A 111,409-nucleotide genomic window follows, 5' to 3' on the forward strand; every position below is an offset into this window, starting at 1 on the left:
AAAGCTGACTTATACAGTTTCACTCAACTTCTCTTAAAAATATTTTTTTCAAGCAAAAATAATTTTTCCATTGGGGAAAAAAAAAATTTCAATGAGTTTCAAACTAATTTTTTCTAGCAGTCAATGAAAAAGTGGACAAACAAGTGAAACGTGTTCATCTGCTGTCCAGCCCAATGGGGTGACTTTGTTCTAATTCACATTCCTTCTATTCTCTCATTTATTAAAAAAGCCAAAGTCTCACTAGCAGTTTCCTGGGATAAAAGTCCTGGATTCTCTTGGAGTTGCTCAGCTGAGGATCTTGAGCACCCAGCACAGCCCTTTGCCAGTGGGATGTGTTTCCCACACTGGTTACACAGATTAGGCCTGGGACCCCTGGGTAGATCATAGGGGGCTTATAAATCCTTCCTGGATGTGATTCCAAGTTTTAAACCATTGAAAGTCCTCAGAATTGTTTCTGTTGAAACTTTCTCTGATAAATGATGTTAATGAACAGGAGCAGCAGCAGTGCCTGATGCTTTTGCCAGGGTTGGTGTGTGTTTTGGAGGATGGAATTGAGGATCTGAGTATTTGGAGAGAAAGTTGGAAGCTGAGTGCTGCTCCTCTTCCCTGAGGGCCTCTTGGATTTGGTTTTCATTTATTTTACCAGCTTGTGGACAAGTGTGTGGTTTGTTGCAACATCCCACCCAGTGGGAAGGACCAGGAATCCCATCCTTGGGCAGGTGAAGGACTTCATGTGTGGTGATGAGCCCCAAACACATCTGTTTAACCCTGAGTGTAGAAATTGTTCCCTGAGATGCAGAAATCAGGGTGGGTGAATTATTGAAATGCCAGGCAGGAAAATTTTCCCATTTTCCTACAAATTTTGGGTTGACCTGACTCCAGTGAGCTTTCCTGCCATGGGGATGGACCCTTCCCACATGGCCTTGGAGGTTTCCAGGCATGGGGCAGTCACAGCTTCTCTGGGCACCCTGTGCCAGTGCTTCAACTTGATGCCATTGTCTCCAGTGCAATCCCTCCCCTGCAGCATCCCTGGTTTATTCCAGCCAAGACTCTGGCCCCTGGATCAAGGCAGTAATTGTGTTCCAATGCATTAGCAGAGTCCCAAAGCACCTGGGAAAGGTTTTACGTGGTATTTTGGTGGTGGGATGGAAACATCTCTTCCTCTGGCCAGGATGGGGTGTGGAGTGTGACCCTCGCTGGGCTGGGGTGTGCACAATGTGTCTGTCACCAGATGCAGCTACATTTGTCTGGTTGGCATCACTTACCCAGATTGTAGTTTTTTAGCTAGATCATTTAATTTTTAGGGAAGTTTTGCCCACCTGAAGATCAAATATACTCAGATTCTGTATGCCATCTGAATGTTCTCAAATGAAAGCAATTTAAAAAATCTGCAGGAGGACTTTCCCAGTTTGCCATTGTTTTGAAGCACCTTGCACTCGCCCAGTGAGACTTCACACGAGGCCATGGGGAAGCTCCAGCTGATAAAATCCTTTGTTCAGACATGGGAACAGCAATACCCAGCAGCCTGGGCTCAAGGAATGGCTTGGCCAGGAGTGGCAGTGCCAGGCAGGCACGTCCACAGTGCTGCAATCAGGGCTAACGAGGCCAAGGGCCACTAATGGGCCTGGCCAGGAGCCTGGAGACACCCTGGGAACAGCACGAGGAGAACACCGGTGCTGGAGCCAGGGCAGGAGCTTCCTGTGACCTCAGATGTCCTCTGAGCTGTGTCCTCCTGCAGCTCCAGGGGAGCACCTTTCCCTTCTCCACATCTTTCCCCTAGGATCACAGGCCTGCTCCAGCCAAGCCCCAGCGTGGGCTGTTCTGGTCCATTCCCATCCACTGGCAAACCTTGGATAATCTTTTTTTCATCCCCCGTCCCACAAGCTAGGGGTCCTGCTTCTTCTCCAGCTGGATGATGGCACCAAGACAGGGATGCTCAAAGGCAAATCAGGCTTCTGACCTCCCAGCCGAACTTAAAAATGAAATACCACGGGCTGGAAAAGGTGCTAAAACAAAACAAAAAAAAAGCAACATCAACCTTAAAGCCCCTAAGTGCCACAGCCTGTTGCTGCTTCCAAAGCTTTGCAATGGGTTTATTCCTTTAGGGATGGTGGCAGCCCGGGTCCCACACCGAGCCCCTGGAGGGGCCGTTCCCAGCAGCGAGTTCCAGGTAATTCCCGGGCTGTGCTGAGGATGGGGCCAGCCCTGCTCGGGGCTCTGGAGAGGCTGCGGCTTGCGTAAGCTTTAATCTAAAGTTGGAGATGTTTGGAGCTGATCTGTGTTAATGTTGGGTGGAATTAACACGCATACGGGGACACCACGTGATGCCCTCCGACCTCCCCCTTTTTTTTTTTTTTTTTTTTTTTTTCTTTCCTATTTTTTTTTCTTTTCCCATCACTTTAACGGATCCCTGCCAAATCAGTGGCTGGTGCCTGGCAAGGCCGGGCTGGCACCGCCGCTAAGATGCCCGCGGTCTCTGTGCTTTACAAGGGAGCCATCATCATCAGCAGGTAACCTGGCATGGGGAGGGGACCCGTGTCTGCCACTTCCAGCCAAGGTTCTTCCCTGCGGCTTCTCCGGGAGGCAGGGATTGCGGGGAGAGCTCAGGGCACTGTCTCTGGTTGGGTTTTTTGTGTTGGTGGCTTTAGCAGAGCTCGGGGATGCGGGGCGGCCGTGCCTCGGAGTGAGGGTGATGATAAGGGCTGACGGCAGGAGGATGATGATGATAAGGGCTGATCGCAGCAGGAGAATGGTGATAAGGGCTGATGGCAGAAGGAGAATGATGCTAAAGGCTGATGGCAGGAGGATGGTGATGATGGTAAAGGATGATCGCAGGAGGATGATGGTGATAAAGGCTGATGGCAGGACGATGGTGATGCTGAAGGCTGATGGCAGGAGGATGGTGTGATAAGGGGCTGATGGCAGGAGGAGAATGGGGATAAAAAGGGGATAAAATGGGGATAAAGGCTGATCGCAGGAGGAGGATGATGATGATAAGGGCTGATGGCAGGAGGATGGTGGTGATGGTAAAGGATGATCGCAGGAGGATGCTGGTGATGATAAAGGCTGACGGCAGGAGGATGGTGTGATAAGGGCTGATCCTAGGAGGAGGAAGATGATGATGATGATGGTGATGGTGATGATGATAATGATGATGATGATGATGGTGATGCTAATGATGGTGATGATAAGGGCTGATCGTATCTGCTCGGCTGAAACTGCACCCGTGCGGTGCTTTCCAGCCCGAGCGCCCGCGGCTCGCCCGGGGAGTTTCCTCGGTGATTTGCTCAAAATACCCTGAAAATCCTGGGTAGGGGATTGAAGCAGCCTGGGTCCAGAGCTGCTCTGCCTTCCTGGGATGGCTTCGAGCTCCATTTTTTGGTAACCAAATATGGCCAGCTGTTTGTTCAGTCTTCGGTACAGTGCAAGGACAGCAAGGAGGGGCAATTTTTAACAGGGAGAAAACACTTCCAGTCCAAATCTCAGAGGTGGAAGTTACTGGCTTTGCCAGAAAGCTTGATATTTTGAGTTTTATTTTGGATTCCTGCATAATAAGAATGAGCCTGCAGGTTATTCTTATCCTGCATCCCGCTGGATTTGGACCAGCCTCTTGTTTCCCACGGTGTTGTTCCTCCTCATCCATGTTCAGATCTGGGAGCTGATATCGATTGGGAAACTCCTTTTCTCTTGTGGCTGAAATGCTGGGGAGTGTTTTGGTGCCTCCTCACCCCTGGTTCCCCACCTGGCACATGGGGGTCAGGGTTTCTCAGATCAGGGTTCATCCATCCTGAGGAGCCCAAGGAGAAGTGCTGGTGGTCCCAGGTTTGGAGTCTGGCGTCTGTGGTTGACGCAGGGTGTTTTTGGGGTAATTTGGGACCTTGCCTAAGAGTGTTTAAGGGAAACTCTGGGATTTTTTGGGAAGTTACTTGGCTCGGGGAAGTCTCAGGTCAAGCCACTTGCTCTGGCTTGTGACGAGAAGCTCCCACCAGACCAGGCAGGACTTGGAGCAGCTCTTGCACTCGCTTTTCCAGACCCTCTGCCTGCATTAAAAACCTTGAGAGTGGATTGTGCCCTGTCTTCCTTACAGGCTGCCTGTGTTTGTGAAAGTACTTTATTCCCAGAGCACGGCTCCGAGCTCTGATCTCATTTCCCAGGAGCTGCACAGCTGTCCAGCCCCGATAATCTGGGGTAATGAATCACAGACAGGTCCATCAGATTTGCTGGGTGGGGAGGATGATGTTCAGCCCTGCACATATTCTCTCATTTATCTCTGTAAACCTCGGGGGGGGCTGCCTGGGGGCTGAGTTTTGCCTGTGTGGGTGCAGTGGTGGTCTGCAGAGCCCAGTGGGCAGTGCCCAGGCTGGAAGGGACAATGTGCCTCTGTGTGTGCTTTGTGGCCACCTGTGCCTCTGTGTTCTGTGGCCCATGACAGAGAGCTGCTCCTTTGTCTCCCCCAGGACGCTCATGGGACCGTACGGGATGGATCGAACCGTGCACTCCTTCGATTTCTACGAGTGTGCAAACGGGCTGGGTGAGTACCAGGGACAGCAGGCTGGGCTGGGACACCCCAGCATCCCCCCAGAGCTGTGTCAGGATGTGTCCTTGTGTGAAGCCTGGTGTATCACTGGTTCCCTTATGTGTTGCACCTGCCTGAGTCAAGCATCTTTTGCAGCTGTGACATTAAAAGAATGTCAAAATCTCAGCTAATTCTGTGGTAATGGTGAGCAGCCGGTGCTGCCACAACCCTTCCCCTGAGCAGGATGAGGGGGAGGGGCCTTTCAGGATTTTCTGGATTAAATCAATTAAAATGCTAAATAAATACTTCAGTAGAATCCCCATCACTTCCCTCTGCCATCCCAATGGGTGATGGAAGGTGCTTCCTGCAGAGCTCCTGGGGACTGGGATGCATGAGCTGGGTTTGGAAAGTTTGGCCCACAGGGAAGGGAGTGAGCACTGAGTGAGTCAGGTGTCCTTCCACAGCACTTCAAAGCATGGAAGAGAAGGGAAAAGAGGAGCTCACATCCATCAGAATGTGAGAAAGTCCCAGGTTCATGACACTCAGTCCAGAGAGATCCAGCACAAAATTTCTTCTGAGCTCTGTGTATCCAGAGGTGCTCTGCCATGGACTTTATAAAAATCTGTGACCCTGCATCAGGATTTCACAGTCTCTCCCTAATCTTTAATTGTCAGTGCAGCTCACCCTCCCACAGAGCAGCTGGGACATCTTGGTGAGACCATGACCATGTGTGACAACTCCTGAGGAGTCACCAGAGAAACAACTTCAGGTTTCCTGGGCCCTGAGGTTAATTATGGATTAATTATTGTCTGTTTCCAGCTCTGGGGTAACAGGACTTTCTGCTGTGGGGGGATGGCTTTGCTGATTCTTCCCCCAGCCATGAGGTTTACAGGAGCTCAGAGAAATATCTTGACTTGGTGAATATGATATTTTAATCTCCAGAAATGTATTTGGTTGAGTTGATGAGATTTCAGGTGCTGGGTTAGATTAGCTCATTAAAGGAGGAAGCCCAGAAAAGCCTTGATAGGGTCATCACTGACCTCTGGAAGAAGTGACAGATGTGGCAGCCCTTCATCAGCCATTCACTGCATTCCAGTTCCTCTCCTTTTCCCCAGTCTGAGGCCAGGGGATCCTTGCAGGGTCTAGCAGAACCTCTACAGCAAATTGTGGTGTATTGGAGGAAGCTACAATAATGTGGATTTCCTAATACACCAACAGCTGGCTTCATCCTCTCCTGTGAAGCTTGAAGCACTTAGGATGAGCAATCATCCTCCAGAAATCATGGAATGGTTTGGGTGGGAAGGGACCTCAAAGCTCATCTCACTGCACCTCCTGCTATGGGCAGGGACACCTCCCACTGCCCCAGGCTGCTCCAGCCCCATCCAGCCTGGCCCTGGACACTGCCAGGGATCCAGGGGCAGCCACAGCTGCTCTGGGCACCCTGTGCCAGGGCCTGCCCACCCTGCCAGGGAACAATTCCTGCCCAATATCCCATCCAGCCCTGCCCTCTGGCAGCTTAATCATCCTTCTCTGATGAGTGGTGCTTACAGAACCCCTGTGCCTGCCAGAGGTGTAGCTGCTCAGAGCAGGTTTATTTGAGAAAAGAAAGTGTTTTCATGTGTTTCTCAGGCAGGATTAGGTGTTATCCCAGCAGTTTCTCAGGTAGGATGCAGGTGTTATCCCAGCAGTTTTCCAGGCTGGATTAGGTGTTATCCCAGCAGTTTTCCAGGCAGGATGCAGGTGTTATCCCAGCAGTTTCTCAGACTGGATGCAGGTGTTATCCCAGCAGTTTCTCAGGTAGGATGCAGGTGTTATCCCAGCAGTTTTCCAGGTAGGATGCAGGTGTTATCCCAGCAGTTTTCCAGGCTGGATTAGGTGTTATCCCAGCAGTTTCTCAGGCAGGATGCAGGTGTTATCCCAGCAGTTTTCCAGGCTGGATTAGGTGTTATCCCAGCAGTTTTCCAGGCTGGATGAGGTGTTATCCTAGCAGTTTCTCAGGCAGGATGCAGGTGTTATCCCAGCAGTTTTCCAGGTAGGATGCAGGTGTTATCCCAGTAGTTTCTCAGGTAGGATGCAGGCGTTATCCCAGCAGTTTTCCAGGCTGGATTAGGTGTTATCCCAGCAGTTTCTCAGGTAGGATGCAGGTGTTATCCCAGCAGTTTTCCAGGTAGGATGCAGGTGTTATCCCAGCAGTTTCTCAGGCTGGATGCAGGTGTTATCCCAGCAGTTTCTCAGGCTGGATGCAGGTGTTATCCCAGCAGTTTTCCAGGGAGCAGCAGCACTGCTCGGTGCCAGGTCAGCGTTTGGCCGCGGGTCTGTTGCTCTGTGGCTTTAGGTGGAAACCCACATGTGAACCTCAGCAGAAGTTCAAAGGGGTTACCTGGCAGCTCCTCCAAGTGAACCTCGAATTAAAGAATAGCCATCAAAGGGAAGTGCTGATTAAGGAGCATTTCTCAGAAACACTGAGATCCCATTATCTTGACCTTCATCTGCTTAGGACAGGGCAGTGAGTGATTCACCTCCAATCTGTCCCTTCCTCCAGACAGAAAAAGCTGGCGGGGGCTGCAAGATCAACAGGGGGATTAAGGGAAATGTAATTGAACATTGGCAGCTTAGGCACAGAGCTGGGCCCCTCTCTTTGCCCAGCCTGGCAGCCGGTGGGGTCAGGATGCGCCGGGATGATCCCGGTTGGACTAAACAACCAGATTAGCCAGGACACCCCCTGACCTGTGGGACACGGATCCAGGAGCAGGTGAGATCATAGCCTGAGGAACTGTGACTCTGGAATTAGTGGGAGCGGAATTAGAGGCACCAGAGAAGCTTGAGGGTCTCTTGGAGAAATTTATAGGATGGTTAAGAGCTTAAAGAAAACACAGACTTGGCCCGTCTTACTTCTAAGCTCATCTGGAGTTTTCCTGGCAAACTTTGTTCTGCAAAAGAGGAAAAAAATCCAGGGATGTGGGCATCAGCTGCAGGACCTTTGCCAGAAAGGAAAGATTAAATAGAGGGATCCAAAATAGGCTAGATTATCTGGCCCTAAGTATGACTTAATAAGCATTATACTGGGACTTTGATGTGGTGATAATTAAGGAGCCGTAATTTACCTACACTGGGTCCCAAATAGAAATTTGATTGAAGTAAATGTTTATAAAATATGTAAAAAACACCATGCCAGGAATGGTGCCACCACAGTGCTGGGTGATTCAGGTTTGCTGCCATGTGTCACCTGCTGTCCCCTGGTGTGGTCTAAGCCCTGGAAGGGGTGAGCCCTCCCTCCTCCTCCCTGCCCCAGTGGAGACTCTTCAGTGGATTTTGGGGGGAAGCACTGACACCCAGAGCCCCTTCTTGGTGAGGTGATGGGTGTGAGCAGTGGGCAGAGCTCAGCAGCATCCAGCTGCCTTCTCAACAAGGGAGTTCAAACTCAGGGATGTTTCCTCCCCCCACCCAAGTCTGAGTGTGTCTGGAACAATACTGTGAGTAATCACCGATTTTAATAACAAGATCGGATTTTCTCATGACATCGTTGGGGATAAGGGAGGATTTGGAGATGCTTCAGCTATATTAAGGCATTATTACAATTGATTTGCAGACACAAAAGGGAAATGAGTCATTATTGGTTTGATACCTCGGCACGGGTGCCTGTCCCCCGCTGGGCTGCTGGGGGATGATGCAGCTGAGCCTCTGCCAGGTGCAGATTTTTATATTATTTGTCTGATGTGCTTCATCATTCCTAATTCCTTTGTGTTATGGTGTGAAAAAAGATTTAGGATGAGTTCCTGAGTCACCAGGCTCTTGCCCATCCAGGGGAATTGATGGGGCTTTGCCTCTGCAGGACCCCTCATGTCAAGGATTCTCAAGCCCATCCCTGGGGTGCCCCTGGGGCAGAGAGATCCCCTGGCTCCACAGGGAGCTGAGAAATTTCCAGCTGAGCCTTCCTGGCCATGAGCAGATTTTACCATGGGCCCACAACTGCAGCATCACTTTAGTGCCTGACCTGACCCATGCTTGGTGAGGCTCATGCTGCTTACAGACACTTTTTGGGGCAATATTTCCAATTTGAGGGAATTTCTTTTATAAGGCAATGGATAAAATATTGGTGCCCATTCCTGAGGTGTTGTGCTGTGAGTTCCCTGTTCCAGCTCCTCACAAATGCCTGGTTAATGCATTAAACCCAGGGAATGAGCTCCAGCACTCAGACAGGGCAGGGATTTGGAGCAGCAATTGGTGCATGTAGAAATGAACTGGTAAATTGTAATAATTTAGTTTTAATCTAATTTAATATAAAGGGGACTTGAGAGTCAAAGTCTTTCTCTAGAGGCAGATGTGGGGCCTGAGAGCAGAGCTTGGCTGACAAAAGAAGGGAAACAGGGCTGGAAATGGTGCTGTGTCCTGAGCAATCCCCATCCATGGTTCAGAAAGGCTTCCCACGTTTTTGGGGAAGCAGCTGTGCCTGTTTCCTGCAGCCCAGGCTCAGAGCAGCCCCTCAGCAGAGGGGACAGGGCTGGCCATGGTCTCAGGGCCTGTCCCCAGCCTGTCCCCAGCCTGCCCTCCTGTGCAGAGCAGCAAAATGCCTGACTGGCAGCTCCTGGGAGAGATTTGTTAATTAAAGCCAGGCTTTTTAATCCTTCTGTCCACAGCCTGGATCTTCGAAGTGGGACTTAATGAGCCCTGGATAAATAAGTCTCTTGGACCTTTTCCTGCCAGCCAGCTTATGCTGGCCACAGGGACAGCCCCGTGGCCAGAGGGGAGGCTGGAGTGGGGCTGTGTCAAGGCTGAGGGTCTGGGGGGGCTGGCAGAGATGTCCCCAGCACTGTGAGACACTGGGCTTGTCCAGATGTGCACAGGGAAGGAATCTCCTGTGGGAAACACTTGTCACCAGGAATGTTTGGATCTGCAGCAGGAGCAGATCCTTTCCCATTAGGGATGGACTTGGAGCTACTGGAGAGAGTCCAGGGGAGTCCATGGAGATGCTCCAAGGGCTGGAGCCCCTCTGGAGCCAGGCTGGGAGAGCTGGGGGTGCTCACCTGGAGAAGGCTCCAGGGACACCTCAGAGCCCCTTCCAGGGCATAAAGGGGCTCCAGGAGAGCTGCAGAGGGACTGGGGACAAGGGGTGGAGGGACAGGACACAGGGAATGGCTCCCACTGCCAGAGGGCAGGGATGGATGGGATATTGGGCAGGAATTGTTCCCTGGGAGGGTGGGCAGGCCCTGGCACAGGGTGCCCAGAGCAGCTGTGGCTGCCCCTGGATCCCTGGCAGTGCCCAAGGCCAGGCTGGATGGGGCTGGGAGCAGCCTGGGACAGTGGGAGGTGTCCCTGCCCTTGGCATGGGGTGGGATGGGATGGGTTTTAAGGTCCCTTTGTAGCCAAACCATTCCATGACTGTGAATTCAGGATTGGGTTGCATCCCTCAGCCAAGGCCTGTCCCAGCTCTGGCTCTCCTGCCTGGTGTCATGGCTCTGCTTTTCCTGCAGGCATTAAGGTCATCGGTGGCATCAAGGAACTGACTGGAGAGGAATATGGAGTTTATGTCAAGAGGATCCTTCCAGGGGGTGTTGCTCATGCTGATGGTGAGTGCAGAATGCCACGAGCTCTGACACCAGCCCAGATCCAGGAGATTCATTTCACATCTTTGTTTCATCCCTTATTAGATATTTTGGGTGGTTGCTTGGAGGTTTTCCAGTGGCTGGGAGTATTTTTTTAGTGTGGCAGTTGCTGTAATGGGTGGCAGCAGCCTTGGACTGGCTCCTCAGCATCTGTACAATTGTTTTGTGTGTGTGGAGCATGACCCATCTCTGCCACACAAGAACCTTTCTGTCCTTTCCCACCCCCCTGTGGCCCCCAAACAACTGGAGATCCCTTTGACAGCTCAGCTCTGCTCTGGGTCATTGATTTAATTCTGAATATGTTCAACTAAGTAGGTATTAGGGGTCTGCAGAGCTCACCTTTTAAAACTTCAGCTAAAAAGATTTTTTTTCCCAGCTGTTACATCATTTTCCCATCCAATAAAGGAAAATAAATCCAGAACAGGTGGAAATGCCTTTCATGGTTTTCTACCTGACCTCGAACTGAACTGCTTGACCTCAAATTGAATTAAGCAAAAGCTTTATTGCAGATTTCAGTATTTACTTTTGCAACTTCCCCGAGCAGAGGAAGTGCTGGGACTTTGGCATGGGAGGTTGCAGAAACTTCATTTATGGACATCTGGAAAAACAGGTTGGACCAGCATCTCTGGAACAACCAATGCATTTTTCATCCTGTCTCTGGGCACAGGGAGGAACTGCCCAGCCTCTCCTAGTCCCTTCAAGCTGTATTTTCCACAGTTTCTATCCATTAGTTTTCTTTTCTAGGGCGCCTGCAGCCAGGAGACCAGATCCTGGAGGTCAATGGAGATTCCCTAATTGGGGTTACAAGCGAGAGGTACCACATCCAAGTGGAAATTTTCCATTCCTGTTGCTTTTGTGTGATTCTGTGAAGTGGCTTAGGCTGTGGGTTGTGTGGAGGACACCAGGGCATCACTCTGTGTGCTGTTCCCAAGAGCCAACTTGGAAATTACCAGACAAAAAGATTCAATATAAAAATAGACCAGTGAGCCCAAATTGTGTCTGAGATACTCAGACATTTCCCTGAAATTTTGGGTTTTAAGCAGCTCCAGGCACCTCCACTCCATCTGCTGCAGCTTCCCAGCATGTCCTGCAGCTCCCAGCTGGTGCCTGAGCCTGACAGTGCTGCTCTGTGCAGGCAATTCCTTCTGGGGCTGAATCCAGCTCCCCACCAAGAGAATAATTAATTGACAGCCCCACAGGGGCACCAGCACTCTGGGGCTCTCCTTTCCCATTAAAGTCAGTGCTGTCCTATTGCCTGCCCTGCATTCCTGCACAGGTGCTGAGCCTGGATGGGAAGCACAAGGAGCTGGTCCTGGTGCCAAAGCCCCACAGCAGCTGGGTTTGCTGATGTCCCTGAGAACATCTCTGTGGCTGTGGGAGTCTGTGCCTGGCTCCCAGAAACTGCCAGGAGGACTTGTAGTTTGACCCAAAAAATGGCTGTTCCTGGGATGGAAACCTCCCCAGGCTGGGAATTACAGAATCATGGAGTGGTGTGGGTTGGAAGGGATGTTAAAGATCTCCTTGTTCCAGGGTTTTGCTGTCAGGGACTCCTCACTGCAGAAGTGGGGAAATCAGGATATGATTTGGCTGCTCCACGGGCATCCAGCAAAGGCTTGGCTGCTGGCAGGGCTCACCCAGCTCTGGGGTCTCTGCCCAGCTTTGAGACAAGCAGGGTGAGAGCAGTGGAGCCCTGCTGGGAGCTGGGGTTGATGTGTCCTGCTCCTTGTGTTGCAGGGCCGTGGACATCCTGAGGACGGCGTCGGCCACCAGCCACATGCGCCTTCTGATAGCCCGCGACGAGGATGCCAGGTCAGGGGCACTCTGAGATGGGGCTGTGGCACTCCTGGGCACCACAGCTGGACAGCCTGGGGCCAAATCAGGCTCAAAGCCCAGGGGAAGGCAGAGCTGGCCAGGAGTCTGATAACTGTGCACTGGTGGGAATTCAATGGAGCTGTAATGGAAGGGAACAAAGCTGGTGGCTGCCAGCTCCAGCCCTGCCTGTGTCAGGTCTGTGGGACATCCCAAAGCTGGTGGCTGCCAGCTCCAGCCCTGCCTGTGTCAGGTCTGTGGGACATCCCAAAGCTGGTGGCTGCCAGCTCCAGCCCTGCCTTTGTCAGGTCTGTGGGACATCCCAAAGCTGGTGGCTGCCAGCTCCAGCCCTGCCTGTGCGGGGTCTGTGGGACATTCCAGCACTGAGCAGGTTTCCACAGGTGTTTCCCCAGGAAGGACCAGGGCTGCTCCAGTCTTGGCTGTAGGGTGGCACTGCTCCCTCAGCTCTGCTGTGTGGTGTTTTAGCACATCCTGCACAGAGCTCTGTGCATGTTGTACAGGCACAGCAGGATCTTCCCTTTCGGGTTGGACACATTGACTTAAGGTCTTCCTTCCCTGGAGGTTTCCTCCTTCTCATGGAGGTTGAGAAGTTTCTGTGCCCTTGTTGCTCCCTGGAAAACCTTGCTGCTCCTGCAGAGAGTCAGAGGGTTTGGAAGGAGAGGGAGAGTTCAGTCTTGCCTTGAGTGGGTTTAAGCTGTGTGGGACAGTGATGGTGCCCTGAGAGAGGGCAGAGCTGTGGGGTCTTTGGTGACATCCCACGGGAGATCTGGCACAATGTGCTGGCACATGCTCTCCCTTGACAGAAGCAGGAATTGGGAAAGCTGAGGAGCTGCAGGAGGCAGAGGAAGGAGCGTGGGATTTGGCAGGGTGTGGCTGTGGCAGGCAGGTTCCTGTGCTGGGGCTCTGCTCTGCCTGTGGGTGGCTGAGGCACAGTCCCTCTCTTGTGCAGTCCCGTTAGTGTGGGAGATGATGGATGCATTCATTCCTTATCCATCAGCTGCCCTGGCACAGGAGTGAGAGTGCTGTAATGACAGGCTGGGGCTAATTCTGACACAGCAACACACTGCTGCAAGAATTACTTGCTATTAATGACTGGCTGCTTTCAGCCACCCTCTTCCAGGGGAAATGGCATCTCCTGTTATTACACTGGGTGCAAGTCCTTCAGCAGCTCTGAGGAGGTGCTGGGTGAAGCAAGCAGGTCACCAGCTTTGGTCCAAGCAGGGCTGCTCAGGATGCAGTTCTGGATCACAGCAGTCCCTTTGGCAGGGCAAAGTGCTGTGGGCATCTCACCCTTCCCAGCAGGAGGGATGGGATCCTGTGTCCAGCAGCAGCAGGACTGCTCTGGGAAACACTTCATTTCCCAGCCAGAGCTCCCAGTGCAGGTTTTCTGCCTCCACCCTGATGTATTTCAAGCTGTTCATGTCTCCTGATATCCCAAATGGCAGCAGATGTTTCCTGAGGCACACACAGCCGTGGCTCCAGCTCCCCCCTATCGCCAGTCCTGAGTCCCCTGCAGGGAGCTGGGCCAGGCAGGGCAATGAAACTTTAAGCAATTTATTTGGCCTCCATTCACTGTTGGTTATCTGTTAAATCTGCAAAAGGTTAGCCAGAGGGAGAGGGGGGAAGTAATCAGTTTATTTATTTTTTTTTCCGAAAAGATTTGCAGAGATTTCACTTACATAATCATCTCACAAACTGTTTAATACATGAATACATATCTCCAGGATTAAGGGCTGTGGGAACATAGGGAAGGATTTTTCTGCTCTCCACTTTTTTTTTTCCCACTTAGTTTTGTCTTTTATTGATGCCCTGTTATTTTCCAAGTCTGTCCTTGAGCGTGGGTGGAAACAGGCATCATCTCTGGGGGTGATGCCCATGGAGGTGCCATGCCATGAGCTGGGGGCAGCTCCCCACCTTCCCACTGCCCAGCAAAGCAGCTCCTGAGTCCTGAAAGCTGAGGAGGACATGGGGCAGAGAAAATTCAGTTTCTTTTCAGCTCCTTCCTCAGCCAGAGCACTCGAGGCACACTGGAGGAGGGAACGTCACAACTCTGGGTTTGGATCCAGCCCTCCTGCCAATTTTCCCAATGACTCAGCTGAGTAGCATTTTGTTGTGGTTGCCCTTGGGTGAATTTGAGTCATAAACGCTATTATTTGTCCCTGGAGTTAATTATAGGCCCAAATTACCTGTGCTTTTCATGGAACTCAGTCTCTGGTGTGTATCAGATGCATGTTTTGGGCCTGTCGCATCAGCTGGGCTGCAGAGAGCAGCAGCAATGCCAGGGCTTAAAGCAGAGAATTCACATTTGGAGCTGGACTCACCAGGCAGAGGTGATGCTTAAATCTGATTTTCTGTGCTCATCTTCAGCTAATGAGGATAATTTCATTGCATAGTCATAATTATTGTTTATTCATTCTCAGGCTGAAAGTTACAATTGTTCCTTGTTTCTCTGCCTTGCACAGATATCAGCCTGGTCTGTCAGGTTTATCACTGGGAGGAGCCAGTTTGTGCTGCACCTCTGGCATGATAAAACAGTAAATTCATTGTGTCTCCACATGAGATGCATCCCCAGGAGAGGGGCTGCTGGATGGACAGGGCTCACACAGGCAGCAGCAAACAAAGGGCACTCACTGCTCCTCTGCAGTGCCCTGGCAGTGTGGAACAGAGCCCTCAGAGCAGCTGAGGCTGCAAAGATCTGCAAGATCGACTCCAGCTCTGACTGATGTGCCAGCCAGAGCTCTGAGTGCCATGTCCAGCTGTTCCCTGGACACCTCAAAGGGTGGGCACTGCACCACTGCTCTGAGCAGCCCTTTCCAAGGCCTGGCCACCTTTTCCATTAAGAAATTCCTCCTGATGTCCAACTTGACCCCCCCCTGGCACAGCCTGAGGCTGTTCCCTCTCATCCTGTCCCTGCTCCCTGTTTCCAGAGCCCGATTCCCCCCTGGCTGTCCCCTCCTGTCAGGGAGTTGTGCAGAGCCAGAAGGTTCCCCCTGAGCCTCCTTCTCTCCAGGCTGAGCCCCTTTCCCATCTCCCTAAGACCCTCCTAGTGCTCCAGCCACTCCCCAGCTCTGTTCCCTTCCCTGGAACAGAACTGAGCACAGCCTTGATGTCCAGCCCAGGTAAAGAGGCAGGACCAGCTCCCAGGTCACTCTGCCCATGCTGTTTTTCCCAGCAGAGGGGCTGTGGCTGGAGCTGCTCCTGGCCTGCTGTACACACAGGACAGTCCCTTCTGTCCTGCCAGCCCTGTGTGTGACAGTGACAGTTCAGCTCGTGGTGCTGCTGTTCTGAGCATTTGGTGCTAAACTGGCAGGGAGAGTTGGGGCTGACTCCAGCAAGCCTGGGTATGCCAGGGACAAAAGCTGAGCTTTGGGAAAACAGCCAGCCTTTCACAGAGCTGTGAGATGCACCTGTGCCTGGCACTACTTCCATCCCTCCAGAGAAAGGGAAAGGATCAAAAGGTTTGGGTACAAAGGGACCTCAAATCTCATCCCATTCCACCCCCTGCCATGGCAGGGACACCTTCCACTGTCCCAGGCTGCTCCAAGCCCCATCCAACCTGGCCCTGGACACTGCCAGGGATCCAGGGGCAGCCACAGCTGCTCTGGGCACCCTGTGCCAGGGCCTGCCCACCCTCCCAGGGAACAATTTCTGCCCAATATCCCATCCATCCCTGCCCTCTGCAGTGGGAGCCATTCCCTCTGTCCTGTCCCTCCATCCCTTGTCCCCAGTCCCTCTGCAGCTCTCCTGGAGCCCCTTTATGCCCTGGAAGGGTCTCTGAGGTGTCCCTGGAGCCTTCTCCAGGTGAGCACCCCCAGCTCTCCCAGCCTGGCTCCAGAGGGGCTCCAGCCCTTGGAGCATCTCCATGGGCTCCCCTGGACTCTCTCCAGCAGCTCCAGCTCCTTGCTGTGCTGGGCTCCAGGGCTGGGGCAGCTCTGCAGGTGGGGGTCTCACCAAATGGGACAGAATCCCCCCTCCTGCTGCCCACCCTGGGGCTCAGCCCAGCACAGGGGTGGTTCTGTGTACTCATGGCTGGGGCAAGTCCAGCTGTCACCCCCCAACACCCCAAATCCTTCCCCCAGGGCTGCTCTCAATTCCATCTCTGCCCAGCCTGGGTTGGGATTGCCCTGAGCCAGGCACTTGTCCCCATTGTGCTTTATGAATTTTTCACAGTTCCCCCTCTCCAGCCTGTCCAGGGCTCTCTGGGTGCCCCATCCCTCCCCTCCAGGCTGTGACCTCCCCACACAGCTGAGTGTGTGCTCCAAGCTGGCTGTGGGTGCCCTGATTCCACTGGAGCTGTGGGTGAGAAAATCTACCTACCTTTCTGATGCTTTTGGAGTGCTCTGGGTTCATGGCTCCCACTCACCTGCAGGTTTGTTTTCTTTTTTTGAGACAAACCAGTAATTTCTGATGTCACAGGCTTCACTTTCTCTCCCAGCTGTGGTGCAGAGCTGAGGTTTCCAGACGCTGTGCAACCTTTGATGTAGGATTCACCCTTTGTTCTCCCAGGAACAAAAGGGCAGGACAAAGAGACATTAGGAGATAAAACAACAATTTTCTGTGGGGAGATTGACCCCCTGCTGCTTAATCTGCAGCAAAGTCATCCTGGAGCTGGCTGCTCCTGGCAGACCCCCCCATCCCACCCTGGGGCTGGCTGAAGGGTGTCCAGGGCCAAGTTCTATTGAAAGCATCCTCCAGACCTCAAATGTTTGCATCCTAATGAAAAAAGACTGGAGAAGGGCTTGTTAAAATGAACTTTCCACCTCATACAACGCCATGGTTGTTGTTTTTTAATAAAGCTGGGCATTTTAGTCCTGCAGGCACCTGACAATTCACAATGTTTTAGTAAGGGTCAAATTTTAAATATTAAAGACATCTTCTGAAGCCTCTTGGTGTCTGAAAGCACAAAGCAAGGGCTGCTGGCATTCCTTGTGTGCACTCGTTCATTAATCGATGTTTGGGCATTGTCTCTCCTCCAAACACAGCACTGAGCACAAAATTAATTCCCAGGAGACTGGCACCAGAATGTGTTTTACTTTCTGCTGGGATAAGTGTGTGCCTCAAGTTAGTCATGTGTTTGTGTCCCTGCTGGAACTGGGGCTGGCAGGACTGACCAACAAAGCAGGAGCTGGGACGGTGGCATTTGGTCACATTGTCCCTGGGCTGGGCCCAGTCTCACAGCTCATTCAGGCTCCTGAGCAAATAATGATAAACCTCCTTTGTGGATGAATTTCAGGACAAAATAAACAACAACAAGCAATGCTGAGCCCATGCATGTCCTCACTTATGACAGAGTTTGGCTGGTGACAGGGTTTGCAGGGTCACAGAGCTGCTGCACCAGTTGCATTTGCATTGACTAAGACTATTTCAGCCATTGTTTGGCTTTATAACCTGCTCTGTGCTCTGGTGGATTATTATCTGAGGAAAATGGAACAATAGATGACCACAGAAATACCCAGCCCTAAACAAAACCTAAGAGTTGGTGGCTTGGTAGGCACTGGGAATAATAAGTGAGATTCCAGAGTGTTGGAGCTGCCCATGCACGGGGTCAGGGAGGGGTGAGGCCATGGCTGTGTGAGCTGCCAGTGACACTGGTGTGAATCAGCTGCAGAAACACAGAGGCTTTACTGGGAAATTGGAATAATTCTGCTGAGATCCACCCAAGGCTCAGCTCAGGGATCTGCAGATCAGCAAACCAGGGGCTGACTTGTCCTTCTGCTTTCCCAGTGCTTGTGGAATCATCTGGGTGGGAAAAACCCTCTGAGACCCTCGAGTCCATCCCTTCACCTACCACTGCCAAGGCTACCATTAAATGATGTCCTCAAGTGTCACATCCACGTGTTCTTTGAACACTTCTAGGGATTCCACCACCTCCCTGGGCAGCCTTTCAGTGGAGAAATTTTTCTAATATTGTCTGAGGGGCAGATCCAATAAAGAATTCCAGTGCTTGGAGAATGGCTCTGAGCATCCTCATGTCCCCTCTACTGTTTTATCACCACAATGACTGGGAGGTCACAGCATCTTGTGCATGTCCTGATGGCATCTTGGCTGTTCCTGGGAAGTTTGTACCCAAGAGGTGAAAGCCAAAAGAGCTTTGTGGGATGTGGTGTTTCTGAACAAAGTCAGGGTCTTTTTTAAGGTAATGGATTTAGTTGATAAAGAAGTAGTATGGATGCAAATATTGGGATTCACCAAGGCATGTCACTGAGCATTGTGTGACACTTGGGTTTTAAATTAACATTAAATGGAATGAATAAGGCATAAATTTGATGGCAATATTAGATAAGGCATGGGCTGGTCTTTGAAGTTTGTTAATGAGCTGGTTGTGACTGGGAAAATGTAAATTACTGTGAGCATTTCCAGCAGGAACCTGAGGAGCTGATGATTCATTCATCATTTAATAGTGTTGGCTCTAATCTAGCCAATAACACCCAACATCTGTCCCGGTGAGGAACGCAGGTGACGCAGCGTCTGCCAGTGTGTCACTGCAGTCTCCTCGCTCAGGGAACTTTGCTGTGGCTGGCTTCCTACAGCTTCACCTCTTGAGCCTGTCTGACTGTCAAGCCTGAGAGGGAGTCACTCATAAGCAGGTTTTTCCTGGGGCTATGGCATCAGGAAGGCACCTTCCCATGGGGATTCCCTCCTGCCTTCAAAGACCACATCTAATGGTGTTACTGTGGCCACTGAAACAACATTTTCAGGGTCTCTCCCACTGCCTGGATGCTTATTAACTGGCATGTGTAAGAAATTAGTCATCCATGAGGATCTCTCTGCCAAAAGGTCAGATCCATCATGTGGGGTTGGGTTATGAAGGGAGAGAGCATCCCCACTGCAGAGGGACATGAGAGCAAAGAGCCAGCGTGGTGGGGATGGATCAGAAGGCTGCTGAACATGAACATGATAAAGATGTTATTCCTTTCCATACCTCCTCATCTGAAAGGATGTGAGGGGCTCACAGCAACTCAAAGAAAGGTTACAGAAATGAGCAGAAACTGGTAAATGTGAACAATGGTAATTAATGGAGTTCAAAAACTCAAGATGTCACACTTAGCAAAAAAAGGTCTTGAAGCAAATCAGCTGTGGTGTACAGAGAGTTCCAGCTCCTCAACACATAGTGGTGAAGTTCAACCTGGAGCAAAACTTCTGGTGCTTGGGCATGGAGATCACTTTCCAGGGGATTTTGAGAATGAGATTGCATGCAGGTCTTTGTTGAGGTGTCATGCTCCAAAGTTTTGGCTTGTGATGTTCATGGAGATTATTATCATGGATAAATTGGGAGAGTGGATTGATGCTTCTGCAGGTGCTCCAAAAGCCATCTCTCTCTCTTTACTCCAGCAAGAGCTACAGGATCTGTTTTCTGTCCAGGAATATAGGAGAAAAAACAGAGAATAACCTGTATTTAACTGTCCTATAGGCCAAGATACAAATAGGATTGTGTTTGCACAATTACAGCTCCTTCTGGCAGGGTTTAATTTGTGTGGTGCATTTGCAAAACTTTTGAGCCTTATAGCTGGGGGTGAAAACATTCCCAGGAAGGTCCATGAGGTGGGGTGCAAGGCAGGGTGCAAGGCAGGGCTCCAGTGTTCATCTTCCCTCTCAGGAATGACAGTTCTCAGCACAGTGCCTGTCCATAGAATCATAGGATCATTTAAGAATACATCCCTTCCCAGCTCCTTTTGCCCTGAGCACACTCCAGGGCAGGGAAGGAGCACTCTGGAGCTCCAGCCCACCATAGGAAAGCTGCACTGCCATGAGATTGATTATGGACCTGAAGCCTTGCACAAGTTCTTGAAACCAGCACGAGGAAGCTTTTCCTGCTCCCGACAGCTGCAGAGCCCTTCAGCCTTGGTACCCAGCCCTGCCACCAGAATCTCTGTGGCCATATAATCAGGTGGGGGGAGTTCTGGGCAGCACTGAGTGCAGCATGGCTTTGTTTGCAGGAGGGAGTTCTCTGAGCTGCTGGAGAAGTTCGGCTCGCAGAGCAACACGGGCTCGGCGCGGAGCTCGCCGGTGCTGCACGGCGGCAGTGAGTAGCTCAGCTGGGAGCCCCTCTCTGCAGAGAGAGTTTCCTTTATCCCTGTGCCATTCTGAAGGAGCTGGCTGGATTTGAGTGGGTGCTGGGGTGGAGTTTTGGAGAAAGCTCATCCTTATTGCAGACCCTTGGTGCGTGCCCAGTGCGTAGCCAGTGCTGCCACGGGGGGATCAAGTGAGACTGGAATTGGGGTCACACCCACTCCCCTGATCCCCAAATTCTGCCTAACTCGTGTGCTGGGCAGGTGACTCCATCAGGGAAGATTTTTGCTTTGGGTCTCAAGGCCTTTCAGCAACAATTCCTTCAAAGATCACCATTTATCACTTGTGGCAGAGGTGTGTAGGGTTGGCAGAAAGGTGACACTCCCACGCTGGGATTGTGCCAAGGAGGATGAATGTTTCCCTCAGCTCTATCCTGATGTCTTTAACTGCTGAGGATAAGGATTTGACAGGAAGGTTTTACAGATATATATGTATGTATAACAGAAAGATTTTCGAATGTAGGATTTGAAGAAGGTGTAGAAATGCTAGCAAGTTTTGATGTAGAAGAATTGTTGAGTGAGTTTTATTGGGCAACTAAAAAAGTAAAGAGTTAGTGAGTTGGAAGGGGCTTTTATGACTTTGAGTAAAGGATAAATTCGCCTCAAACAAAAGATGTTTTTACCAAGCAAAAAATTTTTCACAGACAAACAAAAAGCAGAAAAAAGATCTCAGAATTTTCCACTGCAAGAAAACTAAAATACAACTTCTAGCTTAAACTGTAACATACTAACCTTTTGTGATTAGAATACAGTAACATGAATGTGGTAATATTAGTAGTTATGATAGGCTATAAGTAATAGTAAAGGTATTAATTAGCTGTTATGTAATAAAATGCACAGCAAAGAAAAAATATAATACTTTCTTTTCTTTACTTGTAACATGGTATTTTTGTTTGTCTGTGAAAATATTTTTCTTTTTTTTTTAATAAAAGCAACTTTGCTTGAGGTGGGCTTATCTTTTGCTTAGAGTCATAAAAGCCCCTTCCAACTTACTTGTTTTTTCCCTCTCAGTTACCCAGTAAGATTGGCTCAGCAGTTCTTTTCTTCTATATTATTAGAAAAATTAATCCACAAACACCAGAGGTTTATGTCCAAAAAGGAGACAGAGGAGTCCTGTAACTTTATTTGAATAAAGGGAGAGGCCATGGGGCATCCCCCGGCATGTCTCAAATTTTTGGAGGACTCAGTCTCCTTTTTATCTTTATTTCCCAGCTGCATTTCCCTCTTTCTTTCCCCATTGGTAGAGGTATTTGAGAGGCACAGACTTCCCAAACACCTGATACCTGAGATTCCCCTCTATTTACAACCCTCCCTTTTAATTTTTAATTCTTATTGAACTCATGGATTGTCCTCATTACTTCTTTCATCTTTCAATATCCATTTTAATTTATCAGCAAACCTACAGTTTGTTTGTAAAGGCAAATATCTTTTTCCATTCATCAATCAGTGGAATCCCTCCCATTGTTACTTTCATCTCTCAGTACTAGTCTTATCTACCAGCAGATCCAGAGCTCGTTTGTCAAGACAAATCCAACATCCCCTCAATATCAAAACTTGCTATAATTTCTAAACCTTCTTCAGATTCTACATTCAAGCATCTTTCTGTCATACATACACATCTACAAGACCCTCCTGTTGCATCCTGATCCTTCCCAATGCACAACCCTCATTTTAAGCTCTTACCACGTGGTCAAAAATCCAGGAGCTCATCCGCTGCCAACAGCAGAGCAGGGGGAGGGTGGTGCTGGGGTCTGTGCCCTGGACTGATGAGCCTTTTGTGTGCAGGTCGGTACCTGGAGAGCACCTCCTCGGGCTCATCGTCGCGCTCGCAGAGCCCGCTGCTGCTGAGCCCGGCCGGCCCCGCCATCGGCAGCCCGGCACACGCACAGTACGTACAGAGTGAGCCTGCCCCGGGCAGACACACACGGGGTCCTGCCTGAAAGGCAGAAGCTTCCCTTGGAAATGGAGAATGGAAAACCCCCTCCCTCCAAATTATTATAATCTTGAAATTGAGGGGCTCTCAGGCAAAGATATGGGTATTAAGAATAACATTACAAAGAACAATCCCAACCCTGCCAGAGTCAGAATCCAAGCTGACACCCATCAGTCAGTCAGGGTGTTGGTGTCAGTCCCATTCAATGGTAGCTGCATCCTCCTGCAGTGGCAGATGTGGTTCAGCTGGAGCAGTGCTCCTGGAGAAGGTGCAGTTTTCCTCTGAAGGTCCGGAGATGATGTGGAAAGGTCCAGTTTTCCTCTGGAATCCAGTGGAAAGATGGTACCTTGCTGTCCAAAATCTCAGTTTTTATCTAGGTAGGAAATGCTTGGCTGCTTCCCCTGGCTGGAGCATCTCCCAGTGGGATGATGTAATTTTATCAGTCACACAGTGGGACTGAATGGCCCATTAACAGGAGATATCTTCCTGGAGGGAGGATGGGTTGTGGAAAAGACAAAGATGATTGTCCCAGCTGGTTTAAAGATGGCCCATTATCAGATGGTGTGTGCCAGGAGATAAGGAATCACTGCCCCACCTGGTTTCAACAGATAGTGATAGAAAACACATTTCTGGTCACATCTATATTGCAACCCAAGACACAGGGATACACCCAGGAAATCATTCCAGTGCTTCTTGAGCAGCTTTGTTCATCCTTATGTGCCTTTGTCCTGGTTTAGAGCAAATTTAGGGAGGAAACCTCTGAGTGTGGTTCTTTTAGGAAACAGATTCAAGCAGTCCCTTCCCCAACTGCTTTGGGGAAATATTTTTTCATAGAAAAGTGGGGAAAAGCCTTTAAACCTCTTTAATTAACAGGCAAAGCACTTCCCAGTACAAAAATGAACAAAACTAAACAGCAAAACCTCTCATCGCTCCAAAGAGATGACAAATTCAGAAGAGTTTTTTTGTGGGTTGTAGCCTAGCTACTCTTCTATCTCCACAATGTTCAGAGGCTGTGACACCTTCTGGATGTGCTGGTGGCATCTTGGCTGTTACTGGGATGTTTGTTCCCAAGGGATGGAAATCTTCCCAGTTGAGACCATCAGTGTCTGCACCGTGGTTAACCATGCAGCAGCTCCTCTTCCTCCCCTCTGAATCCCTGGGAGAGGCCATGGTTTACAGCCAGCTGAGAGGGCCCTGCACATCACCTTCTAAACCATGAGAAGAGTGTTCCTGCAAGGCTGCTGCTGCTTTCAGGAGGTTTTGGAGCTTGTTTCCTATTGCCCTGCTCCTGGCACTTTGACCCCATGCTCCAAGAGCACCAGCAGCACTCCATGCAAACATCCCTGATGCCCTTTGCTTTGGGGTCATCAGCCTGCAGTCACTGCACCCTGTGGTGGCCAGAGCATCTCCCAGAGTGTTTTCATGTGGCCATCTGCCCTTGCACGTTCTGCAGGGTCAGGGGTTTGGGCAGGCAGAGCTGGTTTTTCTGCAGAGTCTCATCTCCAGGGCCCTTCTCCAGAGGCACAGCTCGGAGGGTGTTCACCCCTGTGGAATGGGGACCATTTGTCCCCAGGGTTCGCAGCTCCCCTCCTTTGCCAGCACAAACAAGCCAAGTCACTGGTAAAGAGAATCAGCCCTCACTGCAGAACCAGTAAATCCTCTTGCTAAATACCAGCTTATGAGGGATTTGCAGAGGACAAATATTTGGCACCACAGGTTTAAGCTGCTTGCATGGAGTGAGACATCCACACAGAGGAGACACCAGATCATCCACTTGGCAGTTGGTTTGGACAAGGCATCCTTACTGTGCTATTAATTCCCCCCAGGCTGAGATGTAGAATCCAGAATGGGTTGGGTGGGATGGAACATCTCACTCCAACCCCTCTGGCCATTTAGGCTGGAGGGGCCTGTCTTGGTGGCCTCCTTGCCATGCTGTGCCATGTTCTGCTTGTCTCCATGCTGGTGCCAGGCCCCAGTGGTCTTCCCCTGGAATCACAGACCACTGGTTTCAGCTGAGCATTGGTGGTCAGCTCTGAGATGTAATTTGGGCCTCGTTTTTTCATGCATGTGGCTGCCACCCCCACTGCTCCCCAGAGGTTGTCCCCAGGCAGTGACTTCTCATTGTGGCATCATCTGAGGTGCTGCCACTCCACTGAGCAATGGCAGTTGGATGAGATGCAATCTCACCACAGTCAGTGTCTGAGACTTTGAGTAGAACAGAGCATTTTAATGCTGAATTTCATGACATCATTTCCCTGAGATCATTCACCTTGAAGTAATGTTTTTCATAAGAATAAGGCACATGCACCCTTCTTCTGGGGTGTCTGACCACCAGGGATGGCATTGCTTGGGAACACTGTGGGGCACGGGATGCACAGCTGCTGTTGGGTCTGAAGTTGTAGCACCAGGAGCCAGAGCAGAACTCTTTGGGCAGTGGCTGCAGTGGAAATAAACTGAAAAACAAAAAGCCAGCTGCACCCACCAGCTGCACCCTTTGCTGATCCTTATACACCACCAAATCCTTCCCCAAACCTCCCCTGTTGCAGTGCTGCCCATGGGAGCTCAGTGAAATCTCTGCTCCCACAGCTCTGCTACTGCCAGACCTCCCTGCTGCCACAGGGCTACCACTGTGGCTGGGCCTTGGTGGCCTCTTGAGTCCTGTCCAGCAGCTCCTGGAAGGAAGGGTCCTGTTTGCTGCTCCTGTTCATCCTCCACTGGGTGAGCCACCTGCCACAGCAGCAACTCATGGTGTGGTGGGTGTTACTGTAAAGGATGCCCATTTCTTAGGGCATCTTGCATGATTTTGGGTCCAAACCCTGGTTTAGACACCCAGCTGTGTATCCTGAGCTTCACTGTGATGTTTGCCAAGAGCTGCTTGACAGTTGATCCATCTGCAAATTGCTGTCTTTTAGTTGGATTCAAACAACAACAAGCATGTTGATCATTTCTGTGCTTTTGCTATAAAACCAGGAATGCCAAATATATTCTGGTTAAATCTTTCATTTCTTCTCTAAACAAGTATTCCCCTATTTGGGATTTATGCCACCTTTATAACACTGAACTATGTTGTCAAAGAGCAGGAGCTCTCAGCTCCCCTTACAAATGATGGGTGGAAGAAAGGGTGCAAATAAAAGGCTGGAGAAGGTAGAAGGATCATGCATGGAAAAAAGTCCAGGCAGTTTGTTCAGCAATAGGAGAAGATAACCCAGAACACCTCAGTCACCTGCTGACTTCTCTCCCTTGCAGCTACTCCATGGACTCAGGAATCCAGAGCATCTCTGTAGCAAACTCCTCTGGCTTGGGGCTGGCAATCAGTGGTGGATCCAACAGGCCTGATGGGCCCATGATTTATGTCCAGGAGCTTCTGCCAGATGGGGACTGTTACAAAGTAAGTGGGCAGGGAGACCCTCGGGAGCTCTGCCATGGGGACTTTCCTAGAGGCTGTGGCTGTTCTGAAGCAGCTTTTCTAAGAGCAGATGGATAATTGGACTAATGAGGATTTGTGTTGCAGGAGAAGGCTTGGGGCAGAGATTTCCCTTCTCAATGCTGTGTCTTTCTCCCTGTTTGTTTAGGATGGTCGGCTCCGGCCTGGAGACCAACTCATTGCTATCAACAGAGATTCTCTGGTGGGCAGCACACATGAGGAGGCCAGAAAAATAATTGAAAAAGCCAAATTCAGGTAGGCATAGAAAGTATTTCCTGTCATCATCAGGTGCTGTTGAGTCTTAGGTAGAGCACTTCATACCAAGGTTTGGCTTCAAGGGCACTATTAGTCTTAAATGATGCTTTAAGGTGGTCACCTAAGGAAATCCTGAAGGCATGGATCATCCTGAAGTGCAATCCAGACCTCCCCAGTGTTCTGGGCCTCAGGAGTATCTCCTATCACTGCCCAGCAGAGCTTTGAAACAGAACTGAAGTTAAAAAGGGGAAAAAAAAAGAGACTCGGGAGAGACCTTATGGATCTGTACAGGAGGGTGGAGCCAGGTGGGGACTGGGCTTTTCTCCCAATTAACAAGTGACAGGACAAGAGGAAACAGCCTCAAGTAGTGCCAGGGGATATTTAGATTGGAAATTAGGAATAACTTGTTCATGGAAAGGGTTGTGAAGCCCTTGGCAGGGATGGAATCACCATTCCTAGATGCGTGCAAAAAACATGGAGATGTGGCACTTGGGGACATGGGTCAGTGACAGCCTTGGCAAAACCCAGGAAATGGTTGGACTCAGTGATCTTAGGGGTCTTCCCAACCTCAGCCATTCCATGATTCAGTGGAATGCAGCTGGTGGAGATCCAGCTGCACTGGTGCAGGCTACTCAGGCTTAGGTGAGCTTATCCTGGAGTCAGAGCCACAAGCATGGGAGCTCTGCACATTTGTGCCTTTTGTTTTGTTAATAAGATGTTCTGTGTTTGTTGTTTGCTGAAGACACGAGGGAAGCACAGAAGTGGCCTTTATTCCTGGGAGGGGAAGGTTACATCCTGGACTGTCAGTTCCCAACAACATCCCGTCCCTGCCTCCAAAGGCTGTGGGGAATGGCCTGAGCTCCTGCAGGCTGAAGGTCCATGTGAGGTCCCCAGAGGTAGGTGGAGGTTCATCTCTAACAGATATCAATCCTGGGATCTTTCCTTGATCAGAGAACTCTCCTTTAGGGAGACCCTGGTAACACTTCTGGAAAACCAGTGGGAAGTCTGCACTGTTGATGTATTTACCTGCAGGCAGGTGTTTTAAATCTGAAATAATTTCTTCTCTCTTGAGTTTGAGACAGAGATGGATCTGTGGAGGTAATGACAGGAGTTTCTTCTCCAGGGCCTGCATTCAGACCTGTTTCAGGAGTCTCAGGTTTAAAAAAACCAAAGCTGTTCTGAGGATAGCAACCTGCATCTCATTCAGCACCAGTCATAGGGCTGGAAGGGATCTCTGGAGTCAGTTTGATCTAGGCTCCTAGCCAAGGGCAGGCACAACTCTTTATTCTTCAGGGCCTCTGATGAGGATGAATCCCCAGCATTCCTGCACAGCCCATTCCTGCTCCTGACTGCTCTAATGATAAGCCAGGCTCATTCCTCCTGCAAAGCCAAGCTCCACATTGTGTTTGCAGAGAGGTGCTTGAGCTGTGAATGGCTGGACAGGGTTTATCCACACAACCCTCAGGGTCTGTGGCTCCATCCTGGCCATTTGTCACTCCCCTCCTGGACTGCTGCCATGCTGGGTGTCCTTTCTTCTCTCTTCCACACAGTATCCAGGCAGGTGTCAAGAAAGGGTGTGAACTAATCTCAGCTTCCTGCCCTGCTCACAGGGATAATTTTGGTTTTGGGGTAAATGTTACATCTGTCAGTGTCAGATTTGGGACCTCCCTGCTGGGTTGGATGCAGAGCTTCAGGGAGAACCTCTGTGGAGAAACCAGACAAGGTCAAACACAGCCCCAGCATTCAAGCACAGTTACAGTGAGGACTGAGCTGTTTGGATTGATCAGAGGTTTTGGGATGGCTCAGCCTGTGCCAGGTGCTCCCAGAGAAACCCCTGGAATCTCTTTAGGCCCACCTGCACAAGAGATGTGTGTGGTGCCCTCATGGCTCTGCCTTGAACTCCTCTATCTCCTGCTCATTATTTACACCAACAGATTCTTCTTAGCAACTATCTGTGCCATTTTGTCTTGTTTTTCTAGAGCAGACGTGAAAATCCTTTTCCTGTGCCTTCTTTGTCTCCAGACATTTGCCCACCAGAGCTTACAGTCTCAGGTGAGTCCTGCTCAACCATTCTCATTGTGTGGGTGACAAACAGCTGTGGTTCCTCAGAGCTGAGGATTGTGAAAGTATAGAACCACAGAATCACAGAATGGATTGGCTTGGAAGGGACCTCACAAAACTCATCCCATCCCACCCCCACCATGGGCAGGAACACCTTTTGCTATCCCAGGCTGCTCCAAGCCCCATCCAGCCTGGCCTTGGGCACTTCCAGGGGCAGCCACAGCTGCTCTGGGCACCCTGTGCCAGGGCCTGCCCACCCTCCCAGGGAACAATTCCTGCCCAATATCCCATCCATCCCTGCCCTCTGGCAGTGGGAAGCCATTCTCCTTGTCCTATCACCACATTTTTTAGCAGTTTTTATACTGCTGGAGTGGAATTTAATGGGGTGATAGTGACACTCAGCCTGCCCAGAGAGAGGGCAGGCAGCAGCTTGGTTGTAATTATGTCGATGTTTGCCCATAGTAGCAAAACTCTTAACTGAAGCATTCAAGGACTGAGGTATTCACAGGAGATAAATTCCTCTACTCTTAGCCTGTGGTTCATTTGCAGCAGGGGCTTTGCCCACCTCAGACATGCAGCAGGTTCTCCACAGGCCACATTCCCTTCTGGGAATGGGGGGGTCTTGGACACACAGTCAGGTAATAGTTGGGATGCATACAGCAACCCTGGGCTGTGAACAGGCTTTGATGCCCTCAATTGGCCAAATTGGGAAATGGCTTAGAGATGTTAAATAAATCAGATTTCTCTCTACATCCAAGCTTCAATTTTTTGCTTATTTTTCCACTCTGTGTTTAATTTCCATGTTCTGGGTCTCCTGAGCTCTTACCTTTTGTGGATAGACCCACTCTGTTCATCCAACAGTGTAGCAGCAATGGGGGGGTGAACCTGAATCACCCTGCAGCTTTCCAGCCCCCTTAATACTATTGAGGAAACCTCAATAATCCCCAGAGCCCAGGGAGATCATCTCCACCAGGTACTCCATATCCCTGTGATAGGAAGGTTACTCCTGCCCCAAGGGAAAGATGGACTTCCCCAAATCCTGAAGGAGTGCTGCCCACCATCCTTGCAGCCTCAAATCCAACAGCCCTTCTTTCCCAGGGACATCAGCTGTGCTTACAAATCCCTGTGCCTTGCTGTGATTCCCCTCTGGAAGGCTTAGAGCAAGGACTAGAGGTAAACTCTGTTTAGTCCATACCTGGGATCAGCAGGAGATGGAGCAGCTGCTGCCAGGAATGCCTGGCTCACCTTGGGCAAGCTCAGCAGCTTCAGCTCTGCCTCCCATGCTCCACTGGAGAGGGAAATGAGCTGGGACAGGGATGAGCTCTGTCCTCCTTGCCCTGAGTGCCCTGCAGATGCCAGGGACACTCCCAGGTGGCCACCATGGGCACCAAGTCCTGGTGATGGGGACAGATCAGCCCAGCACCAGCAGTGACCCACCCACAGCCTGACTTAGCTGGGGGATTTTATCACTCCAGGATTTGGGTGTGGGATGCCAAGGAGGCTTTGTGTCAGTGCTGTCATCCATGGAGACAGAAGTGGCCAGGCTGGGAGCCTGGGCCAGGCAGTGCCTCTCTCTGGGTGCCTGATGGATGCCCTGGATGTGGCTGTGTCCAGAGCTGACAGCAAAGCCACATGGAGCTAATCCTGATTAGCCATGGCTCTGCCCTTGAACCTGGAGAGGGAAGTGGTGGTGGCTGATCCAGCAAACCCATTTGCTACCTCTTGCTGCTTCCTAGCTGCTGGCCTTAGCAGGGCAGATGGATGCCTGGATTAGGAGGCTTATGCAGCACCTCTGCTACTCCTCACTGCTTCCCCTGGCACCCTGATGGACAGGAGGGGAGAAGTGCTGCAGGGATTCCAGAGGAGCTGTGCTGCTTGGCAAACCAGGGTTGCCTGTGATGTTCACCAGATCCTGAGCAGGAAAAAGGAATTGTTCCCTGGGCAAATCTCGTGAGTGGCACCAGAAGGAATTTTGTCAGCTGGCTGAAGGTTTGAGTGTGGCAGGGGCAGGCACAGCAACCCTGCACCCTTCTGGGTCTGCTTGGGTTCTTCAGGAGCAGCTGACATCTTCTTCAGCCTTTTTCCCAGGTAGTGTCATGGTTCCTTGCAGGCAAGGGTTAATCATCATGGAAAAGGGGTTCCCTCCAGGGATGGAGGTGCTCTGGACCTTTTCATCTGTGCTGGCAATGCTGAGCCAGCTATTGGCAGCTGGATCCTCCAGCTCATGACAGCTTTTCACCAGCACATCAGCTGCTGCCTCTGCCTCTCTCTGCCTCTGTGGCTGCTTCACAACACGTGGCTCAGCTGAGGCAGTTGAAGAAAAGAGTTCAAGGCTTCTTGTAGTCTTGTAGTCTTGGGGAGGGAAAAAATCTCAGAGTGGTTCTTTTCCACATCACTTCTAATCTGCTAGTTCCCATGTGTGTCAGGATTTCTTTCTGTTTTCTTAATCAGAGTAGACAAGAACCAGGCAGATTTTAATTAATTTTTCTCACAGTTCACCATCACTTCAAGACTCCACAGAACTCTGTGATTGGAAATTTCCAAAGTGCTATTTTTGCATTTTGTCCCTGGATGAAATATCTCATTTTAAACCATGCAGAAGCCCAGTTTCAGAAGGATTTGCTCCAGTATCCAGTCTTTCCAAGAGAGGCCTAGTTCAGCCTTCCAGAGCTGGTTTTAGTAAATCCAGGACATGAATTTTCCCCCTGCTGCACACACATGATATTTCATACAACAAGAGATCTGAATTTTGCTTTGCAGACACCCAAATGCTTCCCCATTAATATTCATTTTTGATTTTTCAGCACCTGCTTCAGCTTCCAACTACAAAGCACCTTCAGGCACCAAACCTAAAGTAGCACTGGATCCCCACATCCGGCTCAAGGATGGCAAACTGGAACTGGTAAGTGGCAGGGTCCCTCTCCCCAAAGCAAGGTGTCCTCCTTGTGCACTGTGTAGGAAATTGTCCATCTTCAGGTGAGCTTGTTGGAGGCTGAGTCCAGCCTCTGAAGGTAAACAGCATTTAAACATCCCTTGGCTCGTCTTGGCTATTTCCTGGTGCTCCATGAAGCTCCAGAAGTTTTTTCCTTGCACTTCCCTTGGAAATCATGCCATTTACTAAGGTTGTGCCCTCCAAACTTCTGGTGCTGCTGTCACTGCTAGGGAAGGAGGGAAGGCTGAGATAGGAGATGTCTCACCGAGGAGCCACTGCTGATTCTTCCCTGGTTTGATGGAAAACCCACTGCAGGGCTCGGAGCAGAGCTGCCCATCCGCTCACCGAGACCCTGGTGATGGTCAGGTTGCCTTGGGGGCCGTGTCCCAGTCTGGCCCCTCGGGCTCTCCCGGCGTTTGAGGGGCGGGGGGATGCGGGACAGAGCCCTCGGTGCGGGGCTGGGGACACCAGGGAGCCGCGATGTGACGAACAGCTGCTGCCCCCCGACGGCAGCGCCGCGGAGCCGAGCTGCGGGATCGGGGTTTGCACAGCGACCTCTGCTCCTCACGGGGACAAACCAGCTCCTCCCGGTGGCAGCAGCGCCAGGCTGCACTAGAAACCTGCCCGGCTGCAGCGGGGACACACCGAGGGGTCACACCCCACTTTGGGGTGGCCAACGCCACCAACAGCCTGAAGCGCCTGCAGCAGGGCTGGGGGCGGGGGAGCAGGAGCTGGGACTCGGGACAGCAGCTGGATCCCAGGGATTGCTCTGCTGGAAAGGTGAGCGGGCAGGAGCTGGGATTCCCAGGGAATTCCCGGGAGGTGCTGCCAGTGCAGCCTGGCACAGGTGAACTTTCACTCGGGCTCTTCTCCCAGTCTGCTGAGCTCGGCTTGGCTTTTAAAAGCTTTCTGCTGCCAGCAGGGAAGTGGGGCTTGCACAGGTTTATCTGCTTCTGTGTGCTGCCCTGAGGTTGAACTGATAAATATCAGTAGAAGTTAAAGCATCAGGAGTAATGAGAGAGTAAAACATGCAGTGGAGGAGCAAAACGTTTAAATGACTCCTCTCTCCATGAGAGATACTCTGTTGATAGCTTTTATCTTCCTGGTCCCAAACAATTTCTGGGCAGTGAGAGAAAGGAGAGGCTGAGCTCTTGCCAGCTGAGTCTGGCTAAAACTCTACTGGCTTTTGATAAAAGTCCTGAAAACTCATGGGAGCTGCAAATCTGATTGCAGATCAAATGTTCTTGGAGGGATGTGGAGCTGTGTTCAGGAACACATTTCTGTACATGTGCAGCAAAGAAGAGACTGGAAATCCAATCCAAGCCTGTTCCTTTGGGAGATGCTGCCTGGAGAAACCCAGCACCAAGTGTTGTCCCAGTGCTTATGCCAAAGAGCTGCTTTTCCAGTATTTCTCTTTTTAAAGACTCTTTGTTTCTGCTGCAGGTTCTGCAGTATCTTGGTCTGGATGTGACTGAGGAGAAGAAGAGGCAGCTGAGGCAAAGCCTGACCACTGACTCACAGGGGACTGTGGCCTATGGAGGTGAGCAGCAGCTCTGTCCAGGGGCGTCTGACATTTCTCTGGCTTCACTGGCAGCTAAAATGGACAGAAGTGGGGTAGTGATGGAGCCCATAAAGAGAGAAAGTCATAAACACAAAATAAGGCATTCTGTAGAATCACGGAATCCTGGGATGGTTTGGGTTGGAAAGGACCTCAAAATTCATCTCATTCCACCAGAAACCTTCCACTATCCCAGGTTGCTCCAAGCCCTGTCCAAGAGGACACTTCCAGGGATGGATCAGACACATCTTCACTGTGAAACCTGTGCCAGGGCCTCACTGCCCTCAGAGGGAAGAATTTCTTCTTAACATTTAGTCTAAACATACTCCCTGACAGTTTAAAGCCATTCTCATTTTCCTATTATAGGTAAATTCAGACTAAAAGAAAGTTGGTGCAAGGACTTACTTTCCTTAAAATCCCAGCTTTCCTAGCAGGAACTGGCCAGAGGAGACAGAAAATAAAAGCCAGTACTGCTTTCTGTGGCCTTCCAGAACATGGCTGGCCCACAGGATCTGCTCCCCAGAAGGCTTTCAGCAAAAATCCAAAACTATCAGCAATAGCCCCAGCAGAAAGAGCAGTCACAAGGCCTCTGGATCAATGTTTTGTGCAGAGTGAGGGATGGGACACAGAACCACAGCCCTCTCCTATGAGTGACTGGTGTCACTGGTGACAGAAATAAGGATGATTTGGGGTATTCAGCAAATGTGCTGCTTTTGAAAAGAAAGTCTGGTTCCTGCTGCAGCCCAGGGATCCTCCAGGGCAGGTTTCAGGGTGGGACCATGGGAACCTCATGAAGTTCAACAAGGCCTGGTGCAGGTTCTGCACCTGGCTCAGGGCAGTCACAAGCACTGATCCAGGCTGAGTAGGGAAGGGAGGGAGAGCAGCCCTGGGGGAAGGATTTGGGGTGTTGGAGGATGAGAGCTGGCCATGGCCTGGCTGTGAGCACCCAGAAACTCCCCTGTGCTGGGCTGAGCCCCAGGGTGGGCAGCAGGAGGGGGAGTTCTGCCCCATCAGGTGAGACCCCACCTGCAGAGCTGCCCCAGCCCTGGGGCCCAGCACAGCAAGGAGCTGGAGCTGCTGGAGAGAGTCCAGGGGAGCCCATGGAGATGCTCCAAGGGCTGGAGCCCCTCTGGAGCCAGGCTGAGAGAGCTGGGGGTGCTCACCTGGAGAAGAGAAGGCTCCAAGGACACCTCAGAGCCCCTTCCAGGACATAAAGGGGCTCCAGGAGAGCTGGAGAGGGACTGGGGACAAGGGATGGAGGGACAGGACAGAGGGAATGGCTCCCACTGCACAGGGCAGGGATGGATGGGATATTGGGCAGGAATTGTTCCCTGGGAGGGTGGGCAGGCCCTGGCACAGGGTGCCCAGAGCAGCTGTGGCTGCCCCTGGATCCCTGGCAGTGCCCAAGGCCAGGCTGGATGGGGCTGGAGCAGCCTGGGACAGTGGGAGGTGTCTCTGCCCATGGTAGGGGGTGGAATGGGATGAGCTTTATGGTCCCTTTGTACCCAAACCATTCCATGATCTATGATTCTGTGACTGGAAGCTCTGGGACCCTGGTGCCACCTCCCTGATGGTTCCCCCTGTCCCACACAGCCCCTTCTGCTCTGCTTTCCTTCAGGTCTGAAAGCAAAATGAACGTGGATTTTCAGACTTGTCAATTTAACACCTTTCCTATGTGCTGAACTCACTGAGTTGTCTTCTTGTTTAAATCAGCAACATGAGAAATGACAGCAGGTGCCTTTTGTCAGGGAAATGTGGGTTTAGATTAAAACTTTTAAACTTTCAGAACCACAGTTGTGAAAACTCCCCTGTGAAAATACCTGGGTTTTCTGGTTTTTAAAAGTTTAGTTTTTTTCAGTTGGATAAGAAACAGGAGTCTGATAAAGCCTGTCAACAACTCATTTAAGCTTGATGAGATTGCTGATGAACCCAGGATTATTAGAGAAACCTGTCTGGCATCTCTAAAACCTGCTCAGCACCAATGGATGGCCCCAAAATCAGTGGCATTTTCTCCTAACACATAGCAATTTTCTCTTTTAGCCTGGTAAAAACTGCTTGTTTCTCACAGATGTTCTCCAAGCACTCAGGGATGTGATGCAGGAGGAGCTGGACGAGGCTGGTCTGGATTCCAGCTCCATGCTCTTCACTCAGCATGAAGTGGCCAATTTGCTGGATACATCAGCTTTTCACTCCCTGGTCAGTCACCACAAACTCTTCTACATTGAATCCATGGATCTTCTACATGAAATCCATGGAATTCTGAGATGGGAAAAGCTAAAGTACCATTTTCTGGTTGTTCTAGAGTTAGAAAGATATGGCAGATCAGTTCATTAATCATTTTTTAATAGGAAGTTCTATAAAAGACCTCATACTTCTCAGTTTTAATAAGGAAGTAACAGTACCCATGGGATAATATGAGGAAGCAGCCTGGCAGTTATGCAGAAGGGAAAATAGCCATAATTAATCAATTCTAAGTAATGTCATTTGGTTCACGAAGTGAAAATTCACTCTAGCTCAGCTATTTCAGCAATGATGGGGATCAAAGAGTGAAATTCTGTGGGGCAAAATGAACCATCCTGGAGCTGAATTATTGAATGTGCCTTTTGGAGGCGATTTGGATTCAGTGTGTGATGAGTCTGTCCCTCTCCCTGCAGACCTTTGACTCTCTCAACTGCAATGGCAGCGAGGACCTGGAGCAGCTGCAGCTGGAGATGAGGGATCTGCGGCATGAAGTCCACAGGCTGAAGGTGGAGCAGATTTCTTGGCTGGGGTGTTCTGCTCTAGCTCTCCACGGGGGTAATGGGGTGGCCTGTCCCTCTGGAGAAGTCACCAGTTTGCATTCTGTGCATTCCTCGTCACACAGGAGCCTCTCACCCTCCACTCTCCTTAATTGCCTCTTTCTCACTCTCAACCTCAAAGGAAAACTTATTTGTACTCAAAGCATGCAGTCCCTTCTCAGCAGGGAGTTAATGTATTTAAAAAGCAGGTCTCGTTAAGAATTCCAGTGTGATTAACAGAAGCAGCAGCTGTCCTCTCACCCTCACCTGGCTGTACCCAGGTGGCATTCTGCAGGTCACAGCCCTAAAAGCTCTCCCTGTGTGTGGCAAAGTGCACAGAACTTCTGTAAAATAATATTCTGGTGGGTAGGGGCATTCTAGAAAATGTCCTGTCGTTTGTTGTTTCTAATCTGGTGAAAATATTTCCCACAGTCTCTCCTGAGAGAAGTGGAGAACAGCAAGAAGTCGATGGAGGATGAGCTTCAGAGGCTGAACCAAGTTAGTGAGGAGATTTCAGGGTGCAGGGGGTGGGGGTGGCAGCTGGGGGGACAGGGTTGTTCATCAGCAGCTGTGGGTTTGCAGAAGGCGCTGGGGTTCCTGTCGGAGAACCGGAGCCTGCAGAGCAAGCTGCAGATGGCCGAGGTGCTGCAGAGACAGGCTCACAGTGCTGAGCAGGACTACGAGGAGGTGATCCACCTGCTGGAGGCTGAGATTGCAGAGCTCAAGATGCAGCTGGCAGGGAGAAAAGCAAAGCACGTCTCTGAAACAGAGGTAACACAACTAACCCTCAGTCTGGGGAAAAGCCCAGGACCCTTCAGACTCTTCTGTTCATAGGGGATGATTTGGGCCAAAAGGGACCATAAAGCTCAGCTCATTCCAACCCCTTGGAGGCAGGGACACCTTCCACTATCCCAGGCTGTTCCAAGCCCCATCCAACCTGGCTTTGGATGCTTCCAGGGATGGGGCAGCTACAACTAAGGTTACCCTCCTCCTATTTACAAGGAGAAAATGAAATAGCACATAGCTAATTTCCTATGTGGGATCACAAGGCCAACACAGCCTCTAGATCTGTGTAATAATTTGCATAACTTCCCCTGTCCCTTCCCAAAGGACACTGCTTTTGCTTGTAGCAAATGTCACAAAGTGTTGTTTCCAAAAGCCAAGGCTGGAGCAGCAGCAGCAGCAGCAGCTTTCTCCTCCTCCTGTGTCCCTGCCTCAGGAGGACATCCTGGAGCTGAAGAGGCAGCTGGCCCTGGCTGATGGGCAGCTCCGAAAATCCGAAGTCTCACGGAAGCGCCTGGAGATCTGCAACAGGAAACTGCTCCTGTTTGTGCAGGTGAGCTGTGGAGCTGCAGCATCACCACAGCCTCTTCCCTTCAGGGTGCTTTTGCAAGTCCAATCAACTTCCTGCTCCATAAGCAAGAGGGGTGTTTTTTTTTGCTGTCTCACCCAAAAAAGTCCCTGTCTGTTGGTTAGGAGGAAGCAGGGAATGAGCTGAGCTCTCCTCATCTCTGGGAGCCATGCAAACTCCGTGGTGCAGGTTTTGCTGGTGGCTCTGCTCTTCCTGCCTCTTTGTGCTGAGGCTGCTCCAGGAGCTCTGCTGTCAAAATCACCTTCCCTTGCTATAGCTGAGGGTTACTTCTCTATAAATAGGAACCTGGAGCGTGGCTTTGCAACCCCCAACCCCCTTCCCCAGACTCCCTGCAAAATCTCACCATTTACTCTTTCAATTGGCAGTTTTTCCACTTCTTTCCCTAAACTGGGAATACCAGTATGTGTAATTAATAAACTGGTCAGCACAGGAAGCATCAGTATTCAGTGTATCTGCTATGGCTACTGGTGGCTGTCCCAAGAACTCCTGAAATCAAGGAGAAACAGTGGAGCAAAAAGAAATGTAGATGCTGTGTTCTCTGCTCCAGAGAAGGAAGAATTAAATGCCTCCAGAGCTTCAGCACTGTGTGCTAGAGCCTGTGCAGTCTGGGGTCAGACTTTGGAAATATATCTCACTTGACCCCAGAGTCAAACATCACAGGATTTTGAGCACTGGAGCAAAATATTTTCCTTTTTCCTCCAGCCCTCAGTGGTGTTGGAGAAGGGCATGGTAATGAGAGCTTCCACGTGGAGGTCCAACCCAGGAGCCAGGGGTTGCTGACAGCAATGATCACTGAAATGCAGCCTGCAAAATTATTCCTTGGAAGAGGATTTTTGTGTTGCATTTCATATATTTTAGCAGTGGTATTAAAATGCAGAATTCAGAAGTGTCTTTAGATTCATGAATGCTGCCTGAGCTGCAAAAGGCCTTGAGATATTAGCTTCAAGGGCAATGAATAAGCAGAAGCTGATTACTGTCATATTAAATCTGATCATCAGGAAAAACCCATGGGGTTTGTTCTCAGGAATTATTCATTCCTACAAGTTTGAAACCCTTTTTTTTTGTTTTGTTTTGTTTTTGTTTTTGTTTTTTTTTTTGTTGTTGTTGCATGACAGAACATTTACAAGGTCCTGAGCACACACAGTCATTTACCAGATGAGAAAAGGTAGGAGATGGCTTCTGGGAATGGTGAACAGCAACATGAAATGTCCTTTTCTGACCTTTCTCAGGGGAAGGTGCTTCACACGTAACCTACCCAGAGTTTCTAAACATACTTTCACTTTGGAAGTGAAACCATGGGAGAAAGATGATCTGAAGGCTGCTGGTGGGTTGGTGCTGGGGGATTTTGGCCTCTGTTCAGGCTTTTTTTGGGAGTGAGTAGCTGAAACTCTGCTCAGGTTAAATTGCTCTTGTCAGCAGAGACCCTAAGCAGGTTGTTTCAGAGCAGCAGAGTTTTGACCCACCTGCTTTTCCAAACATAAACCAAGTTTTGGCTCCAGGACCACATCCTTGTTTAGCAGTAGTTAGAGCAGATAGAGTGTAAGCAAGGAGCTCTCCAGATTCTCAGCTCCATGAATGGCTGCAGAAATAGAGCTCAGGCTTCTGGACTCCCCTCCAAGCTGAGCCTATCTCCTATCACTTGGGCATAAATGTATCACGACTCCACGTGTGCTTTTAACTGATTCAATCATTGAAAAGTCACTGTCCCATTGATGATGACTGGCTTTAAAAGTCAGTTTTTAAGAGGAATGGAAATCAGTTTTTAAGATTCCAAGTTGGTTATTTCTAATATAACGCGGGGGAAATGCTTTTGACAAATTCTAAAGAATGCTTTGCTATTTGTCTGCAACAAAGCAATGAAAGTGTGTCTAACAGACACTTGAATGCAGAGGGATGGAGATGCAACCCCCCAAACACACAGAATTTGTGTTGCACATCCTTCCTGAGAGGCTGGCCAGGATTGTCAATGACCATTCTCTGACAGAAGTATTGATGGCACTTTCCGTATTTATAAGCGTCAACCACGAAACAGAAGAGGATAAAACAGATGCAGTCTCAGACACATCTCTTCCATCTTCAGATCTTGTTGACCTTTTGCTATCAGAAGCTAAAGAACTGTTAGCACCAATCCTCTCCAACAAGGATGGTAAGCACTCAATTAACCAGAGAAAGCTGAATCCCAGCGAGTCTCAGGGATCTCTGTCAGTGTTATTGACAGCTTCCAGCACCTTCCATATTCTTCCATACCAGTTGAGCCTCCCTGGTTCTCTGAGCTCACTGAGATGTAATTGCCCTCCCTATATCCATGTGACTCATCTTTGAATCTGCAATGCAGACTGGCAGGGTATGGAGTCAAAGACTTGTGCCCAGGGCCAGAGGAAGAGTGTTTATCCAGGGGAAAAACCCCAACAGGCAGGAGGATGGTTTCACAGAATCACTAAATGCTGGTTGAAAGGGATGCTGGAGATCAGATCTGCTCCAGGTAGGGCCATCCCAGTAGAGGGGACCTGCAGTGGCTTTAGGCAGCCAGGATGGAGATCCACAGCCTTCCTGATGGTGTTCCCTCACTGCTGTGTGATAAAAATCTTCCCAGTACCCAGCCAGAGCTCCCCCAGGGGCAGCCTGTGGCCACTGCCCCCGGTTACACTGGCTGCACTGCCAGGAACAGCTCAGCTCCAGCATCCTTTAATTGCCCCTGACACAGCAGTGGGGCTCTGAAATTGCCTCCCAGCCTCCTCTTTGCCAGGCTAAACAAGCCCAGCTCCCTCAGCCCTCCCCAGGCTCTCCCTGCAGGTCTGGAGCTCCCCTTGCTGGATCCTGTCCAGTTTCCCAACAGCTTTAAACCCAGGATCCAAACTTTCCTTACACAATCCAGTACAACTTCAGCAATGCTGAGAGGAAGGGAACAGTCACCTCCCCATTTCCTTGGAGTAAAAACCAGCCATGCTCCCTTTTCCTCACATCTGTGGGAAAATCAGGGAACATGGAAGTCTGGATCAACTCTCCCAGTCTGAGACTCTGAGCTGGTCCATGAGCCATAAACATTTCTTGGTGGCAATTATTTGACCCTGCTTGTCTCTTGCCACAGAAAATGAGTGTCTGACCTCCTCAGTGTCATGTCCAGGTGAATGCACAGCCCCAAACAGGTGCCCAGTCCTTGCTCTTTGATGCTCTTCACCAGCTCAGTGTGGCCATGGTCCAGCACTGGCTTTGTCTCAAAGCACAAGACACAAAGGAAATAATTGCAGCCTTTCAGGAGCACCTCTGGTTTATGAGCACTGTCAGCATTTTCTGAGCTCCTGCCCCATTTAAATGTGCATTATAATAATGCAGCAGCATCAGGCATGTTCTCTGCACTAACACTTGGCTCTGTGCTTCCATCTGCAGCTCTGCCATGGGACAGGAACCAGTGCCTGACTGCTGAAGGAATCCCAAATTACAAGGAGTAGGTGTCAAAATTGCTGTGGCCTGTAATTTGGACAACACAGATACTAAAAATTCCTGTTTGTTTTGTTGGGGTTTTTTAACTGAAACTGTTTCTTGACAATTTTTGATCAGACAGTCTAGGAGAGGCCTCCAGATGGCCATGACAGAGAAATACTGTGAAATTCCTAGACAGAAAGAGACTTCCTACCTTGCACGGTGTGAATTCCTGGATTTCTCTTTTGCTTTATAAAATGCTGCATTTCCTTCAGGCCAGATGGGAATTTGTGGTTCTGTGGCTTGTCTAGCTGGCATTTTTACAGTGTGCTCTGTGTAAGGGAAAAAGCACCACTGAATATGTTAATCCTTTATGCTGTGATATCGAGATGCTGTGAAGCTTCAGACAAGGAGAGCAAGATGACATGGATTTGTTTGGACCTTAAGCTGTTAAATTTCCCTGAAATCTCTTATATTTAACAGAGCCATTTCCTAAAGTTATCTAAAAGAGCACTTTGAGACCTAAATATCTCCTATTGCTTTCTTAGCTTAACTCAACCTGAAGATCTGCCAGCACAGTTTTTTGTTTAGGTACAAAGCACCCATTTGCAAATGATCATTTCAAGGTTATGAAAAGCATTTTCAGACAAAACAGGCAGCCTGCACAGTCTAACCAGGCAAGCTCTGTGGCTTCCTCTTCTCTCCTAAATAACCACTGCTGTCTGCACATTATCCTCAGTGTCCTTCTTCTAAACTACCTAAGACATATTTCTCCTTTCCAGCCACCTTCATCAGAAGACCACGTGGCCTCCTCCTGCAGGCCAGACCAAGAGTGACCAACCACAGCCACCAAGCCCAACGGAACTGCCTAAGAAGCCAACATAAATACCCCATGACTTGGTGGTGCTCTGAGCCACAGCCATCCATCCCATGGCAGATGGCAAAGACACCCCCAGGCACCTCAGCTTCCAGGCCAAGCAGTCTGAGAACAAGCTTTCTGACACAAGACTAATTCTTCCCAACTATCCAAGACTTTTTCAGCAGCCTCCCCTGCGTGTCTACCTCCGAGTTATCATACAAGGCTTTCTGCTCACGGTTTTGCAGCTTTATAGGAACAATATTCTCAAGAGGCTACAGAGGCCTGGATTTCAGTGGCAGCCTTTTAGAGCTTGTATTCTGGGTAGCATGAATGTACCTGAGGGGCTCGGGGGTCTCCAACAGACCCCTTTTGGTATTTCAGATGAAAAACCAAAGTCTATTTAGTGACTGTAATCAAAGCAGCTTCATCTGTAGTGTCCTAGCTGTCTTGGGATAGGTGCTTCTCTTTTTATTCTTTTTGTATAGCTTATCCCAGCTGCAGTGCTTGAAGTGGGAAGCAGCACCTCAGGCAGTTGCTGGCCAGTGTAGGTCACAGGCTGGACACTGAGCCCTCCCTGGAACGTGGGGCAGGACACACATAGTGAACATAGCTCAGTAAAGGTCCCTGGTGTCACTGGGAAATGACATCCACATGATGCAAGACTGAGCCAGCAACCATCTGAGATGGGCAGAGGTCTGGAAAATAAAATGGAAACACTCCTCACAAGGAGTTTGCTCTCTGGGTTCTGATTGCAGCTGCTGTGTTCAGCATCTCACAGACAAAGACACAGCCTGAGACCATTCTTCCTCCCTCTTATTTTGGCAGCTCCTGGGGAGATGCATTGAGAAGTTGCAGGAAAATGGGGTACAATCTGGCTTTTACAAATCATTTGTTAAGATTGCTTCAAATCTTCTTTGTGGGGGTTCAAAGCATGTGGATCCTTTATTGTCTAAATTAAAGGCTTAGGAAAAATCACGACCCCCACCAGTGTCTCCTGCACTCGAGGTATCACTGCACTGCTAAAGCAGCAACTGTGTGGTAGAATATATTGCATAAATAACCAGTCTGAAATTTTGGATAAGCTTAATTTCATAGCTTGGGGTAAATTAAATCTTGGGAGTGCATACCTCAGAATATAAATTAAAGGACTTCTTTTAAAAGGAGACATAATCCTTTGGACTGCTTACAAGGAATATTCCCAGGAAGGAGAAATTATTCATCTTGGGATACCCTGTGTTTAATAGCTCATTCCCCAGTGCTCTCTGCTGTGATGGAATGATAGCAAATCCTGGTGTTACCTGTGGGTTTGGCCCTACAGCTTTGTTCTCATCTCCTGTGTCACACAGACAGGTAAGAGGTACACACAGCAAAATCCAGTCTCACCAGTCTGCTGTACCCTGGCTCTGGAAAAACACCTCCAGTTCCCCTGGGGTTAACCAGCAGATCCCAATCTGCTCCTGGCAGGGTCTCTCCAAAAGCATTTGGCTGGAGGTGGCATCCTAGGGAGATGTCTCCAGTCACAGCTTGTCACACCTGTCAGGGAACAGCACAAACAGGATTTTGGGAAGGAGCAGGTCTTGGGCTGTGCTGTGTTATTTCATATACCCAATGCACTTGAGACACCTGGGAGAGAAGAGGAAAGTCATGGGGAAAATACAACTGTCTAGGCTGCACTTCATCAGCTAGAAGATTAATAATTTGTTGAGGAAATCAACAGAAGTTTCAATACCACCTCTGACAATCATGGAATACTTTTCTCAAAATATGAGTATTGAACTCCACCTCCTTGAGTGCTGGGAAGGCACAGAGCAATCCCAGCAGGGACCAGTCACATGGTCTGAAAGAGAAATCCTTGATGCTGCTTCCACAGTCTGTATTATTCCATAGATCTGTATTTTAAGGTCCCAAGAAAGAATATTTTGTATTAGAGCATCACAGTGGGTGAGGTTTGGACAAGATAAGCATTGTGCAGTTGGTGCTGGCACCTGGCAAGGGGTGGAAACAAGGGGATGCTGCCCCAAGGCTGCTGTATTTGGGGTCTCCTGAGCTGTTTCCAAAAGAGCTGTGAAGTTCTTAACCTCTTAAATAGACCTGTACTCTCAGCTTACTGGCAGTGCCTCTGGAAAGGAAACCCTCCACGTTCCCATCAGCCACTGGAGAGCCTCACATCAAACAAGGACCAAGCATTGCATGCTTCCCAAAGCTTCCATGTTTCTCAGCTGGTTTCCAATATTTCCTTTGAATTTACCAAATTCCTTTTGCCTTTGCTCTGAGCCCAGCAGACTTCCCTGTCTCTATGAGCCCTGTTGTTCCTAATGCCAGCTCTGAAGAGCTCTGCCAGCTCTGCACTGAGATAAGCTCTGACAGCTGTGCTCCTGCAGGTGACGCTGGTTCTGGTGACCCAGAATAACAAACCTGTGTCAGCCTTTACTCCCAGGCAAGGGGAATCAGGCAGAACTCAGCAAGGGGTGACACCTCCTCACAGAACTACTGAGAGGCAAAAAGGGAAATGCATAAAGGAACAAACAGCACAGAAAGAGAAGTTATTTAAATAGGATGTTCTTCATTCACACAGAGATGGCTAGCACTCTGCAAGAGAGCTGAATTCTAGAATAATTTGCAGTACTTTTGGTTTGCTTGTAAGGCTGTGGAGATGTGCTGCTGTTGCAATGTGCTGTGTTTGTCTCAGAGAATCTGCTTTGGAGGGTCCCAGAATGACTGCACAGAAATGAGAAGGAGTATTTGTGATAAAAATGAGACCAGAACAATATTAGATTTTCCCGAGTGGCCTTCCAGATCCTGAAGGGATCCTATATGAATGATAGAGGGGGAGTTTTTACAAGAGCTTGTAGTAACAGGACAGAGGAGAATTCTTCACACTGACAGAGACTAGGTTTAGATTACATATCAGGAAAAACTTCCCTGTGAGGCTGGGCAGGCCCTGGCACAAAGAAGCTGTGGCTGCCCCTGGATCCCTGGCAGTGCCCAAGGCCAGGCTGGATGGGCTTGGAGCAGCCTGGGACAGTGGAAGGTGTCCCTGCCCCACGGCAGGGGATAGGATGAGATGAGCTTAAAGGTCCCTTCCAACCCAAACCATTCAGTGTTTCCATGATTCCATGATAGGCTGGAACATGGCAAATATTTTAGGAGCCAAAATGCAGAGAGATCCCCATAAACAGAGCATGTTATCACACTGCAGGTGATAAACTAAAAAAATGCATTTAAAGAGCATTAGTGGGATCAGCTGTGGAGCTGGAAGCTTTGGGGGGGTTAAATATCACTGATGGGATGGGTTCATTTTGTATTTCTCTTACACAAAGCAGAAATTTGAGTCCTTAGCTGCTGGTGGGCCAGAGGGTGGGAGACCCTTCTGCCTCACAGAACAAACCAAACCACGATTGGAGAATCTATTTTAAAAGCTGCAGAAGCAGGGAGGGTGGGGCAGGGAGCCACCTCGGCATTATCTTGGCAGGTGAATGTAGCAGAGCCATTAGCACACTGCTCATCTGCAGTCCCACGGGGAAGGGAACCCAATCTCAGCCTGCTGCTCTCCAGTTTCATCCCTGCCATCTCCTTGTGTGACCTTGGACAGCACATTCCACCTCAATTCTGCACCAAAAAACAAACAGGACTGAGAGTGGCACGGGGAAGGCAAAGCCCCAGGGTGTGGGGGCAAGCTCCTGGCACAAGAGGGTCTGCAAATGCTATGGGGTTGGGTACTGCTGCTCTGTTTGCAGTGAAGAAAACCTCAGTATTTCAACATTTCCTGGCTCTCAGAACAGCAAATCCAGCTTTTGCTCAGCTCTGGTGCTGAAGTGCTTAGAAGGAGTCTTTAGAGAGGTGTGGAGGTAGCAGGGGTGAGCTCCAGCCCAGCTGGAGCACTGGAGTGGGCTGGTGTGTCTATCCCAGGGCTGCAGGCTCTGTGTGGAGCCTCTTCTTTCTCACAGCCCCACTCAGTCACACCTGGACTGAAGCCCATGTTTAGAGAGTGGAATTCACCTCCAGAGTGGAATACACCTCCATGCTGCTTTAAATGGGGCTCTGAAAGGCAGGTGAACTTCACTGCTGAATTTTTAAAGCAAGCCTTTAATGTTTAAACAGTGCTGATTTTCTAAGGGTTGTTGAACAGGTGTGGCAGGGGGCTGGACAGCTCCTCAGTGTGACACTGCAGAAAGGGCTGGGCTGGTAGTGTGAACCTGCCCTTTCCCTTCCCCTGCTCAGGTCCACATCTACCCCAGCACCTCCATGAGAAACCACTGAATTTTCTGGACTCACTGAGTGCAGCTTTGCCACAAACCTCCTTTGCAAATTCTTTCAGCTGCTTTCATAATAAGGTAAATAGGAATAACAATACCATCAACAACCCTACAAGCTTTTTCCTGTATGTGACATGCCAATACACTTGAATTGCTGTTGAGTTTTTTAAATTTATACCACCAGGTGAGGCACAGAAGTTGAGATAAAAGCAGAATTTGAAGTGAAATGTCCTTGTAACAGGGTAAGTAGAGGCTGAGTAATATCCCCAGACCAGATGTCCTTTCTGGAAGACATTCTCCTTTCTAACTGCAGGAGTTCCTGGGCTGGGCTGCTGAGGGGTGAGAACTTCTTCCTGAGGATCTCTCATGAGAAAAAAACTGAGAAAGGGCTCAGTGCCACCCCTTGAGGCAAACAGCCAGTCCTGCTAGGTGGAAGGACAGTCAGGGCCCTTGGGAATGCCCTGGAGAGTTGGCCCTGTGTCAGGGGAAAAGGCAGCCCACTGACACTGGAAAATGCCAAGGTGACCTTCTGGCAGCAGCAGAAAACAAGTGTTGGAAAATGGGAATTATAGTCAGGGCTGCACAGCACAGAAATGGATGTGTTGGGACTCACCAAAATCTCATCCAGTTTTTCTGACCTGAACAAGAGGGAAAACACCACAATTAGGGCACAAAGCAGTTATAGGCTGGTGTAAATTCTGTAGCAAGAAGATGGAAATAGTGCTTTTTTTTTTTTTCCTTCTGTTTTCTCAGAGGAAATTTAGCTGTGAATGAGGAACAACAGGGCAGAAATGCAACTTATTTGAAAAAGAAAGTTGCATTGTGATGGGAAATTCAGAATACTTATTTATAAATAAATCCATTTTGTTTTTATTCTGAATATATATTTATCAAGTAGATGTTGCAGGCCTTGAGTAGCTTTGTGGCTTTTGATGCCAAGTTGTGCTGTAAAGGTCTTCAGGAAAAGTGCTGCAGCCTTGAGAGCTCTGACATTTGATGGGCTGGGGGTGGGTTGTTTTTGAGCAGTGTCAGGCTGGTCTCCTCAGCCTGAGATAGCAGAACATTTCAGGAAATATTGCTGATCAGAAATAGCACTGCAGCTTCCTGAAATGCCAGCCCAGATAAGGGGACACCACAGCTGGAAGTGATAAGGAGACAGGAAAAGACAAAGCCGCAGTAAATGTGATGTTACTTCAATAGCAGCAGGCAAAGGGGCAGCTGGTGCTTAGGGAGAAGCTGAAAGGAGGCTCCGAAGGTGCAAATCATTCCCCAGCTGGTCTCCCCCATCCCTGCCCTCCACCACTCTCGGTGCCACACGCCCCTCCTGCCCCAGGACCGGCTGCCCAGCCACTCTTTGACACCCCAAAGCTGGGCAGCGTTGGCATCATTTCCTCCACAGAGCCACGGCCCCAAGGACTGTCACTGGATGGTGACAGCTCCCCAGCACACGGCCTGACAGTGACAGACTGGGGCCACTCACCCTGAGCTGCAAAGCCCCCCAAAATCCACCCAACACTGCACAGATGTTCAGAGCTGCTGGGAGGTCAGGATGCCTCCAGTGTCCTCGCTGGGCTGGGTGATCTCCTTGTATCTCATTTGGGGAGTATTTGCTCAAGGTGTGTTTCACAGGTGTGTAACAAGTCATGTAATAAACAATAAAGGACTGAGGTGGGGGGTCTCTCTGCTCATGAAGGGCTGATCCACCCGGGATGAGCAGGATTCCATTGTGCTGGGTTCTGGGGCTCTGCCTCCTGCACTCCTGACCCAAAAAGGCTCCTCCTGCTCAAGGGGCGGGTGCCAGTTTGGGGACAATCATAGAAACATGGAATATCCTGAGCGGGAAGGGTCCCATCAGGATCGCCAGGCCACTCCAGCCCGTACATCCCCGACAATACTGTCCAGGCACTCCTGGAGCTGTGGCAGGGCTGTCACCAGTGTGGGATGGGTGAGCTCATCTCCACACACACAGCCCTCCTTATTCTCCCTTTCTGCCCACCTGAGACGTGCTCGGGTCTGGAGTCCTCAGCACAGGAAGGTCATGGAGCTGCTGGAGCCAGTCTAGCGGAGGCAGCAAGACAATGAGAGGGATGGAGCAGCCCTGCTGTGGGGACAGCCTGAGAGAGCCGGGGGTCTTCACCTGGAGAAGGCTCCGCAGACACCTTAGAACCCCTTCCAATGCCTAACAGGGCTCTGGGAGGGCTGGAGAGGGCCAAGGAGTGGGATGGGTTGCAGTGGCAGAGGGCAGCGTTAGGTGCCGTACCGAGCAGGGATCGCCCCTCACGGCCCGCAGCGAGATGGCGGCGGGAGCGCGCGGGGGGGCCGCACGTGCGGGGGGCGGGGCCTGCGCCCCCCCCGCAGCACAATGGACAGCGCCCCGCGGGGGCGGGGCCGGGCGCTGAGGGGCGGGGCCGCCGCGCCGCGGGAGCCGCCAGAGCGGGATGGGTCCGGCCGGGCTGCGCGGTGAGGCGGAGCGGGACGAGCAGGGCTGTGGGATGGGGATACGGCTGTGGGGTACGGGAGGGGCCGCGGTGGGCAGCGCTCTGCGGGGGTCCCTCGGGGCGGGGGGGGGCGTGAGGCTTTTCCTGCCTCGTGTGCCCGGGCCCGGGTGAGGCGGCAGAGCGGGGGCGCCGCGTGGGTGTGAGGGCGCCGGGAGCCGCTATCCTTCAGCCACGGGCAGCCGAGAGGGAAATTTCAGCCATAATCTTGTGGGATCAGGGAGAGAGCCGGGCGATGGATCCCTTCGGGTCTAAGGACGAAATGCGGGGGTTGTGAAGTTGCCGGGTCCCTGTGGCGCCGTGTGGAGGCGGGCGGGGTTCGCTCGCAGTGGGACCCGGCTCCGGTGCTCGGGCTTCTGCAAACCTACCCTGACACTCGCCCGGTTGAGTTTATAAACTCAAAAGGTGACCCTGATCAGTGGCTGTTAAATGCATTGATGGATTTAGCAGGCTGACCAGAGAAGCTGTGGCTGACCCTGGCCGGGAAATGTCCAAGGCCAGGCTGGATGGGGTTTGGAGCAGCCTGGGGTAGTGGGGCTAGAACGAGATTGCCTTTAAGGTCTCCTCCAAACCATTCAGTGATTCCATGTTTTCAAGTCAGCTTCTAGGTGAAGCGAGTATATGCTCTGGGTCACTTGGCTTAACTCCTCCAAGCAGTAAAATTGGTCTGTAGATAGTGAGAAGATGCTTGTGTTAATGACAGCTAGCCTCTGTTCAAGGAAAATACAGCTGCAAACTTCACTCAAGGCAGACTGAAACAGTTTGCTGGTGTTTGTTGTACCGTTGTGTGAGCTGCTGCCTGGGTCTGCTCTTCATTTACAGGTTAAACTAAAGCCTGGGGTCCTTGTTGTTCCATGGGGAACTTGGTGAAGTGAGTCCAGAGCCCCTTTTGCTCAGGAGGAGCAGAGGAGCCCCTCTGCCCTGGAGCCAGGCTGGGAGACCTGGGGGTGCTCACCTGGAGAAGAGAAGGCTCCAGGGACACCTCAGAGCCCCTTCCAGGGCATAAAGGGGCTCCAGGAGAGCTGGAGAGGGACTGGGGACAAGGGATGGAGGGGGCTTGGAGCAACCTGGGACAGTGGAAGGTGTCCTTGTCCATAGCAGGGGGAGAAACAGGATTGGCTTTAAGGTCCCTTCCAACCCAGACCATTCCAGGATTCTGTGTTTCCTATTCTGAAATTGTATTTGAGAATTGAACTATTTCCAACCCTGTGGATGGATAAATGGATGTAGTGTGACTTCCTGTGGAGTAGTAAGGTGAGGAATGAGGGGCTTTACTTCAGGAATGCTTATCTCCTGCTGCAGGTTGGCAAATATCAGGGAGTTAATGTATTGATGTGCATGAAACTTCCATGGTGATTCTTGGGTGAGAAAATTACTTTATGAGATGGGTGTGTGGAAATACTGGGCATGGAGCTTGTCGTGATACACACATGGAAGAGAAACAGCTCCGAGAGCAGAGTGCTGGACACTCATTTCCTTCTTCCCCTCAGCCAAAAAGACTGTTGCCATTGTGTGGTCAACAATGTGTAAATGTTGTTGTTTGGGTGTTTGTGTTGTCTTTGGTTTTGATCCAAGGGTACCTGCCAGGTGTAGGAGCAGTGCCCAGGCTCCAGCTCAGTGACCTGCACCCTCTGTGCTGCTTCACTGCTCCAGAGGTGTTTCTCAAAGGGCACCTGCCTGAGCTGATGTCTGCTTCTAAAAAATGGTAAAGGGTTATTCTAGCACCATTCTGCCTTGAGGCTTCCTTATATCAAGCTTCAAAAGACTTATTCTTAAGTTCTTAGGTGAAAAAGCTCTAATAAATATCCTCCAGCTTGGCACTGTGTTATTATTCTGTGTGTAAAGCATCAATTACAATATCTCCCCTAAATGAAAGGTGCCCCAGGCAGAGGAAATGTCACACACCTTTCTTTCCACCTTTTCCTAGAATGCAGGAGGAAAGAATGCAGCCCTGTGGAGTCCCCCTTTTCTAACTGGAAGTATCAGCTTAGCTGGGTGCCACAGCTGGCTTTCACGTGGTGTAATGGTATTTGAGGAAGTCAAGAATCCTGCTATTTTCAGCAGTTCTTTGTCAAAAACAAAACAACAAAAAAAAACTTGCTCAGTTCTCTTCAAGATGAAAAGCAGCCACCACAGGTGGGAGAAGTTAATAAAGTCACTTGCTGGCAGTTCCACATCCAACAGGCTGCTTCTGTGCCTGGGTGAGGAGCAGGGCTGGGGGTTTCCATTCTGGCATTTCTGTGTATTTATTTATACACTCAGTTTCTGATTTCTGACCATCTGGCTGTATTCTGCCAAGTAAGCTGCTCCTACAAATAGTAGAATAGAAGTCATGCATATGGAAAAACCCTCAGGTGCACAGTGGCTGTTCTAGATGAGAAGGAAGCACAGAGTTAATGTCACTGCCTGTCCCTTTGCTGTGTACAGAGATCTTCTTGTACACTGCCCCAGTGCACCACTGCTCCTTCAGAATCCATTTCTCTGGAATGCTCCCAGAGTTACAGCAGGTCCCATCAGGGGTCCATATCCCTCCTCTTCCCTCCTCCTTCCCTGGAGCACCCAGCAGGTGGGTCTGGAGCTTGTAATGAGCTCTCTGCTTGGCTCAGGGAAGAGTTGCTGTGTGGGCTGGAGCTAAAGGGGTGCCCAGGGAGCTGAGGCTCTCAGGGCTCAGTGCTGTTGGCACAGTGTGTCAGGATGCTTTGTGAAATGTGGTGGCTGCTGCTGATTTCTGTGTTCAAGTGTGCAAGAACTGAAATATTTTAATATCTACTCAGGATGGTTAGGGTTGTTGTTATTGGAATGGTTGTTAGTAACCAGATTTGTTGCTTCAGTGCATTGACAGCTCCAACCTCTGAGTTTTTATCAGCTACTCTGGGCTTGGCCAGCTGGAATTGAGCCTCTTTCCTGGTGTTTCCTCATGGATGTGCCTCCACCTGTGAATTGGGGTTTCTAAGTGGTCATGCTGCAGTTCAGTGGGTCACTGCTCTTCACCTCAGTTGTCTTCCCTCATATGACTTTTTTATCCAGATGCAAATGGGAAGCTTGGGCCACTGTAGAGCTGGAAGGATGAGGAACAGACATACTCTCTGGCTGGGTGGTTTCTTTCTGATGGTTGGACATACCTGTTTATAATTTGAGATAACTTTAAAAGCACATCTGTCTGCGATGCTAAAGCCCTGGGAAGATGCACCTGTTGAGCTAATACAGCCCAGGTGCCCAATGGTAACACCTGAGACTGTCATTATCAGTGGTAATCAGTGCTAATCATCATCTTAGCAGGGGTGCCAAGTAGCCACCTTTCACTGCCTTTTCTGATGTTATTTTTTTCCTTTTTTTACAGGACTTCTAGCAGGAGTCCCTGTTGATTTGGGAAGCACAATGACCATCTCACAGCTCTGTTTGGAGGAGAGGGCATAGAAAGTCTGCTGCCACTGCACTCTCCCGAGGTATGAAGGATTTCTAGGGCAGGTGTGAGATATCAGCTGTCATTTTTCCACAGCTTCCAGTGGGTGTTATAGTCACTGGCTCTTTCCTCCAGCCTTCCCTCAGTTGGAGAAGCACAGGGGCCATAAGCCTGTGGTGGTTGGGTCGAGCAGCAGGTCTGTCCAAACAGCACAGTTAGGGCTGCTTGTGCCATCCCACTGTTCTGGGGGTCGTGCCTGTTTCTGGGCAATCCTCTGTCCTGAGCCTTCTTGCTGTGGAGGTTTTTGACCTCTTCCTGCAAAGGGGCAGGAATTCCTGGTGTGGGAGGTGAGGTCAGAAGGAGCAACATCGCAGCTGAAGGCGCTTGAGGAGCCCCTCCCGCAGTCTTTGCTCTCGGGGAGGGGCCCGCCCAGCCTCCTCACGTTACAGGCCGTGTTCCAAGGTGCCCTGTGCCTCTTGGCTCGGCTGTCCGGTGTCCGATAGCAGCCCGGGCTTCCTGGGCTGTGCTTGTCCTGCTGCTCACCGCACTCTGGGCTGGGTGCTCTGCTGGGAGGGTCTCTCTGCACTGGCTGGCTTTTAGCACCAGTGAGGCTGAGAGATCCAGCGAGTCCTGACCTGTGATCCTTGGCAGAGAACTGTCTGATCGCTGGATCGTGTTTCTCCAAAAATCCCCCATTTTCAGGCTTCAAACTTTTAAAGTCCTTTTCCCCTTGCTTAGATTTTACAGTGTGGTGGCATTTTGCAGCAGTTTTTGAGGGAGAATCTATTGCCTATTCATGTTTCACCTCCGGTTTTGGGCTGGAAATGTCAGGAATAAGTTATCTGAGTGCTCTGACTGTTGAGTTCAGTGCTCCACTGCATCATGTTGCCGAGGGCTGTGTCTGCTCAGCAGTGGAATTTGAGTGGGGTGGAATGAGCACAGTGCCTCCAACCAGCTGTCCAGCCTTTTGTGTCCTGATGTTCATGGGTGGTATTAGCAGGAGCAGTACAAAGGAATTCCTAAAGGAATTGCAGAAAGCAACCTAATAACGATTTTAAAACCATTTGTGTACTTCCCTTGAGATGCTGGTTACTGATGCATGTTTGAGTGGTAAAACCCAGGCAGGAGAGTCTGAGGGAGGAATCCTGATGAGGACAGAGAGGTGGATGGGAGCAGGGAAATGCTGAGGACGGGATTGTTCCCATTGCCTGCAGTTCTTGCCTCAGTTCAGCTGGAACAGTGGGCATCCAGGCAGTGGGATGTGATTGCCAGCTTAGCATCAGGCATGTTCTTTCAGCATGCTGCTTCTTTTTCCTTCCTCTCAGTGAGCTGAACCAACTGAGTCCTACTTTGTGCACAAAAGCATTTCAACCACCAAGGTATGGGAAGCTGTGGAAGCTTTCAATGAGAATGATTTTGCCCTAATGATTACAGATATAATGTAGGAAAGTGGGATAGGGGGAAGAATTGCCATGTAGACTCTCTAAGGCTCCTAAGACAGGCTCCTTCTCCAGAGAGGACTCTTCATTGTGGCTTTACATGTCTGTATTGTGCTTTGTTGGAGCTGCAAGTTGAATTACTGCAGTGGGGCTGGGAAGCAGCACAAGGTGCTGGATACAGCACTGGGCTGGGGCTGCAAAGACTTGCCTCTGTCTCTGCCACTTACTAGGCAAGATATTCTACCTAATAAATCTCCTCTCTATTTGCAAGAAAGAATTACAACTTCTAATAAGGTCTGTAAAAATCATCTACAATGTATTGCTCTGCTTGGCGTGGAGGATCTAAAAATGTTTCAATTTCTCTTTATTACAGGTAAAAATGGTGCAGAAATACCAGTCCCCAGTTCGAGTCTACAAATACCCTTTTGAGCTCGTCATGGCAGTGAGTAACACTCAGAACTGTCCCTGCTCCAGCTGCTGAGGGCCAGGGGGAGGTGGGGACTGCAGGTTTGGCTTGGTGTCTGTGACAGTCCTACTCCAGGAGCAGAGCCTCAACTCCCCTCCTTCAAAATTCCAAGGAAAATAAGGATCAGTGTCTCAGTATTAAGAATGGCAGCTTAGTTGTTAGAAGGGGGGGAAAAAAAGAAAATCCAACCTTCTGCAATTATTCTTTGACAGGGAAGGGAAAAAAAATCTTAGGCAGGGTCAGGCTGTGGCCACATTCTTTGCCATATCACCAAATGCCACTCAGTTCAAAATCTGTCCATATTTTGGTGATCCCAATCAGCACTGTAGTATGGATGAATCTACAGCTGGATTCTAAATAATACTGAACTTTTTGATTTGGTTAAAGGCTAGAAGTCTTTGGAAAAAGTCTTCTATGTTGTTCTTCCCTGTTCACTCTGTGATTGAAGTGTCAGGAGATCTCTCTCCAAATCTTGTAATTTCCACAAGGGGCTTGAGGGCTGTCATGGAAGTTCATTCACTGGGGATGCAGAAGGCTGATGTTGACCATGGGAGCTGCTTTAGGCAGAGTTTCTTTGTGATATTCTGGATTTTGTCACAATTAGGTGTGAGTCAAATACCCTCTCAAAGATTTGCTGTTGCATTTCAAGGGCAGCATTTGGGCATTGTTAGAGGAGCTTGCTTATGGAGTCTTGCAAGGCTTTGTTTTGTAATCTGCTGGGCATTTCAGTCAGCTGGAGGGGTCCTCAGGCTTGGTGTTTGCCAGTTTTAGCCTGCTGCTTCCTCCATTGCCCGTTCCCAGTTCCTTTAGTTGATGGGAGCCTGGAATGAAGATGGGAAGCTGGAGCCCTTGCAGGCAGCTGATGTGATTCCCATGAATGGAAGGGAGAGCCTCTAGTGAGTTCCTCTTGACAATGTGGCCTCTTCAAGATTCCTGAGAAATACATGCCTTAAGATTTGTTTAATCCAAAACAGCCTCCAATCTTTTATTTCACCAGTTCAAACTGGGGGCATCAGTTTGTTCCTTGTTGTGAATAAGGGAACCCAAGGGTAGCAGCAGCTGCTGTCTGATCATCAGATGAACACTGCTTTTCCTGACAGTTGAGCTCCCTCCCAAACTCACCCCTTTTTTTTCTTAGTCTTATCCAGATTTGCCATGTCTGTTCACAGCTAAACCAGTACGATGCCACAGAATTGCCCTGACCAGCCTGGGGCTGATGCTTGTGGCAGTGAAGCTTTCCTGGCTGTGCTCTTTGCTCTCTTGGTGCATCCTGTGTGAGAATATGACACCATTACCTGTGATGGAGATCCTGGGAGCCTTTGCTCTGTGCACACCTCTCCACATTCCTGTTGTTTCTATTAGCAGGATAAAGCTACCACCAGATGCTGCTGAGTCGATTGGCTGCTAATTGAGGAGGGCTGCCTTGAGACAAATCCTTTGTAAGCTCGTTAGCACATGCCTAAAGGCCAGGGGTTAGTGGGCTTAATTTCGAAGTGGTTTCGTTTTATGTGCTTTCAGTTTTTCAGCAGAACTTAAAATTCCCCGAGAATTGAGGGCTTGGGTTGTAAATGTCATCCTTTAGTTGTTCAGCAAATCTTAGCAAAGTTGTTAGTCCTCTTTCTTAGGGGCAAGTTCCTTTTCCAGGGTCACCGGGCAGACTGTGCTGTGGAGTAGGGAGCTGAATAGAGACCCCACTCCCCTGATGTCCTGTGAAAACCTTGTGTTCCCAGCAGGATCTGCTGGTGTTAGGCAGCATTTCAGCCTTGTGGTGGTCCATGCAGGCTGAGCTGGGTGCAGGCTTGGTTGCCACTGTTGCCTGTTCAGACGGAGGCTCCCGTTGGTGTGGGGGCAGCATGGATCTCAGATCTCACAGAGCTGTCAGGTACCAGCTGTCAGTTGCTGGAAGTTTTGCAGGGAAGAGTGGGTGTGCAGTGAAGCTGTTTTGCTCCTCAGCACGTGGCATTGCTGTTAATCTCCTTCACCATAAATCTGACAGCAGCTTCCTCAGCACTGAGATTCAGCTGCTTTCATCTTTCCCCCTCCAATTCTGTGTGGGAAGCTTTGCAGTGCCAAGGTCTCAGGCTGTGGTAGGAAAGCAGAGGTTGCAGGGGTGACCCCAAGACACCCCCATGTTTTACAGATCTCTGGGCACCCTTCAGCCTGATACACTTGTGCTTAATTCCTCACTGGGGAGGGTCATCCCTCACGACACAGCCTGGACAGAACACAGAAGTAAGTTGGGATAAACATTTTTCCCTCAGAACCTCCAGTGTTTGAAGCCTACTATAGATAGCAGTGGGTGTGCTTTGCTCACATAGGAGAGTTTGAGAACTAGGGTTGTCACAGCCAAATTTAGTAAACAATTCCTTGCTTCCTGGCCTGGCTCACACAGGTGGTGTTTCCTCTGTGGAGCCCACCCTCTGGAGCAGGACTTCTCCTCCTTGCACTTGTGCAGAGGCCATGTGTGTGCTCCAGGGATGAGCTGGGGATTTTCCTGCTGATACCTTTGTGTGTCAGGGTGATTGTCTCTGGATTTACACTCTGCCCTTTGCTAATGCTCCTGCAGTTTGTGTTGAGCATTTGCAGGCAGGAGATTTGAAGTGTAATCCAAGTCCTTGGAAGGACATTCCCTTCCTTACTCTCTTTGCCAGTGCTGTGCATCTGAGGAAATAAAAAGGAATCATCTTAACAAGTCTTTTCTTGTCATTTGGGGATTCTGAATTTTTCTTTTTTTCTTGTCCTTCCTTCTAAAAAAGATTTAAGCAAAGGATGGCTTTTCCACACCTGCCCAGGGTCACTGTAGTCATTTCCACCTGCTTTGTTCCTAACTTGGATTCACATTAATGGATCAAAAGTATTATGTTCTTCAAACACTTATTCAGTGTCTGACATCTTTATCCCTTATACTTGAAAAGAACCTTGACTTTTGTTATGCTTTGCTATCTTGTAATATTTTTCCTTTTTATTTTATCTTTTTTGTCTGTGTCCTCTTTTAAATGGAGCTGTTCCTCCAATGGATTGTCCATGCCTCTCTGGGCCTCATCTTGTCTTCTCTTCAATTAGATCAGCAGATTTGACATTGCACGTCCTCTAATTTTATCTTACAGCCAAGATACTTCCCAAGTATAAACTTACTTTTCATTTTCTTTCTGTTGTAGTTGGAAAGCTAAAAGGGATTTTTTTAAAAATGTTACAGTGACTGAAGAATCCAGAAGGAGAGGTACCTTTGCCATATATGAGTGATGCAAATATCTGTGAGCCTTCTGTGATGTATTGGGGATGAGAATTTGGTTTGGGTGAGCAAGTCCAACGTGCAGGAAAGAGCTGAGAGAGAGATACATTACATATTTAATGTTATTTGCAATGATTTATTAGGTTAGATGAGATAGCTGTAGCTGGAGGGTTTCAGCTTTGAACGTGCTAGGGAGTTGTGTTCCAGGTATTTTTAGTAGTGCCTCACCCCTTCATGCTCACAGTTGACATTGGCCATTTTCACACACTTTAGAGGATTTATAGAATTAGGCCCTTAAAGCTACAGGTTGGAAATAACCCTCCAGAGACCTCACAGGGTCTTCTGTATGGGATGGATAATTTCAGCTGCTGCATTAGTGGTGCAGATGAGAAATCTCTGGCAGCACTTGTCAATGATTAGCTCCTCCTGTCACAGTGCACTTCATGTCCAGCTCTCACTAAGAGCAGTTTATGGTTTCTGCTGCAAGAGAGGGATCTGTCTGCACTACTATATGAAAATAAGTCATGATTTTGGGAAAAAAGAGCAAAGATCAGGGGTTGGGAGGTTTGCAGGGGCATTAGCTCCCATTGCCTGTGCAGTTGTATTTTGTGCTTGAGACCAAGCTGCAGTGGAGCCCCACATGTGCCTGATGTGAGTCAGTGCTGTTTTCTGCTTGACCTCATTTCTTGGTGCTGCCCACGGCATGTGCTGACACATATCAGTGCAGCTGGGAGCCCAGCACACACACATGGAGAGCCTTGGTGAGTGTTTCTGTGCTGCTGAGAGCTGCTGCTCAGGCCAGGGCAATTCTGCTCCTGCAGTGGGAGTTTGGGTGGGGGTGGCTCCTCTGGGGGTGCCTGTTTGCTGTGGGGTTTGTTTTTTCTTTTTTTTTCTCGTGTCCAGCATCCCTCAGAGTCTCTGATAGAGCTGTGGCAGCTCATGAGTTCCCTGCCTGGTCTCCAGGTGAAAGCTGCAACCTCTGAGTTCCTGGCCTGCACTTCCAAGCAGCTCCCTGACTGTTCTGGTTTTAGTGGCAATTCAGTGTTCTTTGAATCACAGAACAGTTTGTGTTGAAGGGACCTTAAAGCCCATCTCATCCCTCTCCCTGTCATGGGCAGGGACACCTCCCACTGTCCCAGGCTGCTCCCAGCCCCATCCAGCCTGGCCTTGGGCACTGCCAGGGATCCAGGGGCAGCCACAGCTGCTCTGGGCACCCTGTGCCAGGGCCTGCCCACCCTCCCAGGGAACAATTCCTGCCCAATATCCCATCCAGCCCTGCCCTCTGGCAGGGTGAAATCATTCCCCACAGTCCTGTCACTCCATGCTCTCATCCAAAGTCCATCTACAGATTTATTGGTCTGCAATGTTCTTTACATTTAGTTGATCTGCAGTTTTTTATTTCACAGGTAAGACAAAGCAGGAAATTAACAGTGGATGGTTCTGCTTCACCTCAGTACAGTTTGAGTGTCAGAGGTTCTAATGAGCTGAGTGACAAATTTAATTCAGGCTGCAAATGCTGAAAGTTTATGTTAAGTCAGAACTTCTCGTGGAGTAAGCAGCAGAAATATTTTTCTCCATCATCTTTACTCTCTGATCCTGTACACAGGGTCATACCATGAAAAGCCAACATTCATGGTCCCAAAGTGAGATCTCTCTGTCTTGTTCCTGCCCCTCAGGAGCAGTCCCAATGACTGTCACTGGGTTTGGCAGTGGTCCTCAGTGCTGTCCCTCAGTCATCAGCCTTCTCTACACTGGCAAAGCTTCTGCTCCTTTCCAACAGCTGAGGATTGGCTCAGGGTTACACACTAGAGTCACCACCCAGAACAACTAAAATCAAAATGCATCCCTCTTTTCACAATCATCCCAGCATTGTTTTGTGTCACCAGTGTTAGGAGGTTTGTAGATGCAGTCTTATTCAAAACAGCTCTTGCTGTCAGGCTTAGCTGCAGGAGAAGAAACTCTGGATGCTGGAGGTCAGGTCCTGACAGCCAGAACTGCTTTCCATACACTTTTTAGAACTTATTTTCCTCGTCAGCATCAACATGCAGGCATGTGCTAAAGTTTTTAGATTTTAAGTAGCTTTATTTAATGACTTCTTCCTGTTGCCTTTAGCAGATTGAATATATAAAGAGACTGCTTAAATCATGGTGTGCTGGGTGTGCTCTCATCCCTAGTGCTGTGCTGTCTTAAAGGGTTTGATATTTCACTGACTGATGAAGTGATGCTCCTGCAACAGAACCTCTGAGCCTCCTTTTGCTTCTTAACACCCAAACAGCTCAGGGTGTGCTGGCAACAGATAAATGGTGTGAGAGCTGCTCAATGCACAGGCAGGCTGATGTCTAGCAGGGCTCACATCAGCTCTGTGGGTTTGTTCACAGTGACAGCTCAATGTGTGTGTTCACAGCCCAGCCAGGCTTCAAAGGCTGCTGCTGTCTTGCTTCCTAAGTGCTGCAGATTGTTTGTCAGGTCACCTACAGTGCCATGGCACTGAGGCACCACAGAGGACACTTTGGGGGGGTTCCTGAATGCAGAGCTGTAATTACAGGCTGGAATTACCCCATCTGGAGCTCCACCTTGTCACTATTATGGTATAGTCACAGCCTGGTTCTAAATAAAGAAAAGTAGAATCTTAAGTGAAATATTTGATACTGTCTCATAGCCTCTGTTTTCAAGTGTGAGCTCTGGAGCCAGGAGAGCCCTTGCTGCAGGGAAGCAGAGCAGTTGCTGGCAGCTGGAGTCCTCAGAAGCAGCAGTGAAGGCACACAGGGCTGTGTGGAGCAGCCAGGGAGGCTGGAGTGGAGCTCTCAGTGCAGCAGCTGCAGGAGTGCCAGGGGAGAGGATCCTGCTGCTCTCTGTGTCCCTGGGTGGCTGCAGGTGACACAGGAAAGAGCTTTGCAGTGTGCTCAGTGCTTGGAAGCTCCTTTGCAGCTGCTGTGATGCAGGTGATGGCACAGCTTTTAGGTGCTGCCTGAAATGGTATTGCTGGGTGGCAGGACCCTGCAGATGGAGAGAGAATAAATGTGCAGGAGGGAAAAGTGCTTCAAAACAGGTGTTCTTTGGTGGTCAACCCATGCCACACATGACATGAAATGTCTTGATAATAACCTAAGAAATCCCTGCAAAACAGGATTTGCTTTGTTTGTTATTGATTGTTATAGATTATAGGTATATGCTACAGGATTGTTGGGTATATAAAACTTGACAGCTCCTCCTTGGATGTGGTTGGTGTGCCTGCTATTGTAAAGAAGGCAGCTTCCCTTGTCCTTGCTTTTTGCCATGTTTGGCAGGTGAGTTTGCTGTGACTGCCAGAAGCTACTGGGTTAACATTTCATGCACTTAGATATAATCTAGTGTTGACTCAAGACATGATGCTTCAGTGTGACTTGAAGGCTTCAAACTCTGCTGTCAAGATACTCTAAAAATATCCCCACATCTTCCTGCTGAGCAGCAATTGGCACCAGGAGCCTGGGAGTGTGTGTCAGCTGTGCTGGCTCTGCCCTGGGGAGCTCAGCCCTGAGCCCTGCCCCCTCCTGCCTTGGCATGGAGCAGGTTGAGAGTGAGCAATAGCTGGGGAAGGCTGACATTCCTCCTGGGATGGTGGTGTGGGGTGGTTCCCTCAAGCCAGCAAAAAGTGTTTGGTGAGTGCTGTTTGTCACAGCTGCTTTCTGGGAGGCACTGATGGAAGAATTGCTTATTCTCTGGGAGCTCTGGAGAACTGCTGGCAGCATCTGCACATCACACTCAGGGTGTTTGTGGGGGTGACAGAGGTCCCTGAGAGCTTTGCTGAGCACTGCTCAGACTCCATTTGCTGGGCAGGATGGTGCTGGCACTGGGTGTGGACTGAGAAGGTTTACTCTCATTCCAGGGGTCTGTATGGGTTTCCTCACCTTCTCCAACTGCAGTATGGGGGTTATTTCCTTCAAGGGTGGGTTGTGTCTCAAGCTTAATTTTGTGGGTGCTGGCTGGTGCAGGGATGGCTCTGCAGGGAGCTCCAGTTCAGAGGCACAGCATAAGGAGACACCTCCAGCTCTGCTGTGTCACCATCTCATCCTCCAGCAGTGACCAAAAGACCCTTCTCTACTGAAGGTGCAGAAGACTAATTATAAACTCTTCAGCAGGTACTAAAAGATGTGGTAAAATTTAGAATCATAGTTCATTCTTACATCTCAACCAGTATGGACTTGTTTTAACTGCTAAGCACAGTGACCTGCCCAAGTCTGGCCCTGAATCATGGCCAATTTGTGTAAATTCTCACAGAGCTTCTGGCAATGACAGAGTGTCCTTCCAAGCAGCCATTAGTTTGTGAGCCAGCCTGTTTGATTTTGGGGTGAATCATCAAGCAGTAAATGTGTGATGTGACACTTGGCTGCTGTGTTTTGCCCTTTCAGGTGTTAGTCACACGAGATCTCTGCTTCCTTGCCTTCCCATTTTGGTTTCTCTCCCTCCACACTGGGCTGTGGCAAGCAGTGGTTCCTGGACAAGGTGTCACTTCCATAGTTTTTTGTAAAGGGCAAAGCCTTGTGCTGTTGGTGACCCCTGCTCCACACAGAGTTCCTTCTCCCAGCAGAGGAAAGAGAAGGCTGCAGCAGGACAGCTTGAATGGGATATTGTTCCTTCTCAGACAGGAGGTCAGGCACGTTGGTGGCTTCCTGGGAGGGCTTTGTGCCTCTATTGCAGTAGATGCTGCTGCTCCCTGAATTGTTTCTTTCACCAAAATCTGAAGGAATGAGGCCAATTATTGGCTGTAATCCAGGCAGAGATAACACTGGGTCAATGTTTGTAGCCCAGTGCTGTTGTCCCATGCACTTCTCACTGGCAAATCTTTTTTCCTCTGGCCAACAGAAGTGTTTCTTTTTTTCCCTTTGACCCCAAAGATTTTTGCTGTGCATGCTCTGCACCTACTTGAAGTTCTCTTTTCCCTGAATCAGTGCCTTTCTGTATGCTAAATATGCATTTGGTCCCTCCCACATTGTTCCTTGTATATTTTATCTCACTTGTGGCTAGTGGGAAGCTGGTATCTGATCTTTTCAAAGCACGTGGGTTATTGTGTCTGGTGTGTGCAGACTCTGTGCTTCCCTTCAGCACTGAGACCAAGCAGTGGGAGGGACTGCAGGATGAAGTTCTTTTTTCCTAGAAGGCCTGAATCTGCAGAGGAATATTTATATATCATTAGAGCTGCTCAAAAGCTGCTCCAAATGCATCTTCTTCCTACTTAAAAGTGATGAGATGTCTTCATCTTGCTTCTCATCATCTCTTTTCAAAGGGATGATGATCTGGGCATCTTCAGCTCAAAATCTGGTATTGTGCCTCTTCCTCACTTCCCTTCCTCTGAGCACAGGGGCTCCTTTTTCCTGGCAACCTGCACATGGCTGTAACATGACCTTGAGGAATCTCATTAATTAATACAGATTTAAACATTGTCAGATCACAAAAAATTAAAGTGTTTTAGCACAAGCATGAGGGCTTCTTGTTACATATTCATGTAATATTGACTATAAATTCTGTCTACATCAGGTGCATCACAATTAAGTTTCCTTGTGCTCCACACAATGCAATGTCCCCCACACAGCTTTTGTGCTCTTGGAGGTCCCATCTCACAGAAGCTGTCTCTGGAAGCACATGGAAAGTGCCTGGAGGTGTGCAGGGGGTTTGGCTGCTGAGGTGTTTGGTTTCCTGCAGTAATTCAGTGGTTACACGTCCCTGTTGTGCATTCCTGAGGCCTCTGTGGTGTAATTGATTTCAAGGTCACTTCCTAGCAAACCCTGCCAAGGAGAAACAGGAGTAGCTGTTAGAAAGATCCTGCCTGCTGGCCATGTCCTGTGGGTCTGCAGGAGCAGCTCTTCAAGTGGAGGGACAGGAGCACTGGCACTGTCATCATCTCTGACAGCCTGGGGCTGGACTCTGCAGGGCTTGCAGGGGAAGGGGCTGAGCAGGTGGGGTAGGGGGGTGTAGAGGAGGGTCATTTCCTCTTTCCTCTGTGGCTGTGAGGCTTTAGAATGTCACTTCTGGGGTTTGACACTCGTGGTTTTGTGTAATTTCTTCTTGTTCAGAATCTGGCTGACCCTTGGAGTACTCTCCTCTCACAGGTGTGAGGTTTGTATTGGTTGCTGAGTATTTAGCCAACAGTTTAGAACACTTCCAGGCATGGCTTCTTACATTATTCTCAAGCCCTCTTCTCACATTCTTCTCTCCCTCTTCTTTTCACTTTTCACAAATAATCCATTTAGGATGGATATTTACCAGACCAGGTAAAAGTGCTCAGATGCATTTGCCAGGAGATCACAGGGCAAAAGCTTGGGCAGAGCACTCTGCTGATTTCACAGTCAGCCACTGGTAATGATTGCTCCTTTTAATTAATCATTTGTCAGCTTCAGTGGCACTAAGGGGTCTTTGTTGGGGTGCAGAGGTCACTGGAAATGTCCTTATCCTAGTTTGGGCTGCCTTCAGTGTGATCTTTGAGATCTTTGACTTTCCTGCATGTTTTAACTTTTCACTAGAAATTGTTTCATCTGTATTTTTTTTTCATCTAATCTCTTCTTTGTTTAATTTTTTCTACTCCAATGAACTGCATCTAAATGCTGCTTTTTTCTTTACATTTAGCTGCACCCAACAGTTCTAAGCAAAAGATCTTGGTGAGTTCAGATTCCTGATCCTTCTGTCTTCACTCAGCCCTCTTGTGAAATTTAACGTGTAATTTCAGTTTCAGGACTACAGATATTTAAATGACTCTTTGAACTGTTGAGCACAGTCCACTACAGCTGATTTTTGCAGCAATTCTTTTGTCAGAAATCTGGGAAAACCACCTTGATTTAGGGAAGGACACTGGTGGGCCTGAGCCAGCACCTCTCGTGGAATGTTTTTGGGTTTGAGGTGTTAATCCCTGTGGGGTTTAGAGGGAGGGAGAGAGTGGCTTTATGGCACCATTAATTTTATTATATATATCAAATATATATCCTGTTGGAGACTTTAGTTATCCCAGTGTCTGTGTGAAGTGCAGACCCACAGCAGAGCTGTAACACCCAGTGCTGGCACTCTGCTGTTGTTCCTTCTGGGAAAGGAGAGGCACAGAAGGGAGAGACAAATCCTAGTTCCTGTATCTTGCCCAGTGCAGAGTTCCTGCAGGAAGGAGCTGAAAGAGCAAGAGCAGGCAGCCAGAGCATTAAAACAATTAATACTAAATACTCTGTGCCTTTCATTTCTCTGGGATGTTCTGTTGCCCACTTGTACTCTGCAGAATCCAAGAGGACTCCATAACAGCCTTGTGATGCTTGAAAAAAATGCAGCATTTCCCTGTGTTTATAACCTGTTGGAGCAGCAAAGGGCTGTGGCACAGAGATGATGATTTTGATCAGAGGATGCTGGTGCAGAAAAAGGTTCCTGTGCTGCCCAGCTCAGTCTGCAGGGGTGGAAGGTCTGGGTGCTCTGGGACAGCTTTGCTGTGTCTGCAGCGTGGGGCTTCAGCTGTCCTTCATGTGATCTCAGGCATCTTCCCTGCTGTATTTTTAGAGCTGTTGTGCAAAGAAGATTAGCAAAGGACTTAATATCAATGTGGATATGGATTCTTTCTCAAATATGGCAATGTTCCCCCTGTTTAGGCAATGTGTTTGGGCTCATGTCACAGTTATATCACCAGGCTGTGCACTGCCATGTGCCTCTGCCCTGGCCTCTCTTCCCACTCCAGATGTTGTTCAGCTGACTGAAAAAGCAGCTGCACTCTTAGTCCTGGTCTGGTTTTGCTGCATCTAATTCCAGGTAGATCAAGTCCATAGTTAGTGGAGAAAGCTGGGACTTGAGTGTTTTCCCTTCAGGTGAGAGCCACAGGCACCTGGATTCAGTGGTGGTTTCAGACTGGCTCTTGTAGTCTCTCCATGGTGAGGGGGCACTTACAGGTGAAGCTGTTCAAGGGAGGCCTTTGGAGGGTCCTGGTTCCACTAGAACAGCTCTTGTTTGTCTGGAAACTCCCCCAATGTTCCTGGCTCAGCTGCACCACTGAAAGAGCAGAATCATGAAATAGTTTGGGTGAGAAGAGACTTTAAAAGCTCATCCAGTCCCACCCCCTCCATGGGCAGGGACACCTTTTGCTATCCCTGCAACCCTATCCAGCCTGGCCTTGGACACTTCCAGGGATCCAGGGGCATTCACAGCTGCTCTGGGCACCCTGTGCCAGGGCCTGCCCACCCTCCCAGGGAAGAATTTCTTCCTAAGATCTGATTAAAGTGTGTCCTCTTTAAGTTTAAGACCCTTTCCCATTGTCCTATCAAACTGTCCACCCTTGCTGTGGAGTTAATTGGGGCAGCCTTCTCTCAGGGAGCAGCTTTCAGTGATACTTTTTGCAAGAGTATTAAGGGTACATGTATAGTGTGACATGGGACAAACTGCTCAAAAATAACTGCTAAATATTCTGGTATCCCAGTGGCCTCTGAAGATGTTCTCAGAATGCACAGTCCAACCACTTGGGACTCCAGTAACTTAAGTGGCCTGAAGAGATATATTTTGTATGTGCTGGAGCAGAAGAGACCAGCAAAGTGAAGGCTTTGGCCTCAGGATAGCCCTGGCTGGTGGTTTGGAGTCTGGAGGGCTGGGAGAGGGCAGGGGGAACACAAATGGGATGTGTTGGCTCTGCCTGAGCAGATGAATGTGCTGGCAAGTGCAGGGAAGAGAGCAGGTTCTGAGGTGTGCAGCCCTCCTGGGGCAGAGGGCACTGGAGAGGATGGCTGGGGCTGTCCTGTGGTAATTAATGCCTGACACAGATCCATGAACTCCCATCCTAACAAATTCACCTGCCTAAAGCAGTGAGTGAGCTTCTCTTGGCTGCAGCCAGCTGGATCTCTGTTGAAACAGCCACTTAGCATGGCAATTTTGGATTTATCTCAACTGCTGTTGATATTCCTGTGATGGGGAGTGAACAGCACAGCTAGAAGAACATGGTAGAAGCTCTCTGAGAAGTGAGGCACAGCAAGCAGGATGTTGCTGAGGGGCTGGGAGAGCAGGGTTTCAAACCTGAGTGCTTTGTTCTGGCCAGGACTCTAGCTGGCAGCTGCCTACACTTCCCTCCTGATCCTGGAGCAACACCATAATCTGAAATAACTTCTTTCCCATCCAGAGGTCCGGGAGCAGGAGATATGGAATGTGTCCTTAAGTGCCTGGGCTATTTTGGGAGCAGGGGACATGAATCTGTGCAGGGGCATCCAGGCTTTTCATTGCTGTGTTAATGGGGAGCTGACAGGACAGCCCAGCTCCAGCATCAGCACATCAATGTTTGCTTTTGGGGCAGAGAACTCATGAATATTTTTATTTTTCTGTGCTGTTTAAAATGGTGGTGTCTTCTGAAGATGGGAAGATGACAGCAATGCCTAGAGGAGTTGCCTTGGAATGATGGCAAAAACATCTTACAATGGAAATGTGAAGCTCTGAGAGTCCAGTGGAAGAGCACAGGTTCTCTTCCTGGAACAGCTGCTTTGGAATTTTGGGCAGATTGTGCAGCTACCACATATTTGCAAGAGCAACATAACATGCAAGAGGTTTTTCAGAAATCCAAGGAAAATGTTCCATCCTGCAAACATCTTGGAGTATAATAAGAGATGAAGTTGGGGAAGGAGCAGCAGCTGTAGGTACTTATGCAAGTTAACTTCACTGCAAGTGCCAGGGAAGACTGGATTTCTGCTGGAGCTGCTAAAGCAGCTTTGGAGAAAGGGCTTCTCAGAGGGATGTGCTATTTAGAACAGGGAAGTTTAGAAATAGATAAATGGAGGCAAAGTGAATAGCCAAAAATTAGTGTCTTACCCTTGGTAGTTTAGGGCAACCAGAACTGTTTGGAACATCAGATTTCAAGGCTTCATACAGACAGTATTGACCCAGAGATTATAAAATTCAAAACTTTAGCTAGCAGAAATCAGCAGAGCTGTGTTTGCTTTTGCTAGTTAGGAGCTTCCTGATGTTGAAGTGATGATTCCCTTCCTAGCATTCTTCAACAACAGGATTCTATTTCTATTTCATGTGTGAAGGCAGAGTTCTGTTAGGGCATGCTTGGCTGGTGACTGACCTGGTGCTGTCCCTGCTTGCACCTCCTCTGCTTTAACTTCCCTTCTGGGGCCAGCTCAGGTGTTCAGGGGCCTCTATTTTGTTGGACTTTCACTGTAAGGTAACTAATTAATCCAGAAAGAGTTAAAATTGAGTGAGCCAGAAGCTGAAGCTGACTTCATTTTCCCCTGCAGGCGTACGAGAAGCGCTTTCCTACGTGCCCAGAGATCCCAGTGTTCCTGGGCAGTGAGATCCTGCACGAGTCCAGGAGCGAGGACGGGGCCGTCCACGTCATCGAGCGCAGCTGCAAGCTCAACGTGGATGCTCCCAGGCTGCTGAAGAAGGCAGGTGGAGCCTTGGGAGCTGAGAGGCCTGCATTTTGTTGGATTTCCTCAAGTTACTCTTTTCTCTCTTCAGATTGCAGGGGTGGATTATGTCTTCTTCATCCAGAAGAACACAGTGAACTGGAGAGAGAGAACCCTGCGCATCGAAGCCCACAACGAGACCTTTGCCAACAGGGTGGTGGTCAGGGAGACCTGCAGCTACTCAGTGAGAGTCTGCTGTGGCTGCCTGTGCTGGGAGGGGAGGAACTGTGCACTCACACACAGGGGGAGCTGCCTGAAGGGCTCTGAGCACCCCTGAGTGCTGGGCTGGCATTAGAGAGTGGGGCTGGAAATGCTGTTGGGTGCTGGGTGTGTTCTTGTTCAGCTGCTTTGGAGGAAGGGCCTGGAGAGACAAGATAAGGAGGAATGGCTTCCCAAGGACAAACTGACATTGAGAAGGAATTCTTCCATGTGAGAGTGGTGAGGCCCTAGCACAGGTTGCCCCTGGATCCATGGAAGTGTCCAAGGCCAGCTTGGACAGAGCTTTGGAGCAGCCTGGGATAGGGGAAGGTGTCCCTGCCTAAGGCATGGGGTGGAACAAGATGGGCTTTAAGGTCTTGATGATCATAAAGGTCTCTTCCAACCTTGTGATTCTGTGTGTCCATCCAATCCATTCTGTGATTTCATAGGGCTTGAGTAACTTCTTCAGGTTGATTGTGTTTCCCTGCTTGGAGTGAAACTGGAAAGCAGAATTGGTGTTCCAGAACTGCTGATATTCCCACAGTTTCTTTTTGATTGAAATTCAGGCTAACAAAAACATCTAGAGCTTGGACATGTCTAAAAATCTGGATATCTAGAATTAAACCCTTACTATTCATTATTATAAGGGCCTGAGTGAAGTCTGGAAATTTATTTTGCCCACAAATAAGTGAAAGTTTTAGCACCTTGTTTGTCATTATTTTCATGCTCTAAAGATTTGGAGAAAGGACTAGAGGCTTACTTGTGGCCTGGGCTGTCTCCCTTTGTGGCTGTTCCTGTGCTGTTTCACTGTAATGGTGCTCTGAGGGCCCAGCCTCGGCTGTTTCTAGAAGCAATCAGATCCTGCTTCCTGTTCCTTACACAAATGTCCAGATCCTGTTACTTACCTGCCCTTTTGGCAGCTGGACAGCTTCTTGGGAGTAAGCAGGCTGTAAGACAAGAGGAGGGGTGGAAAAGCTGTGAACATTTTGGATGGTGAGGGTGCTCCTGAGCCAGAGATCTCTTGGTGGCTGTGTGAGGCTTCCTAAAAACTGCTGTAAATCAAACTTCCATCATCATCAGAGGCACTGACAGGTCTGAAATGCTCCCAGGTCAACTCTGAGATTGTTACACTTGCTGATTTTGGCTGTATCCTTAGGAAGGAAACGTCAGCATCTGGGCTTTGAGGGGAACAGGGTGGGAGTGCTGGCTGCATCCTCGAGATGGTTCCCTGCTCTATTTTTACCAGTTCCCTTTTCCCTGCCAGAGTGCACCGGAAGCAGGTTTATTCTCATCTTTCCTTTTCTGCAGTGTTCTCTGAGGCAACTTGGAGAAATATGATCCTGCTCCTGCAGTTACTTAATATCTCCCCAGGGAATTTGTCTTTACGGTATCTTGTGTGGGGGCTGGAGTTGTTTTTCTTTCCTGTCAGTTTGTGAACAGCAGCACCTGCAGAGAGAAGGCAGAGCCTTCTCAGGAAAGGGTTAAGTTTAAAAGAGGAAAAGATTCTACTATGGATAGAGGAACAGAGGGGAAATAAGGGAAAGGTGTGTGTTGAGCTGAAGAATGGGGAAACTCCCTGCTCTGCCATGTCCCCAGTGTTTCGTGGCTCAGTCTCCCATCCAAAACTAGAAAAAGAAAGCAAGTCTGCATTTTTCTTCGTTGCAGGTGTAGTAGTTTTAATTGCAAGTTCCACAAGGCCATCCCTGTCTTTCCATAAAGAGACCTTGACACAATGGGTTGAAGTTGGGCAGTTCCACTGCTATTTTTGTGCAGCTTTTGCTACTACAGTACAGGTCTGCTGGAGCAGGGATGGGTTTAAATCTTGATTTCCTTGTGCATGTGAAGAATGCTGCTTTAGCAAAAGTCTGCATGTCCAGTTCACGATGGGTTCTGCCAATGGGAATGAAGCTGGCTGGTCAATCCAGGTGTGGCAGTGCCTCCTGCCCCCTCTCTGTAGCTGTGGAGGTCAGACAGCCATGAACCATGTGCCACCATCCCTCCTGCAGGTTCACCCTGAGAATGAGGAGTGGACGTGCTTTGAGCAGTCGGCCTCTCTGGACATCAAATCCTTTTTTGGCTTTGAGAGCACAGTGGAGAAGATTGCCATGAAGCAGTACACCTCCAACATCAAACGGGTAAGGTGGGCTGCCCTGGCTGCCAGAGCTGCCCTGCTCTGCTTGCCTTGCAGTGCAGTTCTGTGCCCCTGCTTGTGGCTCTGGAAGCCCTCAGCTGGGCAAAGGAAGGCCAAGAGCACAGGAGGATCTGCTGGCTGGGATGTGTCTGTGCAGGGCGGAGCAGGCTGTGCCAGGGAGGATGGCAGTGGGTGCTGTGGGTGCCAGGCTCCTTGGACACTGAGGACACTTCTTGTGCAGGAAGGGAAAGTTCTGGGTGAAAATCACCCCCCGTGTCTCCAGAGCTTGGGCTTGGGCTGCAGAGGAACTGGGCAGCTAATCAGGTTTGGGAGCAGGAGGATGGGGTAAAAGTGTTAGAAAGGCAGCTGCATCCACAGACTGGGATTTGTCTGGCCATTACTGTAATTCATCATTCATGGGGGGCTTTCATACTGGAGGTGTTTTGACAGGATGGGGATGGAAGGAGAGATTTCCCCTCTGTTTATCCCTAGCAGCATTAATCGTCTGTCCTGAGGAAACTCCTGTGCCTTGCTGGCTCTGGAGGAGGCGTTTCCCTAAGGAAAGTTTTCCCCTCCAGGGCAAGGAGGTGATTGAGCACTACCTGAAGGAGCTGATCTCCCAAGGGATCACGTTCATCCCTCGCTGGAGCCCTCCCGCGGCCAAGGATGAGCGAGCCCCGGCTGTGGGACGGGCCCCTGGGGACATCCTGGATTCTGGGGCTGCTGGCAGCAGCAGGGAGCCAACTGCCAGCCCCTGCCCTCCCCCCGAGGCTGCCAGCCCTGACGGTAAGCACTGCCCAGGCAGCAGCACTCCCTCAGTGCCACTCACCAAGCAGCCCTTCTGCATTTCTCTTGGCATCAGGTTTTTCATCTGGAGTGTGGGGGAGGAGGAGGGAAAGCTATTTTCTTTTTTCAAGAAAAATAAACAATGGATTTTTTTTTTCCCTAGAACAAAAAAGCTGTGCAGGCAGTATGTTTTGGAGCTTAGAAGAAAATTAGGTTTGATCAACCCTCTAAGGTATTTTATGCTTTAAACTGGAGAAGGTCTCTTCAGTATGCTGGAATTAAATATTTTATCTGTTCCAAAATTAATATTCTAGGGGACAGGTTTGGATGGGTTTTGGCCCTGTATTAGGCCAGGACAAACTTGAAGAATGTCTTCTAATGCATTTTTCCCACAAAATGCCTGAATCAAACTTTATCTTTCTGTGTGTGGGTCTGATGATATCTTCTAGACTAAATAAAATACTTCTCTGGCAAAAAGAAATAGGATGAACCTTTGAATCCAGAGCTGTTGTGAGAGAAACAGTTGTTGTCATTCCTGAGAAGAAAAGGCAACACTTGTTTTGCTGAGTGTAACTAGGGAGAAAGCTCAGAATTTGAAAATATCAGTAGCTCTGCTCTCACCTTACATTGTCTGGGAGCTTTTCTGGAAAAAGATGGGATTCCACAGAGAAGCTTATTAAGAGAAATGTTTGAGAATAATGTTGACCTCAGAGTGGTGGGTCCCATCTAGCAGAAGAGGAGAGCAGCCCTTATTTTTCTGCCCATATTCCTGTTCAGGACAGGATTAGCTTCCCTGGGCCTGCTCCCCAGTTCTACAGAATGTCTCACTTCCAAATGCAATTTCTGTCTTATCCTGTTTATCCTCTGGGTGTCCAGGCCTCCCTCTGTAGGTGATGGCATCTACTGAGAACATTGTGCCTGACAAAGAGCCAGCTCTGAGCTGTCCCCAGCCCTGCTCCCTGTGCCTTCCACCCCAGCTGCTGCCGGGGCTGCTCCCCCTGGCTGCCCCATCCTGCTGACTGACAGCTGCCAGCCCTGGGTGACACATCCCTGTGTCCCTTGGTGCTGGCACATCCCCATGGCCCTCAGTGCTGGCAGTCACCAGCCCCTTGTCCTTTGTCTCTGAGCTGGAGGAGCCTTGAACTGCTTGGTGTGCACAGGACTCCTTCTCCTGCCAAAATCTCCCTGGCTGTCAGAAATGTGCTGTTGTTCTCTTTGTCTCTGGTGTCCCTGGGCAGAATAATGGCTTGGTTTTCCAGCAAGCCTCTTGTCACTGCAGTTGTGCATGAGATTTAGGACACGTGGAGATGGAAGTGCCCAGCTCTTGGAGAGGTTGGTGAGCTGAGTGCCAGAGCTCATGATAGATCTTTTAAAACTCTTGCTGGAGCAATTGAGGGCTGAGTGGAATATTGGTGTTGCCAGAGACAGCTGGAGTGATCCAGCTGTGATACAGCACAAACTGTGGCCTCATGCCCCGATCACTGGGAGAGTGTCCCTTCTTCCCTCCCTCAGGCTGCTGGAATGAGGCTTCTGAGCAAATGCCCTGTAAATCATAGGAACCCAGTGTGCAGCAATACCTGCTCCCCTGCTGCTGGCTGTGCCAGCGAGCTCTGAGCTGTGTTTCCTCCTGCAGCTGACAAGCTGGACGCTGATTACATCGAGCGCTACCTGGGCCAGCTGAGCCCCATGCAGGAGAGCTGCCTGATCCGCCTGCGCCAGTGGCTCCAGGAGACTCACAAGGGAAAGGTGGGTGGGGCAGCACTGAGGGGCACCCAGGGGACCCCTGCTGGGATGGGAGACCCTGCATGCACCAGCACACTGGGGAGTGAGGCTGGAGTACAGCACCTGCTTGATGTTGAGCTGGACGTGACCCCGAAGGTCAGCATGTCCTGTGAGCACTGTCCTGCTCTGCTGTGTGCCACAGTGGCCTCACCTCTGCTCCTGGGCACCACAATGTCAGAGGGATCTAAAGCTGTCAGAAAGTGTCCAAAGGAGGGACATGAGGATGGGGAAGGGAGAAGGGGAAGCTGTAGGAGGAGAGGCTGAGGGCACTTGGTTTGTTCAGCTGGAGGAGATGGAGCACACAGTTCACCTGGGCTGCAGCTCCAATCCCTGTTCCCTGTGACAGGGACAGGGAAGAGCTGGAGTTGTGCCAGGGGAGGTTCAGGTTGGATATCAGGAAAGGTTTCTTCCCTAGAGGGTGCTGGCACTGCCCAGGCTCCCCAGGGAATGGGCACAGCCCTGAGGCTGCCAGAGCTCCAGGAGTGTTTGGGCAGCACTGCCAGGGATACACAGGGTGGGGTTGTTGGGGTGTCTTTGCAGGAACAGGGGTTGGACTGGAGGATCCCTGTGGGTCCCTTCCTGCTCAAGGAAATTCTGTGGTTCTCTGGTTTTTCCCTGAGAAGCAGCACAGGCACTGAGGGACAGGTGTGCCTCTGCTCTTCTGGAATGTCCAGAAGTTACCTGGGCTCCTTTTGGGTAAAGGAAAAGTTTGTCAGACTATCAGGGTAGCTGGTATGTGACTGGGAAAAGAGCAGCTTGAATGCCTCAAGATGGGTTTAACTCCAGATTTCCTGATGGAGATGGATTAGGGAGGAAGGAAAGAAGGACCAAGGATAGCACCAGAGAGAGTAATGTTGTGGGGTTAGTAGATAAAGGATGCTTAGGAAGAAGAGCAAGTGATCCCCCTTGGAAGGAGAGAACAGCTGGATGTGGTTTCAACAGTTAAAGCTTCCTGACTTAGAAGGAATCAGCTCAGTCAGGATGAGTTAGGTAAGGTACTCTGCATTCCTGGGTTTGGGAAGATTTTCATTCTTTTTCCTTTACCTGGCCTTGCCAAAAAAAACTGCTGCTTTACAAGGAGCTTTGCCAGTCCTGCATGCTGTGCTGCATGTCTCAGAGCTGAGCATATCTCTCTGAGTACAGGGAGCCTGAACATGATTTAGAATGCTGCTTTCTCTTGGAAAAGTGAATGTGCATCACCTCTGTAGAAATAAAATGTAACAAAGATTTAGTGCTATTGTTCTGCTGCTGTTGAACTCCTGAAGTTCCCTTGTGTGTGAGCAGGCACGTGGGTTTTGTTGGTACCCAGGAATGTGGATGGAGAAACAGCTCCCAGAAAACCTCAGTCTGAAAAGAACAGGAGATGTTGGGGCAGTGTGAGAGGCTCCCAGCAGCTGATAAGCTCCAGACACCAACAGTGCTGTTGAATTGTGCCCTGAGGCAGAGGACAGGAGGCTGTGCATGGAGCCCTGAACAGTGAAATGCTGTGAGCTCCATGGGGGTAGGAGAGGTCTCACCCAGTGGGTCCTGGGTGGAAGGACATCCCAAAGTCAGGGAGGCTTTCTGCCTGGGTGACCTGCCAGGATCCTACTTTTAGCTGCAGCAGGCACTACCTAAACATTTGTTTAGGTTGAAAAGTATCAACCCACAGGTTGGTTTTCCCTTTCCATGTCGGAGGCTGGGGAGTGGAAGCTGTAGAAGGATAAAATGAGAGAGCATGAGCAAAATGTGGAACAGCTGCCCCTTGGGTGCTTGGAGCTGGGCAGGGAGTGGCAGCCCTTGTCCCCTGTGCTGTGCTGGGAGCCTTGGGAAGCTGCAGCTGAATCCCAAGCTCCAGGGACAGCAGGAGCTGCCTCGGGCCTTTGGATGGCCATGGTGGGCACACAGGATGGGGGATGCTGGCTACTGAAACTTCATCTTGAACCCCCTGACTGCCTGGCTGTTTGCTTCTCCTGATTCCCTGACAGAGAGGCCAAAATCAGGAGCTTATCCTGCAAGGCTGGGGTTTTCCCTGGAGAGCCTCTTACCTTGCTGTGACAATCTGTTCTTTTAATTCAGAACAGGGATGGCCTTATTACTCTGTTGGAAATTATCAAGAAATAGATCTCCTGTTTCTTGGAAAATGGCCCTTCTTATTTTTGTCCTTTGTCCTATTTCACTATCCCTTCCCTGTTCTTCCAAAGTAGACATTGCCTTTACAATCAGATATGTTGCTTAAAAAATCTGAGGAGTTGAAGGAACAAACTGCAAATGGCATTAAATTGCAGCAGCTTGAAGCTCTGTTCAAGGCTTGGCACCATGCAGCAGAGTGCAGCAGTTTCACCAGTGAATACAAAAGCAGGCTGAAGTTAAACCTTTGTTTTCTTGCATGTGGGAGTTACTGCTTTGGTTGGACAAGGATAAAAAAGTGATTCCACTGTGGAATTTAAGTCTTCTTGGAGCTTTGGTCCAAACAGAAGTGCTGAATTTGCCTCTTGCCTGGAGCTGTGCACAGGAGAGGTTTGAAACATGAAAAGCATCAACCCTTCCATCAGCAGTGGCCTGTCCTGCAGAGATCCAGGGTGTTGAGGGTGTCTGGGCTGGCTCTGATGAGTGACAGCTGCTTCTGAGCAGCAGGAACACAAACCTGAATTAGCTGATGAACTCTCTGCTGGCTTTGAAATTGCTGGGATACTGAATTCCCCTAAATACTCCCAAGATCATCTTTGGGAAGGCTGCTCTCTCCTTTTCAGGACAAACAGAACCAGTGTTAACCTCCCCCCTGCTCCTAAGGTGCTTTAGGACTGGTTTAGGCTGCCTGAACTCTGCCTCTTTAGGCAAGTCAGTTCTTGCCATCTCTTGCTTGTGAATCTGAGATTGCTCCCTCCTGACACAGCTGCCAGCCTTGCTTTCTACCCAGCTTTGTGTTTCCCTGAGCTTGGCAGTGGACAGACAAAGGAGCTTTGACTCCTGAACATGGGGGTTTGTGTCCCAGCAGGACTGGGAGTGCTGGGGATGTGCTGCACAATATGGATGCTCTGGAAGAGACGATTCCTGCTCAACAGATCTGGAAATTTTTTATGGAAACTTGTAGAGAATGAGGCCAAGCACTTTTGGGGAAGTTGGAGTAAGGGACTGGGAATCCAGCAGCACATGCAGCTTTAATCCACTTGGATTTGCAGCTGACAGACTCTTAGTCAGATTTGGCACTTCTGTGGAATCCATCAGGTTTGTTGCTAATTCCTGCTGCTTGGCATTCCTGGCAAGTTTGCTTTGATTCTTCAGCTAAAGAGAACGTGGCTGATCTGGAAGGAGGTTGGAATCAGCTATTCTGCAGACCTGCTTTGGAAAGCTTTTGTGCCTGTGGTGTCAGGATTGCTGCTGGTGCTGGGGGAGCAATTGGGAAAGGTGTGTTGTAGTTTTGGTTGTGGTGTGCTGGGGCAGGGAAGCTTTTGAAGCACTCAGCAGCTTTCCTGTTCAAACAGCAGCAGCAGGGCCTGGAACTGGTACTGGTGGCATTATTAGCCTGCACAGCTGAGATTCCCCTCCCGTGCCTGCTGTGGTCAATGTGTTACCTGTGGCTGTTCATTACCTGTTGCCATGCCATGCTGATTTGCCCTGGGCAGTGAACTTGCAGCTCCCTGACTCTCACACAGTATTTTGGAGGGTCCTTGTGGATAACCAGCCAAGGGAAACATCAGCCAGGGTTTGCTGGGGCTCCTGGGAATTGCACTGGGGAAGTGAGTTGCTCCTGGCACCCTCTGCTGCATCCAGCCGGGTTAGCTACAAAGACAGGGAGGGAAAAGGGAAGTTTCATGTTTGCTATCTTAGTTTTAAGAGCTGAAAAAGCGACGTAGGCAGTGCAGCCTCCTCTGCAGGCCAGAGGGAGCATTGCAGCCCTGCTCCTTTCTGTCTGCAGATCCCCAAGGACGAGCACATCCTGCGCTTCCTGCGCGCCCGCGACTTCAACATGGACAAGGCGCGGGAGATGCTGTGCCAGTCGCTGGCCTGGCGCAAGCAGTACCAGGTGGATCTCATCCTGCAGTCCTGGAGACCCCCAGCCCTGCTGCAGGAGTACTACACTGGGGGCTGGCACTACCAGGACAAAGGTGAGGAGCTGCCCCTGGCACAGGTTCCTGGGCTGTTGAGGAAAGCTGGATTGATACTTCTAATGCAGTTCAGTGCCTGTGAGTTGCCACTCTGCTTCCCTAGAATTGTATTTCCTCTGCACAGATCAGTCAGTGCAAAGCAATTCTTCTGAAAAGGTTACTTTTGGCAGGGATTTTTATCCTTTTCAAATATTTAAAGTGGATTTTAAAATGGTGTGAGAGTGATAGCCTGGGAGACTGAAGTGCTGCCCTCTGTAAAGCCTTTGTTTTGTTTGGAAGATGGGCGGCCGCTCTACATCCTGCGCCTTGGCCAGATGGACACCAAGGGTTTGGTGAAGGCCCTGGGAGAGGAATCCCTGCTGAGACATGTGAGTTGTGTCTTTGTGTGTCACCTGTTCCCCTCGGGGTGCTGGGGAGTTACATCAGGATATCAGGAGATACATCAGGAATCCTGGAATGGTTTGGGTGGGAAGGGACCTTAAAACTTATCCCATCCCATCCCACCCCTGACATGGACAGGGACACCTCCCACTGTCCCAGGCTGCTCCAAGCCCCATCCAGCCTGGCCTTGGGCACTTCCAGGGATCCAGGGGCAGCCACAGCTGCTCTGGGCACCCTGTGCCAGGGCCTGCCCACCCTCCCAGGGAACAATTCCTGCCCAATATCCCATCCAGCCCTGCACTTTGCTTTCTGTATTTTTTAAAAAAGAATTTCCAGGCCATCCTGGTTCCTCAGCCATACTGGGGTTAATCCCTGTCTGTGCTCTTTGGTTCCAGGTTCTGTCCATTAATGAGGAAGGACAGAAGAGATGTGAGGAAAACACCAACATCTTCGGCCGCCCCATCACGTCAGTATAATTGGTTTTCCTGAGTCTTTGCAGATTCTCCCTGCCATGGTGAAGGAAGCGGCTGTGCTTTGGGGTGATATCCTTAGGGCTACAGTGCAGACAGCAGTGTGTCTTTTGGGCTGTATGGAGACCACAGATACATATATATACATAAATATACAAATATAAATTTATTTGTTGGACTTAATTGCAGACAAATCCTGCAATTTCATTGGAAAGCAAGTATTGATCCTTCCTTACATCATTTTCATAGTCCATCTCAGATTAAATTAGTCTTTCTGTCTTGGTAATTTAAATCCACATGTTTTAAGTTCTGACATTTTTTTTAATGCAGGAGCCTGTCTGCCAGATTCCACCTTCATTTAAAATGCATTTTTATATTATTTTTAGTAATAGGCCTGCATACCCTCACCTTCTCCCAGAGTGGCAGATGTTCTTGCCCTTGGGGGTGGGTGCCTGTGTTACCGGAGCTCACCTGGTTTCAGGTGTCTGCTGCGCACGTGGAGATGTGGAACTGCTCGTGTTCCTTGTTGGCTTCCCTGGGTCCTGCTCAGGCTGTGGGGTTCCTGTGGATCCTAAACTGAGCCATCACACTCTGACAGGTCTTTTTCTGCCTGATTGTTTTAGATCCTGGACATGCCTGGTGGACTTGGAGGGGCTCAATATGAGGCACCTCTGGCGGCCTGGGGTGAAGGCCCTGCTCAGGATCATTGAGGTGGTGGAGGACAACTACCCTGAGACCCTGGGGAGGCTCCTGATCGTGAGAGCACCACGGGTCTTCCCCGTGCTCTGGACCCTGGTGGGTGAAACCTGGGCTCTACAGGATCACTGGCACTTGTGCAGGTTCACAAGCAGCTGCATCAGCAGAGGCAGGGAGGGACAATCTCCAGGCAGCTGCTGAAGAGGCCACAGCAGAGCCAGGTCATGGGGTGCCTATGGGCTTCTGGTGACTCCCAACCACCAGTACAGGATAAGAAACCTGAATGAGAATTCCCTATTCCACCCAAATTTCAACAGAGATTTCATTTCAACATAGATGGGAAAAGACAGATACCTTTTAATCTCATGCTGTAGGACACTGAAGGGTAATAGGTAGTAAATAATAAATCTGGTTCTGCCTGGTGCCTGCTGACTGCTCTGGCAATGTGACAACGTGGTTGTTACATTTCTTGTGATGTTTGTAGGTGAGGCAGTGACTGCAGACTTCCTTTTCATGAAGCAGAAAGTGTTGTGAGATGATGATACAGAGAGAGAGAACATTTTCTGTTTGTAGCCCCTCTCTTTGGGCAGTGCCTCAGAGCTGTGGAACTGCACACTGCTGAGACATTCCAGGCTAGAGCCCAAGGCATCGTGGTGAGATGGCTCAGAGTGTCTCCACTGAGCTGCCCTCAGTGACAGCCATGTCTCATGTGCCCTTTGTCTTTCAGGTCAGTCCCTTTATCAATGAGAACACAAGGCAGAAGTTCCTCATCTACAGTGGCAATAACTACCAGGGCTCAGGAGGGCTGGTGGACCATGTGGACAAGGATGTGATCCCAGATTTCCTGGGAGGAGACTGCATGGTAGGTTTTCTTTCCTCTTGTGCAAGTGCAATCTGGAACTGATTCCTTCTTCCTCACCACCCTGCCTTTCCACTGCCTTCTGGAAGCTCTGTGCTGGCCTGCATGCCCCTGCTCTGGGCACAGGGCAGTTCCTCTGGGCACAGGGGCTGCCCCCTGCAGTGGTGGTGCTGCCCTGGGGATCCTGGAGCAGGGTCAGAGCTCTCTACAGAGAGCTCACATGAACCTTGGGAGTCCCAGTGAGCTCAGAGCTGCAGTGTTACTCTGGCTCAGCTGAGGGCTCAGCCAGCTGACAGCCAGCACGTGTTCCTGGCTCACTGCTGAGCATTCTGACCCCTCCTGTTGGTGTCTGGCTGTTGCAGTGCACTGTCTCAGAAGGGGGACTCGTCCCCAAGTCCCTTTACCAGACCGAGGACGAGCCAGAGAACTCGGATCACATCCGGCTGTGGACAGAGACCATCTACCACTCTGCAAGTGTCCTCAAAGGAGCCCCACACGAGGTACAGGGCACAGCTGCAGCTGCTGGGCTGGCACTGTGGCATGGCCCCTCTGCTGGGGCTGGCTGCAGCAGCCAGGGGTTCCCACAGAGGGGCAGGGAGGGCTCGGCAGCAGCTGCTGTTCCTGGAAGGGAACAGCTGGAAGGGTGGGAGTTAGGAACAGCAGTTTGAGCAGCAGTGTCTCTGATCTCTGCTATGGCCTGATCTTCTGTAAGGTCTAGTCTCTTCCTCCTCACCCTCCTCCTCCTCCTCCTGGGAGAAGTAAAGGCCACTCAGTTTCCCTTCTGATAGTTCAGCTCCCATTCCCAGCAGTGTAGCTGGGACAGTAATTGGGGTGATAAAGGAAAGTGTGTGCTGGGAACTGCTTGATGTGAGTCACCAGCAAACAGGATATCCCAAAAAGGAGCAATTAAGTGTCAAATCAGTCTTCTGGCTTCTCTGATGGGGAGTGACTCTGCTTTGGCTCTTTGCTGTGTCCTGTTTTGTGTTCCACTGAGGTTTTCCTAGAACAAGTAACTAATTTAGAACCAACTCTGATGTGAGTAGGTAAAAACCCCTGAGTGGGTTTTTACTGTGGTAGGTCTGGGTGTTGGAATCGTGTGTATCCCCCTCAGGGATCCAGACCATCAGCCAGCTGAAGGACTGTGGAGCCAAGTGTTTGCCCCAGAGTGGGGAGGAGCACACTGCTGCCACCTGAGCACTGACCCAAACAGGGGCTTGTTCTGTTCCTCTCTTAGATACTTGTGGAGATCCTGGAAGGGGAATCTGTCATCACCTGGGACTTTGACATCCTGAAGGGAGATGTGGTGTTCAGCCTCTTCCACTCCAAACGAGCTCCTGAGCCAAGTCACAAGGAAGCCACATCACCAAGTCCTTCTGCTGCAGGGGACAATGTGCAGCTCATCGACAAGACCTGGGTGCTGGGGGTGGATTACAGCAGGGTGGAGTCTCCTCTGGTCTGCAGGGAAGGAGAGAGCATCCAGGTCAGAAGGGTTTGGGTCCTGCCTCGGGTTCAGAGTCCTGCAAGCTCCAAAGTAATTGGGTAGGAGGGAGGGATTTGATGGTGTGGGAAATCAGAAATGGGAACTGTGGTCATTCCCAGCAGCAGGAAAGGGGAGATTCTGTCCCACTCAGGTGAGACCCCACCTGCAGAGCTGCCTCCAGACCTGGGAATCTAAAACAGAAGGAAGTGGAGCTGCTGGAGAGAGCCACAGGAAGGCACAGAGATTCTCTGAGAGTTGGAGCCAGGCTGGGAGAGCTGGGGGTGCTCACCTGGAGAAGAGAAGGCTCCAGGAACACCTCAGAGCCCCTTCCAGGGCATAAAGGGGATCCAGGAGAGCTGGAGAGGGACTGGGGACAAGGGATGGAGGGACAGGACACAGGGAATGGCTCCCACTGCCAGAGGGCAGGGCTGGATGGGATATTGGGCAGGAATTGTTCCCTGGGAGGGTGGGCAGGCCCTGGCACAGGGTGCCCAGAGCAGCTGTGGCTGCCCCTGGATCCCTGGCAGTGTCCAGAGCCAAGCTGGATGGGACTTGGAGCAGCCTGGGACAATGGAATGGGATGGAGTGGGATGAGCTTGAAGGTCCCTTCCCAGCCAAACCATTCTGTGATCATTTTCTGGGTCCCCTGTGAAATGCTAATTTAGAGTGAACGTGCTGGGTCACTCAGCCACGGTCCCCTCTGTCCCTCCCTCTCTGCAGGGCTCCCATGTCACACGCTGGCCTGGCTTTTACATCCTGCAGTGGAGGATGCACGGGCCCCTGCCCTGCTCCAGCTCCAGCCTCCCACGTGTGGATGATGTCCTGGCCTCCCTGCAGGGCTCCAGCCACAGGTGCAAGCTCATCTACTACTACGAGGTGCTGGCCTCCAAGGACTTCAGGTGGGGCATTTACACGGGGTTTGCTACAAATGGCACTGAGTGTGAGTGAAACACTTGGATATCAGAAACACAGGGGGTGTGTTTCACTGACAAGTGATGAACACAAAATTGGTGATATTGGTTACATTTTGTGCAACCAATCTCCTCTGGTGCTGTAGGTTCTCTGGACTCTGTGTTCAGCAGTGGAATTTGTGCTTTGGTTCTTGCTTGCAGTTCTTGAAGAGGTTTTTTACTTGGGAGGATTTTTATCTTAGTTGGGAATATTTTCAGAAGCTACTTTTGGATTAATTTAAATATCACCTGGACTATTTCCCAGATGATTTTGTTTGGCACTTGAGAAGGATAAGCACTTCTGAACAGGTGAACAGCCAGCATTGGCAGGGTGTGCTTGGCTTCCTCCTTCAATGCCAGCAGCACCTCCCATCTCCTGTCAGTCTGAGCTCTGTGCAGGTCCTTGACCCAGAGCTGGAGGAGGCATTGGGCAGTGGTGAGCCTGAGGTGTGACCTGTGGGGTCAGAGAAGCAGAAATGCCTCTCTCCAGTCATGCTTGTTCCTTGGGGCTCTTCCTGAGCCCAGCCTGCTTTTGGCAGGAGGAGCTGGGGATGCTGAGTTGGGACTCTGGTGTGCAGCAGCCTGGAGCCCTTGGCTTTACAGGAGTGCATTTGGAGTGCTCTGGAGCTTTCCTTTTTCCTCAGGGACAGCTCCCAGCTTCCCCTTCTCCAGAACAATAGTCAGAGACAAGGAATAATATCTGTAACTGGAGAAAAAATGTCTCTGATGATTTTTTCATAATGACACAGAGATTCCTAGAGAGCAGGTGGGAAATAATGGGCCAAAAAGCAGTTGTAGAAGTTCTGGAGAGGGGGAGCTGGTCTGTGGGAGGAATGGTTATCCCTGCATTGCTGCCTTGCTAAGAGCACATCTGTTCTGTCCCATGCCAGGGGATCCATGTCCAGCCTGGAATCCTGCAACAGTGGCTTTTCCCAGCTGAGTGGAGTCACCACATCTTCCAGCCAGTCCCAGAGCAGCTCCCACCTGTCCAGATAGCAGAGCCAAGGCTGCAGCAGCAGGGGAACCCTGGGCTGCCAACCCAAACCAAAGAGCTCCAGGCTGAGCCATGGGGCCCTCACAGCCCTTTGGACACAGAGAGGCCTCTGGGAGCTGCTTCAGCCACAACAACTCAGATTCCAAGGGCAGGTTTGGGAGTTTTGGGTCAGCTGCCTGCTCCTCAGCAGCCTCCTTCACCCCCTGTGGATTTTGGGTGCCTGTGAGTTTGCAGGGATCCATTCCACTCCACTGTAAAGGGCTCTTCCCATCACTCCTTTGCCACAGAGGAGGCTGATGCTGCCTTACCTGTTGGACCTTCAGATAATTCCTGGGTGGCAGAACCAGGGGAATGTCCTGGGTACCCACAGGGTACTGCTTCCACCCTGGACAGTCAAGTGGGCATTCCAGGGGCAGGGCCTTGGAAGGAACTGCCAGTACCTGGGTACAGGTAGGACAATTCTGAAATCACTTCCAGGCCAAACCAAAAACCTCTTCTGGTCTGGCAGGATGCTCTGGGAAATGTGTTGGATTTTTTTAACCCTGCTGAGAAACAAAGTCAAAATGTTGTTGGGTTTTTTTTAGAAATTCCAGGCATTGTATCTGCCTGCAGTGAATGGCATCTTCCAAACTATTGTTTCTTTTTACTCAGGTTTACAGCAATAATGAGTAGGTCTGTCCCATTCCTGAGTGGATGGGAACTGAATCCAATCCTAAAGGGCTAAGAAAAGCAATATTTGATTTCCTGAAGGCACAAGATTTTCTGGCAGTATTACAGAACTTGCTTCTTTTAAACATGAGCTCACTTGAAATCTTTCAGAGAGGCATGTATGTATGTAAGCACTTATTGAAGCCTATTTATTCTATACTAGCTTATTTTAAATTAATTTTTAACTTATTTATAATGTCAGAATTTACTATTTATTAAATACAGTCACCATTTTTTAATGGGATGAACTTTGATTCAGAAAGGAATAACTGATTGTCTTTAATCCCAAGCAATCTTTCTGCTTGGGTCCCGATCTTTGTGATCACTGGATGTTCTTGCAAAAGGGCTGCATTGGAGTAAGGGCTGTGTCACCTTCCTTGCCAGGAAAGGTGTGAGTCCAGTGCTTTTTTAGACTGTTTTTTAGGATTAAGAAACAAGAATTGAGTTCAGGAGTTGTCATGAAGATGCACTGTTTTCCTGCACACCAAAAATGCCATGTTTGTCCCTAATCTCTGATGCTTCCTGTAGCCAGGTTGGGGAGCAAATTATCCATGTTCTTGTCCAGGTGAAAAAAAAAATGAGAGGGGGTGTCAAATATTCCCCAAGTTTTTATTCAGGAATCTGTGAAGTTCTTCCTTCCCACCTTGCTTTTTTAATCACTGGTTTTGAAGCTCTGCCAAAGGAGAAAAGAGCCAAAATATTTGGGACAATGGAAGACCAAGAACTTGATGTGGTTTTGAGTTGTTTGGTGGCTTTTTTTTAGGGATTGGAGCCAAGGCAATTACTGTGCACCTTGCATCTCTGCCTGTGAAGAAGAGCTCAGGGAAGTTCTGATTTCCAGTTCTCAATTGTTCCATAGACTTTAATGTTTCTCCCAGACAAATAAAACTTCTGTCTCTGGCATTTCAGCATAGCTGGAGTCTGATAAAGAGGGACACATTTTCTCTGGAAAGTCAGGAATTCTGGAAGCAAAAGTTCATGTGTGTATCCTTCATGGAAAATCCTTGACTCAGAATAAAATCTGATTCTAGAAACAGTTTCAGACTCCCAAAGCTCCAGAAGCAACCCCAGCCCTGTTCCCCCTGTGCTGTTTCAGGATTTTTGTTTCCTTTCTCACATGGTTATTCACATCCTGTAGTGGCAACATTCCTGTTCCCTGGGTTTGCTCTGGGTAAGCATCTCTTCCTTTGCCTTGGATTTTTTTTAAATTTTATTTTGAAATGTGGGATGTGCCGTTTGCTGCCCACCAGAAGTTTTGGGTGTTTGACTTTTGTCAGTGAAGCACCTGGAACTTGGCCCCTGGCAGATCTCTGAAGGGTGAGGTCCAAGGCTGGTTCCACAGGGCACTCCAGGCTCTGGGAATATCCCAATCCCAGTTTTTCCTCTTGTCCCTTGGCAGTACCACTCCTCTGCCCATCAGAGATCACAGCACAGGTCTGTGAAGCAGCTAGTGACCTCTCCTTGACTGCCAAGTTTATCCCACCTGACAGTTTACTTTGAAACCAATTTAAATAATTCAATATTGTTCCCTTTATGTCCTGAATGTTAATAGGAGAAAGGGAGCAACAGCCTGGGTGCTGTGCTGTGCTTTTTAAACCTGACTGTGTCAGAGACACAGAATTCTTCTATGTCACCATTTACTCCCTCAAATGACATCAATGTCCTTTAGAAAATAAGCTCAGTTTTCTTCACTGAGGGAGGGGTTCTGGATCCTCAGAAATCTCCTAAGCCCAAACCCTGGCACTGGCCTCATTGTGGGTGATGCAGCAAAGCTCTCCCTGCTCTCTCCCCAGCAGCTGCTCTGCAGTGAGGCCAATGAGCTCGGGCTCTGTGAGCTGCTAATTAAAAACTGGCTCCTAGCAAATTGGGGCTCTCCCTGGTTCAGATATTCCCTATGCAAACACAACACCTACCTCAGAGCTGGTGCACTGTCTGGTGGGAGCTGGGGGAGTGCAAGGTGCTGTGCCACAGGGTGCAAACACGGCCAGGGGTGCCACCTTCATTCCCGGGGCGTTCTCCAGCTTTGCCCTGGGCTCTGTCCCAGAGCAGGAGCGTGGATGCTGGATGGCCTCAGTTGTCATTCAGGGCACAGTCCTGAGCCGTGTTTTGCTGCTCCCTGGTGTGAAAAGGGCTTTGTCCCAGCCCCCTGGGGCACTGGGGCCGCTCCAGCCCCGCAGGTCACACCGGAGCAGGGCTGAGCCCCGGGGCAGCTCCAGCCCCGCCGGTCACACCGGAGCAGGGCTGAGCCCCGGGGCAGCTCCAGCCCCGCAGGTCACACCGGAGCAGGGCTGAGCCCCCGGGGCACTGGGGCCGCTCCAGCCCCGCAGGTCACACCGGAGCAGGGCAGCGCTGCAGCCGGCACTGGGCGCGCTCACAGGAGGCACCGGAGCAGCTCGGCCTTTCCTCAGCTCCTGTGCTCGCTGCTGGGAACAGAATTCCCGACCGGCACCAGGCCTGGGAGTCCCCAGTGACTGAGATGCAGCCGTGCTCCTCTGCTCAGCCAGGTCGGTTCTGTCTATTCCCTTTCAGGAATTGTTAATAAATTCTAATCCCAGTCTGGTTTATTAGCAAAAGGTTTTGAAAAACCAAAATCCAAAATCCACTGGCACTTCCCAGTAGGAAGTGGTGAGCCCAGCTGTCCACACTGGGCTGGGAAACTGCTGGGGCTGAGGCCAGCCCTGCTCCAGGCAGGGAATCCCTCATTTCAAAAGGCATTTTATGAGCTCACACTGCTTTAATATCCCAAATGTTTGTACTGTGAGCAATTAATGCAAGAACAGCTATTAGAGACTTACCTGATAGCAGCTGTCAAAGATTCCTGCATGCAAATACCTTTAATAATCCTCCAACACGTTTGTGATGCTCCTTACATCTGATTATTTCTCTCTTGGAAGGTGAAATTGGAGTCAAGTCACAGTTACTGGCTTTTAGTGACACCAACACCCATTTCCAAGCTTTCAGTTACACAAGTTAAATGGGCATTAATTAAGTTTTTTAGCAGCACTTACTTTCTCTCCTTTGCAGCTGGCTTTGGTCTTACACACTGAATTCCTTGTTCTTCTCAGCCAAAACCCTCAAACCTCCTGTAAGAGCCACTGCAGGGTGCTGAAATAACAGATATCCTCCAGTGATGGTGTCTGTGGGTCCTGGTAGAGCTGTACTTTTGGGTATGTGGGAAATAAAACATCTCTGAGAACACGTGGAATTGTTTGATTCAATTGTTGAAATTGCAGGGCAATGAAAATTCAAGCCTGTGTGCTGCTCTATTTGCTCCCAGAAGCAGAAGTAAAGCTTGTATTCACTTTTTCCTGCTTTTTAACTAAAATGTTTGGGCTTTTTTCTACAGAACCAGCATCTTTTCTTTAGTTTCCTAGCACAGAAATGGGCTGAGCAGTACATCCTGCAGTGTGGGTGTTATTAAAAATATAAGAGCCCTTGGGTTCCACTGGGTGGCTGAGGTTAACTGGGAGAGGACCAGCTCCTTCTGCAGCTGCACATCAGGAATTTTGAGTTTCAGACAGGTAGCACTAATAGACTTTATTCAAGTTTCAAATAATCTTCTGTAAATCATAGAAAAATAGAGTCTCTTGGTTACAGGCTGATTTGATGCCAACACTGGCACAGAAATTACATGTCCTGTACTTGGAGAGGTAAAAAGGGAGTGAGTGCATAAAGATGTGTGGGGCTCAGACAGGCTCTCACCCCTCTGCAGCATCCAAGGGGCTCATCCAAGGCTGGGTTTCCCTCATGGGAAGCAAACTCCAACACTGTTCTAGTGTAACTGTGGAAGGATGTGTTCCACATTTCCAGAGAAGGTGCACAGGATCCTGGCTGGGCTGGAGACCTTGCTGGTGCCCCAGCCCAGTCTGTCATGCCAGCCATGCCAGGCTGTCCCTGTCTGTGCCCCTCCCCACAGGGACAGCTCCAGGCTGTGTCACTGCCAGGGTCCCTCAGGAGCCTTTGGCTCCTGGAACTTGGGGAGATGCACAAATGGAACCTGGGAGGTGACAGGGTTTTTTGTGGTGGTGTGCTGCAGGAGCTGGCCCAAAACACAGCACTCATCACCCTCTGGGGCTGCTATGGCCTGAGGATTAGCCAGAAAACACTCCAGCCCTGCCTGGGGCTGTCACAACCCTGTGTGTCACCCCTGAGCCACCACCATGGCCAGGAGAGGAGGGCTCTGCTGGCACTGGGTGCTGCACCTGCTTCAACATTTTATAACATTTTGTAACATTTTGTCACTTTTGTGAATAAAATCTGAGCTGAGCAAGGGAGAGCAGACATCGACTGTAATACCCTTAAGCCCAGCTTTGTACTAGAGGCAGTTTAACTTGCATCTTAAAAAGCACTGCTCAGGTGAGCAGCATCTTTCAGAGGTGCCTGTAACCTGCATCCCTCACCTGTTTCCCTCCAGCTTTGGAAGGAACCAGCCCATCTCCTTTCCTGCTGCAGCTGGAAAGCTGGAAAGCTGCACCCAAGGGATGTCCTGCATCCCCTAATACTGCAGTCCTGGGTGCTGGGGCAGCAGAGGAAAGGAAATTAAGGCCTAACAGGGCAGTTCCTGGGCTGAGGCTCCTCAGGCAGCAGCGTGAGGCTCCCAGTGGGAACAGCCCCAGAGCCAGTCAATGAGGGGCAATGCAGGGTGAAGTACCCATCCCATCCACGACTCTAAAGGAACTCTTGGCTTGGGTCCTGGGTGTCCTGGGGCTCCTGGGTGTCCTGGTCCCAGGCAGCAGAGGTGGGGCAGTGAGGGCTGTCTCCGTTGATGTCCCTCAGGGGGTGGTAGCGATAGTCGCGCTGTCGCCCCCGCCCCCGCAGCAGCAGCCCCACGTTCCCCAGGGCACTCAGCACCAGCAGCAGGGCCAGGGCACAGCTCAGGGACAGCCACGAGCTTCTGGGGACACACAAACACATCACCAACAGCTCACCTGTGGCACATGTGCCCAGTGTGCAGAGGACTGTCCTCCCTTCTCTGTGTTCCCTTGTGGGCTGCTCCCAGACAGGAGAGAACCAGGGGATCCTTTAGGCTGGAAAAGCCCTCCAAGATCATCGAGTCCAACCATTAACCCAGCACTGCCAAGATCCCCAGTGAACCATGTCCCAGCTGCCACACCCACACAGCTTCTAAATCCCTCCAGGGATGGGGACTCGCCACCTCCCTGGGCCAGTGCCTGACCACCCTTTCTGTGAAGGAATTTCTTTAGCATCCAAACTAAACCTCTCCTGGCACAGCTCAAGACTGTTTACCTCTGTCCTGTCCCTGTTCCCTGGGAGCAGAACCCAAACCCCCTGCCTGTCCCCTCCTGTCAGGGGTTGTGGAGAGTGAGGTCAGCCCTGAGCCTCCTCTTCTGTAGACTGAACACCCCCCATGCTCTGTGACAGCCTCTGAGATGTACAGTGAGCACCACACACTTACTCTGACAGAGAGAATTTTTCTTTGCTCTTTTCCATTTTCTGGGAAGCCAAGCACTGTCCAGCTGGAAAAAAAAAAAAAAAAAAAAGGAGGGAAGAAAGGTGGGGCAGGGTGTACAATTCCACTGAAAAAGAGCAAGGTTAAACAGAGCTGGTGTCTAAGTAAACACCAATATGCACTGAAGCTGCTCTTTCAACTTTTTTCCAAAGCCCACCCCCTGCAGTCAGTACCTCTGTGTAGCTGCTCCTGCAGTGCCCCGTGCTGGGTGATATTGCAGCTTCCTGTCTCGGGGTCACAGGGACACAGGTGCTCACACACACAGCGGCTCCGGCAGCTCGGCCCAAACCAGCCCAGGGGACACTCTGGGGATGGGGTCACAGAGGGACTGGTCATTGCCAAGGCTCCAACTGCTCTGACACCACCCAGGCTGTGCATCAGCTCCCTCAGCTCAGCTGAGCCTGCAGCAGCCTGGGAGCACCATGCTGGGAGTTCAGGGCTGCTCTTTGGTGAGACTCAGAGGGGTGTTTGTGTGAAACTGGCACCACATAATCATGGAATGGTTTGAACTGGAAGGGACTTTAAAGCTCATCTTGCTCCAACCCCCTGCCATGGGCAGGGACACCTCCACTATCCCAGGCTGTTCCAAGCCCTGAGCAGCCTGGCCCTGGACACTGTCAGGGATCCAGGGGCAGCATCTTGGCAACATCTCTGGGATGGGATTGGCTGAGTGTTCCCAGGCTAGAACACAGCATCACTGACAGAATCAGGAACCCAACTGTAATTAACTTTTTCACCTAGATACAGGGGGCTGGAGTGGTTATAGGAGGCAGGAGAGGGCCAGCTCTGTTAGCAGTGAGTGTGGAGCATTCCACAGGCACTGACCTACATCACCTGAACCTGGGCTACAGCAGGGCCTGGTGCAACACCCTGGAGCAGAGAATGTTTTGTGTTCACTCAGGGGCTCTGGGAAAAGAATGCAATTCTTTGGGGCTGAGACAAAACAGGAATCCACAATTTTCTGTGGATGGAGCAAACTCCTCTTTCTGCTCCTTCCTGTCCTTTTTAGCCCATTTGGGTAGGACAGGCAGAAGAGCTGGGAGCCAGCTGGTGATGTTCAGGCCTGAGCTCCCCTTGCAGAACTGCTCCTTGCTTCGCCCACAAGAGATGATCCAGAAGTGACACAAAGTGCTGTTGCCAGCCCTAGAGATCACTGAGAACAGCCCTCACCATGATCACAGGAGCCTTACCCTCCTCAGAGGGCCCTCACTCTGCTCACAGGACCCTCACCCTACTCACAGGGCCCTCCCCCTGCTCACAGGACCCTCCCCCTGCTCACAGGACCCTTACCATGCTCGCAGCTGGTGCCATAGAAGCCAGCAGGGCAGCTGCAGGCTCCATGCACGGGGTCACAGGAGCTGCCATGCTGGCACTGGCATTTCTGGCTGCAGGATTCCCCATAGGAACCAGGAGCACAGGCTGCAGGAGACAAGCAGAGGTGTCACCAGGGCCCTGGTGGCAGAGGTAAGCAATCCCAGTGCACAGCACAGCTCAGGGTGAGGAGGGATGCTCAGCAATCAGCTCAGTGTGTGCCCTGAACAATGAGCAAGGGCTTGAGTGTCTCACACCAAGCAGCTGCAATTAAACTCACACTGCCAGAAGAGAGCAGCCCAGCCCACAGGGTGGCCTTTCCCTCCCCTGCTCCCCCTCAGGCAGGCAGCTGTTGGACAGTTTCCCACTCCCCTCTCCCTGGCTGTGAAGAGGCAGGGCAGTAGCAGCCAGTGCTTACCTTCAGTGCAGTTGCTGCCAGTCCAGCCAGGGTCACACAGGCATCCAGCTACACAAACACATGGAACAGTGTTATTGACAACAAAAAAAAACACTTGCAAGCAGCAAGGACTAAAAATTAGGAGCCTCTGCCTCTTGAGGAGTCTTCTTACCCTGCCAGCAAATCCCTAGAAGAGGAACCCTGTGCTCACATAAAGGGTGGGTTCATACACCCCCCCTCCCAAATGCAATCCCTGTTCATGGCATTCCCTGGGATCAACTCTGGGTCAGCTACTGGCAACACCTGCAGCCACCAAGCTCTGCCCAGCCATTGCACTGGGGCACACCTGAATGAGAGCTGAGTCAGGAGGACAGGAAAAGGGTAATGAGATGGGGCACAGAGGGCAGAAACTGGGGGCAGATATTCCAGCAATCCCTAGTTTCATATTCATGGAAGAGTAGCACCTGCACACTTGTAAAAATTATCAAGTAGGAGAGGCAAGTAAAGAAGGAACAGTAGGGGGAGGGGACAGAAGCAGCTGCTTTCACACAGCATAATGATTCTGCCCTGCGCATCAGCAGCCTCACAAAAAACTCAAGAGGACAACCCTAGGGCAGAAAGAGAAACTGAGGCACAGAGCTTGATGTTTCCAGCACCAAGCCCCAGCCCAGCCCTGCTGCTGCCTCCTAAAGGCAACGAATTCTGCCCATCTGTGCCCATCTGTGCCCCAGACACTGGAGCAGAGGGGAAGCAGCCAACTGGTGCCTGGTGGGCAGGCACACCATGCTCCCAGGGAGCTCCCAGGGTTGTTCCCCAGGGTTGTTCCCCAGGGCTGCCCCGCCCCGCAGCCCCGCCCCGCCCAGCGCAGGGACTCACCGGCGCTGCACACGCCGTGCCCGCTGCAGTTGGCCGGGCCGCAGTCCAGGCTGTCACAGGCGGCACCTGCCCAGAAGGGGCTGTCGCAGTGGCAGCGCCCCGCCACGCAGAGCCCGTGGCCGCTGCAGTCGGGAGGGTCACAGCCCGGCTCGTGCACACACACCACGGTGGAGATGCTCCGGGGACAGCGCCACATGCTGTCAAAGGAGCTGGGGACAGCACAGGGGACACCAGCTGAGCCAGCGCTGCTGCCCAGCCCAGCCCAACACCCCTTCTATAACCCAGAGATCTCCTCCTGATCCACACTGCCAAACATGAACTTTAATTCTGGGAAAACAGAAACATAAAACTATATGGGAGTCAATGTTTTAACTGCGTTAAAAATCCCATCTGATAGGTATCACTTTAAACACAAAATTACAGAAGCAACACAGTAGTCTCCCTTAAAGCAGTCCCAGCTTCCCTCATTCTGGCACCCAGCACACATTTTGAACGTTATTTGCTTTGATATAAATTATATCACTGTAGTTATAGCAACTGAATGTCAAATCCCTTCATGTTTGCAGTCAGAACTGATTAAAAAGTTTAATTTAAAACAGAATATTCTTTAGATTCCCTCCAATGAGGGTCTCCCAGTCAGTGTTTCTCTTCCATAATAATAAGCTGCTGGCAGATCTCTGCTAATTCCCATGGATGTGCAGCTCTGAATCTCCCAGACTAAGAGCTGCTGCCTTATCCAATTCCTACACCAGCCACTCAGTCACACCACAGCTTTGCTGCCTATATGGAACCAGCTCAGCTTTAATCCTGGATGACTAAATGGAAAAAACATGGAGCCACTCAATCTCTTTAAATTCTAGAGCTGCTCACTCCCACAGATCCTGCCACCTGCCTTTGCTGTGCCCTCCCAGGCAGTCCAGGGTGTGGGGCTGGGCTCTGCACCCTGGGCACCAGGCAGCAGCACCTACCAGTGCTCAGAGGGGTAGTTGGCCAGGGTCCCATTCAGCACCAGTGTGGCAGAGCCTCCACCATCCAGGTTGATGGCATTGATGACTCCCTGCTGCTTCAGGAATTCTGCCATTTCCCACAGGCTGACCCTGCAAAACAGAGGTTGGTTGTTGATTTGCCTTCAGTGAAGCTGTTAGATCAGGAGCTTGTTGCTCTCTGTTGTGGAAGAGGAATATCTCCCATCCCACACACCCTGAGGAGGGCTGAGTGAGCCTTTTCTGGCTCTCCTGAGCTCTACGAGTCTGTCTGAAACATGTCCCTGACAGCTGCAGTGTCCCTCCAGGCCCAGGAACTGAAGGCCTTACCCTCTGGATTTTGTCTGCCCATCCACATGAACCAAGACCAGGCGGCCCTGGCGGTCGTGTCCCACCGCAGTCCTGGCTGAGGTCACGTTGATGAACCTGTCGAAGGTTCCTGCAGGACAGGGAACAATTCACACTCAGCAGGGGCACAAAATGGGCTGTGAACACACATCTGTCTGCAAAAGAGCTCCCAGCAAGGGCCTCATCTGAACTGAAACACAGTGAGGAGCACAGCCCAGGCTCCTCCTGCTCATCCAAGCCCTACAAAAGTGCTCTTGATTAAGTTCTTGTCTGGCACGGGTGCAAAGCAGGGGATTCACAATCCCTTGGCATTCAACTTCTGTGAGAGGAATCTGATTTGAATTTCTCTGGACAGGTTAGACAGGATAGGAATTCTTGGCTGTGAGGGTGGGCAGGCCCTGGCACAGGGTGCCCAGAGAAGCTGTGGCTGCCCCTGGATCCCTGGAAGTGTCCGAGACCAGGATGGACAGGTCTTGAAGCAACCTGAGTAGTGGAAGGTGTCCCTGCTCACAGCAGGGGTGTGGAATAAGATGGTCTTTAAGGTCCTTCCAACCCAAATTATTCCATTATTCTCTGAAAGCTGGACTTTTTAAGTACCCCCTCTCCCAAGAGCCCCTGGGGAAGGACAATCCATGGCCAGGCCCCACAGTATTTACCTGTGGTTTGAGTGTCACCACACTCGGCCACCCGGCTCTGGTTGATGTACACCTCTCCATTCCTCAGCAGCCAAACCACCCCACTCACAAGCTGCACAAAGGGGTTGGATTGATCCAGCACATCCTCCTCAGACAGGTAACTAGGAACAGAGGGCAGGAGGGTTACCCACAGTCACAGCACATCATGGTAAAGCCTCTCCTGCTGCCAGCAGGCTCTTGAAGCAGGGTAAAAGCAGAAGGTAGAATGAAGGATAGCTACATCCAAAACTAGGGGCCAGGCAGCATGAAACATCACTTTAGCAGCCTGACCTCTGCTCTTCTGCACAAACCCACAGCTAATGATGGTCCCAGGCCATTGTGCCTGAAAGAATGTGGCCAGCAACAACAGCAATGTGGCCAGCAGATCTGAGCCAGGGGAACAAGGGCAGCAAGCATCTGGCATGGCACAAGGACAGAGCCACTGCCAAATACTCAGGGATCTGTGGAAGCATCTGTAACATCTTGATGCCTGTCAGCTTCTATTCTCCAAAAATGTGACACCAAACAGCTTTGGAGAGCATTTGGAGCTACAGCATCCAGCCTGCCTGCAGCTGCACTGGATGCTGCCTGCCCCTTCCATCTGGGTGCTGTGTGTCACCACAGGAAGGACGCTGCTCTCTCCTGAATGAGGGTGAAGAGAACACCTGCCTCAGCAGAGCCTGGTGCTGGGGGATGTTTGCAACTGAGAGAATGGAGCAGGGACTGGAGCTGGAGAGCTGTGCTCTGACAGAGATTTTGGATTTAAAGGTGACTTTTTTGATGCCTTGTGGGAGCTGGATGCTGAACTTTTACTTGTCTGGTATCCGTGACTGAAAGCAAACAAAGCTTTGTGCTTTGTAGAGAAGTGTAATTGCAAATACCTGAATGGAAAACATGCAAAACTAATTATCTTTTCCCATGGGAAAGGTACAAGAAGACAACACGACCATGCCTAAAATTAGATCAAACTACAAAACAGTTTGGGCAGGGACTGAGAGCTTTTAAAGCCTGGATTCACTCCCTGTCAGCCCAGGGAGCAGCAGTAGCAGCAGCTTTGCAGGGCGGGGCAATTGTGCCCTGGGCTGTGTCCTGCTGGTCCAGATGCAGGGTGAACCAGTGAAGTTGTGAACAACTTTCCCCACTGTCCTGACAGCCAAAATTATTTAGATCCAAACCAATTTTCTGATGATGGTTTGGAAGGCACAAAACCACCAAACACAACAGCTCCATTTAACAGGGACATCCTGCCAGAGCTGGGGAGCAGCAGGGCAGAGCTGAGGTGAAGGACTCACCAGTGACCCTCAGACTGCTGTTGGTCACTCCACAGCAGTCCCCTCACTGCAGGGACGTGTCACTGACCCACCTAGTCCCTCTCTCACATAAATCAGGTACTCAGGGCTGCCAGAATGGCTGCAGGATAAAGCCCTGGCTTGGCACACCCAGCATGGATTTGCAGGGATCCTTCCTGAGGCCTGGGAGTGAGCTACCAGAAGGGTGGAGGATGCAGCTTCCAGGCTGCTGCTGCATCTTCTGAGACCAGAAGGGTCCTGGAAACCTTTCTGGGACTTTTAGAATCCTCCTGCTGTTGGGGAAGGGCAGCTCCTGGAGACCTTGCACTCAGCCAAATATTCCTCACCAGATGGTGATCAGAATTACTGTCTCCAGCTGCTTGGGGAGGGTCACATGCTCAGGGGGGCAAGAAGGCCAGTGACACTTGGCCTGGACCAGCCACAGTGTGGCCAGCAGGGCCAGAGCAGTGACCCTGGATCCCCTGGGCACTGCTGAGGCACCCAGTGCTGGGGGAAGTCCTGGGCCTTTCACAATAAACACTCTGAGGGGCTGGAGCATGTCCAGGGAAGGGAACAGAGCTGGGAAGGGGCTGAAGCACCAGGAGAGGCTGAGGGAGCTGGGAAAGGGGCTCAGCCTGGAGAGAAGGAGGCTCAGGGGGAACCTTCTGGCTCTGCACAACTCCCTGAAAGGAGGGGACAGGGCTCTGTTCCCAGGGAACAGGAACAGATTGAGAGGGAATGCCTCGAGCTGTGCCAGGGGAGGTTGAGAATGGATATTGGGAAAATTTCTTCATGGAAATGGTGGTCAGGCACTGGCACAGCTGCCCAGGGCAGTGATGGAGTCACTGCCCTTAAAGTGTTCCCAGAAAGTGTTAATATGGTTTGCACAGATAGGATATGGAGTTTCCATCTCTGGAGATGCTCAAAATCCAACCAGGCATGGCCCTGAGCAGCCCAGTCCATCCAAGCTGTACTGAGCAGGGATGAGGCACCTCGTGGGGTCCCTTCCAAAGCCCAGCCTTTCTGTACTGCAGCCACAGCACACACACTGCACTCTGTGTCCTGTGGGGTGAACACAGAGCCCTCTCCCTTCCACCCTGCCCAGTGTCCCTACTGCAAGCTGGGAGAGGAGACACTGGAGCATAAGCAGCTGGAGATCATAAGTTTGAGCTTCTCTTCATCCTAGGACACGAGCCAAGGGCCACAGAGGTACAACAAGAACGTCCCTAGCTTCAGCACTCCAAGTGAGCTTCTGCTCTAACAGGGGAGGCCAAGGAGGCAGTGCTGTAATAAGCTGCCTGCCCACGATGCCTGAAAGCCTTCAAGCTAGAGAGCATTCTCCAAATCCCCCCAGCTCTTACCCGAACACCATGGTGCCATCTTTCCGGATGCCAAATTGAGCGTTCTGCAGGCCTCCAGAGTCTCTCACCAGCTTTCCATCGCTCACAACATTCCCAAGGCATTCTCCAGTTTCCATGTTAAAGTACCCGCCGTTCTGGGCCACCAGACACTTGCTGAGCTTCGCAGTCTCCTCCACGGGGACTCTGCGCTGAGCCAGGCAGCCGCCGGCACCGCCCGGCTCCAGCACCGAGAAGGTCCTCAGGGGGTTCCTCACGAAGGTGAAGTGGCCATAGATCACCTTGCGGTCGCTGCCCTCCGGGTGGAGGTAGGAGACAAACGTTCTGGTGACAGCCACCGGGCCGGCGGTGCTGTTGTCGCCGGGCCACGCTTCGTGCGTGAGGTTGCCGTACTTGAGGGGCTGGCAGTCCCTGACGTGCCTGTGGCCGTGCCGCGGGCCGTGCTGCGGCGGCGGGTAGGGCCGCAGGGGGGGCTCGCCGGGGGCGCTCCTGCAACGACAACACCAAGGCCGCAAAGGCGGGGTGATGAGAGCGGCGCAGCTCGGGGTGGGCACGGCCTCGCTGACACCCCCGGGCCGCTTCTCCCGCGTCCCCGCTGTGACCCGCCGCGCTGCGAGGGCGCCCGTCCCGCTTGGCAGCCGCTCCACCAGCCCGACCGCAGGGCACCGGGAGCCCCCTGAGCCGGGCACAGGCGGTGCCCACACACTCACCCGGCGCCGCGGGCCACCTGCAGCGAGCCAAGCACGGCCAACGCGGCCGCCAGGACCGTCCCGACCCCCGCTCGGCCCGAGCCCCGGCCCGGGGCCGAGCCCCCGCCCGCCACCCCACACGCCGCCATCTTGGCGGGCGCTCGGCGCGGGGCGGCGGCAGCGCCCTCTGGCGGCGGGCGGGGCGGGACCGCTCCCTCAGGGACGCGGGACCGAGCTAATGAATTAAAATAATTAAATCACACAATCATGGAATGGTTTGGGTTGGAAGGGAGCTTAAAGCCCATCCCATCCCACTCCTGCCATGGCAGGGACACCTCCCGCTGTCCCAGGCTGCTCCAAGCCCATCCACCCTGGCCCTGGGCACTGCCAGGGATCCAGGGGCAGCCACAGCTGCTCTGTGTCGGGGCCTGCCAACCCTCACCCGGAACAATTCCTTCCCAATATCCATTCTAACCCTGCTCTCTGGCAGTGGGAGCCATTCCCTGTGTCCTGTCACGTTGTCAATGTCCCTTCCCAGCTCTCTTCAGGCCTTGATTCCATAAATGAGGTGGTACAAGGACAGGTGTCACCTCTGTGCCCTGTGGAGCCTCAAACTTGAGGCTGTACTGCCTCAAAGAAAAGAACTCTGTGTTCCCACAGCCAGTGGTTTATGCCTCAGCTTTCCCAGGATAAGCACATCTGCTTCAGGTAAATAAATGTGCTGCTGTCTCAGATGTCTTGCAGTTGGGAAATGTAGTTTTATGTCACAAATTAACCAGAAAACTCCCTTAGGACAAGCCAGTGCATTAAAAGATCTTAGCTAATGGATTATTATGCCTCCAGTTTGATTCAGCCATGGAGAACTGCAGGTGTCCTGCTTGTGTTTCCAGCTGGAAACAAGCTGTCCAATGGAACTCCAGGGTGGGCTAGAGGTGGTTTTCATGGTCTAAACTCAGATTTTCATAAAGCATGAGTAGAGCACTTTGGGAGCTCACTCAGGTTTGTGCATGAGTTTGGTCTTTTGCTCAAACAGCTTCCCCTTTTCACAGGGATCATCATGTACTAAAGGTTCCACTGAGAAGCTTCCACCCAGTTCCCAAACTCCCCGTGTCTTTTCCATAACTTACAAGGGAGTCTGGAATCACAACATGCAGTGTGGAATGCACGGGCCAAAAGTCACCTTTGGAAAAAGAGAGAACAGAAACCTCTTCCAGACTGGAATGAGAAACAAAGCAGTATTTGAAAATGGAACAGTCTCTCCTTTCTGTACAGTGCATTTCCTTTCAGTTTACTTTCCTCTCTAAAGCAGCTCCTTCCACCTCATTAATACAAAGTGTAAGTGGAATAACAAGGGACTTGTTTTTCCAGAATTGCTTGGAGGAAAGGGTGGCATTGTCAGAATTCCAGGGTTTGTTTTGCAGACACATGATTTCCCCACTAATTGAGATAACTACCTGCTGTTAAAGATAACCTGTCTCCATTCCAGGAGTGTCACAACCATATTTATGTCCTCAAAATGCAGGGTCTGAAGTACATGTGTGTGCAGGGCTGGGAAAACACCTTGTGACACACTGGGCCAAATGAATCTCAGCAGCTGAGCTTTGGTATGAAGACACAACCCCAAGCCCAATTGAAGTCTTAGTCTAAGTCAGGCTCTAAGTCAGAATATCTGTTTTATCCACTCAGTGAAGGTCAGCCAGTGGGTGTTTTTTTCTGTTATCAGAGTGAGTATTATGAGAGGAATGTGCATGCTGATGTCTAGAGCTAATTCTAATTCCAATTATATATTGGAATGTAAGGCAGATATTCATCTCTCTTGAGCGTGAAGCTCAGCCCAGCTCTGAAAATTTGGCCATGAACACAATTAGGAAGTATTTTATCATTTTCCTGCAATTTGAAAATTTTATGTTGTGAAAAAAAACCTTGTCTAATAATTATTAATTTGAATTTCTCTGTGATTACCAGCCATATACACTGGCTTTACTTTTCCTGATTATATCCCTTCTTCCTCTTCTATGCCCTGGGAGGAAATATAAAATGTATTCCTATAACCTGGTGGGCTTGGTAAAAGGTCTGTGGGAAACAGCTGACATTGAGGTAAAGCAGGAGTACAGTCCATGCCACTGCAGGTACTAAACAATAACAATAATTTCATATTTTAGAGCATGGGGATTGTTAGAGGAACATTAGGGCCAGTCCTCCCTTCAAACACCACAGGGTTTTCATCTTCAGGGCAAAGCCCAGGAGCATCCCAGCAGCACCAGAGCAGTGCCAGGGCTCAGTGCTGGGCCACCTGCAGTGGCATTTCAGGCCACCTGGAATAGCTCCCAAATTGAGGTTACTCTGCAGCCAACTCCTTTCACCTCCACTATGGCAGGGGTTGTGCTTTGGAAATTGAGCAAAAAGAGAACAAACACAAGAAGCAAATTACCTTGCTATTAAAAATGGCCATAATTTATCCTTCATGATACAGCACAGCACCAGTGCTCTGAGCCCTTTGAGTTTGTAAGCATTATTAGCCTGCAGCCTGCAGTGCAGGAGTGATTGGTGCAAATACTTGTTACTGGCATATTCCTTGTTATTTTTTCAGTGAAAATTTAAAGAAAAAAAAATTAAAGTGTGTTTCAAAAGGTTTGAACTACATGTATTATGTGGCAATAAGAGTAACCAGGGTAGCAGCAGGTTGTCATGAGATTTGCTCGAGGCATTTGAGTTGGAAACTTCTGGGATGAGTGAAGTTCCATTTGTGAGAGGGATTTTGGCTGCTCTGTCTCTGTTTATTGCACTCACAGCAGTCCATCGAGGACAGGAGGACTGGGGTTGGAGCTTAAACAGACTGTTTCTGGGGTAAATGCAAACAGCATTTCCAAACTTTCTGAAAATGTCAGGAAGAAGAGACAGGAAAAGCCTTTTGCAAAACAGAGCTGCTATTCAATACATATGAAAAATTTTATGGGCAGACATCAGTAGTCTCTGAAAATGCACTTCTCTCAAATTCATCCCTGTTTTCAGAGTCTCAGCCAGAAGTGATGACTGCACCTTATTTATCTTTCTCCAATTAAGTGCTCTGAAGATTACATAGGTCAAAAGGACTTTTATTGCAACTCATTTATTGAACTCTACCTTAATAAACTGAAAGTCACTGCATCCATAAAGCTGATACACTTGTAAATTTAAGTACTTTGATAACCTGCCAGAAAACACAGCTGTATGGATTTGGGGAGTTATGCCTGAGAGCCTGCAAGAATCCACCAGTCCCTCATTCCATTGCAGCCAGGATATTTGCATTTTATTCAAGGAAGTAAACAGAAAAGCAATTTGCATTTTGCATTAAAATGATACACAGCAAGGAACTGTCAGGTGAGATAGGAGGGACTGAAACAAAGGATTCCCAAAAGATCAGACCTCCTACAGGTTGGAATTGTCAGGAAAATTAATCCACAAAAGTCAGAAGTTCATGTCCAGAAAGGAGATAGAGGAGTCCTGTGACTTTATTCAAATAAAGGGAGAAGCCATGGGGCATTCCCCTGGCATGTCACAAATTTTTGGAGGATGCAGCCTCCTTTTTATCTCTATTTCCCAGTTCTCTTTCCCCATTGGGTGAGGTACTTGAGAGGCACAGACTTCCCAAACACCTGATACCTGAGATTCCCCTCTATTGTACAACCCTCTCTTTTAATTGTTAATTCTTATACAATTCATGGATTGTCCTTATTGCTTCTTTCAGCTCTCAAAATCCAGTTTAATTTATCAGCAAACCTACAGTTTGTTTGTAAAGGTAAATATATTTTTCCATTCATCAATCAGTGAATCTATCCCATTGTTTCTTTTATCTCTCAGTGCTGGTCTTATCTACCAGCAGATCCAGAGCTCGTTTGTAAAGACAAATCCATCATTCCTCTCAGAATGGATGTGTGCCTGCCATGGCAGGGCTGTATGTGTAACAGCAGGAGAGGAATGGGGTCCAGTGGGGTTTTCTAGAGGAAACCTTGGCTCCCCAGGGAATGGGCACAGCCCCGAGGCTGCCAGAGTGTTTGGGCAGCGCTGCCAGGGATGCTCAGGGTGGGATTGTTGGGGTGTCTGTGCAGGGACAGGGGCTGGACTGCAGAATCTTTGAGCAGACATTCCAGGCTTCATTTTGTTCTGGAACCAGTCTGCCCACACTCCTAATTAGTTGTGTATTCTAAAAGGGAACAACAGTTTCATTGTTACCACCTACTTGCTGTTTGGTAATATGGAGAGTTACGCTGGAAATGCAAATCTGGCTTTGTCATAGGGGGCAGAGAAACATAACTGGAGTAACAGGATAACATTCTGGGGGACACAAGGGTCTGCAGAGAGAATCATGGAATTGTAAGATTTACTGGTTGGGAAGAGCCCCACAGGGACCATCCAGTCCAGGCCCTGTCCCTGCACAGACCCCCAGCAATCCCACCCTGTGATCCCTGCCCAAACACTCCTGGAGCTCTGGCAGCCCCGGGGCTGTGCCATTCCCTGGGCAGCCTGGGCACCCTCTGGGGGAAGAACCTTTCCTAAAATCCAACCTGAACCTCCCCTGACATGACTCCAGCCATTCCCTGGTCACCAAAATCTTTCATTTTTGGTTTTATCCCTATTTGTAGTGAAGAAATACCATTTGTTCTCTGCACTGTGTGACAACTCCTATTGGATTCTTGGCCAGTACAACTGATTTAGTCTTAAACTTCTGTAAAACTTTGTACTAAACTTTTGTACAACCAAGTCATTACAACTGACTTAGTTTTAAACTTTTGTACAACTTAATGATTTTTTTCAATGTGGTGTTCAGTCACTTCCATGGTGCCAAGATAACGTGGCAATTTTTATTTTTTTTCCTGCAGGCTAATGTTTTTCTGTATTTCCACAAGAAAACAAGCTGAAAATAGATGGAAATTGTTTATTAGGTACACGTATGAGAAACCAGTGGGATGCAGATGTTGAAGGGATTTAGTACCTAGTGGGATCAGGGATTGAGACAACAAACTGAGGGGCAGCACAGAAATATATAGAGTTTCAACTCAGATCAGAGAAGATCGCGTTAGAATTTAGCTGAATTCGAGCTAAAGAGAAGCACACACATTGGATGGTAATGGGGCTGCACTGAAGTCAACCCTGACTTCCAGATACTCTAAAATGTACCAGGAAACCCCGCACTGCGGAGGACGGTTCAGTGCCGCTGTAATTAATGAACCCTCTCTCTTGCTGTGATTAATTAATTATCCATTCCCTCGGTAATCGCCGCGGTCCCGCGGCCGCCCGGGGTCCCCTCAGAGCGCGGCACCTCCGCGCCGCCAGGGGGCGCCCCCGCCGCGCCTTTCCCGCCTTCGCGGCGCTCCAAGATGGCGGCGGCAGGGCCGTGGCTGTGGCCGTGCCTGTGGGCGGCGGTGACGGGCGCGGTGGCGGCTCTGCTGCTTCTGCTGCTGTGGCGGCGGCGGGCGGGCGGCGCGGGCCGGGTGTGCGTGGCCGTGCTGGGGGACCTGGGCCGCAGCCCGCGGATGCAGTACCACGCGTTGGCGCTGGCCCGGCACGGGCGCGAGGTTGCTCTGCTGGGCTACCTCCGTGAGTGAGGGGCGGCCGGGGCGCCGCGGGGCCGGGCGGGGCGGGGCGGCCGCGCCGCTGACCGCGCTCTCCCCCCGCAGAGAGCCGGCCGCACCGGGACGTGCTGCACAGCGAGAACATCCGCCTGGTGCCCGTGGCGGAGCTGCGCGGGCTGCGAGGTGCGTGCGGGCCGGGCAGGGCGGCGGGGGCTCGTGGGGCCGTGGAGAGCCCGCAGCCTGGGCGGGTCCAGCCCCTCCTCAGCACCGCTCCGCGCTCCTGTCTCCCTTCCTCTGTTAAACAGGAGCCGCTGGAATCGAACACCTGCCCGTACATCGGTGCTGTTCACCTGCAGAGTGAAACGTGGACATTATTTTCATTCTAACTCTTGCTCCCCCACCTTGTATTTACCTCTGTTGCCCAGGCTGTGGCCGCCCCATCCCTGGCAGTGTCCAAGGCCAGGCTGGACGGGACTTGGAGCAACCTGGGCTAGTGGAAAGTGTCCCTTTCCATGGCAGGGTGTGGAATGAGATTAGCCTAAAGGTCCTTTCCAATCCAAACCATTCAACGAGTGTAGGATTTCTTTCCGTACAAAATACAGAATGAGAATTTGTAGGGATCACGAGATGTTTGCATAGCTTTATAGTGATCATAGAATAAAATCACAAAGGTTGGAAAAACCCTCTAAGAACATTGAGTTCAATGTTCCATTTCCCCAGTGCTGCCAAGGCCACCACTGAAACGTGTCCCCAGGTGCCACATCACTTTTAAATCCCTCCAGAGATGGTGACCCCAGCACTGCCCTGCGCAGCTGTGCCAGTGCCTGACCCTTCCCATGAAGGAATTTTCCCAGTATCCAATCTAAACCTCCCCTGACACAACTGAGGCTGTTCCCTCTCCTCCTGTCCTTGTTTCCTGGGAGCAGAGCCTGACTCCCCCCCTGGCTGTCCCCTCCTGTCAGGGAGTTGTGCAGAGCCAGAAGGTTCCCCCTGAGCCTCCTTCTCTCCAGGCTGAGCCCCTTTCCCAGCTCCCTCAGCCTCTCCTGGTGCTCCAGCCCCTTCCCCAGCTCTGTTCCCTTCCCTGGACACGCTCCAACCCCTCAGTGTCTGCCTTGGAGTGATCCAGCTGTACAGATCCTTCTGCAGAGCCTTCCTACCCTCAAGCAGATTGACACTCACCCAACGTGATGCCATCTCCAAATTTGTTGAGGGTGTGCCTAATCACTTACCCAGGTTGTTGGTAAAGTTGTTAAACTGGTGTCCATTTTCATGTTATTTTGACCTGTCTCTACATAGCTGGCTGGTTCTGATGTTCACATTTCTCTGGGGAGAGCTCTAATATTCTTACCTGGTTTTCTGTCACTTTGCAGTGGGTCCAAAGCTTTTCCAGTATGTCCTAAAGGTGCTGGTGCAGTCAGTGCAGTTACTGTACACGTTGCTGAGGATAGATCAGCCATCCTACATTCTTCTTCAGGTGTGTTTTGTGTTGGGACTAATTTCAGTAAAAATAAATAGTGCTACATTATAGGGCATTTTTAGCCATCTCAGACATTGTTCTAATTATTTCAGAGCTGAACTGGCCTCATCAGTGCTGTAAACCTGTATCCAGGTATTTTTTGGCTCTAAACTTTGATTTGTCTGTTAACAAGTCAAGTTTTCTTTTTCCTTTAGTTGTTGTGATTTGAAACTTCATTCCCATAGGTAGTAGTAAAGAATAAATCTTACTGGAAATATTGATGTGTTTATTGGAGGGGAATTTTGATCTTGATCCAAGGGTTAAATTTGAAGTACCTGCCAATGTAAGTGATACAAACAATCTCTGTTCATGAAGCTCCCTTAAGGTGATGCAATTTCAATTTGATTTTTTGTTTCTGGTAGTTACTTTGTGTTTGTCACCTGGTCACAGTCTTATGCTATTTTGGTTTTGTTTTTGAGCAGAATCCCCCAGGCTTGCCCAGTATAGCTGTTGCCTGGGTGGCAGGGCTGTGGTGGGGGAGCAAACTCATCATTGATTGGCACAACTATGGATACACCATCATGAGCCTGAGTCACGGGAGGAGCCACCCACTGGTCCTGATTGCAAAATGGTTTGTGCAGTCATTCCTGCTCTGTATAAATGACATTTGGTGGAATTGAGAATGGAGCCAGTGGGGAGAATATCATTGGCATGGGGAGGGGTTTCTGGGCCTTGCTGTGTAAAACTGGTTTCTGTTCTGCAGCTGCTTTGTGGAACACGTGGGAGGAGGGTTGCAGGAAATAGGCAGGTTGCTTTTCCACACATATGCAAATGTTGATTTTGTTACTGGAATTTCTTTATATGTCCTGGGTTTTGTATTCTGTAATGCTGCTTTACACTCCAGCTTTTCTTTGAACAGCTCCTTGCTAAATATAATTGCTTATGTGTAGTTAAAAACTTTGGAGAATATGAGTCCATCAAAAATTTGCAATCAAATTTCAGTTCTGGAGGCAGTTGGGTTTCTTTGGGTTTTGTTTGGCTTTCATCAATCATCAGCAATGGGGACAGTTGATGCAATTGCCTGCCTGTGGTTTCTGACTGACATTTCATTTTTGTCAGGTATGAAAAGCTTTTTGGGCGCTTGTCTGACTATAACCTGTGTGTCACTGATGCCATGAAAAAAGATCTCTGGGTGAATTTCAAGATAAAGTAAGTCACGTGCCCCAGACAATTTAGTTGTGTGTGTGCTAAGTAAATGAAAGAACACATCCCTGCAGATTTAGGATGCAGAGGGATCTTACAAAAGCAGCTCTCCTGAGCTCATCCATCACCACTGAAACACATCAGCTCAGTTTTGTGATGAGCCAGTGCAGTGTGGGCATTCAGGAATCTTCATTATCCTTCTAAGCCCCACTGACTGAGGCAGCAGTCCAGGAACCATGGAAGTTTGCTGGAGTGGGACAGGTACCAGTGGGATTTGAACAATTACTCTGGTCTGCCAGCTTGTCTTGAGGGCTTCAAGATCAGAGTTGCTCAGGGGCAGTTATGGAGTAAGTCTGAAAATCAGGACAGTGATGCCTGCAGTTCTGGCAGGTGCATTTCACCCCTAGAATAAGCATACAAGAAAGGGGTTCTTTGTTACTTGTGTCCACCTTGGTGCTTCCAGCAAACTTCAGGAATAGAGAAATTGTAAGAGTCAAAAGCTGAATTATTTTGCTGTATTGATTTGGGTGATTTGTTTCTGATTACATTCTTGCAGCCTGCCACTGTACCATGTGCATGTTGTTACATCTGTATCTTATTGAGCTGCACATTTATTTCCTCCCAGGGCTGTAACATTGTATGACAAACCAGCATCTTATTTTAAGGAAACACCACTAGACCTCCAGCACAACCTGTACATGAAACTTGCCAAGGACTACGAGCCTTTCAGACCACGGTATGTGCAAGTGCAGCTGGCCCTACAGCCCTGAACCAAGGGACATGGGGTTGTGGCACTTAAGTTACCAGAAATACTTGTGTGGGGTGTTCTGACCCCCAGCAGGCACAGGGGGCACTGAGTGCCTTAATTGTCTCTAGGAGAGGCCAGAAGTGAAATGATTGAGCTGTAGTCACATGAGTGATAGAAGTGTTCTGTTTTAAAAGAAGTTGGCAAAGCACTTAAGCAATCTGTGAGGAGTGTCTGGGGTGGAACTCTGCAGCTGTCTGCTTCCCACTGACCCACACTACAGTGGCTGGATGCTTCCTTAATAGCATCCCTTAATTACTTTGGAAAGCCTCAGGATCTTGGTCCAAGTGTTAGACCCTCCCCTCTGGCTGTTCATGATGTCACCTGTAGCACATGTACTGGAGAGTTAAATTCACTAAACTAAGGCTTGAAAAAGAAGTGAAATCCACAGTGCATGATGGGGATTTTTTGCAAATGTCCAGCTCAGAATGTGTAGGTTGTGAGTTTAGTTGAATAAATGTGCTGTTGGCCTCCATGATGTGCTAAGTGTGACATAGACTGTGGAAAGGGAGGCTGACCCTGCTCAACTTGTGAAGGAAAACATTTGTTTGCAAAGTGGAATTGTGCCTATAGCAGCAGGCGAGAGGCAAAAATGGCCTGCCCTGTCCTGGTATTTCTGTAAGGCAATGATTCTGTTTCTAGCCAAATTGACAGCAATGTGTGGCAGTTGGTGCCAGGTTAGCAGTGTTCTGCTGTTGCTGGCTGTGTGTGCAGCTGATGCTCAGAAGTTGTGTTTCCATAGTACAGAGCTGTCAGTGGCACTGCTGACAGATCAGCCTTCACCGAGAGGGACAGCAGCACTGGGACTGTGCTGAAGGCCAGGGCCAGGCCAGCCCTCCTCATCAGCAGCACCAGCTGGACAGGTTGGCCATCATTTTATTTTTATTATCAAATAGGGCTGTGTGTACTTTCTCACACCTGAAGTTATGTTTGCCCTTTGTTTTCTTGGGAGAATTTGAAGATAATGTGTCCCTGATGCAACTAAATGAAGATACATATAACTTACATAAAGCTACAAATGAATGATATTTTTAGAAGTTATGTTTTAATTATAGAGCTCAACTGTAAGAATGATTAAAAGAAATTTCCTACTTGGTTTGTTTAGCTTTCATTCTAGATATGCTGTCTTGCATGGTGGTGTAAAACAGATTAAGAAACTCAAATATTTTCTCCTTACTGAGCACCCTGAAGGTGTCTCTGCCCATGGCAGAGGGCTGGATGAGATGAGCTTTGAGGTCCCATGTAACCCAAACCAATTTGTCATTCCATGGTTTCTGATGATGTTTATTACATAATTATGTACATTTTTTTTCCCTCTGTATGAGGAAGAGAACAGAGACTGGAAACAAATCCATTGTCAGTAACCATGGGCAGGATGGTCTTTATTTTTGAATAATCAGGGCAGTTTATACACTTAATTCTCAGTTTTAGAAAGTAGAAGAATTTAACTTGATAGCTTCAAAGATGTATAGTATTTGTAGCTGGTTTGTCTGTCATATTGCCAACAAAGGAAATAAATAAACACTATGCATGGTTATGGACTTCTATTTATGAAAATAAACTAGGGGATTTTAATAGCACATTATAGTAAATAGTAATCTTTCAGTACAGACTATGTACTTAACCTTTGGGTACATAGTCTGTATTTTAATTGTGTAGGTGAAGTTGAAGAAAATCTCAATTGCTATTTAAAGACAAAAATTTAAAATGGTAGAAATATGAATTTCACTAATAAAGCCTTCTCTTTCAGAGGATGAAGACTTTTCAGTGCTTTTAAGAGCTTTAGAAGGTTGGTATGAAGGAATTAATCTCACTTTTTCAAAGAGGTCTCTTCTGGACACTTGAGGGTTTTGCTAAAGAGCAATGCTTCTGTATAAAGGAACAAATGCAGTTGTATTTGATTAATTAGCACTAATTTCAGATAAGTAATTGAAATACAGCAGTGCAATATCTGAATTCAATTAGAAGAGTTGTCAGGAAGAATTAAATCTCTAACTGGCTCCTAAGCTGCAGTTTTATTTTCTGAGCTATTACACCTACTCTCCACAGGTATCTGTTAATGAGAAGGGAGGGAATACTTTGTCTTATCTTGTAAACTTTGCAGCTGCAATTCTAAATTGATCTATTGAAGCAACTGATTGGGGAGCAGTTGAAGAAAGGCTTCATGCTTAAACAGCAGGATTTATTTCTGTAGAAGTCTGTAGATGTTAACATTGCTGAATTTACTGCTCTGTTACTAATACATGTTTGTAAGGAAATTGCTTGTAGTGGGAAGCTCAATAATGAATTCACTCTCACCTTTCTTCAACCAAGCACCCTGAGATTTGTCATCTCTGACCAGTGTTTTATCTTCTCCAGACTATGAGAGGTTTATCAAGGAGGGAGCCAAGCTTCCAGCTTTAGTGTGTGTGATAACAGGTAAGAATGTTTGTGTTACAATTCTGTCAGTGCCAACAGAAGGTTTGGTTGTCACTTATTGTTCTGTGCTGACTCTTCTGTTGCTGGTGGGAGAGAGGAGGGGCTTTTGCCTTTGTATCTGGTTTTAAGGACAGTGATTTATAGCTGAGTTATTGCACCATCCACCAGTTATGGCACATCTTTAAAGAGCCTCCCTCTGCTCCAGCTCTGCATGAAAAACAATCTAAGGTCTATGTTGAGATGATGCTGCAAAAGCAGTGTCAGAGGAAGCAGCCTCAAGCTGTGCCAGGGGAGGTTTAGGTTGGAATTCCTTCATGGAGAGGGTGGTCAGGCACTGGCACAGCTGCCCAGGGCAGTGGTGGGGTCACCATCCCTGGGTGATGTTATGTGCATGTGGCACTTGGGGCATGGGTCAGTGTTGGCCCTGGCAGTGCTGGGGAACAGTTGGATTTGATCTGAGAGGGCTTTTCCAACCTTTCATGATTGAAAACTTATTGAAATACTGAGTAAGAGAAGGTGCACATTGCTTTCAAGGGAACTTGGATTTCTCGTATCTTTTTAGGCCACCACAAGTGTTGTATCCTGTTTGTGCACCTGATCCAACAGGAGCTTGTATTTCACAGACTACACTGTTTTCAGTCACCTTGATAAAACATTATTTTTCTGTTTTAAACAGGTAAAGGACCTCTGAAGGATTACTACAATGGACTGATCCAAAAACTGGACTTGGAGCATGTCCAGATCTGTACACCATGGCTGGAAGCTGAGGATTACCCTCTTCTGCTTGGTAAATAGTGCATGATGGAAAAGGCTTGAGGATGTGTGGGACACAACTCAGCACAGTTGCTGGGGGCTGATGCAGACTGCACAGAAGCTGGGAGGATGTTTTCAGGAATGCTGCTGGTTAGTGGCAGGATATTAATGGGTTTGACTCATTCCAGCAGAGCTGTGAATTCCTCTGGCTGGCTTTTCCCTGTTTTCCCAAGGAGTAGCTGTGTTGCTGTTTCAGCCTGTTCTGTGCACTCTTTGTTCATTCCAGTTGTGCTGAAATACAGCTGTGCATGTTCTACTTTACTTTCAGGGTCATTCCAGTAAATGAAACGAAAAAGTTGTTGGCTGAGCAAGCAAAAGTAACTGAAATTCTAAATTATCCTGTCATTGGGATGTTACTCCCTCAGGATCTTTATTGCAACAACATGAAGTGGGAATAATAGAGTTATAAAATACATATTCAGTGTGATCTTCATTCTGCAGGGTTAGAGCATAACAATTTATGTGGCTGTAAAACACTGTTTATTTGGTCCTTTTCAAAGAATTAACAAAGTCTGTAAAATCACTCTGTAATTCCTCTGAGCTGACTTCAACTGAGAGAGGTCACTAGTGAACCACACAGTGTATTCTGATTGGATAGTGATGGGATTGTCCTTTACTTACCCATTTTAGCAGGTTGAGAGGCTGAAAGGCTGTTTTAAGATACATAAAACTAAAAATCCCTTTTAATTTAACATGCGCTCACTTATTACTTTTCTAAAACATAACTAATTTGAGTTCCAAAACACCCTGTGCTTTATTTTTTCCCTAATTGCTTGAAATTGTGTCTGGGTAGTTGAAAGTTTCACTTGCACTATCAAAGCAGCACAGAAATGAAGGCTTGCAGGAGGTCAGAGGAGCTGCTTTCAGAGAGTTCAGACTGTGTTGTGTTGGTTTTTCAGGCTCAGCAGACCTGGGGGTGTGTCTCCATAAATCCTCCAGTGGTTTGGATTTGCCCATGAAGGTGGTGGATATGTTTGGCTGCTGTTTACCTGTGTGTGCAATACATTTTGAATGGTAAGAGCTTACTCTGTTACAGTTCAAGGGCATCACATAAAACAATATTCTTACAAAGCCAGAGTTCAGCAGCTACTGCAGGAATTCAGTCAGATTCCTTTATTATGCAATTTCTGTAATTCAAAAAGATAGAAATCAAGGTTGTTTTAAGTTTAAAAGTTAATACTAGTTTCTACAAACTTGGAATATTTAATCCAAGGACTTGACTTAAAAATCCCTGTATTCCATTGTTTCCATATATTTAATTTTAAAAAAAAAGCTTTCTTCCTCATAGACACATCTGTTCAGTGAAAGGTGAGTGTATATATGGGCATTCTTGGAAATGTATGGTTCTTTATAAAAGAAGATAAATTCTCTTTGAAGATTTCATGATGGATCATGGACAGATTTTCCTTGTGGAAAAAAAAAATCTCATTTTAAAGTAGATCATTGCCCTGTTTTTTAATGGATGTCCAGACAAGAGGCACAAAGACAGAATGAGGACCCTTTGGTACAGTTGTGATGGATTTAGTCTGACATAGAAAGGAGAAGAAGTCTTTAACTGTTTCAAACTGCCTGTTTAATTCCATTATGTCAGTTGTGGAGCTTGTGACATCTAGGGCCATGATGATACAGATTATCCTGCTTTGGTCCCCTTGGATGTCACTGTGCCACATTGTAAATGTCCCACTCACTGGTTTTTGACTCAGTTTTCCTTCTGTGACTTTTTTTCACAGTTTACATGAACTGGTGAAACACAATGAGAATGGTTTGATATTCAGAGACTCGCAGGAACTTGCAGAACAACTGAAGGTAAAGGCTCTGACTGATTTCCTTCCCCTCAGAAATAACCCCAGAGGTGCCACTGTGTGGGCAGCCTTTTCAGATCTGAGCATCACCCCTGTTTTTTGCATTCTCACAAGGTGCAGCCTGGCTGGTGAGCAGTTTGCCTCACTTCTGTTTAAATGTGAACCTGAGGCTGGCAAAAGCATTTCAGATATTGTCCTTGTTCTCTGCTTGTGGGGCCAGACCCCAGAACTACAGCTGTAGTTGAGGGTTAACACTGAGGAGGCTGGAATGAGCCTGAAATGGAACATGCTAGTTATTTTTCTGTGGTTTTGCTTTTTAAATTGCAGATGCTTTTCCTTGATTTCCCTACCCTGGAAGGGAAACTTCACCATTTCCGAGAGAACCTGCGAGCGTCTCGGCAGCTGCGCTGGGACCAGAGCTGGGACCAGACTGTCCTTCCCTTGCTGGGGAACAAGGAATGACTGGGGGAAGGAGGGTGTCAAACACATTCCTGCAGCTGCAGAAATTTGGGAAACAGTGAATAAATACTTTGTATTGTTTGCATTTATAGTTTCTAACTCCTTTGTCTTGGAACGGGGCTCTCACTCTTCCTTTAGTTTCAGCTTCCTGGCTAAGAGGTGCAGAAGGTGCTGAGGCTGTTTGTTGTGAGAGAACCTGTGCTGCTTGAAGGTCCCTTTTTGGTGAAGATTCTTGAATACAGATAGAAACTGTTACCAGCTTTACCTCCTGTGCCGTCAGCACTTTAGTAGGTGATTTGGGTGTGGTGTTTTTGGCATATGGCAGATGCTTTTCATTTCAGTTGTTTCATTTCAGCTGGTCAATTTGATGGCCAGTTAATTGCCCAAGCACTGAATATCCTCTTGTGTTGTTTTATTGGAATAGAACCATTTTGTTTCCAAGTTTTTCCTTTTGACAGTGTGTGCAAGAGTGTGGAAACACAGCACTGTGTCTGACAGCTTTACTGGGCACTTAGAGCAAAGCAGAGCTTGCAGTGAGTGTTCTCCTTTTGACTCTGAAATGAATGTGCCCATTTACCTTGGGAAAAAACATAAAATTAATCTCTTCTTGAACAGATGAAAAGGGAAATAGAAACCCAAAATACATGACCAGAGTATGTATAACCTAATGAAAAGGCACTTTGCTTTGTGAGTGCTTACTCAGGTACAGCTTTTAGCTTTTTATTAAGGTCAGTGTTCACTCAATGCTTACAGGCATTCACTAATGCCCATTAATGATTACAAGATTTTTTTCATCACCTTTTTGATGATAAAATAGATGTCAGTCATTGGTAAATGTGCTTGGTTTGGACTGTGTTTAATGCTCCTCACAGCTCCTGTGTCAGGGTGGGAGGTGAGGACAGTGGGTTCTGCACCAGCAGTTTTAAGCTCTGAACAACCCTTGAGTTCATCTGCTTTTGTCAAAAAAGAAAATGTGAAAATAAAGCAACTTGACTCTACTACAGGAATTTGGCAAAACCTCCAGCTTATTGACTGAAGAATGATCCATGAAGATTGATTTACCAATTTTTTAGTGGTTTTTTTTTCCTGTTTTCAGTCAAAATCCTGTTAAGAGGTTTGGCCATTCCTGTGCACATGGAGATAAATTAGGCACTTCTCTAATTAAACAGTAATGCCAAAAGCTTTAGAGAGGTTTCCTCTTCCTATAATAGAACTTTTTAGATCCAAAATTAGCTCTGTACAGAACCTTTGACTTGAATTTTGTGTAAGGGGAGATAAAGGAGCTCCTGTGTGGGTTGCCAGCTTGTGTTGACTCTGGAAATAACACACCTTTCAGTTCCTTCTTTTTGGGGACAGGGAACCAAAACCTGGGCTGGGATTATTTCTGCTTGATCCCAGCAGTCATGGTCTCCTTTAGCTTGAAAAATAATAAGATTCTTCAGGTTTCAAGTTAGGTATCACCAGTTTTCTCTCCATTGCTACAGAAGGAGTTTTTTCAAGTAGTTTTTAATAGAGAAAATGAAGTCAAAAGAGAAGAATGAGCAGCACTTTGATTTTTCTGCTTTAGGACCAATGCTGCCCAACAGGAGAATGATTAATGGATGGTGGAAGTTTCAGAGCAGGGGAGCTCAATCCTTGCTCTTTGCAGGATACCTGGAGCACTGCTCTGCAGACATTCCTTCTTCATTCCCAGCAGCC

At 49.5% G+C, this 111,409-nt stretch overlaps 4 protein-coding genes across 6 annotated transcripts; 3 read left to right on the forward strand and 1 right to left on the reverse strand.

Moving 5' to 3' along the window:
* The first annotated feature begins 4,459 nt into the window (after positions 1 to 4,459).
* LOC306809485 (syntaxin-binding protein 4-like) lies at positions 4,460 to 43,560 on the forward strand. The gene is made up of 21 exons (XM_079321066.1): positions 4,460 to 4,531; positions 9,988 to 10,083; positions 10,864 to 10,933; positions 11,854 to 11,928; positions 19,887 to 19,972; positions 21,804 to 21,906; positions 25,198 to 25,339; positions 25,524 to 25,630; positions 26,373 to 26,526; positions 27,610 to 27,682; positions 30,496 to 30,593; positions 32,067 to 32,163; positions 34,250 to 34,377; positions 34,836 to 34,928; positions 35,391 to 35,456; positions 35,541 to 35,729; positions 36,178 to 36,294; positions 37,446 to 37,495; positions 38,346 to 38,476; positions 39,718 to 39,775; positions 40,533 to 43,560. Exons 1-21 carry the CDS (start codon positions 4,465 to 4,467, stop codon positions 40,633 to 40,635), a joined length of 2,103 nt encoding a protein of 700 aa, XP_079177192.1. The 5' UTR covers positions 4,460 to 4,464; the 3' UTR covers positions 40,636 to 43,560.
* A 3,684-nt stretch (positions 43,561 to 47,244) lies between these two features.
* Positions 47,245 to 82,047, forward strand: SEC14L5 (SEC14 like lipid binding 5). Of its 2 annotated transcripts, none has more exons than XM_079321071.1 (17): positions 47,245 to 47,325; positions 50,701 to 50,806; positions 52,576 to 52,644; positions 66,115 to 66,264; positions 66,338 to 66,469; positions 68,490 to 68,618; positions 69,193 to 69,400; positions 71,034 to 71,146; positions 75,081 to 75,270; positions 75,550 to 75,638; positions 76,047 to 76,117; positions 76,745 to 76,916; positions 77,545 to 77,679; positions 78,039 to 78,176; positions 78,911 to 79,156; positions 79,877 to 80,055; positions 80,997 to 82,047. In XM_079321071.1, exons 3-17 carry the CDS (start codon positions 52,582 to 52,584, stop codon positions 81,100 to 81,102), a joined length of 2,121 nt encoding a protein of 706 aa, XP_079177197.1. In that variant the 5' UTR covers positions 47,245 to 47,325; positions 50,701 to 50,806; positions 52,576 to 52,581; the 3' UTR covers positions 81,103 to 82,047. The 2 variants fall into 2 exon arrangements, with proteins under 2 accessions (XP_079177197.1, XP_079177198.1); XM_079321072.1 differs by lacking the exon at positions 47,245 to 47,325 and adding an exon at positions 47,613 to 47,633.
* A 3,283-nt stretch (positions 82,048 to 85,330) lies between these two features.
* NAGPA (N-acetylglucosamine-1-phosphodiester alpha-N-acetylglucosaminidase) lies at positions 85,331 to 95,367 on the reverse strand. 2 transcript variants are annotated; one of them, XM_079321078.1, is made up of 11 exons: positions 95,225 to 95,367; positions 94,518 to 95,003; positions 91,850 to 91,989; positions 91,176 to 91,284; positions 90,831 to 90,959; positions 89,863 to 90,071; positions 89,008 to 89,055; positions 88,569 to 88,697; positions 87,452 to 87,583; positions 87,225 to 87,285; positions 85,331 to 86,699 (listed from the first exon to the last, which is right to left on the reverse strand). In XM_079321078.1, the coding sequence occupies exons 1-11, from the start codon at positions 95,350 to 95,352 to the stop codon at positions 86,477 to 86,479; spliced, it is 1,794 nt and encodes a 597-aa protein (XP_079177204.1). In that variant the 5' UTR covers positions 95,353 to 95,367; the 3' UTR covers positions 85,331 to 86,476. The 2 variants fall into 2 exon arrangements, with proteins under 2 accessions (XP_079177204.1, XP_079177203.1); XM_079321077.1 differs by having other exon boundaries at positions 85,331 to 86,702.
* Positions 95,368 to 100,464: 5,097 nt separating this feature from the next.
* Positions 100,465 to 109,796, forward strand: ALG1 (ALG1 chitobiosyldiphosphodolichol beta-mannosyltransferase). The gene is made up of 13 exons (XM_079321105.1): positions 100,465 to 100,780; positions 100,861 to 100,938; positions 102,126 to 102,229; positions 102,694 to 102,842; positions 103,331 to 103,420; positions 104,040 to 104,150; positions 104,967 to 105,082; positions 105,970 to 106,008; positions 106,578 to 106,637; positions 107,314 to 107,424; positions 108,350 to 108,464; positions 109,181 to 109,256; positions 109,580 to 109,796. The coding sequence occupies exons 1-13, from the start codon at positions 100,561 to 100,563 to the stop codon at positions 109,712 to 109,714; spliced, it is 1,404 nt and encodes a 467-aa protein (XP_079177231.1). The 5' UTR covers positions 100,465 to 100,560; the 3' UTR covers positions 109,715 to 109,796.
* The last annotated feature ends 1,613 nt before the right edge of the window (positions 109,797 to 111,409 follow it).

The sequence above is a fragment of the Erithacus rubecula genome (genome assembly GCF_903797595.1).
Source record: "Erithacus rubecula genome assembly, chromosome: 17".
Taxonomy (NCBI): Eukaryota; Metazoa; Chordata; class Aves; order Passeriformes; family Muscicapidae; genus Erithacus; species Erithacus rubecula.

What these genes read in the sequence shown, in the direction of transcription:
- LOC306809485 (XM_079321066.1), top strand. Translation starts at nt 4,465, where the DNA reads ATGGGACCGTACGGGATGGATCGAACCGTGCACTCCTTCGATTTCTAC. An exon ending in CATCAGCTTTTCACTCCCTG is followed by an intron (nt 34,378 to 34,835) that starts GTCAGTCACCAC and finishes CTCTCCCTGCAG; the next exon opens with ACCTTTGACTCTCTCAACTG. An exon ending in AGCACGTCTCTGAAACAGAG is followed by an intron (nt 35,730 to 36,177) that starts GTAACACAACTA and finishes TCCCTGCCTCAG; the next exon opens with GAGGACATCCTGGAGCTGAA.
- SEC14L5 (XM_079321071.1), top strand. Translation starts at nt 52,582, where the DNA reads ATGGTGCAGAAATACCAGTCCCCAGTTCGAGTCTACAAATACCCTTTT. An exon ending in CTTTTGAGCTCGTCATGGCA is followed by an intron (nt 52,645 to 66,114) that starts GTGAGTAACACT and finishes TTTCCCCTGCAG; the next exon opens with GCGTACGAGAAGCGCTTTCC. An exon ending in AGGAGACTCACAAGGGAAAG is followed by an intron (nt 71,147 to 75,080) that starts GTGGGTGGGGCA and finishes TTCTGTCTGCAG; the next exon opens with ATCCCCAAGGACGAGCACAT.
- NAGPA (XM_079321077.1), bottom strand. Translation starts at nt 95,352, where the DNA reads ATGGCGGCGTGTGGGGTGGCGGGCGGGGGCTCGGCCCCGGGCCGGGGC. An exon ending in CAGGTGGCCCGCGGCGCCGG is followed by an intron (nt 95,004 to 95,224) that starts GTGAGTGTGTGG and finishes TTGTCGTTGCAG; the next exon opens with GAGCGCCCCCGGCGAGCCCC. An exon ending in TGGCAGCAACTGCACTGAAG is followed by an intron (nt 88,698 to 89,007) that starts GTAAGCACTGGC and finishes TGTCTCCTGCAG; the next exon opens with CCTGTGCTCCTGGTTCCTAT.
- ALG1 (XM_079321105.1), top strand. Translation starts at nt 100,561, where the DNA reads ATGGCGGCGGCAGGGCCGTGGCTGTGGCCGTGCCTGTGGGCGGCGGTG. An exon ending in CAGCAGCACCAGCTGGACAG is followed by an intron (nt 105,083 to 105,969) that starts GTTGGCCATCAT and finishes CTTCTCTTTCAG; the next exon opens with AGGATGAAGACTTTTCAGTG. An exon ending in TTTAGTGTGTGTGATAACAG is followed by an intron (nt 106,638 to 107,313) that starts GTAAGAATGTTT and finishes TGTTTTAAACAG; the next exon opens with GTAAAGGACCTCTGAAGGAT.